We start from the raw sequence: 134,826 nt of genomic DNA on the forward strand, positions 1-134,826 counted from the left end.
TAGCAAAATTAAATATTTAATGTATTTGCAAATAAAAAAATTTATATTATTTTTCGATTTAAATATCATTACATAAAGAATATATATATATTTAATTGTTTGTTATATTTATTCTTAACTTTGTATAAGTAGTAAAAAAAAGAAAATGAAAATTTAAAAGATTTTTACAAAATTCAAATCATATTAAATAAATATGTCATAATAATTTTTTTTTATAAAACAATATGTTATATAACAACATATATTATATAAAAATGTTATATTATATTAAAAAACTATATATTATATTATATATATAATATATAATATATTTTACTATAGTATAATATATATAAAAATAAAAAAAACTTTTTAAAATTAATACCAACTTTAGAATATATAAAATTTTTCTTGTTTATTTAATATATTATTGATTAATATTATATATTTATAGTATATTATTATATTTATTTATAGTATAGAATTTTTAATTGACAATCTAATAATTTGCAAAATATAAAACTATATACAGAGTAATTAAAATTTTTTCTTAATTTTTTTTATATATTTTTTTTAATTTTTCCGTTACAAGAATTTTATACTTTATATAATTTATTTTGTATTTATGATATATGTAAATAAATATACAATATTAAAAATTTTTTCAATTTAAAAATATAGATTTAAGAAAGAATTTCATAATATTTATATTTATATTTCAAAAATTTCAAAAATTTTGTGATATATAATTTTGAAATAAATTTTTAAATTTTTATTTTCATATTTTCATATATTTAAAAATAATCTTATATTTTACTTAAAATGTTTTTTTTATTAGTTTTTTTATTACATTTTTAACAATACTAAAAATTAAAATATTTCAGAAATTTTAAATTTATCGATTCATCTATAGTATAAATCGATAATGTAGAACCTATATTATAAAACTATACATGTTCAATAGCGGTTGTCCGGCCACATGTAAGAAAGTATATATAGAGATATTAAGAGCTATTTAATCAGTAATATAAATTCAAAATGTAAATAAATATATAAATAACAATTATTAAAAATATTATCGTATTAAAAAGTTATAAATATAATTTTAAAGGTAAGTAATTATTTAAAAGTTTATTAGTTTATATCATAACCTCTTTATTTATCTTTTTGCACACGTGTGCTTGACAGAATTAATAAATATTAGATACATTACAAAATGTATTTTAATTATTTTAATAGTAAATACAAATATACATAATTTTATTGTATTAAAATAAAGTTTTAAAAAAAATTATTTCAAGTAATAGATATATAATATTATTTTTTTAACAGATGTCAGTTGTATCTTCAAGAGTTAGTAGTGTTTCATCAATTTTAAAAACTCCTGGAATAAGATCACAACTTATTAGACAATCTAATAGAGTATATTTCAAACTTCCAAAAAATCTTAAAAGTATTATTTACAATTTTGAAATTGGTAATGGAACGAAAGATTATGAAGACTTAATATGTACTTTACGAGATTCAAATATAAAGGTATATGTTATTATAATTGTTATTTAAATAGAATAGTTATTATTATATTAATTTTATTTAGTTTAAAATATTTTAATATTTCTGATTTGTTTCTATTATTTTTTATTTATATTTTAGGATACAGATTTAATAGAATTTTTATCAAATGTAAGACAATGTATATCATTACTTAGTCCTATTCATAAAGTATTTGTAGAAACGCTTTTACAAATAAAATGGACAAATCGTTCTTCAGATATGACATCTGCTTATAAAGCATTTATTGAAGATTTAATTTGTATGCAAATTCATTATGCAAAAAATGTAATAGACAATTTAGTTGAACAATTTAAACCAGGTATATTTTAAAATAATTATAGAAATATAATTATACAAAAAAATTTTAATAAATTTATTTTTAATTAAAAATTTTATTTTATATAGATGAAAATGATAATATTGAATGGAAAAATGGAGAATGTAGAGAAGAAGACATTCAAAGGTTGAATCATATACACGATATTCTTCAAAAAATTTTAGAAGTTGTACCAATGTAAGGATTTGTTGACAAATAAACATATATAATAATATATGAAATAATATGTTTCATATATGTGAAAAGTAAATAAACTTCAAATAATAATTATTTATATGAAATCTGTTTTAGGTCTAGTAAAGTTCTACTACAATCTCTTAGAGCAAGATTCCCATATATTATTCATGAAACTCATACACATGAAGTTTATGTATATGCATTAATTCAAATAATAGAATATGCACCACAATTACGATCTGATATTCTATCTCTAATTATTAATAGGTAAATTATTATCTTTAAATTTTATCAATTTAGAATAAAAACAGTTTATGATGAATTATTTCTATTTATAATAGATTGATGGTATTAGATGTAAACATACCACGTTTAGAGTTAGATAATGAAGAAGAAGACTTGATGGATGATAGTAGTGAGTGTGACAGTACACTTGATACTGAGAACAATATTGAAGAAAATAATATAACAGAAACAGAAAAAATACATCCAATAGCTCATAAATTGGATGTATGCATGGAACTGATTCTGAAATACATGCATAACTCTTGTTTTATTAATAAAGTTTTGCAAATAGAATGTTTAAAAAGTCTCTATTTTGACGTGTTACGAATATTCGAAACAGTAATATTACCTACTCATGCAAGTCAATACGTACAGTATATTATGTTCTATATTTGTAGTTTTAAAGCAGCTGTTATGGAGGCTTTTATAGATTGGTTATGGCGAAAAGCATCTAATCCTAATGAACCTTCAATTATACGACAATCATCTATAGCTTACATTGCTAGTTTAGTGGTTACAGCAACATTTATTACAACTGGGTATATTTTTAATGATATGAAATTTATAATATATAATAATATAACAATATAAATGTTCATATATTTTATATATTTTTTATTTTCATTAGATTAGTAAAAGCAGTGCAATTTAAAATATCCAAATGGATACATAATTATATCAATATGCAAGATCATTCAAATTATATGGAAGACGAAAATAAAGAACACAATGTATTTTATTCTATTTGCCAGGCATTATTTCTTATAATTACTAAAAGACATAATGATTATCCTGATTCAAGAAAGTGTAAGTAAACAATTTATATTAAATGATATATATCTTTTCGATATATTTTTTATAAATATTTATACTTTTTATAAATATATTATTTATTTCTTTTCAGATATGTTATATTTACAAGAATTAGATTTAGCAAAAATTATAACATGTAAATTAAATCCATTAAAAGCTTGCCATCCTGAAATTATGCATAATTTTGCAGAAATTACTAGAATATATCAATTAGCATATTGTTATACTATAATTGAAAATAATACTCGAAATCAGCTTCCTCTTTTTGATAGTAAAAAAGGAACAACATCTACAATAGAAAATTTTTTTCCATTTAGTTTTTACACATTACAACGAAGTGGACAAAGAATAATTCCTATATTGCGTGATAATATTAATAATAGTGAGCATAGGACAACTATAAAATATAGGGAAGATATTTGATAGAATTTAGCAGTTTAACTTGTAATTAATATATTCACAATAAATTAAAATGAAAATACAGAATAAATTAATGTATGCGGAATGAACATACGAATACAAAACAGACAAAAATGTATGGTTTCACAAATAATTCGTGTTAATCTTCATAGTAGTCTATAAAATTTAAAATACTTATTCAAATACAATACTCAATACAATACAATACAATACAATACAATATAAAAAGTTTGAAACAAATAATATTTTTAAACATTAAACAATCAGTTAAAAATATTAATTTTTCAATCTCTTTTCACTTCTTTTTATTTATTCTATATCTAATAATTTTATTTAATATATCTTTTCATTCCAATTATTATTCTTCAAAAATAATATTTTATATCAATATGTTAGTTTTAATTATAATATAAATTATTTTTGCTAAATTAAATTAAATAATTATTATAATAAATTATCAGAACTTTTTTAACTTTTAATATTTTTTTTATATTTGTTTTGTTTTGTATGTTCAGAAAGTTTTTTTTAAATAAATAATTTCCTTTATTATATTTAATAATGGTAAGTATTTCATTATGGATGAATTAAAAAATTTTGCTTTTTATTCTTCTAATTAAGTTAATTTAGAGAAATTTCTATATCTTCTGTACAAAATTTTCTATCATCTATATCTTTAATTCAATCAAAATCAATATAAAATATAATTAATTTTTTATTTTATTATAAATTATTCTATAATTCCTTATACTTAGTAAATATTGAAATGTAATAAATATTAGATTTTTTAAAATTTTTTAATTGGGGAAAAAATTAATGCATTCAAAAAAATATCAAAAGAATTACATTTACTGAATAAAAAACCAGCCAATTTTTAGTATAGTTTATTATATTATATTATAATTTTAAAGATTTATAAATATTGGATAAAATGGATTTTTTTTTCCTTTAAATCCTGCCAAATTTCATATATTGTTAATATTTTTATTAAATTCTTATATTCCTTTTCTCTTTTAATCAAAAATATTTATTTTTTCGATTTAATAAGTATATATCATATATATTTAATAAATATAGCATTATGTTATAATTATATAATTATTGTATCTGTTTTTAATTATTATTGACTAATAAATTTTTTTGTTCATTTTTGTTTTTCCTGTTCGTTCAAATTTTACTCTTTCACATGTATGCATTATATGCATTTAACATCTACTATATGCGTTTTGTGATTTTTTTGGATTTTTTTCAAATTTTAGATTATTTTTGCTATCTTGTATATTTCTTTTATATATTTCCTTTGAATTTTCTTCCTGGTGATTTTCTGAAATATTTTTAATAAATTTAATGACGTTTCAAATATCGTCTTTTTTTTATTATTATTTTCTTTTTCCAAATTTTAGATTCACAATTCATATAACAATAAATTAAAATTAAGAAAAATTATTAAATTTAATGTATACGAAAAAAATATACAAAAACAGAAAAGATAAAATAAATAATATAAGATAATGCAAATAATATAAAAATGCAATTCATATTGCAACCTTCGTTCATAATAGTTTATGAAATTTATGGCGCGTTTATTCAAATCTAATATAATATATGACTGGTTTAATTTTTCAAATTTAATATAGAGTATATTTTAATATATTCTGATTTTATTTGCAATCATATTTTTAAATGAATTAAATATTTATAAAAATAACAAGTACTGTAAAATAAATAGAATAATTGTAAATAATTTATTAGAATTTTAATTCAATAAAAATATATAATTCACACATAAATTTATTATTGTATGTCTTTAAATTTTATATATATGATTAAATTGTAAACATATATATATTTATAATAATTATAATAAATTATAATTTTATTATTTATTAAATTTCTAACTATATATATATTTAAATTTTATAATACACATTGTAGATATATTAATTTTTATATAGATTTATAAATTTTATTTTTTAATTTTCTCTCATATAAATAGAAAATTAATATATTTATAATATATCTTAATATTTTATATAAAAATGTTAAAGTTTAATATTAAATTATACTAGTATGAATTTATTTAAAAAAATTTAAGCTATTTTTATTACAAGAACCTCAGCTATGTTCATTATTAACACTATTCATATGTATGAATTGAGTAAGATTCTAACAATAAAATGTCTATATCATAAATAATAAACACAAATATATATTATATTATTATTGTATAAAAACTGTAATTGTCATGATATATCAAATTTCGCGCCATTAGTGTCTTAGAAAACCGGAGCCGGAAATTCTACTTCAGTGACGCAGTGGCGTAATCTTTTGCGGTCTATCGGTTGCTTTGCGATTCTTTCACGTAAACGGTAACGTAAAATGGCGAATTGGACGTGTTATTTACTTACGCGAAGTATAACGAAATAACTAGATTACAATATAAGGAATATTTGTTACTGCTAAATTTGGAATTGTGTATTTACTTCTTCTTACACAAACGACTGTAAGTATCATAGTTGTCAATTTAATAAAAAATTTATAACGTGTGCACTAGACGTCGGTTCATATTCAAGTCGGTAATTCCGCATGTTTTTCATATGAAATTGACAATAAAATTGCTTTATAGTTTAGCAAAATGTAAATGTTTGTATTATTATTTCATTATAATTTTTGTTTAAGATAGTTCAAATTTTGAAATAAGGTTATGATAAAATTCTTAAACAATTTTGCTATCATATATCTTGCACGTTTCAAAGTTAAATTACATATATATTTTATAATATATTATAATATTCACATCGCTAATGCATGTGTTTTTATTTTTATTTGTAATTTTAATTCTTTAATGGATATATAAAATTCAGATCGATTTCTTTCTTCATTTTCTAGGTTATGATTCTCTGAAATTTAAATATTGTTCATATTCAAGTTGTTTTAATTTCTCATTTTATATATTTATAAATGCTAAAACAGTAATAATATCGCAAACTGTAAAATAAATAATCATCATATGTTCAAATTTATTCACATATCATATTACAATAAGTATTGCACTTTATTTATCAATTTATATCACATGTGTTACAAAATCTCAACAAATTATTAGAAAGATTTCCTTATATCTTTATATTTAAAATATTCTTTATATTTAAATTAAATTTATAATTTGTTATAATTATAAAATATGTAAATTTATATATTATTTTATTACTTAAACTTAAATAAAAGTTAATGTAATTATTATTTACAAACAAATAATAAAATATTATTAAATATACATTTTTATTATAATATATTTTACTAATCATTTTTTTCTTTTATCTTTATTTTTTATAATTTTTATAATTAAGATGTTTATTATTAAGAATATATAATTATATATTCTATAGATTATTAAAATATATTAAATAAAAATAACTTTTAATACCAAGATAAAATTATAATTTTAAAGAAATCTTATCTTTTTTTGTTATTAATATAATATTTCAATTATTTATATTATTAAATATAAAATATTATATTTTTAAAAATAATAAATATTTTTATTGAGAGAAATTAAAAAAAAAATAATATAAATAAAATATTAATATTATAAGTTAAAATATTAAAAAAATTCAATTATTCTATAGTTATTCAATATCAAATTTATTATATTTATTAAATATATAATGAATTTGCATTTTAATAATATATGTTCTAATAATATATTTTTTTTATATTATATGAATTGATTATAAATATCTTGAATATTTGAAAATTTTTAATAATTTATTATATTTTCAATTAGCTATTGCTATTTATGTTATTTATATGTGAATACGTATTACATATTTAATAATGGAACGTATCTCACAATATGAAATAAAAATAAAAAAATATATAACATTAAATTTTTTGAAAATAATATTAATACAGTTAAATGTGTAATTTATTATTTTAATGAATTTTTTAATATATTATTTTAATAATTTTTAAATTATAAAAATTCTCTTGTTTAAAATTTTGCATGTTAGGTATAAATTAAAGAAATGCTTTTGTTTAAAATTCACAAAAAAATTATTATTATTATTATTATTATTAATTCTGTAGTTTTTATAAAATTATTTATTAATAAATTTTTGTCTAAATTATAAATCTTTGAAGCACATATTGTACAATAATTTTTAAATATTTTCATTTTGCATAAAAACAGAAATTCATATTTAGATTTAATTTCTAATTATAACATGATACGGGGTGGTTTTATGCAATTTTTAAAAAAATTATTTGTAGGAGACTACTTAAGAAGTTTAACTTTTTACTTTATGTCCATTTATAAATAAAATGAAATATTTTTATGCTTTTTGTATTTATTAATGTTATATTTTGTAATTTAATAAGATATATCTTGTTTTAAAATATATTCACTTGAAATATTTTTCATAATATACATGAAATATAATTAAAAAATTAAAATTGTATATAGTAAATATAAAATATAATTTAATACAAAAAAATTTTTACTATTTAATTTAGGAAAAAATCATGTTTTGTGATTTTTTTATCTTTAATTAATATATCATTAATCTTTAATTATAAATCATTTAATATATATAATCTTTTATTATTGAAATATTTAATATTTTCATATATTTTTGTTTTTTTGTTTTAGATTTAAGAAAAATATTTAATTAAAATTAAATATGATATATTTTAATATAGTTATGAAAAAATATTAAGCAATGTTAATTTGAACTATTTTAATAAAAAGAGAGAAAGAGAGAAAAAGAGAGAGAGAGAGAAGTTCAATATATTTTAACTTAAAAAAATTTTTGCATATACTTTTGTCTTCTCTTTTTCTAAATAATAATAATTTATATAAGTATATATTAGAAAAAACATAAGTAACTTTAAATTACTTTTAATAGGTTTTATTGTGCAGATACTAATTCATCGTTCTACAGATATGATATTGATGGACTGGTGTAATTCAGTGTAGTACTGACATTGATCGATTTTATCTAAATAAATTGACGAAAGATCATATTTGCAAGCATTTAAGTCTTGAATACTATGGCACAATATTATAATTTTGTGACCAATGCCAGTGGTACATTAACACTTGAAGAAGTACAGAGAATTTGCTCTGTAGAGGGGCAAAGTGTACAATTAGTTGTTGAAGACATAAATAATGGTGGTAATGGTTCTCAACAATTTTTGACTTATACTACTGCACCACAAAACACTGGGCAAGCAATATTTTCACAGCAAATTAATTTAGGGAGTCAAATTTCTACAACACAATTGGATCAAGGGTAATTTGTGCGCATGTATTTTAATTATTCAAATATTGAAGTAGCAATGTGGTATCTTTTTGCTTTTTTATCTTATATTGATATATATTGATATACATAAAAAATATAAAAAATATTAGTTATTCGAGGAAAATAAAGGGATATTGGTATATGATGCTGATCATGAAAACTAAATACCAATTATTTGGCATGTTATTAGAGTATAAAAAATATTTTTTTACTGTTTTTGCATTGTAGAAATATATTTTATAGTGTGTTATATGTGATTATATAGTATTTAAATATTTTAATTTTATAGACAGATCTATATAATTTCATGTATATAATGTGTTTTATATATACAGAATACAATTAAAATTTTGTTTAAGATGTTTAAGAATATAATTATAATAAATGATTATATTTGCTTTAATATGTATTATAGAAATATAACAGATTAATAAAAACTTCTTAAGGTAGTCTTCTAATTATATATATATAGAAATAAAATATATAAAGAATTTAAAACCTGTTTTTATTAATAATATTTTTAAGGATAATAATGCGTTATTTATTTTCTATAGTGAAAATTTTCTATAGAAATTTGAAATATATTATTTTAATATATTGTACATGTGTGCCTCAAAGAAGTCTTTTATAATTAATAAATTTTTAATTATTAAATTTTTATTTAATAATAAAACATTATATTTGGGTGATTTAAATCATAGTAAATTTATGTGAAATATTTGAAATCCATACATATTATGTAAGTTTCATTATTCATTTTATAAAATAAGTCATAAATATAAATGTAATTATTCATTCATTGAATGAAAATCAAATATATAAATAACTTACTATAATTATAAAATTATTCATTTATTATTGTATAATATAAATAAATATATTATTATAATATAATAGAATAAATAGTTTATAAAAAATGAACTACTTTTAAATGTGAAATATAATATACACTAATAAATCAAATATCTTTGATAAATCAAATATATATATATCATTATGACTTAAATAGAAAATTTATTAATAATATATATTTTTAATTATAACATAATATTATAATGTTTTGAGAATATATATATTTATATATATTTATATATAGTATATTAAATTTTCTATATTATTTTTTTTTTTTTAATTATAATTATTTTAACAATTTTATATCTATCTTTTATTTTTATTTTTTTTTTTGTAATTAATTATTTATAAAATAATATTTTTAAATTAAAATTTTAAAAAATTTATACATATAAAAATTTATACAATTTATACAATTTATATAAATTATAACAAATGTAAATTGTACTTTATTTACAATTTATATAAAAGCACTTAGATTAAAATTTTATGGTGCAACTTTTATTAATATTTTATTTGTAATTTAAATAATAATTTAAAGATATAAAATGAATATCTCTTTCAGTTATATTCTATGCAATGGAATTAGAGATGTACCAATGCACCCTTTTTTTTCCTCGTGCTTTTCACTTATAAACATAAATTAAATTGAACATATATAATTGATATATATAATTTTATAAATGAAAACAAATTTTCATAGAAAATTTTTGTATTAGGTATTGATAAAATATATTTTCAATTTATTTAAATGACTAAAAATTGTATATAATGGGAATATTTAATTGATTTATAAATGTATATTAATGAATCAAAAAAAGTAGTTTGCATTGTTTTTTTGTTTTGTTTTGTTAAAATATTTGTTATTTCAAATTTTTTCATTAAATGATATATTATTATTTTCAGACAAAATGTATTTATAATCAAAACAAATACAAATGAATTAACTTCACCTCAAAGTGTATTAAAAACTACAACAGTGAATGATAATACTATAGGAGGAAATATTGTAAACATTGTGGATAATAAAGGTAAATTTAGTGCAATTATATAACATTTTTTTAAAATAAATACAATAAAGAATAAAATTATTATATTAAATTATATTAAATTAATTATATTAAATTATATTAAATTATATTAAATTATATATTAATTATATTAATTATATATTAATATATTAAAATTATATATTAATTATATTAAATTATATTAAAAAAAATATAATTATAATTACTATTAAAAATATATTATAAAATAAAAAAAATTATACAATAAGTAAAAAGCAATTTATGAAAACATCATTTTTTTATTTAGGTTCTAAAACATTTATAGGTTGTAATAACGATGGACAACAGATACAATGGATAAAAATGCAAGAAAATAGTATTAGTGTAAATGCAGTTTCAAAACAGGGTGCATTGATATCAGAAAAAACTCAAACTGCCAATTTAAATGAAAATCAAAATAATACTTCTTCACAAGTAAGTATAAAAAGCCAAAATAATTTTATCTTGCAAATTATTAAGTGCAATATTAGTTATATATAATTTTAGAGTCTATTACATGGATCTTGTGAATTATCATCACAGAATAGTGAGCTTGTAAAAAGGAAACCACTTAGATCATACCAAAACAGAAATCGACCAGTATCAAACAGTGTACAAACAGGAATCTCAACCATTGATAGGGTGAATGTAACAAATAATATTGGAACTCAAATATCAAACGCTAATGCGTCTAATATCAGAGTATCTGCACCTTCATTTTGTAATAAAACAATTAGTCCTACTGGACAGAATGTGACACAAATTTCTACACAGATACATTCTCCTTTGAGTACAGTTCATACTAGACCTCAAGCTTCTACTTTGCCAAAAAATTCCTTAAAAATGCAACAGCCTAAAATGGAACAAACAAGATTAAAACAAATGCAAAATCAAAGACAAATACAAAATGATAAAAGATTGCAAGGAAATAATATGCAACGATTATCAAATATTCCTTCACATTCAATGCAAACTTCATTAAATAATCCTACACGACAGCAAACAACTACAAATTCAATACAACAAAAACAAATGTCATCTTCATTACAGTTACAATTTCAAAAACAAACAACAACACAAAAATCTCAATTTGAACAATCATCACTTTCATCTCCATCTGAAAATATTCATAATGCTATGAATGTTGAACCGTTGGAATCTTCAACAATTTGTGAAAAAGGTCCAACAAATCAACAAAGCTTTTCTTCACAAACTGATTCAGAAAATAATTTATCTGAAAGTGTTGCCTTTCTTGAAAAAATTATTCATAATCCAACAAATACTAAAGTTCAACATCAAATACAAGGAAATACTGCAAAAATGTTAGTTAAACTTTCTAATGGCGAACAGAGATTAATTACATTTGATATACCTCATGAAGATTGTACAGTTCAAGATTTATTGGAACAGGTATTTCGATAATTATAATAATAAATTTTATAAAAATCTTTAATCAAAAGTTAATATATTAATAAAAAAATTATTTGTACTTTTAGGCAAAAATCGTACTTCGTGGAAAAACAAGTGTTTCATTAATTTTTGATCCTACTTTGGGTATAAATTATATTGTAGAAGCTGGACCTGGTGCAGTTGTATCACTTGATATGGATGAAAATGATGGTTCTCAAGATAATACAAATAATAGTTTAGACAATTCTCATAGGTGAGCTTTTCAATACATTAATTAGATATTTAAAATCTATAAAAAATTTTAATATCATATAAATGATATTAATTTATATATTATATTTATATAATATATTTCAGTTCACCTGATGAGAATAGTAATCCTGTACAACAAAATGAGGTGAGTTTTAATTTTTTATCATATTGATTTATACAATAACATTTATAACATGATTTTAATGAAAATTTATTTAATTTATTATCATTTTTATTATCATTTTTTTTAATTTTATATATATATATTTAATAATGTTTTAAAATTTATAACTTTATTTAGGATGTTAACATATTTGTAAAATATCTTTTGAAAAATGATTTTAGAAACCAAAACAAATATAAAAGTTGTTATATAAAAATTTTAATCAAGATTTATTTATTACGTTATAAACAATTTATGTTTGAATTAGACAAAGTAAAAGAAAAATATATCTGTATTATATTTTTACATTAATATCTTTACATTGTCATCTCATTTCATCTAATGTGAATTTTGATTATAATTTAAATAAATAAGTCTAAATCGATCTTTCTATATCAACTTTTGTTTTTGTTTCTAGAATCAATATTCATAAAATATTCTTCAATATTAACATATATATTATTATAATATAACATATATATTAAATAATATATTAATATATTACTTTTCTATATTCTATAAAATATAAGAGTATTTTAAATATGTTATTATAAAAAAAATATCAATATGTGAAGTTATTAATAATATATATTGATAATAAAACTAACAAATTATTTATGTAATAAAGTGGAAAATCAAGAATTTAAAAAAATTATTTTTTAAGAATATATTTATATATTTTTCAAGAATAAATTTATATATTCAATATATAATCTTTATAAAATATTTATGCGAAATTTTAAAATTTATAAAATTTATAAAAATTATGAAATTCATTTATATGACATAAAGTTTTTAAAAAATATATCAGAATTATTACAAACAAATATATCATATAAAATATATTAGTGAAATTTTGATTAAAATATATAATTATTTATATAATAAATATTATAATGAATATTAAAAATATTTATTTAATATTTAATTTGAATTTATTACTATATAATATTGAAAAAAGTAAAATATTATATTCACTATTATATAATACACAAAATGCACTTCTATCTAAGATTCTATATTTGAAAATATAAAATAGCTTTTTTTATCATTTGGTAATATTTTACTAACATAACATAATAATATTTTAATTTAAATAAAAAATTTATTTATTTTTATATAAATAATGAAAATTTTAATTTAAAATTTATTTAATTTTATTTTTAAAAAATCTCAAATATAAATATATTTTTTTGGTTTATTGACTATAATTTTATAATATATTGCTATTAAAAATTTATTGTTAAAAATTTATATAATCATACTTTTAATTTTGATTTCTAATTTTTTTTAAAGATGTATGATTAATGTTAGAATTAATAAATGTTTCTTGAAAAAATTTTTAAATTTGCAATAATAATTAAATTGAATAAAATAATAAATAAAAATGAAAAAATAATACTAATAATAATAATAAAATTTTATTATGTAATATTATTATTATATATTTTAAATAAATAAATTTTTTAAATAAAATTTGTGTTAAAATAAAAATATTTAATTTAAAAAAAAGTGATATGAAAATTTTGAAAAGATAATTTTCGAATTTAAATTATATAATTGTTTCAAAAGTACTTATGTAAAAATATATGTATAAAAAATGAAATATATATAATAATGAAATAAATATTTTAATTTCATTAAATAATGAAAAAAATTGAATTTATTACTTAATAATAATAAAATTAAGTTATTAAATATAAATTATATTATTAAATATAAATAATATTATCAAATATTAAATTAATACTATAATTAGTAAAAAATTGATATATTTATTGATACACATATTTTTTAAAATATATTCTTCTAAAATGTATTCTTTAATAAAAACTTTAATATTTTAAAACTTAACTTAATTTTATTAGAAGTAAATTTTATTTAAAGTTGCATTTAAAATCAGGAAAAATAAAATATTATAATAAATTTTATATGTAATTTATAATTATATGTAAAACTTTAATCTAATGTATTAATTTATTTACAATGTTACTATATTAATAAATATATACAATAGTTCAACAAAATATTCAAATATTTTACTGGAAAATTCATTAATTATTTATTATTATTATTTAACCCGAAAATTTTAATTTTAATGAAAATTTATGTACATAATGACTTATACATGAGTTTTATATTTTTTTCAATGAAAAATATTAAATAAAATATTAAAATATTTAAAAGAATCTATTTTCAAAATATCAATAAATGTTTTGAATCTTATCTCAAAATATTTTTTAGAATATAATGTTATAAAGTATTAAAATTTGAACATTTTATATATTTAAGGTTTTTTTTTGATTTTAAACAATAAAAAAAGTATCTAAAAAAAGGAAGAAAAAACATTGAAATTTTAAGGATTTATTTCATCTTCTCAAGATGATAATTGAAAATAAAATAGAAAAAGATAATTAAAAAAAAAAAAAAAGAAAAAATAAAATGCATATAATTTCAATATTTGTATTTTATAATAATTATAATAATATTTTCAAATATTATGATAATATTTGCATCTAATATATATATTTTTATTATTTTATATAGCAAGCTTTTGAATATTTTCGTGAGCCATTTATATAATATTATGTATGATAAAATGTTAATATGATTTTTTTGTAATATTGAATTAGATATATAATTTTTCCATTTCTATTAAAAAAATTTTTTTGCATGAAATATAAATTTATAATTAAATATAAATTTTCATTGCTTTATTAATAAAAATTCTTATAAATTTTCGTTAGATTATATTAAAATTTTAATTTTTATATAATTCTTTAAAATTTTAAAATAACTTTTAAAATTTTTATAGAATTATTCTTAATACAAAAATATTATTTAATTAGAAATATTTCTTGTAGATATTAAAATTTTGTGATCAAAATTAAAGGAACGAAATAAAATATTAAAATGACTATATAGTGCACACATTAAATGATTTATATATTTTTTTCAATTTTAGTAATATTATAATTACCTTTTTTATAGTATAGGAATGATTTTATAAATGATTTCTATTTATGTATAATAAAAAAAATATAATATAAAAAATATAAATAAAATGTATTTTTTATATTCATATTATTTTTAATATATTCTTATTATTTTTAATTATCTTACAGGAACCTATATATATAGAAGGAATGTTGGCTGTTTGTTCTCATTGTGGCATTAGTTCTATTGATTTTAATCGATGCCTAAGATGTAAAAGGAAATTACCAAAAGATGTAAAATCCATACCAATGACAATGGGTATGCAAGAAAAGAAAGAAACAATGATATCTGTTGATGTAAGAATTATGAAATTATATAAGACTATTTTACTAATATTATTATAAAATAAATGAAAATTTAAAAAAAAATTTTTTAAACTATTTAACATTATTATATCATTTTTGTATAAACTTAAAGAAAGTTTTAATATATACTAATATATATATATTTTTAATATATATTATTAAAATATGATCATTATATAAATTTTTAAATTGAATGATTAAATTATTTAATTTTTTTCAGACTTTTTATAAAAAAAATAATGAACGTAATTCATCAGCAAAATTAGAAAAGTTGGAGCGAGATGGATCTGTGTATAAACGTGGTAGAGGAAGAGGAAGAGGTGTTTCAAGATCAAGGCCTATTCATAAAGAGCCAGGTAAAAAAAAAAAAAAGGAAAAAAAAAAGAAATATTTTATTATTTTATTTTAAAGTATAAATCCATTTTGTGTAAATTTAAATAATAGATATATAGAATAGGAGACATATCAAAGGATATTTTTAAATATAATGTAACAAAATTCTAATCAGTTTTCTAAAGAAAAATATGATAATGGAAAAATTATTTTTCTTAAAGTCATCAGTATTTTTTTAAATGGTATTTTGTTTAATATTTAAACTAATGAAAAAAAAAACGCAAAATTAATGATATGTATTTATCCTCTGTTTGTCTGACACATTAGAAGATTTTTAATGTGAAAAATATATAAAAATAAATGTTTAAGCAGTGATGCTCTGGATTTATATTCTAACTTTTTTTCTTCACTTGTTATTTGAGATGTTATTCAGATAATATTTCTAATATAATTATGTAATTGATATAAAAAATTATATAAAGAATTCAACAATATCATAAATAGTAATTATAATTGTGTGATATTTTAAGTGTGGAATAATAACATTTATTTATTTTCAATTATTAAAAATATAAATTTAATATTTAAATTATAATAATTTTTTTGTTAATAATACAATTCATAGATAACATATATTATATATAAAAATTATAATATATATATTAAATAAAATTATAATTATATATATTTATTTTTTATTATAATTAGTCTTTATCAAATTATTTAAAAAATTTTTTAACAACAAAATCTAAAAATAAACAATTAATAAATTTGTATTCCTAATTTCTAATTTGTTCAATTTTCAAAATTTTGGTATATTATTCTTTTGAATTATAAATTGGATCTAATTTAGATTTTTTTAATTGTATTTTTTAATTTTTTAATTGTATATACTTTATAAATTATTGATTTTATTTTTAATTTATATTCTAAAGATATGTAGTAAAATATTTCTATTATCATATTTTTCCTTTGAACTGAATAATTTTCATGGCTGTAATTTAAAAATTATACAATAGAAATTTTTAAATAAATTGTCTTATGAAATATAAAATACTTCTTATTTAGAATGTTTGACAATATCATCTGATGAAGAAGAAGAAGGCAAAAAAAGATCGGATTCTAGTAACAATATATTTTCAAATGATATGAGTAATAATTATAGTGATGAAATGGATACTATTCTTGAGAAAGAACCAATAATTACGAATAATTCTGTTTCTGATACAAATCCTGATTATACTATGGAGAGTGAAGATATTAAAGGTAATTTCTGAATTTCTGAATCATATATTTAAATATTTAAATATATGATTTCTTCATAATGTGTGTGTGTGTATGTGTGTGTGTGTATATATATATATATATATATATATATATATATATATATATATTGATATATTTCTATTTATTAAACATTGAATGATAAATTAATAATTGATTATATATTAAAAAAAAAATAAATAAAGATAAATTATTTTTCAGATAATACTATGCAATCTCCACATACTTCTTTATTGTGCAGAACGGTAAGGATAGGTTCTTATAAATATATTCCTCGGGATAGAGTCTTAATCTCGCAAAATGGAGTAAGATTTGGTGTACCTTTATTGGAAGATGGTATTTATTTTACAAATTACTATATAATATTTATAATAATATAAAATAGCATATTATTTTTATTATAATTATTTTGATAAATATTTATTCTATACAATTATTTACATATATTGCAGAAAAAACCTTTGTAACATTAGATGTTAAGGTTCGAGATATAGTAAAAGTACTAATTCATTTTGGTAAATCAATGCCAGTCCTTTTCTTTTATACATCTATTAATACTGGAGCTATGATTCGTGAATTATTAGGAATGCAGGATCCAAAAGGACCATATTATGATCCTGCTGGAAAAGGTATCAATTTTTTTAAGCATATTTAATTTATATTATAAATGAAATAAAAATATGAATATTTTATAGATCATACACATAAACGAATAACTTTACTGCCAGAAAAATTATCAGAAGAATCAAAAGTTGTATTAAAAACATTGTTTACGCGAAGAAACTTATTAGAAGAATTAAATGCAAAAGAAGCAAATGATATTCTTATACGAGCATCACCGAAAGATGTATGTATTATTTATGTAGTCTTAAATATATAAGGTTATTTAAAAAATTTTAAATAAAAATTATAGTAGAATATTTATTAATTTGGATAATTAGTTTTAAAATTTGGATATTTTTTTATTTTTTTATGAAAAAATAAGTTTTATTTACATAAAATTATGCTATCAGAAATTTTGATCATTAAAAATATATTTACTATTTGCCATAAATAAAATTTTCTTTTTTTTTTATGTTATATTATGTTAATTATATTTTATAATATATTTTTATTGAATTTGTTTTTATATTTTCTATGTTCAAATTTTTTAATTATATCATATTTTTTTAAATTAGTTACTTTTTTTAATATTTTTTTTTGTTGATAAAATAAAATATATTATACATACATATTAATTTCATATTTTTAATCATTTTAAATAGATTTCATTTTATAGAAAAAATAAATATACATATGTACATATGTTTCATTATTTTAATAAAAAAAATATATTATTACATAATATTAAAACATTATATCGATATAAAAGTGGATGTTCAAATTACAGAATATTTAAAAAATATAACGTTATTTATAACATAATATAATGTTATTTAATTTTAATACTGAAGGTTTTATTGTATTTATGAAAAATTTAAAATATAACAATTATAATAAATTTTTTCTAGAGTTTACAAATGCAAAGTTTGTCAAGAAGAGAACTTCAAATGGGAACAGCAACTAATTTGAATATTAATGGTGGTATACAAACGTAAGTAATAAAATTAATTATGAAATAAAAATTATTAATTATACTTGTATATTTACACACACACACACACACACACACACAAAATATTAGTATATATAGGATAAAAATACTATTTATGCTTACAGTATATTTAATATATAGTATTATATTATATAGTATATATAATATATAATATATAGTTCATTTGCAATGGATCTACTATCTTTTGCATAATTTTCAGAATATTTTGTTTAAGAATTGTTAAATAGATACCTCTTTAATATTTTACAAAATTTCTTAGTATTTTCTATATAAATATTTTATTAAAAATATTTTATTTCTATTTTCATATAAATCATAAAGTATAATATTATATTTGTTATTTATAGAATAACTGTATATCCACCACCACCTGCCAAAGGTGGTATAGCTATTAATACTGAGGATTATTTATGTCTTGGAGAGGATCAATTTTTAAATGATGTAATTATAGACTTCTATCTAAAATATTTGACATTGGAAGTTCTATCAGAATCTGATCAACAGAGAACTCATGTATTTAGTTCGTATTTTTATAAGCGATTGACAAGTCCACACACTCAAGCAGTTGAAAGCAATGTGCCTCTTACACCTGCTGCTAAGAGACATGCAAGAGTTCAGAAGTGGACGAAAAATGTCAATATATTTGAAAAAGATTTTATTATAATTCCTATAAATGAACAGTAAGTTTATCTACTGCACATTTTTTTTTTCTGTTTTTCTTTAAATTAAAATATTATATAACAATTCTATGTATAAAAATGTTACAGTGCTCATTGGTTTTTGGCTATTATTTGTTTTCCTGGATTAGTGGGTAAAGTTTTTGCACAAAGTAAACGATCTGATGAAAATGATATTCGTAAAACTGTACAAAAAAGTAAAAAATTAAAAGAAGTAAAACTTCAAACTGTTACTATTGGAAGTACAACTCTTAAACCAGTGACGACTACTGTAACTATAGATCAAGGTGATGATGGTTCAGAAAGAGATGAAGCTGAAGGCGATGACGAAGAAATGGAAATGGATAGCGAAGATGATGTAAGCAAATATATTTTTTTACAGATATTGAATATATGAGTATATTTATGGAATACTTTTCAAATATCAATTTTAAAGAAAAAAATATAAAATATATAAAGATCGATAAAAAAAATATTGTTGAAATTAATAACGTAATAAATAAGTTTAGATGAAAGAAAACAGAAATATGTTAAAATGATTCCATTTTTTTATCTTATGTAAATTTAAATGACTTATAATTTAATAAAAAAAATTCAACCGATATTTTTGTATTAGATTATATTATGATCATATAATTTTTTGGTTATCATTAATTTTTGGTCTTTAAAATCGATCTTTAAAATTTTACGAATATATTAGAAATATATAAATTAAATTGTGATAAAGTTAGTAATACGAATACATTATGAATGATTTTTAATATAGGATGAATTAGAAACAACAGAAAATAAAAATTTATCTCCGAAAACGGAACAAAATGTATCACAGGAAAAAGATACTGTAAAAATGTAAGTATTTTTAAAAAGAGTTTTAAAAAGAATTATGTTCAAAATAAATGATTTTATTTATGATATGATTTATTTATTTATTTATTTATTTTTTTATAGACCCTGCATATTAATATTTGATTCTCTTGCGGGAGCAAGTAGAGCACGTGTAGTAGCTACATTAAGAGATTATTTAAGTTGTGAGTATGTAGCAAAAATGGGATGTGAAAAAGTATTTTCAAAAGATACTATTAAAGGAGCATCGTTAAAAGTTCCTCAGCAATCAAATTTCACTGATTGCGGATTATATGTATTACAATATGTAGAGAGCTTCTTTAAGGTAAATTTATTTTTTGAATTCATATTTATATATAATTATCTCTCGAACTATCTATTATTCAAATAAAATATTTCAAATAAACTTTTTATTAGATTAATGAATATTTTAAAATATAATTGTGTATAATAGGATAATAATTCAAATATCTTATTTACTTAACAAATTAAATTTTATTTTAATATTATTGGTAAAATTACTAAACAAAATAAACAAATTATTGAATATATAATCTATAATAAATTTTTATTTTAGAATCCCATTAAAGATTATACTTTGCCAATAAAAACATTGAAAAATTGGTTTGAGGAAATAGTAGTAACAAGAAAAAGGGAAGAATTATCAAAATTATTAATTAAATTGATGAATGCAAAAAAAGGAGACAAAAATATAACAATACCTGCTGTAAACTTTCCTACTCAAGATGGTAAACTAAAAATTAAGGCTGAAAATCATGTTGATACGAAATCTGTAAAAACTGATGTTGAAGATAAAAAAAAGCCTACTTTAGATGGAGAAAATCGTACTAGTAATAATATACCAAATCAAACGGAAAATGCTGAACCAAGTACTGAAGTAGTTAATAGAACTACATACCAGATCATTCCGTGCTCTCCATGTACAAGTTCTAGTTCGTCTGAGAGTAATTCGACAGAAATGCTGACTGAGACTAAAGCTCCTCATTCGAGGTAATTTTATAATTTTAAAGAAAGCTAAATATTTTAATTATTCTGCAATAAAATCGATATTATATTTAATAATTTATTCTAAACTAAAATTATTTATAAATTATAAATTAATTCCAAATTTGATTCTCAAATATTTATTAATAAATTTATAGAAAAACATTATTTAAGATTAAATACATAACATTAAATATTCAATTTTTTAATATATTTTGTAGATATTGTATATTGATAGATATTAACAAATATATTTTATTGAATTGAATTGATTTTTTCATAAAATTTCATTTTTGAATTATTTTTTAAACTTACGAAAATAATAAACAATTCTCATTAATATCATTATTTTATTAATGTCATATTAATATTTTATCTTTAAAATTCTTAATATAGTATAGTATAATTAAAACGAAGATGTTTGTTTTTGATATTATTTAACATTATAATTTATATAAGTTTTTTTTTCTTAAAATAATTTTTTGATTTTTTAATGTTTTCCAAATTTTTCGATTCCATTGCAGAATATATAATATAATTATATAATAATTATATAAATAATATATAATATTAATAATTATAATTATTATAACACAATAATAATTAATAATATATAATAATTTATATTTATGATTTTTAAATTTATTTAATAGTATTAATTTTCATTTTAGATCATCAAGCGAAACAATGTCCTACTTAAAATCGAAACGGATTTCCAGGTTAATGTTAAAAACAGAGAATCAAGGTGACTCTCAAATGGCCAAGAAGCACAAAGGAGAGTCTTTTGATTCTTGTAAATAAATGTTACTTTCTTTTTTATAATGCTAAAGTTATCCCACATTCATAAACAAACATGAAATCATTTATCTATGTAATAAATGTAGTTAATACTTCATAAAACGAATAAAAACATCCAATCATAACTGTATATGTTGTAATTAAAATTTTTGCCACTATCAACAAAAGGAAAAGATTATATTACAAAATTCATTCTACATTATTTGTACTTAGAGGTATTTTTGAATTGATTTTTGAATCATAACGTATCTTTAATAACTTTGATTGGTTAAACATTTAATATATATTTCTAGGATATCGTTTTATTTCATTCAAGTCTACTAACTTTAAGAATTATTGTTGGCGCGTTAAGTTTATTTTATTCAACATTCCAAATCGTCTCGAAACAGGAAAATATAAAATTAAAAAATATATAAATTTTATTTTATTACTAAATAGATAATTGTTAAAAGATTATAATATAAAATAATTGTAAGTATAAATTAAACATTTATTTTGTGTTTTTTTGATTTTTAAAACGCAAAGCAAAGTAATAATATAAAAAAGAAAGAAAATAAATTGAACAAAATATTTTTAAATAATTGCAATTATATTTGTGATATATTATTATTATTATATATTTACAAAAACACTACTAAATATTTTATATTTTGTGATTGTATTGAAAAATAGTTGATAACCATCGTGATGTGAATGTTCAATCAGATAATTTGAGAGACTAGCTATTTAAAGCCACGCGACATATTCACACAGATATATTCAATTACATTCGTTCGTTTTAAATAACAGCTAAGTAAAATCTTGTTGTGTGCAAAATAAAGGAAAAGATCAAAAAATAGATATTGTGTGAATATTTGAGTTGAAAGAAATGGTAAAAGTGAATAAAATTCGATGATAAATATGTAAGTTAACATTTCGTCATATGTTTTTTGAGAATCACTTAAAATTATAAATTTGAATGTTTTGCATAATGTTTGCTATTGCATAATATTCTTCTTTTAGTTTCCTATTGTATATTATACACGTATATATGTGACATTTATCTGTAATAATTTATAAGTTTAAAATTAATTGTATTTTGATGTGTTATATTTGTGTGTATTATTTTACGTTTTTTTTTAAATTAATATTTGTAATATATATAACATATATGTATATTTTGTTGTTATAGTATAAAATGCAAAATAAAAATAAATTTTTAATAGGAAACAATTACAGATTTTTAGATTAAATTAGATTATAGATTATAGATTAGATAAAATAAATTATAGATTATAGATAAAGAGACATTATAAATATAATTACATTATAATTTCTAATTTCATGATTTTATTACTTTTATAGTTTTTATCTTATAACATTAAATTTATATAATATATATATTCGATCAACACCATGGCTGCAACAATAATTGCCCTAGCAGTTTCTACACTGTACATTATACTTACAACTCTCATAGCTTATTGGATGAGAAGATATACCGATTATTATATACGTGATCCGTTCGTAAGATCCCTATTTTTAGAAGCCATTGCTACCGGTGAACTTTGTGGAGCATGTTTCGAATTAATAATAAGTAAGTTTATTGAAGACAGTGATTTTTAATTACCGATAACAAGATTAATCTCAAATAAGATTTATATTTATATACGATATAACTTATCTTTCGCATACTTTCATTATGGATTTGAAATTAGTGAGAACTGATCTTTAATATGCAAAGATGATTTTTGAATTTAATAAATATTATTTTTTTTATTTATCACATGTAATTTATAGGTATTTATTTATTAAAAATAATAAATTATCTAATTGATTAAAACAAAATATCATATAATATATTTATAGTAAAAATGTTAAATATCATAAAAAAGTGTATTCAGCTAATTATTTTTTATTATATATACATATATATATTGAACTAAAATTTAATCGAATAAGAAAAATATAAAAGTATTATATTTTTAAAATAAAAATAAAATTAATTAAATTGTAAAAATTTTATATTTTTGAAATGTATGTGTGCTTTTTATTATTTTAATTATATTATACCTTAGTTGCGGACAACTGGGGTGTTTCTATGTATGGCGTATATTTATTTGTACTGACGATTTGGTGGTCTCTAAATTGGGGTGATGCTACCGCTTGTCCGTATACACACATCGAAGAAGTTGTCGAAGGAACGAAATCGGTACGCGATGCTTTCCTTTTAATATGGGCCGAACTAGTAGGTGGTCTTGCCGTTTTTAGATACATTCAATTGCTTTGGGCGCTTGAAATCGTTTCGACGCATAAAAACAAAGCATTCGAAGATTGTACTACTGATTTACAAGTAAGTGAGATGATAGATTATAAATTTATATAAATAATACAATAAATAATACGATAAAAAACTGATTATACAATAATGATATAAAAAAAAATATTAAATATATTATAAATTTGATTATAAATGTTTCAAAATAATATACTTTGTAATAATATAATTAAAAATTAATCATAATAATAACATAAAGAATTAAATTAAATATACTTAAATATAATATTTAAGAATTATTATAGTAAAATTCTTATAATACGGTATAATTCTTATTAGAAAATATTAAATTTTTAGATTACATATATCTTTAATATACTAATTATTATATATTAAAATTAAAGTTCAAGGATATAATATAATAATATAATTTGTTGACAAAAATAGAAAAAAAAATGTATTATAAAATATACAAAGATTTATAAATAATTGTTCAAATTAATAGTTGAAATTATATATTATGAATTATGATTATTGAATTATTGAATATCGAAATATTATTCGAATTTTACTATGGTATCTTGATAATGTTAGAAATTAGAAAATATGAAATTAATTTATTTTATTTTATTAATTATTAATTAATTAAATTAAATAATATATTATTCTGAATAATAATGAATTTTTTTTTTTATCATTTTCCTTCTATTTTTAAGGTACCCGTAATATTTGGAGCATTTATCGAATGTGTGGCAACTTGTATATACAGGGTAGTTTCACGTGGTTTGAACGAGATAAATTCGAGGATTAATGTTATTGTCGATTCCTTTATTGGAACTACTTTAGTTATTGCAGGTTTGATTAATTATTTATATAATGTTACGCAAAATTATATCTATTTATTTTATTCATTTTCATGTTGTTTAAATTTTTGCATCTAAAATAGCTAAAAATGAAATTTTATGAATTAGTAATTAATAACAAATAAATATTAAATATTTCACATGCTTTTAATAAATTAAGGCATATAGAACATTTAATATTTGATATTTCTATTAGAATAATGGATAACACCTGAATGAATTCTTTTTAATTAAACATCCTTTTGCTTATCTATTTTTCTTTTTGTAATATATATTATATGTCACATGTCAAATTTTTTTTGAAAGAGAGATGTAATCAAAATATTTAAAATTTAAATATAAATTTTTAAGAAATATGATGAAAATCATCAATAAATTATTCCAATATTAAAAGAAAAAAAAACTTAGAAAAAATAAATAAGAAAATTTATAAGTTATTAAATTATATTTATAAATTATTTAAATAAATATTTTCTTATTAAAAAAATGATAAAACATAAATTTATAGTTACATTTACTCTTCACCTTTCTCTATTCAAGAAAATTTTTACGAATAAATGTTCAAATATTAGATTTGTTGTATTTGATATTCAATATTGTATTGTATTCATAAATTGGATCTTTTATTTCTGAATATTTATCACTGTATTCATCGGTATTTGTTTTATTTTCATACTGATTTCAGCTTTCGATTATTCTGGTGGCTACTTCAATCCTGCACTGGCCACCTCTTTGAAATACGGATGTTTGGGAACTTCCTTCATGGAGCACGTGATAGTCTATTGGGTCGGTGCGTGCGCCGGTTCCATCGCCTCTTTACGAGTTTATAAATCACCGTTTGTTCAGCAATACATGGAACAGTATAAGGAGAAAACGCTTTAATTGAAACGCTTTGCTTAAGTTAAGCAAAGATACAGCGGATACATTGCTCAAGTTTGTTGAATTTGTGTTCACTCGATTTTTCTGTTGTTTATTTAACTTAAATGTGTTTTCTGTCTGCGTTACTATTTTACAAAATAGCGTATAAATTTATAATATGATTGAAATAGAGATTGTTATAAGGAATATATTTATGCACAAGATTAGTCACTTTTATCGTATGTTTGTAAAATAGAAGCGTTTTTTGGATTTACAGGGTGATAATTATACAATTTGAATTTAAATTAATATAAATTTGATCATATATAATGATGTTTGTAATGAATTATAATTATACAAAGAAATAAAATTATTTTGAATAACTTGTGTTTATTATGTTTATTATAATATTGTATAATTGTGTTTATTATAATATGATTATGTCAAATTATTTTTAAAAATTATTTCAGATTATTATTTTTAAACAATTAATAAAGAATTTATTAATTTATGAATATTTTATATTTTTATATTATATTTTTTAGAAATATTTATAATTGTAGATTTTGTAATAACAACAAATAATCTAAATAATTATTTAAATTTCTTATTAATTTTAAAGAAGATTAAATAAAAATTTTTAATTTATAATAATTTTAAATACATACAAAACTCATATCAAACAAATTACGTACATATATAAATATTTAAAAAATTCAATAATATGAAGTAGTATTTAAATTAAAAAACAATTAAATAAAATTTGAAAACAATAATGAGATATATTAAATAAATATTTATTGAAAACATATTTGAATTAACTTTTAAAAACTTAATTTAATATTTGACATAAAAAATCCTGTTTTAAATATATCCATTTTTGTCCGTTTCAATAATCTGTAATAAAAATATAGATATATTTTTAATATATATACTTAATAAAACAATATGATACAAAATTAACAATTAAATATTAAATGGTATCAATCTAATATTCCATTTTTTTATAATTTATATAAATAAATTTTTTAAATTTTATGATAGAGTTCGAAATGATTTATCATTTACAATATTTAAAATAAATATTTTTTGTTTCAAATAAATCCCTTAATATATCGATATCGATCTCTTAATATAAATTTATCGATTTCATTGTAGAATAACTATTTATTATTTAATTAAATAATTAGAAATTTATCACCAAAGAATTTTAAAATCAATCAATTTATTTATATCAAATTATTTTCAGATGAACAAATATGCAATGCATGCAATTTGATTTGTAGTTTTATTTACCATTTCAATAATTGATTTAGTACTTTAATTTGATATATTATTATTATTACAATTTTCTCGATTTAAGTAGATTTTTTTTATCTTCAACATTAGTTTTTACAGATTTTGCATCAACATGACTCTTAATTTTCAGTTTACCATCTTGAGTAGGAAAATTTATAACAGGTATTGTTATATTTTTATTTCCTTTTCTTGCATTCATCAATTTAATTAATAATTTTGATAATTCTTCTCTTTTTCTTGTTACTACTATTTCCTCAAACCAATTTTTCAATGTATTTATCGGTAAAGTATAATCTTTAATGGGATTCTGAAATTAAAAATTAATAATATATAAAATAAGATTTCTTTTGAAATATTTAATTTAAGAAAAATTCTATTTGAAATATATATTTGAAATATTTTTAAAATAATAGATAATTTGGGAGATAATTGTATATAATAATATAAATGTGATATTCCATATATATGAATTCAAAAAATAAATTTACCTTAAAGAAGCTCTCTACATATTGTAATATATATAATCCACAATCAGTGAAATTTGATTGCTGAGGAACTTCTAACGATACTCCTTTAATAGTATCTTTTGAAAATACTTTTTCACATCCCATTTTTGCTACATACTCACAACTCAAATAATCTCTTAATGTATTTACTACATGTATTCTACTTGTTCCAGCAAGAGAGTCAAATATTAATATGCAGGGTCTAAAATGAATATATTTTGTATTTAATTTGGAACATAATAATTTTTTTGATTTTTTAATTTTTTAATTTTAATTCTTTAAAAATACTTACATTTTTACAATATTTTTTTCCTGTAGTACATTTTGTTTCATTTTTGGCGATAAATTTTTATTTTCTATTATTTCTAATTCATCCTATTGTAAATTATTTGTAAGATATGCTCTAATAGTTTATCCGACTTAAATTATATATATATATATATAAATAATTTATGAAATTTAATTTAAAAAACTTACGTCATCTTTGCTAATTATTTCCACTTCTCTATTATCACTTTCAGCTTTATCCCTTTTTAAACCATCATCATCCTGATCTATAGTTACAGTAGTCGTCACTGGTTTAAGAGTTGTACTTCCAATAGTAACAGTTTGAAGTTTTAGTTTTTTTAATTTTTTACTTTTTTGTACAATTTTACGAATATCATTTTCATTAGATCGTTTATTTTGTGCAAAATCTTTACCTACTAATCCGGGAAAACAAATAATAGCCAAAAACCAATGAGCACTGTAACATTTTTATACATAGAATTGTTATATATTTTAATTTAAAGAAAAACAGAAAAAAAAATGTGCAGTAGATAAACTTACTGTTCATTTATAGGAATTATAATAAAATCTTTTTCAAATATATTGACATTTTTCGTCCACTTCTGAACTCTTGCATGTCTCTTAGCAGCAGGTGTAAGAGGTACATTGCTTTCAACTGCTTGAGTGTGTGGACTTGTCAATCGCTTATAAAAATACGAACTAAATACATGAGTTCTCTGTTGATCAGATTCTGATAGAACTTCCAATGTCAAATATTTTAGATAGAAGTCTATAATTACATCATTTAAAAATTGATCCTCTCCAAGACATAAATAATCCTCAGTATTAATAGCTATACCACCTTTGGCAGGTGGTGAGGGATATATAATTATTCTGTAAAAAACAATTTAATATTATATTATTTCTATGGTTTATATAAAGACATTAAATATATATTAAAAATATATATATTATATATTTTTAATATATTTAATATATATTAAAAAAATATTTATACGAAGAAGAATTGCATGATATTAAGTTTTATTTTACAGAATGTTTCAAAAATTGTGCAAGAAATATTAATATATTGCATATATGAATAGTTATTGTAATATATAAAAAACATTATACGAATATAATGAATAAATTTTTTTAAATAAATTCTTTTAAAAATTAAATTACTTAATACGTTCCTTACGTTTGTATATTAGTATTATTTGAATTAGCTGTTATTTGTGTTTCAATTTTTGTCTTCGATAGGTTTTTCATTTGTACATTCTAAAAAAAATTGATTATTTAAAAAATTTTTTTAATTAATTAAGATTATATTTAAAATTTTTTCAAATAGTAATTTTAATATTTATAAATAAATAATTTATAAATAATTTATAAAATATACAGTACATACTTTTTTCGGCGATGATTCTTCAAAAATATCATGTGCTTCTTTCGCATTTAATTCTTCTAATAAGTTTCTTTGCATAAACAATGTTTTTAATGTAATTTTTGATTCTTTTGATAATTTCTCTGTTACTAAAGTTATTCGTTTATGTGTATGATCTATAAAATATTTATATTTTTATTTCATTTATAATATAAATTAAATATGCTTAAAAAAATTGATACCTTTTCCAGCAGGATCATAATATGGTCCTTTTGGATCCTGCATTCCTAATAATTTACGAATCATAGCTCCAGTATTAATAGATGTATAAAAGAAAAACACTGACATTGATTTACCAAAATGAATTAATACTTTTACTATATCTCGAATGTTAATATTTAATGTTACAGAGGTTTTTTCTGTAATATATGTAAATAATTATATAAAAAATATATTTATCAAAATAATTATAATAAAAATATTATAAATTTATATTATTATAAATATCATATAATTAAAAATTAGTAAAATAAATACCATCTTCCAATAAAGGTACACTAAATTTTATTTCATTTTGCGAGATTAAGACTCTATCCCGAGGAATATATTTATAAGAACCTATTCTTACCATTTTACATGATAAAGAAGTATATGGAGGTTGCATAATGTTATCTAAAAAATATTTATCTTTATTTTTTTTCTTTTAATATATAATTAATCAATATTTATCATTCAAAATTTAATAAATAAAATATATATATTGTGAAATAATCATATATATATATATATATATTGTGAAATAATCATATATGAAATATATTTAAAAATTACCTGGAATATTTTCTATTTTCGTGCATTCTGCATAATCGGAAATTGTATCGGCAATAGAATTGTTTGTAATTATTGATTTCTTCTCAAGTATGATATCCATTTCATTACTATAATCATTATTCATGTCGTTTGAAAATGCATTATTTTTAGAATATGATCTTTCTTTGCTTTTTTCCTCTTCATCAGATGATATTATTAAATATTCTGAATAAAAAATGTCAGTCTAAAGAATTTCTATATTCTCTAAGACAATTTGGTATACAAATTCTTAAATCACGGTCATGAAAATTATTTGGTTTTAAAGAAGAAATATAATAATAGAAATATTATTTTCTCTAAGATCATTGATTCATGTTTTTTAATATTTTGAATCGAAAAAGAAAAAAGAATACAAAGCCAATTTTATTTTTATATATTATATTAATATTTTATATATTATATTTTATATATTATATTATTATATATTTATACAATGTAATATATAATGCAAATGATATAAAATCAATTTATACATAATGAATTTTTTATAAATATGTGATATATCAATATATTTATAAATTAAAATAATTTATTACTAAGTAGCAATTATTAAATAGCAAAATATCAAATCAAAAATAAAGTTAAAATATAAATCCAAATTATTATTGGTTAAACATTTATTTTTTTATAATTTTATTTTTTTGCTAATTTTATAGTCTTGTATTGGTACTTTTATTATTTTTTTTTTGTATTCAAATGTAAAGATATGAAATTTTTAATTTTATATTTATTTTATCTTTTTTATTAAATAATTCTAATTTTATTATATTTTTATTTTATTAAATAAAGATAATTAAATCTATTCTTTTACATTTTTTTCTATTTTGTATATTTAATATTTAAATTAAAAATTAAAATGTATTTTTTAAAATAAAATCATAAAGTTTTCTTTTTACCTGGTTCTTTATGACTCTGTCTTGATTTTGAAGCAGTTCTTTTTTTTCTTTTATGTTTATGCATAGACGCATCTTGTTCCAATTTTTCTGATTTTGTTGATGAATGTTCATTTTTTGTCTTGTAAAATAATATAGAGAATTAACATGATAATTTAAATTTAAAAATATATTTAATGAATATACTTTAACAAAATGTCTTAACATTTTTTTAAAATTTATATTAAAATGATGTAGCATTCCACAAAAATTTTTAAATATTATCATAAATATTTGTTATAAATGATTGTATAATTTAATTATATAATTTCATTTTTCAAAAAAAATTAAAATTTACCTTATTTTGTTGTACAGAATCAATATTTTTATTTGGTGATCTGAAGTGATTAATATTATATTTGAGATACTTTATATGTGAATTTTATATAATTAAAAATATATTGAAAAGCTTACCCACTAGAATTATTTGAACTATTATTTTGAGAATTATCATCATTTTTACTTATGTCAAATGATATTGTATCAGATTCAATTTCTACTAAATAATTTATATCCAAAGTAGGATTAGAAATTAATGAAATACTTGATTTCTCAGAAAGCACGATATTTGCCTAAAAATACAAATAATTTTTAATCAACATATCAATTTTTAAGCATTTTTATAACTATTATGATAACTATATATATTTATGATAAATATATATATTTTAATAACTATTAAAATACCTGTTCCAATAAATCTTGAACTGTACAATCTTCATGAGGTATATCAAATGTAATTAATCTCTGTTCACCATTAATAAACACAACTAACATTTTTGCAATATTTCCTTTTACTTGATGTTGAACCTTACTATTTATCAGATTATGAATATTTTTTTTAATAGAAGCATCATTTTCGGAAAACTTATATTCTGAATCACTTTGTGAAGAAGAACATTGTTCATTTATTGAAATTTCCTCACAAATCGATGGAGATTTCAAAGATTTAATATTCATTATATTATGTTTATTTCTAGATTTTTCTTTCGAAATTTCTTTTTGAAATTGTAACTGTGACGAGGATAATATTTGCTTTTGGTGTATTGAATTTTTAATTGTTTTCTGTCTTTCTTTCAAAGATTCGATATTTACAATACTATGCACATTTTTATATGAAGATTTTTGTTTTGTAATCTTTTTTTGAAATGGTGACGAAGATGACAATTGTTTTTGTTGCACGGGATTTGTAATTATTTTTCGTTGTGGTTTCAAAGATTCAACATTTATAATATGCACATTCTTAGATGAAAATTTTTGTTTCGTAACTTTTTTTTGAAATTGTGATGAAGACAAATATTTCAATTTTTGTTGCACTGGATTTATAATTGTTTTTCGTCGCCTTTTCAAAGGTTCAACATTCATAACATTATAGACATTTTTAGACAAAGATTTTTGTTTTGCAGCTTGTTTTTGAACTTGTAACTGTGGCGAGGGTGTTAATTGTTTTTGTTGTACTAATTTTGGAATTGTTTTTCGTCGTTTTTTCAAAGATTCAACATTCATGACACTATGCACATTTTTAGATAAAGATTTTTGTTTTGTAATTTGTTTTTGAATTTGTAACTGCGGCGAGGATAACAATTGTTTTTGCTGTACTGAATTTGCAGTTTTCCGTTGTACTTTCAAAGATTCGATATTCACAGCACTGTACACATTTTTAGATGAAAATTTTTGTTTTATAATTTGTTTTTGAAATTGTGACAATTGTTTCTGTTGTATTGAATTTGTTGTTTGCTGTTGTGTATAATTATATAGTGAACTTCGTATTTGTTGTAGAGCAATATTTAGTCGTTGCAACTTATTTCTTTCCAATATTTTATCATTTTGTATCTCTTTTATTTTTGTTCGTAGCATTGTAAGCTATTCAAGAATTTGTTGATGAAATAATTTGAAATGTAGTATGAGGAATAAGTAGAAGAATATTTGCCTAGCAATTTATATCATATTCTATCCAATAAAATTAATTGTTTTAATTTATATAATTTTCAAAATGAATACGCGCTTGATTAGATGCATTAGCGTTTTATTGTTTCATAATTTGAATTCCAATATTATTTTTTACGTTTATTCTATTAACTGTGTATTTCTATTTTTACACTATTTGAATTGATAATTAATTTTTGTTTTAACAATCTTTCATTTTTACAAATTTAAATTTCGAAAATAATATTGTAATTACTATAAACCACAATTATCAAGACCATACATACTAAATTTGAAATGAAAATCGAATAATATTGATTTAAAGGTGAAAGATGTTTATAGAGTTTTTGTAACGAATGTTATGATTGACAAGCTCATTCCATGATAAGACATCGTTCAGTGAATTTCAAATTATAATCGTGGGGAATTAAGATGTAGAAATTATCAAAGTATCTGAATTAGAAAGAAGAGAATTGATATGGAAATTTTACAACTTTTACAAGTAAAGAAATTACTTAATCTTGCATTGTTAATAAAAGAAAATTAATGTTCCTTTAAATTATTAAATTGAAATATGTGAATGTGTAAAAGTCATCCAAAAAAAAAAAAGAAAATTAAATTTCTGAGAAGTAAATAGAATTGTTGAAGAAATAAAAAAGATATAAGGTATGTTAATTTTGAAATTTTTAAACTATTTTTATAAAATACATTATAATATAATGATAATATAATGATAATGATATAATATAATAATGATTAATGGAAGAAATAAAACATATATTAATAAGATTAATTTAAAAAATAGACGAAATTTTTGACAGATATAATTATTTATATGAAAATTATTTTGATGCAAAAATACATTCAAAAATTGCATTACCGATTTACAAGTAAATAAATGATAAATTATCTATAAAATGTAAATATTTTATTTACATTAAAAAATAGTTTTAATAAACTAATTCTCTTCATTGGAATCAATTCTTTTTGAATCAAACATATTTCTTTGTACAGATAATAATAAAAAATTCAAATTTAAATTCTAAGAAACAATGAAAGTCTTGAATAAATATTTTCACGTCAGAAAAAGAGAAAAAGAAACACAAAAATTATATTTAATTGAAAAATTCGTAAATTATAAATAAATTATAAAACATTCTTCTATCAAAAAATGATAAGTATAAATATATTAATATTTTAAAATTTTTTTAAAATTTCATTAAATTCATATTTTTATTATCATTAAAGAGACGAATAATATAAGAAAACGTAAATTTATAGTCTTCTTCTCATAACCTATTAAAAATTCGCATAAAATGTTTAAGTATACCCAATTGTTTTCACCTTTCGTTGTATTCTCAATGAAACCATAAATTCCTTTGTTATTCCAATTTTTCTCTTTTTTATTCCATTGAAAAGTTTCTTTACGACCTTACATCACTGCAATTCTTTTATCTTAATAAATCTTGTGGCTTAAATAAAAATAACAAACTTTTTGCGATTCAAGAAAATTTCTATGAATAAACGTTCAAATATTTAATCTACATTGTAAGTATTCGATATTCTACATTGTAGTCTTTATATAATACATCGAATCATAGAAATCTTTATTCCAAATATTCATAAATATTTGTTCTATTTTTACGCTGATTTCAGCTTTTGATTATTCGGGTAACTACTTCAATCACGCCTCCTTGAAGTACGGATGTTTGAGAACTTCCTTCATGGAGCACATGATAGACTATTGGATGCCTGATCGACAGCCTCTTTACGAGCTTACAACCTATCGTTTATTCAATGCAATGTGAAACAGCATAAGGAGAGAACAGTTTAAATCACTGGCAAAGATACACCAGGTCGTTGCTCGAGCTTGTTAGTTTTATGTTCGTTTATTTAACTTACTCGGTGTGTTCATGTTATCACTTTACAGAGTATATTTATAATGTTTCAGATTGCTTCGAAGGGCACAAAAAATGCACAAAAAAATCTTTTAGAGTGATAATTTTGACACAATGATTTGAAATTAACGGTATGTATAGTTATATCGAAATTATGATACATATAATGATTTACAATTGAAAAATAGTAAAAATTATTTTGAATAATTTGGTGTTCTGTAATTGTAATTAAATGTTTCAAGATTATTACTTTTAGATTCTTAGAAATTTATTGAAATGTGATTTCATAAAAGTTTACAATTGTAGATAAAATTTATTTGTAGTAACAAGAAATATTCTAAATTTTGATTAATTTTAAATATTAGATATTAAATGTTCGTATAAATCTTCTACACAATATACTTTTTCCGAAAATTTTAAATATGTAATTCGTATAAAGAAGTATCAAACGAATTATACATGTATATGTGTAAAGATTCATAAAAAATGATTAAAAATGTCGTATGGAGCAGTATATAAATAATACAGATAAAAAATAATCACATAATATCTAAAAACAATAAGATAAAAAGTAAGATCAAGTAAATATTTAATGAAAATATGTTTTTAAATTAATTTTTAGGTAGAAAGAAAAACTCGATTTCATAATTATAGATAATTTAGACAAAAAATTCTGTCTTAGACGACAAGTCCAAGTGTATTACTTCGTTCTTGTACATTTCGATAGTCTGTAATAAAAATATATTCTTATATATACTATATTCAAGCTAAATAATTTGAAAATATTATTGAAAAAGAAAACAAATTTAATATATTTTACAATTAATAATATTTAAACATTTAATATAGCAATTGATTGCAAGATATATTTTGTCTATCATTTTTTTTTCATATTGATAAAAAATTAAGAAGAAATTATTTTTTGAAATAAAATTATGAAATTTTACCAAGTCAATATTGGTATCCAATTCTGCTACTTGTTTCTCGTGAATTTTTGTTAATTTTTCCTTCTCACGTCCTTGTTTGATCTGTACAGTTTTTCTTTCTTGCATGAATTTTTTTGTATTCTGTTCCTTTTTTTCACGAAGTCGACGATCCTTGTCTCCCTTAGTCTTTAATGCTTTATCGTTCATTACTTCTTTGGCCGTTTCTACGGATATTTTTGCTTGATTCGCGTTCATGTCTTTCATATCTCTGAAATTAGAAAATAATATTATTAAGTTTTTCGTTACATATTAAATAAAATACAGACCAATATCATATAATAATAATTAATAAATATTAAGAAATAAATAACGAATAATAAAATTATAAATATATTACTTATCAAAAAGACTAAATTCACAAATTAATTAAGCATAAAATATTTAAAATTATAATATATAATTTTAATTTTACAACTTAAGTATTTGAAATTTAAGAATTTCATATCTCAAATATATTCTCAAAAAGTTTAGAAAATTAATTTAAACATGAACGAAAAAATATTTAAAAAAATTATTAAAATTAAATAAAATTAAAGATAGAGTCTTGCATACTTGTCGTGTTTCGCTTGTAACTGTTTAACTTGATTAGCTTGTACAATATCAATTAATCTTTTGAATTCGTCTCGACCAACTTCTGTATGACTTTTCAGCATTTCCCATTCTTCTTTCCGTTGTCGTTCTACCATGGCGGACCATTGCGCGGTTTGTTCACTTATAACTTTTTTTACGTTAGCGTCTTGGAGCAACGCATTTTTGCTATAAATTCAAGATTCATCATTATCAAATTGGATTAGATATCAATAATTAATAGTGGATATTAAGCGTGATAATTTTTAGTTAAAGAAATCCAAAGTTTACATACTCTTTTCCCTTCACCAATTTATCTATAGCACTGCAATGGTTTTTTTGCATCGTCTGTCGTTCCTTCAAATGTTTTTTCCTCATTGTATCCAACTCTTTTTGTTGCTTCTTACCGAATTTGTACGTTTTTTCTTTCTTCAGCGTTTCTATCGTAATCGGTTCTGGCTTGAATTCCTCTGAAGAATTATATAAGTGAAAAATTTTATGGAAAGATACATATCTAATAAAAATTATAACATATATTGTATAATATATATAATTAATATATATAATATATAATATTTAAAAGAATAAACAATTTTTCAAAACTATTTTTAAATTGTTAATTAAACAAATGTCATTAATAAATAACGACAAATAATAGATTTTTAGATGTTGAATCTTGCAAGAATTATTTAGATAAGAATTAATCAAGTTTTTATATTTCATCATAAATTTTTATATACCTTTTATATTTATATTTCATAATACTTGCTCACACAATTATCGTATAAAAATATTCTACTTTCGTAATAAAATATTTATATTTTTAATTTTCGATGAAATTTTTATAATTTTATAAATCGATAAAAACTTTGATAAATCTAAAATTATAAAAGAATAATTTAATTAATAGTTTACAATTATAAAAATTTATCTTGTAAAAGTTTTGAAACAATCGTTTTTCGTTTTAAATATAATTTATCAAAAAATATATTTATATACCCTTTTTAGCCTTCTCCTCTTCCTTCTTCTTCGCCTCTGCCTTCGCGTCGGTTTGCTCAATTCCTAATCCCTTCATAGTCTCTGCTTGTTTCTCTGCTCCCTTACTAAATGCACCCGGATCAGACAGAGCAGCCATGAAATCTGCAAGTCGAGAAAGCGTGCTCGAATCACAGTCATCGTGATATATTTCTATTTTTGTTCTTGCTCAAGGTATTACCTTCGAATCCATCGGGTACGTAAATCTTTAGCTCAATGTTGCAGAATAACATTGGCAGTGCCATGGGGAAATTCGCCTCGGTCTTCAACGAAATATGTCTATATCCGGCTTGAAGGCCGTCCAGCGGCAAAATACGTTGACCCAACAATTTCCCGCTCTCTTCGTATACACCTATCCGAACAATAAATGTCAAGTGAAGAAATCAAAATTATACGATTATTTTCTGATAATGGAAACAACTTGTTTCTTTAATCATTATTAAATTTAATATTAAAAAAATAGTATACGGTCTTTTGTTAGAAGAAAAAAATAAATGATATGAAATTTTTTTTTTATGTATTGCAAGATCATTATCCTAGAATAATAAAATTCTGAAAAAGATTCATTCAGAAGAAAAGTATTAGAGAGGTAATATTTAATGAATGTTAATATTAAGAAAGGATACGAATGTAAAATTTCATATCAAAATTCTAAGAAAAGATTTATTCAATGGAAAAGTGTTCAGAATAAAAATTGTTGAATTTAAAATATGATTAAATTAAATTTATAAAGTTAAATAATTTTTTGTAATAAAAATAAATTTTTTTATATTGTGTGCTATATTTAAATTAAAAAAAAATATCTAGATATTTTACTTTATATCTATTGCAACTTATTGGTTATAAATATTCCATAGCATAAATCTTATTAAAATTATTATGTATTGAATATTAAAATTACCAAATCTGAGTACAGCTAGATCGGGAAGTACAACTTTTCGAAATAGAAACGGTTCTTCGTTGTAAACTGGATTCAAACCATTTCCAGGCACCATTCGAGTTCTAAATTCTTTCTTTATCGTGTCTGCTGGCAAACCGTACATATCCACTTCAACGTAAGTGCCTACTTTTTTGTCAGACAAGAATTGTCCTGCTATAACCTGATATATAGAATATAGAATATAGTTTATTAATATATATATATATATATAATATTAATATTATATATATAATAATATAATATTAATATTACATATATAATAATATAATATTAATATTATATATAATATAATATTACCTATATATTATAATATATATTTAAATTAATAATATTAATAATAGTAATAATAATTTATCATTTTTTTAATTATAAATTCTTTCTTACATTTATATAATATTAAAAATATTAAAAATAAAATTTAATTATATATGATTCAAATTTTTTGAAAAAATAATTAAATTAATAAAAATTTATAAAAGTTAACTAAAAGAAAATTTTACTATATTAATTTAATTAAATTTGTGATAAAATAAAATAATAAATTATTTTATAAATTATATTATAACATAAATAAAAATATAATGTTTTAAAGAATTTTAAAGAAAATGAAAAATTAAGTAATTGCATTTTCAGTAAATTATATGATTAATTATAAATAATAGAAAATAAATAATATTGATCGATAATAAAAAATAAAATTGATCGATATATATAATAATAAGATGTTCATGATCTTCTTATTGTTGTTAATATGTGATTATTTGTAATATTAATTTATAATAGAATTAAGTTTCTATTTGAAATTACTTGAACGGAACATTGGGCTGTAATAACTCCGTCTACGTCTTCTGAAAATGGATCGAAACTTCTATCCGGTCTCCTCATGAAATCAGGCTTCAATAAATATCCAGTTGTTGCATTATATTCGAATTTTCCTTGATTCAATTGCATAGGTAAATCGGGTGTTTGAAAATTTAAAGCTACCATTTGACAGCCTGCATTCCAGAATACCTAAGAAATATATAAATGTTAGTATAATTTTTATTAACTATTAGATTCTTTGAAAAATTTATATTTGATGAAGATTAAAAAAAGAAAAATAAAAGATAGAAATTTTTAATATAATAATTATTCTTTATATTTTCGATTTTTTTTTCATTTAGATATATTTTCTTTCGAGTTATAATATTTAAATTTATATATTAAATATTATATATATTTATATATTAAATTTATTTTGTATTTTATTATATTTTGAATATTTTATTTATTTATATTTATTGTGTATTTTAAGAGATTATTTGTTTAACAATAATTCCTGTCAGTTGGATATTAAATATAATCAATTAAATAAAAAATATATAACGTATCAGTAGAAAAGATATTATTTTAAATCTTTAAAAAAATTAATAAAAACATCAAATCTCATATTTCAATAAGGTAATAATATATCGAATTGTCAATAATTTCCAATGCTTGATAATTTTATTTTTTGTATTTTTTATTTAATGCAAAATAATTTAAATACATTAAAATTATTTAAATAAAAAGAATATTAGATTTCAGAATATGAATCAAATATGAGTCATTCAAATATGAATCATTTCTATTTATCTATCTCATTAAAAATTTAAAATTATTGTTTGATTATCATTTATTTTAATCTTTGAAAAATTATTTTTTTGTAATAGAATATTCAAATATTATAAACCAATTATAGTTTGTAAACAATTTTTCTATAAAAAGCTACTATTACCAAATAAATGGTAATAATCGAATAAAATAAATAATCATGTGTATCATTAAAAATATATCATTTGATAAAATATTTATTAATATAAAAATTTTATAAAAATTTTAATTTAAATTTTTTTAAATTTTACAATACACATTTCAAATAACACGATATAAATAATGACTCACTTGTGGCATGTAGTTTGACGAATCAGCCCTAGTACCTTTTGGATAGATTCGACTCATTTGACGTTTATTATAATTAACAAATTCTATGGCATTTGTTTTCAGGTAGTTGAGTGCTGCAGTCTCCGAAAACGAGGACATGTTATGATGGATATTCTTTTCTGCAATAATAATAACATTTTTTTCCTTTGATAGATATGTTCAATTATTGAAATTATTATTTTATATATTATTAAATATTAATTGAAATTACATAATTATTAAAATATTTTTAATTCGCGATATCAAGAAGAAAAATATTTTTCATTAATTTAATTTCAAAAAATTTAATATTATTTTAAATTTTAAATTTTAGTTTTGTCAATAATTTTTTGTTTTTAAAATTTTGTTTCAAATAAATTATTCAAGTCTATTATTACCTAAGTAAACATCAACGTTCTACTTTTAGAATATTTTCAAGAAAATTTATTTTTAAGCAACATTGAAATCTTGCTATTTTTAAAAAATTTTTCTTGTTTTTTTATTTTATTTTTTTTCTATCTTTTTATTTAACAAAATCAATAACTATATATTGTAATGTAAAACAAGGTAAGATAATCTTTTTATTAATTAATCGTTTTAATTTTCATTAAATCATTTCATTTTCTTTTATTAGATTTTATACATTAAATTTCTTTGTTGTGTTCTTTAGTTTATTTGAAATTTTAGAATAATATACCAACGAAATTGATTTTACTTCAAATTTTGTCGGATTTTTGTGTAAAATAATAAATTGTAATTTAATGTATTTATTATAATGCATTCAATTACTTTTTGAATATTTGTAAATCTTTGTAAAATCTGTGTGAAAAACAATTCTTAACATTAACATTTTTGGATAAAATATATTTATATTTTATTCATTAAATATATAATATTAAAATATTATATAGTTTATTCATCTATTTTATTTTATCAATCAAAAAATTTAAAACAATCAACTATATTACATATATAAAAATTAATAAAATTTTTTATTCTTATTCTATTATTTTCATCATATGATATTTATGATTATAGAAAATAAATATCAATAATGTCAACATTCTATATTAATATTTTGCAAAAAAAAAAATTAAAAAAGAAATGATTAATTTTATCTAATTATGATATAGATTCAAATTTGTATTCATGTATAAGAAATAAAAAAACTAATAATTTTTAATAAATTATTAAATGTAAATTTTAACATTACTTGCAAAATTGTTTTTTTTTATTATAAATAAATATATAATAATAATATTAGTATTAATATTATTATAAAAAAATATCAGAATATAGAAACTTATTACAGAAATAAAAATAAATCATATTATATCTTAAGAATATTAATGAAAAAGAGCATAATAAATACAATAATAGAAAATACAGACAATGATAAAATGATAAAAAGCCAAACTTTGATAGCCAAACTTTAAAATTATTTTCTAAATATATTCATTTAATTAACAGTAAAAATAATTTTACTTTTATACAATTTTTTATTTATTTTAACATGTTTTTGTTTTAATATTAAATTATAAAAGCATATATTAATTAAATCTCAGAAAATCATATATAAATAGGAATATTTTAAATCTATTTTTTTTCAATACATTATATAGTTATACATCGTACAGTTATATTTAATTTATTCATAATATAAAAAAAATCATGTTTGAAATAATATGTTTTAAAAATTGTAAAAAATCGATTATAAATAAAATGCAAATATGTATGAAAATAAATAGAAAATAAATAGAATGATATATGTGATTATAATTTCTAATTATAGATTGTTATTTAATATCTGTAGTATAATAATATATAAAAAAAAAATGTATGTATATGTGTATAATTGCTTTAAATTTTTGTTCAATATTATATACCATACTTTATCAAAAGTATGAAATATAATGCTTCTATATGTTACTATGGAAAAAAGAAAATATATTTTACATACTTTCCGCAGTTTCAAAGCTTTGAAATTTCACTGGCTGTGCATAATTAATCATAGAAGAAAGCCAAGGATGGCAGGCCATCGTGCTACCAGTATATTGAACTGGAGGTGCTTCTCCTTCAGCACCTCCTTCACCTGGTGGTGCGCCCTCGGCCGGCGCAGCTTCTTGCTGAAACGTTTGAAAGATATTTTCAAATAGAATGCATAAAGTGGTATAAAAAACGGTATAGATAGAATCAATTAATAATGTATTATATATTCAATATATATGTATTGAAATTTGAAAGATTTAGAGTTCATGAACTTGAAAAATTTTTATTTTTTTTGTGAATTATATATAAATAATTTGTAATTTACGAGTATGAATTTAATTTTATTTAAGTAATAATAATTCAGTAACATAATAGCAATTACATAAAGATCACGAAAAAAACAAAATTTGCATTATTTTTGTCATTCTTTTTTACAAAATTTTTAAAACAAGTTTTTTAAACAAGAAATAAGTTTACTTCAAGACTTCTATAAGTTTTAAACAACTAGTCAGTCGAGTTTCTAAAACAAGTAAAATAAGCTCTTTTGCTATGCAATCTAGTTCTATTAAGAAAGTTATACATCTAATTAAAAATATTCTCAGATTAAAGCAGTCTACAAGGAATTCACTGTGAATCTGTTTACAAAATTAATAAGAGTTGTTCTTCCTTAACTATCATATATAGGCAAATTGCATAGAGAAGAAGTATGAAATTGTAAAATCCTTTTAATAAAGTAAAAGACAAGGTATAAGATCATAAATTGTAATTAATATTGTAATTTAAAAAAAGACATGCGTTTTTTGAAATTTTTTTAGAGTAAAAATAATTTTATTATTTAATTTTATTTAAAAATCATTTTAAATATAAAATGTTAAATTCTTTAACAGAATTATAGAATAAAATATATTAGCATTAAAATGTATATTTTTTAATAAATAAAAAAATTTAATTCGATTCTTATGTTAACATATTTAACAAATATTATTTGTCATTATTTGTCACTGAGTTATTTTTTTCTGTATAATTATTTCAATAATATAAATATCATTAATTTTATTTTAATTCAATGTATTATTTAATAATATATTCAATATTAGTAACATAATAACGTAACAATATTCCTTCCCTCAAGCTATATCTTTTTTATAAGTTTTCAACAAAGCAATTTTTTCGAAAGTTATTTTTTATCAAAGCTTAACCAGAAAATTAATTACACTGAAAAATAAAAGTAAACCGCAGCTCGTTATATTCTTCCACAACCTGTACACGAAAACTATTTAAAAGAAAAATTATTCGTGGCAATAGAAATTAAAAAAAATCGAAAGAATTTTCTATTTATCCTAATAAGCATATTAGCAAATCTAAAAAAAATCATTTTTTAGAATAATTCAATTTACGTCGATTTAAAATTTTAAAATTAATCTTATTTTATGTTAATTAAAATCTCAAAAACTAAGAATTATTAATTATATCAATTATGAATATTTATACAGCATCCAATATTTTGAGATGTATGATCCCAATTATACAGAAATAGATTATTTTTGTTAACAAATTTTTATATTATTTTATATTAACTATGATTTTTTCCATCTTATTCTATCTCTAAAGTATAATCCAATAATCTATATTATATTATATTATAAATATAATATATATTATATTTTAATGTATATTATTATAATATATTATAAATATATTTAATCAATAATTTGACATCATCGAAATATGAAAATTTCATTATATTAATATTATAATATTATAAATATTAATCATTCTTATATTATTTATTTATAATAAATTCATACTCTAAGAAAAAAATAAGAAAAATTTTTTATCTATAAAAATTAGTATCAACATTAAGAATCATTTATAAGATTACCATTGATTATTGTTCATACTATTGTATTATATATTTAATTAAATTATTCACATTCTAGAAAAAGATAAGAAAGATTTCTATATCTATAGTTTACAAAGAGTTCATAAATCTATTTATCGATAATTTTCATATTTCTATTATCAATCGTATTATATTTAAACTACTCATCAAATTAGAAAGATTTCTAGAAAAATATTTATCAAGCTCTAAATAATAAATATTATCATATTGTCAACCTTTGGAGGTTCAGCAGGAGGTGCAGCAGGTGCGCTGGCATCCTCGACAACTTCATCCTTCGCCTCGAATTGCCCAGAGCGGAATAACTCGAGCTCGACCTTCTCTACCTCTGGCTTCAATCTTTTATTCTTGATTAATATCTTTCGCTTGAGCGCGCTCGGAGGTGGTAGTGGATGCCCGGGTTCAAGCTACGCCATTTTATTTACGATTTACAAAATGAACGTATTTCTCGCGGGACATTCATCCACGCGATAAGCACACTCCTCATTTTTTCATTTGATCTGTTCACGTTGGATTCGGTGAACTCATATTTTTTAACGGTACTGTTAAAAATTTACAAAATTCCCCCTAGCATCACCCTCGTATTGGGAGCAAAACACGAGTTGCACGGAATACGGGCAAAAATGAAATATTTTTACGAATTGCTATTTTTAACGTCGATACATTTTTAAATAAATATCTTCTTATTTGATTTTTTAATAGTAATTAATAATTTTTTATTGATTATTCTTATTGTTCTTTAAAATAGATTTAAGTATTATTTAAATAAAATATTCGAAAAAATGATCATTGAAAAATAATTATAGTCTTGTTTATTAAACAATCAATTTGAAAAAAATATGAATAATTTAAATTTTTCTAATTTAATTATTATTTGTATTTATATTTCGTTATGATATAGTTCGATTTTTTTTTTAAATTATAACAAAATTCACACACATGATAGCAACCATATTAAATCTTTTGTTTATCAAGATTCAATGAAAGAGAAAGTAGCACATACCGGATAATCTGGCAAAGCTTCCTTCAACAGCAGATCACCAAATATTTCATCGCAGTATTTTGCTAACTTATATTGCTGTTTCAGACAACAATGATTTTCGAAACTTAGAATTATAGGATATTCCGAAGTGACGAATGCTGTGTCTCTTATAGCGTATATCACATCTTTGAACAGGATATCAGTACACATGGCTTTGCCGTGAGTTATGATGGGTTCTTCATCTTCCCCTTTTCCATCCCAGCAATCGAGCTCTACACATCTGGTGGATCATTTTATTAACTTTCTTCAAATTATTTTTTAATAAATTTATTAATCAATACAATAATATATTAGCATTTTTTATAATCTCAATATTTACTCATTTTATTATATTGTTGGTATAATAACGATATAATATTTACAAACTTTCATTTAGATATTTAAATATAGAAAGTTTTAATAAATTTATGAGCCACTTTCGAAAGCTCTAGATTCTAGAGATAAAAATATCGAAATTCATTTATTAATATAATTTAATAATAAATTTAATATATTATTTATTATATAATTTAAGTTATTTTATTGTAATAGCAATTAATTTATTAATAATTTATTAATTAAGTTATTAGTTAATTTTATATTGGATGAAGATTGGCAAAGACAGATAATGTGACAGAAATAGAATTATCTTGCTAATGCAGATTTAAATTATTTGTAAATTAATAAATAATCCTCAACCGAATTTTTGTATATTAATTTTCATATTTGTTTTGATTTTTAGAATCATTTCTCTAAAGGATATTTCACAGAATATATTAACATATTAACATATTATAATATTATCCTGTGTATGATGTAACCAAATGATGAAAGATACACCAAAGACACGTGTGTCATTCGATGGACTAAAAGAATATGTGTGTGCAAAATAATTTAATTTTTAAATAAAAATATCGATGTATATAAAATGTTTAATTATATAATTTTTATATATTTTTGATATTAAATCATTATTAACGATCAATTTATAATAAAATCAAGTAAGTACAATTTTTTTGTAAATATAAAATAAAATAAAAAATATATAATACTTTAGTTCAATTTTAATTTTAATTAATAAAATAATATAATTTAAATTATAATTATAATTGAAGAAAAATTTATGCGCAGTATGAAAATTTAAATTGTACTAAATTATTAATAAATAATAATCATATGCGCAATATGAAAATTTAAATTGGACTAAATTATTAATAAATAATAATCATATGTACATACCTGCAGCCTGCTAATAATACTTGTCTATACATCTCAACAGTACTCTTACCACCGATTTGTCTGCCACTTAGATAAGTATTATGACTGGAATTAATATAATAATGAGCAAGGGGTTGATCCATGTCCATCCATTCTTCCAATTTGTCCAAAAACACGGGTGCGTTTTCGTCCGACATTAAATAACGAATGAATCCTTCTTTGGTTAAAGATTCTATATATAAAATATATTTTTATATATAGGTTTGTTTATTTATTTGTTTCTTTATTTTTAATATAATAAATAAGTATTAATGAAAACAAATAAGAATAATTAAAAAGGTCAGAAGAAATATAACACAAATGATAATATTTTCAGACTACTGACTTTCAAACTCAGAAAGTTAAAGATTGAATTTAATTTATAAAAAATTAATCTATAAAAGAAAACTAATCATAAAAGAAAACATGAAAAAAGTTTGTTGTTTTAATTATTAGAAGATATTGTATATGTAAATATATTTAAATATCAATAATATCTATTAAATAATTATTATAATTATTAGAAGATATTGTATATGTAAATATATTTAAATATAAATAATATCTATCATTTATTTAAAAAAAAAATTATACTATTCTTTCATAGAGATATTAAAAAAATTATAATAAATGGTTTTTTTAAAATCGATCTTCCAAAAAAATTTCACGAATATATTAACACAATATATTTGATAAAATTAAAAAAAAAAAGAATAGCAATATAAAAATAATTCCATAATTTTTAAATATAATCTATCTCTGTTTAAAAATAAACTCACTGTTAGATTTTGCTTTCTCATCTTCTTCATAATCATTGATTATTTCCGTGCATCGTTTCTCATCATAAAGAGGATATAAAATTTCGTTCAGTCTAGGATCTCTTTGTTTTTCGTTCATAAATTGCACTAATTGTCCTAGACTGATCGTATCCGATTTTCCTTTTGTTCTGAAAGATAGCATTTGTAGCCACTATAATCATTATTCAGAAAGATTTATGATTCACAACGCAATTCACAACGATGCAATTATTACTTACATCGATTGGAATAATTCTTCGATATCGTTTCGAGGACATATTTTGAAGTATAAATTTTTAAATTTCTCAAACGTAAAATCCTTAGGCTCAATTTTATCGCTCTAAAAATAACAATATTTAATTATGTAATTACTTTTCTTAACTTTTCTCGTACATTTAATATTTCATTGCTATTTTTTTTTATTAGTTTTCTGACATTTTCATCATGGATTAATTCTGATCTTTTTATTGCATATAAATATATAATTAATTTTAAAACTACTTGAATAATATATATATATATATATATATATATATATATATATATATATATATATATATATATATATTAAAAATAAATTAAATTTTATTCAATTAATTATATATTATATTTTATTAAAAAAGCACAAAATATTATTAAAAATTAAGTTAATAATATTTAAATACAGAATATTAATACGAGATTAATTAATATTATATTATTAATAGAAAAATTAAATTGAATAAATAAGAATGTGTAAATAATATTAATAAAATAAAATATTATATAATTAATTAATGAAAATAATTTAAAAAAATCGTTAATTTAGTTTAATAGATTTACATAATATATTTTTTCCTACTTAATATTTAATTAGAAATTCAAAAATTATAATCTTTAACTAAATTAACTTAATATAGTTTTTAATGTTAATTTTCAGCGAGTATTAATTATTTGATTTAAAATTGTAAAAATTTTAATTGAACACGATATTGAACAAGGACAAATACTTTTATATCTTTGTACAAATTTTTTAATTTTTACAAATTATAAAATTAAAAATAAAAGAAATTTTAGAAGTAATTAATTTAAGATTAAGTAATTAATTTAATGTTGCTTTATAAAAATGAGTTTGAATTGAAAGTGAAATTTACTTTTCCACTAGGTAAGCCCATGTCTGCCAATCCTTGATAAACAAGCTTCTCCGTTTTTCCAGAGGCAAATGTTTTCGATATTACTTTCACTGGCACTTTTCCTTTAGGATCCACTTGAAAACTCAATCTCATCCAACTGAATAATAAAAATTACAATTTAAAGTTCATTAATATTATAATTAACATTATTTCCACGACTTATAAAATTTTATTAAATCAGTTTTCAATTTAAGATAGCATTAAAAAAATTAATAAATAAATAATAGATTAATATTTTAAATATTAAAATATTTTCGTATAAAAAATTTAATATATATTTATAATACTTAACTAATATATTTATGTTACTTAACTTTTATAATTAATTATAATAATTAATTGTATTCAATATTAAATTTTACTGTCTTTTATTTCGAATTAAAAATATCTATAAAATATTATATACTTATATATAATATCTAAAAGTATTCATAAAAATATTATAATATCTGGTAAAAAAAATACAAAGAAATGAGTGATGTTAAGTAATAAATATTTTTATGTCAAATATATGAATGTATATGGAATGTACAATACAACATGGAATTATAAAAAAATTTCAAAACGTAAAATTTAACTCAAGTTACATACTGTTTCATCAGTTGTATCGTTGGACAAACATTTGAAGCTTTCGTGTTGTGCGTGATTAAACGTAAACCTGCTTGCCAGTCCTAAATCAAAGATGAATGTTAATTTGAAAATATATTGTCTAAATATTCAATGATAGATTTTTCTTGTTATTGCAATTACCTTAGCCGTTTGTGCATCCGAACAAACAACATGTTGATAATGAATGTTAGTGTAATCAATACCTGAACATATAGTTAAACTTTTCTGATCTATTTCTTCCATTGTCCCATGTTTACCTATTTTATTACATAATTTTGGATCCTAAAAAATTTTAAATCTTTAAAATAAATTCTAAAATATTTTTACGTTTTGCAGACGTCTTTAGACATTGATTCTCAGTAATGTAGTCTATGTGGAAATTATTATATTATAAATTAAAAAACTTGAATATTAACAATAAAAAAAATATATATATTGTTTTATGAAAATTTTATTACTTAGTAATTATTAGAACCTAATTTTATTATTATTTAATTATAACTTATAATGCCTATGACAATTCTTCTGCAAAAAGTTAAGTAATATTTAAAGTAAATGAAAAATTAATCGAATATTAAGATGCATAATTGTTGTGAACAAATATTGCAAACAAATATCATTTACCTTAGGCGTGCCGCCATAACGAATATCACTCACTTGAGCTAATTCTATTACATCGCCATCCTACATAAAAATGTTTCTAATTAAAAATTACTTAAATGAAACTTTAAATAAAATAAATATATTATTTAAATTTTCTTTTATCACTATGATTTTTATATATTTTTTTATCATTTCGTTAAACAAATTCATAATTTTATAATTTCTTTTGATCGAACACATATTATAGTGGATTTTTTTTTTTCAGGATATACCTTGCCATCGCTCTTCCAATAAATAAAGAATCCATATTCATCAACTTTGAATAAACAATTAGGTTCGTATTCGGTCGTTTCCTTATCTTCAAACCATCGATCGAACGTTGAACCGTTTCTCAACAATTCTGGCACTTCGATTCGCCAATTAAACTCAAATTTCTTTGTCATGTTGCCGACTTTATTTTGAATTTGCGAGGTGATCTGATTTTTCTAGATACTTTGATGTGAACTTCGAATGGTACAAGACTCGAATGACTCGATTCTGCCGAGAAACAGTGCTCGAAGACTCATAATGGGATTAGAAAAATCCAATTTAACGTATGAGGATTAGCTCGAGATCGGGGAGAAATTATCGAGTAACAGATTTTTGACTTATATAAGATACATTAGTTTTTATTTAAAATATATCGTTAATAAATAATTATTTTTTATTTCAGGGAAGAAAAAGAAGAAAAAAGAAATATTTCTTTTCATTGTGTTTTACAATTATATCAATTTCTTGCATATTAGCTTCGTATTGATTAGCAATTATAAACAGTCTTATATAATTTTAAATATGAAGCTAGATAAAATTTACATTTTTTATATATGGAAATTATTTTCAAATATATTTTGAAGATAAAATATTTCAGAAACAGTTTTGAGAAGAAAATAAGAATCAAAATTTAAATTTTTACAGGTATGGTGTTAATAAGAAATAACAATTGAAGATAAAATATTTCAGAAACAGCTTTGAGAAGAAAATAAGAATCAAAATTTAAATTTTTACAGGTATGGTGTTAATAAGAAATAACAATAATTGTTACTAAATTGTGATTAAATTAATTAAAATATCAATTAATATTAAAAAACAAAGAAATTTAAAAAATTTAAAAATTCAATTCATTCAATTTTGTAAAGATTAAATCATTTTTGAATATCTTTATGTCATATTTCTTGGAAATAAATTATGAAATCAAATTTTAAGAGAGAAGAAGTAAAAAAAATATTTATGTGTTTTATAGTTTAGCATAATTTTGCTATTTTTTCCTATCTCTGTATTTCATTTTTTTTATATATCAAAAATATTATTTTTATTAATTTAATTTTTTTTTATTAGTGCAATTATTATAAAATTTAATTCATTTCTTTTTTTATTCTATTCATATATAATTTTCTAAAAAACTAGAAGTTTTATAGTAAAGAGATTTTTAAATAATTAAAAGATGACAGAAACTTATAAAATGGTATGTATATTATTGAATATTAAAATTATTTAATAATAAAGAAATGCATATATTATACAATCAAATAATATAAAATTTTTAAAATTTATCTAATTAACAATTTTTTTATTTACATAATTATTTTATATTGTAAAATACTGTTTAAATATTAATTTAAATTTTATGCTTACTTTATACTTCTTTGCCAAAATTTCAGAAATATAATACATAATGATAATAAAAATAAAGAAAAAATATTATATAAAGTTTGTCTATAAATATTCTTTACTAAATTATATATATATAACATTACCTATGCATGTGTATAATAGCAAATTCTGTATTAAAGAATATAAAATATTAAAATAAGAATTTAAGTATTTCATATGATCTTTGAAGAACATGTTTAAAGAAACATGTTTTATTTTTATAATCTTTAATTGTGTTATTTATTATAAATACATTCAGTATTGAGATTGATTTAATATTAAGATTGTATTTAATATTAATATAATATAACATAATATATTTTAATATATAAATTGAAAAATATAACTCAATAATATTTTTTTTATTATTTTCATTTATAAATTGTACAATTATACAATTTTATCAAATATTGTATGTCCATAATAAAATAATAAAACATAATAAAAGAATAAAAATATATTTAAAAATAAAACAGGGAAAAAGTAATATGAGAATAAAATAATTTATTAAAATTCTGAATTAATTACAAATCTAAAGTGCTTGATGTCTTTTTCTAATTGACAATTTAATTTTGTACACTAACTTATTATCTTTTATATTCGGCATACGACGTATATCACACTTGATGATATTTATTCTTATCACGTGTATAGTCACGTTGTTAACAAGCTTATGCAGCTACTTCTTGTTGCCTTTGCGTAACAATCGTTTTTATTTGTGCTACTTATTTAATAAAATGTAAAAGTACGGGAAATTAGCATTTGTACTCATTATTATATGACATATTCGTCTAAATTTATATGGATCATAATCGCAATATATCGAACGATTATCATTCTATTTCCGTTCAATACGTTTGCATTTTGATATCCTATCAATGTATGCATCTATAATCAGTTACAAAAATATTCGTGTCCTACGTTACAAAAATTTATTTATTTATTTTATTATTTTTTTATTTAAAAAAGTTATTTTTTTTATTTTTAATGAAATTTTATAATTATTTAGAGAATAATAAATTATACATATATGATAACTTTTTTTTAATGAAATATTATTTTAATGATTAATGGTCAACATTTTATTTTTTATTTTTTCAAATAGAATTTTATAATGATACGAAATAAATTATAAAAAATAAATATTCTTAAAATTTAAAAAATATTGAAATTTTTTTTGATGATTGAATCTCATCCTTAAAGAAATTTGTTATCAATAAAAAAATTATTCTATATATTATAATTTGTCGTGATTTGTATACATACAAAATAAAATCAGAATTCTTTTAGAATATGAAAATATAGAATACGAATATTTTTAACTGACTATATATTATAACACGTACATATTATGAATGATATCTAATTGAATAATGTCATTTTCAATACGTAACAAATATAAACAATATAGTGTTTCTATTTATTTTTAAACATGTATGGGAACTAATTATGAAGTACAATGAAATATCAAATGTCTTTATGTTTATAAAACAAGAAAGAATCATTGACTCGTTTCTATGTAGTGATAGTTGTAACTGTAATTTTCTCCTTATGAATGATTTCTATATTCTAACTTAACATTATATTATTCAATTTTTCTGTTCTTTAGATTTGTTGTCAGTTTGATCGAATTAACAAAAGATTTTTATCTTTTACAACGTCATGTAACAATTTAGAATGATTCTAAATATTACGAAGTACAGATTATTTTTTAAGTAAATAAAAGAATCAACAATAAGTAATATTATTAATTAATTGATGATTATATTTAAGTGTTATCTTTTATTTTCTATTAACGTAATCTAAAATATTTGTTATTTCATGTATCTATTTTGACTTAACGATATTCGAATATATCAACTTCAATTAAGTCAAATTTTGAAAAAAATTGTATATTATTTTGCATATATAAAATGTGTAAAAAAAAAATATACAAAGTATAAGGAATAATTGTAAGATATAGAAAATATAGATTAAAATAAAAATTTAATCTTTTTTTTTTTCTTTAGCAGTTTTCTTTAGTTTTACTTAAAAAAGAATCATAGCATGTTTAGAATCATCTATGTACGAAGTATACTTAAAGATACGTATATAATACCGGAACACATAATTAAAGTATAAAATTGTTGATGCGCAACAGTTCTCATGATACGATTATGATTCATTTTTAATTATTCATGCGACAAATTTGATGTGTGCGCAATGGTTATAAATATTTCTGGTTAATCATATTACGTATATCTTTCGTGGAATAAATTTTACGATCAATACATGTAATATCGATCTAATTACGGGTATTTTAAAAAAGAAATTTCCATTTCAAAATGAAATGTTAAAATGTAAAAACGGGAAATGTATGCGAATGTTTTCGTACGCGTGAATTATTTTAATTGTCCCTAGCTTTGTAAAATATACCATACTGTTTTACTTTTTTTACGCATAAAAAATTTATAATAAAATATTTAAATATCGTAATTTGATATCTCTTGTCGATCGTTATAAAATATAATTCAGAGTTACATTTTCAATTTTTTGATAATTTAAAAAAGAGAGAGAGGGAGAAATTTTCATTAAGGTTCAATATTGCATTAATATATTGCATTTCATTTGTAATTTTTTTTTTAGTTTAATAGTAATGGATATAATCATTGTATCATATTTTTTTAAAATTATGAAAAGAATTATTAGATTTTAATAAATCATTTATGTGTCTTTTGCGCTTTTATTTTGCGTATTAGATTTTTTAGATTTATTTATTTGAATCAAATTTTTAAAAAATTCTAATACTCAATGCATTAGAAAGCGTTTCAAAACTCCAAGATCATCTAATTATAATTACTGTAATAAAAAATGTTTTGAAATTTTAAATATATGGTAATTGATAAATAATCATAAAAATTTACATTACTTTGTCCTTAATGGAGTAATCTTATTAAAATTTCATTTATTTTCTAGAATAACGTCAGCGTTATTCTAGGTAAATTTGAGCAAAACACTACTTTTCTACATAATCCATAAAGTTTGTTTTCCGTAAAATCTCGTATCTCGGATGCGCCAAGTTTGTCACAAATGTTCTTGAATTTTCTTTTATATAACAATGGATATAGTATATAAAATCAATTTTCCTTGAATAACCATTATTTCAAGTATTTAAAAATGTTCATAAATAATTGCGAGTATTTATATTTCGCAATGAAAAAAATATTATAATATTGCAAGATCATAAATTATCTTATCTTTTATCTTAATCTCTAGAATTCCAAGTAGAGTGATGCGAGTTACATCATAAATTAAATATTTATAACTTTTTTGTAAAAATTTTTTCTTATGTTAAGTTATTTATATTTCATTTAACATTGAAAAATATCCTTCGATCTCGATGATATTTTAATATTAAAATATCATCAGTATCGAAGAATAATATCTTTTTGTTAATAACAAAATTGTTTACTAAAATTGTTGAATATCAATCTTAATATTTAATTCTAAATATTTTTTATAATTTTCGTGTAACAAATTTACAAAATTTCGGATTCCAAAGTTTAATTTTTGACAAATACAAATAACTAAACCATGATAAATTGTATACTAAACAAAAAAGAGCAAAAAATCAAATATCAATTTTAGCCAACGTTTTTGGTTAAACATTTTCATTTCTAAAAACATATGTATATATATATATATATATATATAGAAGATACCCGTGTTTTCAAACGATTAACTTTATAGTTTTACGTCTGGGATTTCGAGAGAGGGGGACTGATGCTTAATTGTATCGGACTATTCGGGTCCTGTTGTTCCTTGATCATATCCTCCTCGAAATTGTGCATGGACTCGTTACAGTATTCTTGGCCGCAAATTTTACACGCTTCGAAATGCGGCTTAATAGAGTTCCGTAATTTCTGAAAGACAAAGTAGGGAAATTATGGTGGGGCGATGGCGCGTGGAATGAAATTTTAATTGGTGGATCGCGTTATCGTACCTCTGCACAAGTGTTCCCGTTGGCTCTGATGAACTCGTAGATAGCGAAAGCGGGAATGCAAATGAGCGAAAGAGAGGCTATTCCCCAGCCGATCGCCTCTGCCCACCACGGGTACTTGTATTCACCATTGTGGTAGGTCGGTGGTTCATAATCAATTAAACTGAATACCCACACAGCCTGAAACAGTGATTTATGTGGTGTACAGTCGATATCACAGTTAGTTTTCACATAATGTTTTATTATCATATGTTAAAGAGATAATAATATGTGAATTGACAGGTGAGAAATGCATGGTAAACGATAAATTCCAAATTGATTTTTATAATTAAATAGATGATGTAGTGTTCGTATTATTAGAAGTATTACCATATTTTTTAAATAAAAAAAAAATAGAAGTTTCGCAGTTTCTTACGATCAATGTAATATATAAATTTTTTATATTTGTAAATATTTTTTTGAAAAAATGATTTTTTAATGTTATGTATCTCTTATTATGTATGTTATATATTTTACATATTTTGTTATGTCATAGGAAAGTATGTGTCAAGGTGAATTCGTCCATGTTATGTCAATGTTTCTTAATATTTTTTTAGGACACAGTCCACTTTTAAAATAGTCAAATAAGATGTGACTTGGTTTTTTCTCATAATTATAAAATAATTTTATATATTTTGTATTTTTAATAGATAAAATAAATATAATATTTTTTTTTTTGAATAGCCTTAATAAATTGTGCATAAAATAATAGTGTTATACCAGATATTATACCCATTATACCAGATATAAAATATTTAATATTCTTTCAATACTCGTGATATAATATAATTTATTCTATAATCAAATAATATATTAAAATAAGTAAATAGATGAAAATTTTTATGCTAAAATTATCTGTATAAATAAAATAGAAATAATCTTAGTGATTTCTTTAAAGATCGTGACTCATAGGTTAGGAAATATCTCAGGAATGACCTTCAAAATTCTACAAGGTTAGAAATGAAAGAAATACTTTGAATATTTTGATAATATGCTTATAAATATATTTATTCCTGAATAATATATTTAATATCATTTATTTATCTTTTGTTATTGTTCACGATCAAAGAATATACTTTTGTTTTTTCTAATAATTTTTTAAAATAATTTTAATATTAACATGAGTTGTTTAATATTTATTTTTCTCATATATTTTTTGTCTTCATTTAAATAAATTATTTTTTGTTTGTGTAATAATATACTTTTTCTCAAATATTTAAATATGTATTTATTAACTATATTCATATTTAAATATATGTATTTATATGAGTACAGTTAAACAATTTAAAATAATAAATTTTGAATCAATAATAATTATTGATAATAAATTTAATAGTTACTTATTTAATTTAATTTAATAAATTATTTATTAAACTTTGCTTTTTAAAAATTGAAATATTGACATTTAAAAATTTTTAGTTTTAATATTCATAATATGTATAAATAAATATTGAAAACTTTGTATATCTTACTTATGTATGTCATAAAATATAATTTATGACTTTATTTTTTAAAATAATAATCTTTATATAAAATAATCAAATTATTTTGACCTCTAAAATATCATTTATATACCGTTAGTTTAAAACATATAAAATTGTTTTCAAAATTTTGTCATAACTTATCAATGTTTTAATTTAACTATATTTTTTAATTTCACTATATTAATAGATAATATATAAGCATTGAAATATTAAATATTAATATAATGAAACGTGAACTTGATTAATTTAATTTCGAGTGATAATAACATTTTTATAATTATATGATATACATTTTATTATATTTTAATCTTTTAATATTTTTTCATTAAATATGAAATATATTTGATAATATAATTTTGAATAATAAATTTTAAATAATATCAAAGCCAAATAATATCAAAAATGCAGAAAATTGATACGAATGATAAATAATAATTTTAATTTTTTTAAAAAATAATAATAATTTCTAATAATTTGTTTCAATAATAATGATTATTTTAATAATTTTTAATATTTAATTTATTGCAATAATTCAGTTCTTTGCTTATTTTTAATAAAATTGTAATTAACTTTACCATGATAAGAAAAGGTGCAGCGATGAGCCAACAAAACCGAAAATACGAGGACGGTACGCGTCCTGTCATTTCTTTCACATTATTGCACAATCTTCGTACGCCATAAAACCAAGATATCGCAATTACTTCAAAGAAGGCTAAAAACATTATCGATATCGAGGCAGCATAATGATCTATCAATTGGAAAAAATAAATCCCACCCTGTAAGTAGAAATAATGCAAATTTGATTAATAAAAATATAAATAAAGAATAAAAGATACAGAAAGAAAGAGAGAGAGATTTTATACACTAAAATAATTTGCGATACAGAAATAATTTGAATATTTTTTTATGTGAATTTATTATTGATAATAATAATAATAATAAATTTAATATTTTTCTCTCCTTTCATTATTATAATAAAAACTAATAAAATTATAGAATATTAGAGAAATAAAAATATTAAAACAATAATATTTAAAAATGTGAATAATAATCATATATATTATACAGATTTCACATGTGATTTAAAATTGATTAATATAATATTGACCATTAATTCATAAGATAAAACAAATTTAAGAATTAAGTTTAAAATTGGAAAATAAAATTCATTTTATTAAAAAAATATTTTACCTGTGAGATATTAGGTAGGCCAAACAAAAATGATATAACGCATATTAAAAGTACTAACATTTCATGACATGTTAAATGACGTTTTACCCATTTCGGGAAACCATCTTGTATCGATGTTACAACAACTTCCACTATTGCAAACTGAAATTATCGTAAAAATTATAATATAAAAAGCAAACTTATTTATTCATCGTTAATATTATCTATTCATTAATAATATTTTAATTATACAAGTGATATTAATTAAATAAGAGATCGTCACGTACCTGACTATTCAAAGAAAGGCAGACTAGCATAAAGAAAAATAACACGGCCCACACTTGCGATGCTGGCATCTTGGCTAACGCTTGCGGGTAAAGAACGAATACGAGGCCAGGTCCTTGAACGGAAATTATGATTTGTCTATAAAATTGTAGGAGAAGTTAATCTGACATTGATTGGCACCAAGATAAAAAAATAATTTTATTATATTTTATTAAATAATTATTAATCGCATTATGAGATTTTATTTTTGTTAATAAAATATATATTCAAAAAAATATAAAATTTAATTTTCCATTAAATTTATCAAAATAAAAAATCATTATCATAATTCAATATCTATGTTTATTTATGAATATATCTAATTAGAGTACATTCTTTGTTCGATAATGTAATATTAAAATTATATAAAATTATAATTGCTAAATAAGAGATACAACTTTTTACGTACCATCTGTTAAAACATCTTCGACAGACATATTTTGTTCGAGAGCAATGTTGCCGATAGTGGCAAATGAAAATATTCCAACAAGTAAGCTGCTAAAACCGTTTATAAGCGAAACAGCCATAGTGTCTATTAAGATGGTGTTATGGAATTTGTTGTAACTCGCGAAACATATCATTGAACCAAACGCTATGCCCACGGAATTGAAAATTTGAGCGGTTGCATAGATCCATACCTATACACAAGAATGATTCGATGAAATAGTTATTATAATTTATATTATTTTTTTTAAAGAAAAATTATTAACTTATTTACTTTTTTTAAATTGACTTTTTATAATCAGATTATATATTTTAATATTCATTATATATCATTATATATCATTTTCATTATTAATCATTTTATATAATTATATATCATTTTATATATCATTTGATATATTATAATTGTTAATATAAAAATTTTTATTCCAAAAGACACGATATTATTATTTTTAAAAGATTACAAGCGAATTTTGAATTTTCTTATAACAATTAAAGAAAGAAATTATTCAACGTAACATGTAATAAAATATATTTTTATGATATTACACTAATTACCTAATTAATCAGAAAAAATAAGTTGATTCAGGAATATTTTGCTCGTTTTTAATAATATTGAAAAATGTTTCAAATATTGAATAATGCAGAGAAGCATATAATTTGATTAATAACTTTTTTGCAGAGATATAACATATAAATATATCATATGAAAGATGACAAAAAATGATGTTTTCCTTGTTTTTCATACAATAATTTATAAAATAAAAATGTATCGAATTTTCTAAATTAATAATTTCTGCTTAAAATATTTAAATTTCATTTCAAGAAAGAAAAAGATGATTATCATAATATCTAAATAATATCAAATATATAATTTTTATAATATAATTATAGTATATTGAATTAATTTTATCCTATTAATGTAATTTAATTTTATGTCAACATTTTTTTCTATCACCAAAACCAAAAGAGATGCTCAAGATGATCAAAGTAATTTCGTTCGTCCTGTACTCGATACAGAATATCGCGTTTAAAATGTCCCAGATCTTGTGTAATATTTTATCAAGTAACATAGTACGTATCTGTCATCAAAGAGCGAGGGGAAAATTCTTGGATTACCTTCGCGTCGGCGAGCAGCTCCCAACGAGGGTGGAAGAAAAATTGCAGACCCTTGTCAGCACCTTCAAGGGTAAGGGACCGCATGAGGAAGACGACGATTAAAAGAAATGGCAGAGTCGCGGTCAGGTATCTCACTTGTGCCGATGATTTGATGGATTTCCAAACGGAGAAATATACCATGATCCAAGCGGTAATCAGACAAGCAATCAGTTCCCATCTTAATGGCCCTGATTCTTCGATTCCATTACTAATTTGGAGTACTTTGTTGCTAAATTGACGAATGACAAAAAAGAAAGAATAAATATTCACGATCGATTCTAAATGTCGTATTGTGATTAATTCTCGCACAGAATATTTATAATTAAATTAATATTGAAGAAACTAATTTTGACTCGTGAAAATTTATTTTATTAATGCCAGAATGTTTGGACAAGTGATTTTATAATTAAAGAAATTACTCGAAAAATTCTTCGGCTGGTGTTCTCGAAGCGTTTGGTCTTGTTCTATTATCGATGCCACTGTAAGTAGGTAACCAGCATGCCAATGTGTTCCATGAATTTTCGCAGTCGGACCATGGTTGCTTTGCTCTGAACGCCGTAAAGAAATAATATATAGCGTAGGCTATTATGACGTTATGGTAAGTCGACATCAAAAATGATATTACTACCGAAGACAAGCCAGCTCCTGTTTTGAAAGATAAAATTCGTTTTTTTATTTGCTTTATGAAGAAATTATAATATTACTACATCAATTATAATATTACTACAAAAAAAATGTCAATATATATTTGGATTATATATAATTATATTTAGATAAATAGATACATATGTATTGATTTGAAAATCATAGGAAATTTTTAAAATTATATCTAGTATTAAAATTTGTATGCTATATTTCATTATTTATTTATATTTATATCTTATACATTTATATATTATTATAATATATTTTAGAAAAAAGATAAATTACCAAATATTATTATTATTTCATATTTTTAAAAATAGTTATCTTAAGTGAATATACTTTTATCATTAAATTGTATTATGATTAATAGTAAATACATGATAAATCATATAAATTCTTACAAATTATTATGTTTGAAGCCATTATTATATGAATTTTTTTTTTAATTGCAAAAATAGAAGCTAATGCTCATCTTTGGTGCAATAAATTTTCTAAGAACACTTAAAATATATAAACTTTTTAGATTTTTATTATTCTTCATTATCTTTGAGATACTCACTTTTGTAAATTTATAATTTATAAAAATTATTATTAATATATTCGTGGAATATTTTTAAAATTTTTGATTGAGGCTTATTTATTAATTATAAATTATAAGCAATTTAAGTTTATATTAAATGAAGACGACAGTATAACAAAGATAAAATTGTCTTTCAACTTCACTTCATTTAAGTTCAATTGCTTATAATTTAATAAATAAGCTTCAATCTTCATATTTGTATATCAACATTAACGTTTTTAATCTCTAAAATTTAAAAAATATCTCATGAATATTTTAATATCTTGTATAATATTTTTCTTTTAGTATTTAATTATATAATCTAAAAGTAAATATTTGAAAGTATATTAATGAATTTCTTCAAAATTCTTTATAATGTAAATGCACAATAAATTTGAAGAAATAATTTTTTATTCGCTGAATTGAGAGAATAATATATTATTATAGATTTAATTTATTAATTTTTGTTATTCAAATACTCATACATATTTCTCTAAAACATCCAATATTTTTATAATTTATAAAATTATAAAATACCTTTAAATAAGGGACAAATTTGACCGAGAGCACCGATCGGTCCTCTTCGTGTAAATTGTCCAATACTAAGTTCCATATACAATAATGGTACTCCACATACTATAAGTATTAAGAAGTAAGGTACCAAGAACACACCTGAAAAATTTCATAAATTTCAAATTCAATAATTTATAGATTTTATTAAATTATCTATTTTCGCAATTATTAAAAGCAAAATTAATATTAACATTTATTAAGATTGAGTTGTGATTATTAAAGACAGTAATTATAATATATATACATAGTTACAAATTTAAATTGAATATAATTTATAATTTATAATATTAAAAGGAATTCTATATGAATATTTTTAAAACTATTAATAATAGTGCAAAATATGTATAATTCGATATAAATAATTAATTTATAGCTAGATTTATAAAAAATTTATGAAAATGAATTTTATTTCTTTAAATATAAGAAATAAATTATTCTTGCTAAATAATTATTAAGATGTATAGTTTAAGATGTGAATTCTCAATTTATAAATCATAACTCTTAAGCAAATTATAAAATAAAAAAATTATTTTTATTTACAATTATGTAAAAAATTCTATAAAGAAAATTTTCAATATTTCAATATTTGTTTATTTCAATATAATTATCTATAATTAATATTTTTATAGAAATATAATAAATATAAAAGTAATTTATAATGTAATAAACTATTATAATGACATTGAAAAAATATTCACAATTCAAAATATAGTTCTATATTAAATTTAGAAATTCATAATTTTGCTTTAAAATTTTGTACCCAAGTTTAATTCATATTTATAAATAAAATGTTATTTACTTTATGTACTTTATCTTATAAAAAATGTATGTTTATATAATTATAAAAAGAAAGAAGGATGAGATTAAAAAATCTTTTCAATATTTTAATACGATTCATTATGAATCATCATAGTAAAGATTAAGCTATTACGTTTTAGTGTAACGTTTCATATATTTTCTCACAGAGGAGGAAATAACAACTTGGATCATTTAATGAATCAAGAGATACATATATGATTCTATTTAAGAAGACATATTTGACCTTTGTAGATCTTTTACTCGTCCACTTACAAAAACATTAATAACAGCAAATTATATTTTGAAATCATTAATCTTTTAACATATAATTGACATATAATTTTTATCTGGAATATTTTTCTTTATCAACAACTTTGAAAATAATCACTTAATTAAAACATTTTTTAATTATAGATATGATTCTTCGAATTGTATACGTTCAATTATTTAATTTTTTGATAAATTTTTCAATACCAAGATATTTATAAATTATACATATTTTTTGTTGGATCTATTATATCTTGGATATATATTATTTTTTCCTCGTATTTTTTTAATTATTTTAATTTTTCTAATTTTCTAATTTTAACCTTATTTTTTTCTTTATTTTTTACATTATCAATAAGACATATCGTTTATGTTTATTAAGTTTTTCTAATATTCTAAAAAAAAATCTATAAAAAAATCTGCGTTAGGCTTAAATTAAAATAATAAATACAATATAAGTATAAATATTACAATATTATGTGTTAATATTACAAATTTTTCGAAAAACTATGAAATAATAATAAAACATATGTTTTAAAAGAAGAATTTTTGATGAAAAGTTATTCATTTAATAAAATCAAATAAACATAAATTTATTTCAATGTAAAAATATAAATAAGAATATAATCTATTCACAATATTATATATATATATATATATATATATATATATATATACATTTGTATATAGTATATATACAAAAATAAAGCTCTCAACATTAGATTATTTTATATATGAAAATTCTTACTATTATTCATACGAAAAAACAACTATTCTAGAATTTTTCATTTAAAAATTTATGAACAGAATTATTATTAAGAAATTTTGATTTCAAATCAAATCAAATAGAAGAAATAAGATATACAAGAATTATAAAAAATTTATAAATTTACCTAATTACTAATTAAATATAATACATTTTATTACCATTTTCTACATTATAATCCAATTTATAATTAAATTGAAAAATCGATTATAAATTCGAAATTTATTTCATCGTCTTAAAAATAATAAAAGTCTTATCCACCGATAATAGCATGTTCCAACGTTATAAATAATTCATCATCTTATGATCCAATATTTCTGCGATTAAACGCTTCCTTCTTTAATTCTTTTTATTCGTACATGAAATAAAAACGCTGTTACTAAATCTGCGTGTAATGTGGATTTATTAAAGGTTGCATTAAACACGACTCATACGTAATAGTACTCGTCGTTAATCGTCATTCTGTGGGCAGTAACAAGGTCACTGGATGTAACTCTTTATTCGTAATAAACGGTGATCACAGTCCCGTGGATTACGACTTAATTTGGGAACAAGCATTTAGTTCGACTAAATTGCTGAAATGTGTTATTGTTTTTCATAACAGATATCATATCCACAAATTTTTCTCCCATACCACAGATCATCATATTAATATCTTTTCTATTGTCATATATAATATATTAATTGGTGCCGTAAGATTTAATCTCTTAAATTAAGAAAATTTATTCTCTTGACGAATGTACTTTTTCGTGTTAATGAAATCATTCAAATAATAATTATAAATCTTTCAAATTATTATTGAAAAAATCGATTTGAAAAGATAAAAATAAACTTTGATTAAACAATTAGAAATATTTTGTTAAAAATATTTATTAATTATTTTTGATATTATTAGATATTGATTTTCTTAGCTAACAAAATTATATTAATTATGATTATTTTCAGCAATATTTCAAGTAATAAAATATCCACATAATTAGAAATTTTATTAAAAAAATATATTTATAAGTAATAAAATTATTAAATTATTATTTATTTATTTTGTTTTATTTTTATTCGAACTTTTTCCATTAATTATTTATATAAAATATCCTATGATAAATTCAATGAATCTGTTGTGAAAATTTGCTTTCTGGATAATATAACCATTGTTTCCGGTTGTATCATTGAAATAATTCGTACCGCATCAGTGCGCCTCACGCATATGTAAATTAATTCTACGAATGTTGTATCGTGCCAGTCGGACAAATCAGACAGTAGTCTCTGATCTGACTTTGTGATTCATGTTGCAATTTAATAAGATAACCATTTCGATGGACATTGTAAATTTATGTTACAACAATGATACCTTCATTCTTTATTTCTTCATTTAAACTTTGAAAGAATTTTTTTTTCTTACATATTATATCGATAAGTTCATAAATATCAACTGAAGTTTAATTCATTTTTTAATCGTGCACAATAATAATAAAAAAAAAAGAATCTTGAATAAATTTAAAGATTTTCAAAAAAAATTTAGGAAAAGAAAAATTTTTACATTTAAAGGGAAGTTTATTTGTTTTAGTTTATTTTGTGTAATTGATAAAAAAAAGAGCAAGTAAATATCTGTAACGATTTCGAAGAAAATAGCTTTTAATACTTTACGTAAATCACTTGGACTGTATATCTTTCCAAATAAAAGTGATAACGTTAATTTCCGTAGAATTTTTGTTCCTTCCTTTCAGCACGAATTTTCCCACGAGAACGTAAATGAACACAGGTCGTATAAATACACCACGAGCTTCATGCAAATCAGAGTACTCTATCTCGTGTTCTACAAATCTTCGTTTCATTTAACGCTCTTTCAAAAGCATTCTTTATAATTCTTTTAGGAAAATAAAATATTTATATTGATGATATAATCTTCTGAGAATTAAAAAGAACAAAATTTTTCATCTTCATTAAAAATGTTATATTATAAACAAATTCTAAATATTATTTTTTTTAAAATTTATTTTTTAATACAGTATTCATACAGTACCACGAGAGAAATAAATAATTTGTTTTCAATAATAAATTTTAATTTATTATTTTATTAATAAAATTATTATTTCTTAAGCCATATAGCTATATTATATAGGCTATATAAAAATCATTGCAATTTAAAAAGAGATATTAATTGAAAAAATATATTTTTTCATAGAATAATTAATAATTATTAAGTTTTAATTTCAATTTTTGACGAAATTTCAAATTATCTTTGATTTATAATATAAAAAAAAAATTGCTTTTTATTAACGATAAAAAATAAAACACACAATTGATTTGTTGCTATTTTATTAATAAAAAATATCATTTTCTATTAAATGCAATAATGCATTCTTATTGTACAAAACAATCCAAAATCTATCATAATAAATCGTTTTTGTTTTTTATATTTGCACCAACTTATACCATACAATAGAATACTATATTAGCAGCAATAAATAAAATAAAAATATTTACTACAACAATTGCAATACAGAATATTTTGAGCAATATTTTTGATCAATATTCTCAAAAGAGATTTCACAATTTTACTTCATTATCTTCTTGTATGTATTACCTAAACTAAAAAATCACATGTTTATATTAGTCTTAAAAACAAAGATCTTCAATTGTTTCGTTTCCAACTATTCGAATCGTTTCATTATTCCATTTAATTTCGTTTAATCAAAAACATAATATTTCAATTACTAATCACACATAACACTAACAACCGGTTTCCGCTCGGGCTTGCAGCCTCGATTTCCATTATACTTATGGCAATTAAGCCGAAAGTTTGAACCTAACCACCATCACAGCTGGATCGCAGTTTGTTATTACGAAGGGAGCGTGTCAGTTGGCCATGCTGAAATCAAACCGTGCCACACGCTCTGGTTTTCCGGCCGTCCAATTTAAACGGTTGGTCGAAATGATACTTGACCGATTACTTCCACCGGTGTCATTGAAATCATTTGCTATGCTCGCCGGTTTAGTTACGTTCTGGCAAGGTCATGTATCAAGTTCCGCGAGCGAATTGCCCCCATGTCCGGGCTCAGCTGAGATGCTCTCACAGACTTTGAAAATTACCGGTAACACGAGATACCGCAACTCGTGTTACGGTTTGCCGAACCGAGAGAATGCGTGCCCTTGTTCTGGATACACGTGCGCCATAATGGCGAGCAAAGAGGGATGTTGGGGAAAAAAAAAGAAATGGCGGTGAATCGCCTTGACAGCTGACAATTTCAAACATTTCTTCCACACGGGGGGATATTCTTCTCGAGGATGATTGTTATGATTATTTCTTTGTTTCGCGTTTTATAATTGGACAAGTGGTTCTTTAATGCGTGTTCATTTTCTTGATCCTTGTTTCTATACGTTGTAGCATTCGTTCAGGATTGTTTTGAGAAATCTTTTAATTAAGAAAATTATTTTAATTTAATTTTTTGTTTAGTTTGTTCATAATGGAATATACAAAAGATCTCATAAAACATTGTCCAAAAGTCTCTCTGTATTATAATAATCATTAAAATAAATGTTTTTATTTTATTGCATAAAATATCTTTTGTAAAATAATTTTATGAAAATACAAAAGTGTGTGTACTTTTGTTTTATCGTTTAAAAAATATTGAATTATAGTGAGAAATATAGCGAGAAATATAAAAAGTTTATTACAGTTTTAAAACCTAGAAGAATTTAAATTGAATAACACAAGAAAATTATTATTCTGTATTATTTTTTGATAAATTATCTATTAATTATATTATTCAATTTTTAGTAATTTTTTTTTGTTGTATCAGAATGTAAACAGTATTAGATACTTATTTTATTGCGATAAATATTAAAATGTTCAATACGACCTTTCAAGTCAAAGAATGTTTATCATCATAATATTAAGTATGTGTTATCTCGTGCAGTATTGCGTGCTACTGCACATGAAGAAAATTATTCTGAAAATTAGTAATGTTAATCAAATACTTCTTTTTTCTAAACAAATTTTTTTCTTTATTATTATGTTGATAAAAAATATATACTATATTTTTAATTTTTATCAAGAAAATAGGTAGAAAAGAATAATTATATTTAAATAATTGGTGATCTGAATCTCAGTGATCAATTTTTTGGACTCTTGGGAATAAGATTAAGACTTCGCATTATACAATATATTTGGTTTAGAGCGATTTTCTAGTTATTAGTTCATTTTTCGCTTAAGTGACACGTTTCACACCGACAATGTGAATAATAAACACGTATTCTTATCACTGGCACACTAATCATAACAGACGTATGTATGTCACAACGAGCAGCAACATCTAGCACGTACAAATTTGTTTTAAACTATCTGTTTGAAGTATCGTATATATTATAAGAAAAACATTATATACAGTAGCTTTCACTGATTTTTTTTTATTTTTATTGCCATTCACGTGTTTATATTTTTTATTATTAGAAATTAAGTAAATTAAAATAATAAATTAAAATGTTTTATATATAAGAAATAGCGGAATTCCTAGATTTTTATCTTGAGTAAAATTTCTATGAAGAATATTTATTACATTCTCGAGAGCATTTACAAGTGAAATTATGCAAACGCATGCAAATACTCACCACCGCCACTTTTGTAACATAGGTAAGGAAACCTCCAAATATTACCGAGGCCAACAGAGTAACCGATACAAGCAAGGACAAATTGCATTTTGTTGGCCCAATGTGGTCGTCTAGATTGTCTGTAGTCTCCTGGATCCTGAGCGTCATCTTCAGCATCGTCGAAGCTGGTACACACGGACAAGTCATCTTCGAATGATCTGAAATCAAGTCGATATTACAGGTACATGAATTATTTAAAACAAAGAGTTATTAATTTTTATAAAAATGTATATTTTTTATAAAAAGATATTTCATAAAATTTTGAAATAAAATTCAATGAAAAATGTTACAAGTCAATATCTTCTTGAAATACAATCAGTCATAGAAATATTCTTATATTACTTACTCGAAAATTCTGATTTTTATTGAAAATTTGTATATATGTATAGAGTAATAGATTATTTATGGTCGACAAGAAATCTCTTCGATATTTTTTACAACAAAGTAATAAAATATTAAAAGCTAAATATTTTAAAATTCAAAATTTTGCTCTATTTTTATATTACAAAATTTAAGTTTATTATTATAGTATATTATTTAAGTTATTCAAAAAAACGAAAAAGTACTGAAAATTTTAATTTGATTAAAAATTAAAAAAAATTTAAATAACAAATTTAAAAGATTAAATTTAAAATATTTAAACAAATATTTCTGTAACTGAGTGTATATATATTTGAATATTTTATGAATTTTTTATAAAAAATTTATTTTATATAAAATTATTTTTTATTATTTTATATGAATGAATTAATTTATTTTTTAATTTTTCAGGAATATTCGTAGACAAATTATTATTAAAAAAGTAATTTAAAACATTTTTTATTTATTTTATTTTTTTTTATTTAATAACGCAATTGCACATTCTATTTTGGATTAATTTCTTTTAAACTTTATTAAAAGATCTAATTGTTAAAAGACGATAAAAATCGTTTAAATAAAATATCAGTCACATAAATTTTTTTTTTATAAAATCTATTATTCGATTTGCATGTAATAATTTATTATATGCACTCGATACAAACTATATATTGAAGGTAAATTGAATTTACATAGAACATATTATTGTAACAAATGATTGCATTTATCATAATATTCAATACTTTGTTTTGCTTTCTGAGAATAACACGTTTTCCATTAAATGATAATAATATTCATCACGTTTTACGATTGAATTTTCATTAAGAAAAATAATGAGAATTTGAAATTGAAGGAAATTATTTCATTCAAATTATATTTACAAATTCTTTCTATATATATATATATATATATATATATATATATATATATATATATAGAAGATATACTGAAAAAAAGTTTCGAAATCCTATTTTCAGCAAATTTCTAATAATTTTATTATATTCAAAATTATTAATATTCAAAATTAACGATATACATAATTTTACGTATTTCAAGAAATTTTATATAAAAAAAATTTTTTGCGCTAAACAATATCCTATCTCTTTTTAATATCTTAAGCAATACAAGCAAATTCTAAAGTGAACATAATTTCAAACTTCTGATCGGTAATGTAGACCCTTTTGTTACGAAACGTTTTCTGGCAAACCGGTTACCTCGAAACACGGTTTCTCTTAGAGGGAAAGAATCCTAAATCAACGGAAGTTTTTAGCATTTGATTTATCGTGGTCGTTAAGAGGACGTGAAAAAAAAAATTGATCGTGAACGCGTTTTGACGGACATCAGGATAAAGAAAGAAGAAAATCGAGGCTGTAAGGGGCCTATATTATGATTAACGATCGTGCGAAACACGGGATAGTATAACGGTAGCGATGAACGACCTTGATATCCCGGCTATTATATAACCGGTATGAAAGAATGAAGAAGAATTTTTACGAGTTTATCGCGTATCCACGTGTATCCGTAGGGCATAGTGAATGCAGAAAATGCCGCTGTGACGCGGTGAGAGTTATGGCAATTGGCAGACCTCGATAATAAATACGACACACCTGTGTAAATTCATCGGCCACTTCGCAATGTAAAAACAATACAATGTAATGGGTACGCGACCTATATGACAATAATAATAAGTTATTACATATACATATTTATGTGTCATAACTAAATTTCAAGCGTAGACGTAACACATTCATTGCACAATTTCAACGTGGCGCGTTAACAGTTGTAAAAATATCCGTAAATATAGAATTTTAAATTTTCACTTCTCTCTCTCTCTCTCTCTTTCTCTTTTTCTCTTTTTTTTCTTTTTTTAAAAATACGTGAAATTTAATTTGCAACTTCCTCAGACGTGATAATGAATAGATGTGCACAATTTTTGAAGAAGAGTGTAAACATTTCAATTATAGAAGCAAATAGGAATTCGCATATATGGCGGATTTTGAGAAATGAAAAATAATTTGTAGATGTATTTATAAAAATAATAAATAATAGTGTTTATTTAAATGAAAAACGCATGCATATGTGACAGTGATGATTTGAATTAATTTTAAAGAGGTTACGAAACTAGCATATAGTAAATTTTAACTGGAAACAAATCAAACAAAAAATATATATATATATATATATATATATATTTGATTAACGTATCGCGGTAATAAAATGCCGTTTGCTTAAAAATTGCGAATGACATAACCGAAATCAATCAATTTATGATGTGTAAACTCATTTATCACACGTCTAATTAAACATCTGGTTATTGGTTTAAATAAAATTTATATATAAAAGTTATACGGATATAAAGATAAATATTCCCATCTTACGCTTTTATCCTGTTTTCTACTTTCAAATATTTCGAAAACTTTGATCAAACCTAATAAAACATAAGTTCTTTCGTTTCGAAACAAAATTAAAGTAATATTTCTTATAATTTGTTAGAAATGAAACGGTTCGTTTTTTTCTAATCTTTTCGAGACAATCGTGATGACTGCAATAAAGAGAGCTTAATAAAAATTCTACGTTCATTTTAGTATTCTAAATGTTTAAGCGTCTTAAAAACTGTCAATAGAACAGCGAGATATGAAAATATAAATTTCATTCTTACGTTGATTGCAAGAATGATGAAAGCTGCTCGATTGAATTAATCTAATCAAATTAAATCGATTGATCTTAAAGAATTATCGAAATTTCAAAGAAATTGATAATAATACGTATTGACTCCAATATTTAAACTCACTTAAATATCAATGAATATTTGTTTCTCAACGAGAAATAATCTCGTTGAAAAGATTCTGAAACAACAGGTGAATAACGACATGTGAATTAAATGCGAGTAATTAAAAAAGTGATTTCGAGTCGAATTCATTACCGCCTCCCATAGAAATTTCAAATGTGGAGCAGCAATTATGACCCTTTAAACGATCCACTCCGATTTCAATGGAGGAAGCGAGGCAGCTACAACAATATACCGCATGAACACCTACTTATAACAAAAGTATGGACTTACATTGTACACCTATTATCCACTTACGTCTCTGGGACAATACGCTGGAATTGCGGTGCCTGGATGACGAGACCACGCTTCACAAGCAGTTCGGATGTACGCGGCATCTCTTGCCACCGAAATCTTGACTTAGACACGCGTACACAACTCGATTCACACCGTTTTAAATAAGACGGACAGAGGAAACTACGTTCCTCACTTACACTATATATCGTATATTATCGTTCGTGGTATACGCTTCGTTTCAACGCGAAATGCAATTGGCTAGGCACACTATTTTTCAATATTTGCTTTATGAAAAAGAGTTTAAGATAACTGGAGCGTGGTTCGGTTATCGGGAGTGAGATGCAAAGAGCGAGGCACGTCTTTTGCGAGTCGAACGAATGCATCGCACTAGCCTCACTTTTATGAAATCAGATCACGGACTAGGAAGGGAAAATAACGTCTTCTGTTGTTTGCTTTTATCGTTAGGTGGCAGATGCGAATCATACTACGAAATCAAGTCAAATATTCGACTCGTTCTACTCGAGATTGATTACGCTTCCTCTACATGGAAAATATTTTGACCTCATAACGATATCTATATTATCTAATTAAATAAGTACATCGATTGTGATTCGATTCTTTCAGATAATGATCATCGATGAAATGAAATTGAGAATTTTTGTTCCTTTCGTCGATGAAAAATATTCCAATAATCGACCACGATATATATCGTGTCGTATAACAAACAAAGATATAACGATATAACGATCTGTAACGATAACTTTCAACGTTCCATACATTTTCGTTTAACTTAATAAGATTTTAATTAAAGTGAACTCACTTCATTGCCATTCCTCCTCTAATAGGCCCCATTCAAATTGTTGTTGCACGAGCGAAGAAACAAACAAATGATCAATGATCTTCCAACTAACATCATCGTCAATTACCAATTATCACAACCATCACCAATTATAGATCTAACCGCCAAGATAACGCCTATCTTATCTAACGTAGCCTAGCCTAGCCTTCCTGGTCTAGCCTAAGGTAAAACCAAATCCTCTTCCGGAGCTGGGTAATCCCCAGCCCCCCAGAGTTGCGTCTTAGACAGAAGCCTTAAACTCTCGGGCTAGCGTTGAAGGCATCGAACGCAAAACCGCATGCGGAGGAAGTTGGACAAGGAGGAACTACGGAACATGATTCATAGCCCGCTCCTTCCGACGTTTCTCGTGGCGAGACGCGCGCGTTAGATAATGTGGCTCACTTACGGCGGCGGATGTACCATGTTAAGCAGCTCCGACGGCGAAGTGAGAACTCTACGTATAGTGAGCTTCCGCCCGTTTGAAGAGCCCATGCCGATCGATGCTAGAGAGCGTATAGAGACGGAATCGGGAAGCGTGCGGACGTGGGTTTGCCCGTTTCCGTCCGAAAACACGATCGATGCCCAGCTGGCCGCCGGTGGATGATACTGGTGATGGTGTTCATCCATCGTCGGATTAGATTTCACCGATCTCACGCTCGAGCAACGATACCGTCCACCACTGTGCGAGTCGATTCCCCGGGCGGACGATCTCAGTATACCCTGAGGATTATCACGATTCAGAAGCCTCGCCTCCGGTTGACCGACTTGATCCCCGGATCTCGATTGTTGGAGGCGGGAGTACGCCCTCTCGTGGATGCTGTTCCCGCTGTCGTTACGAGGGATGGCCTTCTTCAAACCGTTACAGTGGTGGAGATTGCTCGAGCTCGAAGGGGTAATGGCGATCTTTCGATGATGGGCAGTGATGGTCGAATCGGTGATGCTCAACAAACGGCCCCTTTCTTCGACAGGGGAATCCGAATCGGCGTCGTGATGATGCTGATAATGATGCTGGTTCCCTATCCTTATCACGTCAGGATCCATATCGTCCGAGGCATCCTCCTCCTCCGGCATCGTGCTCATCTTGCGCACGCAGCTGCTCTGCTTGCCGATCACGCTCTGCAGACGAACACTGTTGCCGTGCGCGTTCGTCTTGGCCGCAATCGTGTTGTTGCTGTCGTTGCCGTTGACGCCGCTGTTGCTGTCCGTGGCATTCATGATGGCATGGCGATCTAATGGCAGAAAGAGAGAGGAGGAGAAGAGCGAAAAGACAGAGACGCAGAAATAGCGATCGAGTCAGAGAGCCAGGTGAGAGAGGAAGGGAGAGACGTTACGAAGAGACGAGAATAGGGAAGGAGGAAGAGAGAGAGAGAGAGGAGGGGGGAGGGGAGGAGAGAGAGAGAGAGAGAGAAGAATTTACACGGAATACTTGCACGAACTTCCGGTAATTTCATCGATGTAAGGAAACGCGAAAACATTCACGTATGGGTTCGTTAAGAGATTCGATTGAATTCGACTCTTACCATGTAGAATTCCGATGAAAAACTGTTCGAAACTTTTGCGGTATTCATTTTTATATATACATATATATATATCCGACGTTCCAACGGACAACAATCGCTTGTAATTTTGAATGAATTATCAATTTATACGATGATTTATTGCTATAAACTTTTATAATTATCGTTAACAAGAGCTAATTATTCTTATCTCATTCGATGAACCCGTTTAACGCATATTTGTATATTTATAATATACAAAAGTGCACGGAGATAAAGTAGCATTAAACGTGTATAATCGCGTAGCATTGAGATTTATCCGTGGTGTACCAGTCACAATAGTAAAGATCGAACGAAGAGAACCGGACCTATCATCGTTTCACAACATTCATAAACGTCGAGCTGAATGAAAACACCGAGTCCGAGTCGTTGCAGCAATTTCATTCAAAAATAACTCGAACAAAATCTCTTTCTCGTTTCTTTTTTTTTTTTTTTTTCTATGTGCAGTATGAAAAGGGCGCGGATAAATGATAAACGAGAGAAAAGAACACATGCATTTTCGACTAAAAATGATTACAGTGTAACTGATGGAATATCGAGTCAGACGAAAATACCAATGAGAGAAAGATACGCATATAGCAGCGAAGCGACAATGATCACGTGTTATCGAGCCAGTACCTGTCAGATCGAAGAGGGCCTCGACCGGGTCGATTGCATTCCTATGAAGTCACTGAGACCCATCGATGTACAGAGAGCTTGATAACAGGGGAACCGTCCACGTGGAACCGTGACGTTTGTAATTGACAAAAGTTTTGCTGCCCGTTCGGGGAATTGAAACACGTCCCCGTAGAATAATCGCGAAAATCGGAACGATTTTGTTGCTGCGGTTGCACGCGATTACGGTACGTCGACGTCGCGTCACGACGGTGTTGTGTATGCCGATTGTGCGTCAGCACCAGCGACAAACGCACACATACACGCCTATCGCGTTTTCAATTGACAGTGCCTTCTTGTGGACATTGCGTGTACTAATGATACGAAACTTGGGACTCGGACCTGGCGCGCCTCGCTCGGAATTATTCGTGCATCTTCGCCAGGCCGATATCCCTACCACTCGATGATCCAACTTCACTACGATTTTCTAGTTAGTCGAATCGAGATTTACTTGTACGATGTTTTCCATTAGTCGATGTGATCGATGGATGCTTCGAGAGGTGCAACGAATGAGAGAAGAAAGTCAGATTGTGAAAGCGACTGGTAGAAGATAGAGTGGTATTTGGAAACTTTGCTACGAGAGAATTTTAAATAAGATAGTCATAGCGAGAATGATACGAGAAAATGCAAATAGAAGAGATGGATAAGGGAAATGAAAGTCTGTTGAAATTTTTATCCTGATTAAAGCTTAAGATTAAATAAAAGTTTTAGAATCAAAATATTCTGATGAGAGAATATGGGCATTCTTCTAATCTTATTTATAGATTTATGTTATAAAAATCGTTTACCAATTTGATTTTTTTAAAAAATAAAATTAACAAGTAAATTTGATGAATTTGAATTGTAGAAAGATTATTCATTTTTAATCATTTCTTTGTAATATACATTTATAGAAAAAATAAAAAAAATGAGCAGTCGAATTCTAACGATCTTGAAAAACAAAAAAAAAAAAAAGAATTAATCAAATTTTGAAAGGAATTAAGAAGAGAATATTAGTTTATGCTTTGCAAATATTGAATTAGAATTGGAATAAATTTTAATTTTTAATTTACATAGAATTTTAGAATTTTTTTAAATAAAAATATTAATAACTAATAATATATTATTTTGATTATTATGAGTTTTATTATTATTATACACATTATTAAAAAAAACTTAAATTATCGTGTGCCGACTATATTAATGCTTGTAGATAGACAACCTATTCTACTTATTACTAATGTTACTATGTATGTATGTATGTCAGTAGAATCAGTCTCATAAGTCAAACAATCAAATGTTGAAATTGAACGACGCAAAATAGCAAGTGCTAGGAAATTTTATATCAATTTATTTGAGAACTTCCATTTTCCATGTTTACATACGTTAAATGATGTATTAACTCATTATATTAACTCAATAAATCAAGATATAGTAGATATAGGCAGGATATATTGTATACAATACATGTAAAAAATTTTAAATAATTCTATTTTATTATTGTTAAATGGGAAAATAATATTTCTTATTTACTTTTATTCGCTTATCACATTTTATTTATTTTTATTTGTTATATTTAATAGTATATAACATAAAATTAAAAAAAATAATTATGTATATATATATATATTATAAATTTATAAAATATAGGATACGTGAAGAAAAATATTTTAAAAATTTCTATTGTATAATTTTGAAATAAAAATTGATTTTTAATAATTTTATTTTATATGTTTTATATAATATTTATTTTATAATTATATTTTATAATGTTTATTACTATAATTTTCTCATTAGATAATTATTTTCAAATTTTTATAAATATTCTTTACAACATATATGTATATAATATATGTGTATACATGTATATAATGTAATATAACTGATTGAACAATAAAATCATAAATTTAAAAAACAAATTTATGATCAGTAACTATAACAAATTTTATGATTGTAACAATATTTGATGAAATATACTAAAATCAACAACATTCATAACATAAACTTGGTTTGGTACGTAAACTAAGAAAAATAGATGTATCAATGAAAAGTAAGTAGTAAAATCAATAATGCTATTATTTATTTACTCTATGATATCACTTTTTTTTATTATTATATAATTATATTTATTGTATATATATATGTATTTATTTGAATAATCTAATGACATATATAGATGCACGTATGAATGTATACACTTTCTCCTCTCTTGTACAAATAATATTTAAATTTTTTTTAATTTAAAAATATTATTATATATTATATTCAATAAAATTTTTTTTCGTACATTTAATATGATTTTTTGAATAATATAAAATAATTATTAAAATATAATTATTTTACATTAATATATCAATCAATATTTAAAATCTTTTAACTTTTATTTTTAAATCTTAAGTTTACTTGGTTTCGTCTAATGTACGCGTGAACTCTTTCGTCATATGTACGCGTATCCTAACAAGAATTTATTTACAATTACGAACATAAGCTAATAATAAAAGATATATAATACATACATAAATATGAAATTGTTATGTTTATTAAAACAGAATTCGTGACGAATAAGTTTTTAAATTCATAAATATTTGTTCAACTCTTAAAATTATTTTTTTTTCTCTTTTTATTAGAATACATAGAGATTTCGTCTTTCATTGAAAATCTTTCTTTTGCAAAGAGAAATATTGATTTGCATACATTAGGTAGCGGTTAATGCAATTATGTGAACGCTTGTTGCGTTCATAGCAACACACTAAGGATCACTATGCCAAGGACTTGTATACATAGAATTCTCACAGAAGTGCAAGTAACTTGTGTTTAAGACGTCGATGTCATTATCCTCCTGATAAATAACAGGTACAATTGAATGTAATATTTCTTGCTTACTTGAAACTCGATAATGTGAGTTCAGCGTGTTTTACGATCGACTAAACAATCCGTTTTGTGCAGATTCGAGCACTTTTCGATCAAGATAAAATAATCGTAGTTACATTCTTTATACGAGAATATTGGATTAATTTGTAAAATTATTAATTAATAATTTTTAATTCTTTTGTTTTTATTTATATCAAATTATTGTTTATATTTATAAAATTATTTATTATGAAATTTTTAACTTAATCGTGATTGATTTTATGTGATATTTTATATATTTTTTTTAATTTTGTTTTACAAGATTTTTAAAAATGTGTAAAGATTTTTAAAAATATAACAAAAGTGATATATTGTATAGGAAACTTATAATATTAGAAATTTAAATTTAAATATTATTTCTAAGTATAATTTAATGAAAATATGAAAAATATGAAAATACTGAAAAATAAGAGATTATTTTTTATTTAAAAAAATAACATGTAAAATCTATTTAAAAAAAAATTAAACAGAGTGATATATAATAAAGAATTTATTTCTATTAATCTAGGAAAAAAAACAAAATTTAATTAATGAATCTTTATTTTACATAAACATTTATATTTTTATTTATACAAGCATATTTATCTTTATTTTATATAAATATATTTATTAATTTCATAATATATTAACTGATAATTTATTGCAAATGAAATCTGCAGATTTAAAAAAAAATTCAAAAAAAATAAAGAGTTTTAGAGTATTAATTTTTTTGTTATTTATATTAACTTTATAACATATTAATTGGTAATCTATTACAAATGAAATCTGCAGATTTTAAAAAAAAATTTCCAAAACAAATAATAAGTTATTAACTTCTTTGTTATTAACTTCTTAATCAATAATTAATGAATTTATTCATTTTTTTTTATAATTTAAAATTATAACATATAGAATTATAATTGTTTTTTTATTTATTTCTTTAGTTTTTGAATATATTTGATTCTCTTGCACATACAATAAATCACAATGAAATGTAAATTACATTAAGAGAATTTAATGATGATAAAACATAGCATTGACCTAAATTAAAAATTTATTTATTATGTTATTCACTATAAACATCATTGCATCTTAGATTATAAGAAATAGCGAGTTAAGATTCTCTTAAACTGCAGTTTAAAAAGTTCATTTGCATTTGACATTAAAGTCCATATAAAGATTTACGAAATTTCTTTTTCTTTTTTGAGTGCATTCGATCTTTATCTCCATTGACATTCTTAAATGCTTCATGAATTTATTCATAAAAATTTTATTAAGGATATTGATGCTAAGGAATTGTCATGTCTGAACGTATTTCTAGCTGTTGTCAAGCTATTTACATAAAATGTGTTCATTGTATTAAAATATTAGCATCGACGATGTGTGTTTTATATAGTGAAAAAAGTTCCTTTTCTTTTTTATTATCTACGGTGACGGATTAAATAACCATAGATATTAACATAGATATAACATCCGACTATTAACAATAGCTCTTCCAGTCATTTTAAAATCACGTGAATTTTTTGTGTTGAACTGCTATTGGACTGATATCATTTCTCGATGCGTATATTCCAATAAATCACTAGACATTTAATAATACGTTTTAAAATAAAAAAAGAAAAATGAAAATTATTATAAAATTAATCATTTATATCTATTTAATAATTAATTCGTTAAATTCGTTTAACAACAATATTCAATATTTTTGAATAATTTTTATTATGTCAAATCCTAGAACTAAACAAATTTAAAATATAAATACTTTAATTTTATAAATTACAACGTACAAAATTATTAATAATTTAATAACTTTATGTATACAGTAATTTATATAATGGAATTTCATCTGCGAGCATGGATCAATAATAGATGTTCGAAATTAAAGATGTCATTTACAAAGGATCGATCGCGTTCATCTCCCATCCCGAGTTGCATTGTTCGAATTCACCGAAAAGGAGATGACATCGGTACCTACACATTCGCCATAATTACGCAAGTGAAAGATTACGCAAACTCTTCTCTCTTTCTCTCTCTCTCTCTCTCTCTCTCTCTCTCTCTCTCTCTTTCTCTCTCTCTTTATTGGATGTTGGATGGGGAAAAGTCAGAACGGATGACAGTGGTGGACAGCGATCGGTGAAATCTCGTTATAAAGCTGCGCGCATGCACGATCGGAGGATCGATCATCTCTGCTCCTTTTTTTCGTATCGGGGGTGTGGATCGTTCGGCGGTTAGAAGTGCTCTAGAGCGAGACGTGGCTATCCCGAAATAAACTTTCTCGGGTTATGTAAAGGCTGGCAACTGGCTTGTAGACTCGCCGGTATAAAGGTCGGCTGTTCCTCCAACGATCCAAGAGTTGCTCACGAACTTTACGCCAGCAACGATCGGCCGCTCTATATGTGACGTCTGACGCCTTTTTTATCTCTCTCCACATACACACACACATACACATACTATCGCAATTTTCTGGGAGCACGTGTACACCGCTGTGCAGTTTCGGCAACATGCGTTCCTTGGTAAGTATCCTCTTCTTTTCCACGTCTTGCGCACCTGTTCTCTTCTTCCCTCGCTTCCACTTTTGTTCGTCGCTCGGTGATCTTAACACTTTATCTGTTGGTAAGCTTATTCCTAATGCCTATTGCTTATCGAACAATGGCCTATTAATCGACCCCTCGATTTGATCGAGTCGTTAGTGAGTGAGTAATCTCAATCAGGAGCGTGTAGATAAAGTGTTAACATGTTCAATACCGTGCTAAAAATCAAAAATTGGATGTTCCCAATTGGTGTTAATTTTAGGAGAATAATCGTAAAACTGTGAATATCTCGAAAAATGGTTGTATATATTTTATACAAGGAACGCAGAAAAGGAAAAATTAGTTGTGTGGAAAATGAATTTTTTTTTTTTTCTTTTGGAAAAATTTATAACGCGATCGTACATGCCAACCGCCGTGAAATAGGAAATTCTCAATTACGCATGCAGTGAGTGCGTTATTGGTATTAATGGAAGTTTTAGATTTTTTTTCTTAACTTTTGTCCTCTTTTAAAAAACACGATGATTTACGATTGAAATCTAAATAAGAACCGAATGATTACTTTTGACATGACAAGGGTAAGTCAGGTCAATGGCATTGAATTAGTCGTTTAAACTTGATTTTCTGGTTTATTTTTATAGTAGTCGAAAATATTGCGCATTTGTATATTATCATTTATAATGATTTGTACTTTTATGACTGATAAAATTTCTTGATGTTTATTGGAAATGAAGGTAATTTGCAATAAATAATGTTAATTTAATTGATTATTTTTTTATTTAAATTATAATTATGATATGAAAACGAGAAAATATTATTATTTATGAGTTATTGTCATTTGTATAATATATTATAATGCGAAATATTGATGTTTATATTTTTAATTATTATTTAAAATAAAATTAGTAGAATTTACTCAAATGTAAATTTTTATGAAATATACATGTATAATATATGTAAACAATTAATGTTTAATTAACTTAAACAAATTTTCTATATTAATTTTTGATTATTATTAGAAGAAATTATAAAAAACATTGACAAAATATAATTTTGATTATGAAATATGTAAAAAGTTTTATTAATTTATTAAAAGATATAAATTATATAAAATTCTCTAATTTGATATATATAAAATATATGGATTATTAATTTATCTTTTTCGTTATTCAAATTATTTTATTAAATTTTCCTTTTGATTTGCAGTGATTTTCTATATTAACAATATGTATAATAAAAACTTATAAATATTTATTAATATATATACATATATATATAATATATATATATATAATTACAATATTACTAAATTATTTAATACTTATTTAAACATAATTATATAATATAATATATATATATATATATATATATATATATATATATATATATATATATAAAATTATATATAATCATATATATAATAACAGAATATATATAAATATAATTATATAATATTATATATATAATTATTTAATACTTTGATCTAAAATTTCATCTAAAATATATATTATTCATCATATATAATTTAAGAATTTATGAAAACAGCTTTAATTGACAAAAAATGTAAATTTTACATATTAATTATATAAAAAAGTTATAATGATAAATATAATAACATGAAATTTACAACAAAATTATTCAAATTAAATACACTTTCACGAGGAGAAAGTATTAAAATTTTTGTTTAACATAATTCTAATATAAAATTTGACCAATAAATTTTCGATCAATATGTATCATGTAACAAATTTAATATTGTTAAATTAATACAATAACATCAAAAAATATTAATAAAATATTTCAAGAAAAATAATCAATTCTAGAAAAAAATTATGTATTGATTAACTATTTGGTTGGATATTTTTTAATTGATTACATAGAATAACATTAGAGTCAGATTTGTCCCTTTTACCGTTTGCAATCATAATGAGCATTCTGACCTACCTTCTAACACATTCGTCTTGCCCTGACCTTTCACGGGGAAAGGTATCTCAGCAGATTTACAGGACAGGTAAGATGAAGATTAAAACATACAAAATATTTATTTCTTTAAAGTTAAATTTTAGTTAGAAACAATTAAAAAACGACGAAAAGACGATTGAAAAATAAATATATGTATATAATATGAATATGAAGAAGTAGGTTACAAGATTTTAAATAAAGAATTTAAAAGATTTTGAATAAATGAAGAATTTATTGATTAAAGCATTTATATATATTCATACATTTTATTATAGACTTTCTAATGTTTTTTATGTGATATTTTGCAATAAAATAAGAATTGCATATTTAATATGAATTGTTTTTATTTGTTACTTAGAATTTTAATTAATGTTATTGCTATTAATATATAAATATTTATATACAAGATTTCATTAATTTCAAAAATCTTGTACCTACTAAAAATCTTGTAGTAATACTACTACTTTATATGAAAATATAAAGTAACATTCCTTATGATTCAATTGTGAATGAAATAGACAATAGAAATTAAAAATATATAATTTATATTTAGAATTTGTATTTAGAAATTGATTATTTCATTGATCATAAAAGAATACTAATAGCTAACATTAGAAATTAATTCTGAAGAAAATATTTATATTTAAAAAATTTAAAAATCATTAACATTCATTTTATCGTATAATGCAATCATAAACATCATCATAAAAATATGAATAGATATATTATACAATGAAAAAAATATTTTCATGAAATTTTAAATATTCAAAAAAAAAAAAAAAAAGGAAAAAAATTATTATTCTACTGATTTACACGGTTCGTCATATCGACTTTTCTTAAGAAGCCATTACGTATGATGTAAGTTACATTAGCTGCTTACATCAATCACTGACATGGTAATCATAACTCTCTCTAATCGTACTATTAACTACTTTGTCTAGACAGTCCCTATCAAAATAACATTGGCATATTAGACATGTTTAATATGTTCTTTAACTAATCGTTAATAAAATGGTATCAAATATAAAAAGCGTGCCACAAAGGATCATCATAAAAAAAAATATACGAAAAAAGATTTTTTTTTGTTTATTTTTTATTATTATATGAAATTTAGTTTATTAATCATTATTTCAAAAAAATTTTACAAAGTTAAATAATTTATAATTAAAGTAAAAGTATTATAAAAGTATTATTTATGTAAAAATTATTAAAAATTATAAAAAGTAAACAAGTTGTATAGTTTCAAATGTAAGTTAATTTTTTATTTTATTTTAATTACAAGAATATAATAAATAAAAATTAAAATAAAGATTAAAAATATAATCCTTAGAGAAATATATAATTTAAATTTCTAAATTTGGTAACTAAATTCCATTTAGAAATTTAATATAAGTTGTTTTCTTTTTGTTAATTAAAATAATCAATATATTAACTTATATTCTTTTAACATAAACTTAAAATATTTTGTGATACAAGGAATTTTCTCATATCATATGTACAATATATCTCACAAAATCATCAATTCAATAACTGAATCAATAATTGCTATATTCAAATCAACATTTTCCACAAATGCATTTATCATCATGAAATAAACATCATTTCATTATTTCTTTTTTCCCTTACTTATTTCTCAAATATTATCTCGTCAAAATTATTTTAACGATTATTCTCCATATTTTTCGTTTGAAATATATCCAACATTCTCTTTCAGATCTTCTTCGCTCTTGTCGCAACGGCTCATTGCCAGGAATATTTCCGGCAACCGGAAAAGATCATAAGCGAGAACCGGAACCTGGGCGACAATCGTGGCCACTACTCGTTCACGTACGAGACTGAGGGTGGTATCGTGCAAACAGAGACCGGAAGTCGAAAGTATGCTGGCACGCCATCCGAAACTCAACTGATCCAAGGCTCTGTGCAGTACAACGCCCCAGACGGAACACCGATAGCGATTAGCTGGACTGCCGACGAATTCGGCACTCAAGTTGCCGGTACTCACGTGCCAACACCACCCCCAATACCGCCAGCCATTCAAAGGGCCCTCGACTGGATCGCGAAACAACCCTCGACCCCGGAACCCGAGGAGGTTGGCAAAGACTCACCAAGCCAACAAAATACTGTTCCAGCAAGCACTAATCGGCAATACAAACCGCCACGGACGAATCAACGAAACTGATTGTTCGTGATCCGTGACTCGTTAAAATACCTCCTTAGTCGTAATATCTTGTCTAACATTTCTATGTAATTGTAAGTTAATATTTCTATTTCGAAAGATCGCGAGGTTTTAGGTTAAGTTTGCGAAAACTTTTAGGTTAGGTTTATTTACTTATATGAGACATATATGTGAGAATTGTTAATAATTGAATTGTGATGTGTTGTTATTAGAAAACATTGGTTAAAGCAAAAATTAATTTTAACAATTTTAAATCTTTGCGAAATATATAAGGTTTTCTAATTTTTGTTAAATGATACATGAAACTTCGAACATTTGAATGTATTTTAAAAAATGGAAATGTTAGATGAAAAATTTTAATTAAGGAGGGAATATCTGTTAGAACAAGTTTTCATGTTAGTTTTTTTTTACAATGTACAAAATAAAATTTATATTTTCATAGAAAATTTATTTGGTATGAATTTGACTCGTTTGATTGACGAACGTTCATATTGATTTTTTTTATTTAAGAAAGTTAAAAGATATAAAAATCGGTATATTTTATTATGATCTCATAAATACATTTAGAAAGAAATTATTATATAATTTTGTACAATTTTTATTTTTTATTTTTTTTTTTTTTAATTTTTGATTATAATCGATTTTTCTGATTATTTTTTCTTTTCTTCTCTTCGTGTTATAATTTTTAATCGTCTTCTTTTTGTCGAATAATGTTTATTAATTGGCAAATAATACCAAGACAAGTTTCATTTTTTTCAAATCAATTGTCATAATAAAATAGAAATGAATACTTTTTTATTTTTTACGAGAATTTTGCATTTTAAAGAAAAATTTTTATATAATATGCAGAAAAAAATTCTTAGACATATACAAATTAATTGCAAATAAATAATGATATATATATTTGTATTAATATCATGTGACTCGGACAGTATTGGAATGAATCACCATTTCTGTGATGTTTAATTGTTAAATACTTTTTTCTTAGTCATTTTATAAATAAAAAAAGAAAATGTTAATTATTTTTTTTTAGTCATTTTATAAATAAAAAGAAAGAAAAAATTTTAAAAAGTTTATTTAATATATAAACGTAATAATATATATTTAATATATAAACGTTTTCAATTTTTTTTAAAATTAATTACATTCCATCTATATTTATTATATGTATGCATTATATTCAAATTTTGTTGAAATTTTTTAAATTTGAAAACAAAATTCAATTCAAACTCACTTTAAATATAAAATAGTAAAAAAAAATATTGAGTAATAAATATAATGTTAAATAATTTTATTATTTAAAAAATTTGCATTAAAAATTAAAATTAAACTTCAAATTATTTTTTTAAATAAATTGTTTTTCATTTTTTATTATTTTTGCTTAATTCTATTTTTTATAAAAAAATCTTTAGAAAATTTCAAGTTTTTTTTTATATAAATATTGTGTCATAAATCATAATTATGTTGATTTACTATTTTTATCTATTACATGAAATGAATTATAATTATAATTTATAAAATGTGTAGTATTATTTATATAAGATATTATTTAAATTACGATATTAAGGATAATTAAATTAAAATAAGGGATTCTAATTTTTTAGTATATATATATTTATTTTAATACTTTTTTAAAGTGAATTTTAAAAATAATTAATTAATACTTTTAAAATATATTTAACTTTACTTTTAAAAAAATATTTCTTCTCGGAGAAATTAATAATTAAATTTAAATGTAATTTTATTTGTTAAAAGAGAAACAAGAGTTAGCACTTTTTAAAAATTTTAATTGCTTTAATTATAATACATAACATACATAAATACATAAATATATAATTCATGTACTTAAACAATATAATTTGGTACATTAAAATAAATTTTGATTTTTCATATAATAATAATTGCATTCATAGTAATATTTTATGCAGAAATAGATAGTGAAATAAATATTGCTACTAATAAGTCATTTTAAACATAAAAATGATCTGATTAGAGTCAAATTTATATCCAGAATAATTAAATATGCACTTTTAATACTATAATTTTAATAATTTAGAATATTAAAGCATTTAAAGACAAAGTTTCAAATATTATTAACTTTATATATTTGCAAATAAAATTGTAAAAGATTAAAATGTAATATAATTTTATTTAATATTATATTAATTATTATTATTAATATTATATTAAAATATAATATAATTTAAAAGTATTTTCATATATAATTACTTATAAAATATATATTAATAACATACTTTTCATTTTGATAAAATAATAAATTATTTATTGTAAAAAAATATATTATTTTAGTTTTAATTTAGTCGAATTAGTTTAATCGAATGAAAACAAATTTTGAGATATTAATACTTTTTATATCAAAATAAATATATTAATTGCATATGTTAGAATAATTTTCATAATTAATTGAATAGTTTTTCTGCGCATTATAATAATTAATTAAATAATTTCATAAATATAATAATTATTTAAATAACTTTTCATTTTATATTTGCAAAGATTTTTTAACTTATGGCTTTCACGAAAGAAAAGAGATATTTTATGTTATCATTTCGAAAGAACAATAAATTTGTGTTACAATAAATGCATTTTCTAATGAACAAATTAGTAGAAGAATTAAACAAATTATTGCATATATAAATTATTATATATATGTTTTTTTTTATTTTTTTTATAAATATTTTTAAATTATTTATCAGAAAAATGCATTTGTTATAATTTGAGTTTAATGCAACTGCAAAATTGCAAATTTTAATTTTAAATATTGATTTTAGAAATATTTTCAATGTAATAAGTTTTTCTTTATTTTAACAAATTGTTTTTTTATTTTTTAATTTAATAATATTTTAATTATGATATTATGATATTATAATAACAATTTAATGTACTAATAATGTACTAAAATACTATTGGCAATTTCATAATACATAATATAATTTAAAATTAAATAATTAAATTATTATTAGAATTACTTTGTTTCTAACAATTATATATTATACATTATTATATTTATTAAGAGTAATTAAAACAATAAGTAAAATTGATTCTTTTTTCATTCTGTGAAATATTTTTTTATTGCAATTTTGCCATTATTCTTTCAAATCAGTGATATATTATTATTATCAAATAATTATTATATTCATAAAAATAAATATTTATGTAAGAAGTTTTTATACGATTATTTAAATTAAGTTAAAAATTGAACAAAATTTCAACAATTATTTCTGGATTCTATGAAAATAATTATAATGATAATAATAAAGTATGTATTACAATAATATTATTATATTAAGGTTTTTGTATCAATTCAATTAAAAAACATTCTATCTTTTATCATCGATATTTCATAAATATTCAAATCTTTAGCATCCGTAGTATTCAGAACATTTACACTAAAGCTATATCTTCAAATAATCCTTGCGTATATAGGCCGATCAATTAAAAATTAAAAATTAAAACTAGTTCAACTTAACAAAACTAATCCTTAACAAAAATTAGATTTACCCATACATCGAAACATTTCTTCGATAATTTGATCAATAAAGCAAATGATAAAAATTCAAATGTACAATTTATTTACAATAATTCTCTGCATTGTTTCACAATTTCTCCGTGTAAAAAAAATAAAAAATCTAAGAAACATAATCATAGGTTAAAAAAAAAAAAAAAAATAACGTGAGGATCGAGTCTCAAATCTCCTTTCTCCACTTCTTCTTTTCAGGAGAGCGCAATCGAACAAATCCTTTCAAACAAAAAAGGAGAATATTCGATTTCCCTTTTTCCCCAAACTTTGGTTCAAATATTGTAGTAATCGTCGAAGAGGTTCGAGACCGATCCTATTCCCTCGTTCATCCCGTTTCATTGCGCGCCGTAGTTATTCTGCTCGGGGTGAGCTGCGTTGTACTCGAGCGCCTTGAGGATGGCCGGTGGTGTTTGGGGGATGTGACTACCCTGGGGTTGGAATCCGTTCTCGTTAGCCACGTAGTTCACTTGGACAACTTCACCGTTCGGCGCGGTGAAGGTGTAACTACCCTGGGCCTGTTGGATCGCACGTGCCTCCGTCTGGGTGCCCACATAGTTAACGTATCCGATTTCCTGCGCCTGGATGCCATTCGCCGTCTCGTAGCTGTAACTGTAACTTCCATCTGGATTTGGACCGTCCAAGCTCTGCCTCAGAATGGGAATGGGGGTGGTGTATCCGGCTAAAGAGGCGGCAGTTGTCATGGAAGCGAGAGCACAGATGATAATCTGGAACCACGAGTGTTTGTTTACATTTTTTTTTTTTTTGATAAAAAATAGGTTAGATAGAGTAAAATTATTTTTGCAAAATTGAAATATTTATAAAGCTTTTTTTTGTGATTAATTAGGCGTCGCGAAAGATATATTTTGATAATATTTTAAATATGTATGCATTGATAATGGCATTAAAAGTTTTCGATATTTTAGAATAGTTTATTGTTTTTTTTAAAACTTACGTTTCGTTATTTATTAATAGTCGAGAGGTTATATTTATTTTTATATACTTTTTACATACAGCCAGTTGTATAAAATTTTTGTATCGAATTCTGAAGTAGTATAATTGTGAATTATTGTATTGAATTCAGTATATTTTCATATTTAAGTATATATAGAAAGATATATTGAAATTAACAAGTATATGTAGATCATTAAATTTTGATTAAAAAATTATATCTTTAAATTATTGCAACTTTGAGAAAAAATATGACAATTTCTTTATTCATTTTAATATTTATTTTAAAAATTGAATTATTCAATAATTTTTTATATTAATAAACAAAGTAAATAATTAGAGATAGTTTCTTTCTAAAAAATTTTTGAGAATTTAAATTATTCTAATAATTTTAAATTATTTTAAAACTTAAAATCGTAAAATTTATAAAAAATTTTGAATTATAACAAATTTTGATTATTATTATAATTTTAGTTCTATTTTTTAATTACAAATATAAAACATATAAAATTAAGAAAAAAATATTATTTTTTATTTGGGATTTAAGTTTTTGAAAAAAAAGAAAATTAAAATATTATTATATTAAATTAATAAATAGAAAATTGTTTTCTAAAATTTTTTAATTTTTCAAAATATCGAGCAATATAGTTACTAGAACGCCAAAAGTTATTTAACTAGAGGAATATGTATGAATTTCAGAGTTTCAGATTTTAAAGAAACTTGGGTTACACTATGAATAATACATAATATTGCTTGAAAGTTTCTTCCAAGAAAAATGAAAATAATTTATAATTTCTGGACTAAATATATCATATACATTTTGATTAAAAGAAATAATTAAATTTTTAATTCTAGTAAAGAAATAATTTTAACTAAACTTCTGTATGTGTTGATTAAAAAACTAATTTACAAAATATCTTTAATTTTTATGAATATTAATTTTACATAAAATATATTGAATTATGCATATAATATAAATTTTATAAGAAATATTCTATATAATTATATATAGAAAATAACTAATTTTATGTTAAATTATTAAAAATAAATAATACTAAAGTATTTTAAGAATGAATACAATTCATAAATTATATATATCTTTTTTAAATCATAAAAAATTAATTTATTAATTATTATTTATAGATTTCTTTGAAAAATAAATTTTTTAAATCTTTCATATATTTCCTTGAATAAAGAATAAAAACATTATTTTCCCACAATATTTAAATGTAATAAATTCCAAAAATCAAATATTTTTATGTGCCACTTACAAGATTAATGAAATTCTGAATGAAAAATTTCAAGGATAAATATTTTATATTAAAATAGAAGCAAATATAAAGATTAAAATTCTTTCTTGCTATTCATAAGTTTTTAATAAAATAATTTTTAAATAAGTTTTAAATAAAAATTATCTTAAATAATATTATTTGAATTGTTAAAATATAAATTTTATTAACAAATTTATATTTATGATTCAGCAAACTATTTAAAAATTATTTTCATTCATTTCATAATTTTATAAATTTTTATACAGTAATATAATTTATTAATAACTTTTTTTATTATTTACAGAAAATTTTCGACGAAGAAATTCTAAATTATTGATTACTATTTCTTTATAAAATAAATTAATAAATTTAAAAAAACTAAATAAATTAAAAGTAATCATATAATTTTTTCATTTTATACGATTATTATTTCTTCAATATTTCTGAATCAATATCTTGAATCCAATCATCTTATATTACATAATCATTTTATATTATGTGTATAATATGTCGTGTTACGACATAATATCGATTCTTAAATTCCCATATATCCCCATTGAGAAATATATATGTATTCAATATTCCATTGAAAAATATATCGAACACCATACACAGACACTGTTAACTCACCAGCTTGTTCATCTTGATTCTTTATCAACAAAGTCTGAAAAAGGAATTGTGATTCTTCCGCAAGAGGTCCTCGCTACACTGACTTGCAAGATGGGGCACAGGATCCCTTTATATATCCATCAGCCGAACATTCGGCGAATTTCTGCCAAGCTGTTGCCTTATTTAATCCCCCTCCATCCCTTTATCTCCCACTCTGTGAACAGGACACCTTCAAATTTTGCGGATGATCCAGACATGGAATGACAAAGTGTTCGAAAGTTGTGAGATATATCTTCTATCCTTTGTATTTTTTTCAATGTCTTTTTGCTTAGGATATGCATAATAGACGATGACAAATATCTCGATATATTAATTTGGAAAGATCGATAAGGAAAGGTGAGTCCTCGATGTGTATTCCGAATGAAATTTTAAATCGAATTTCACATCGGGCGAGTGAGAGGAGAATATTAAAAAATGATCGAAATTTGAATAATCTTTGGTACGTAAAATAAATCATTATTTGTTATAAGTTCCAAGAAATTGTAATAATTAAATTTTATTATATAGATTGTAATATAAATTGTAGTTCCAGAGAAATATAATAATTATTTGTTAATGTGATGAAAAAATTGTTGAAAAGAATGGATAATGTAGAAAGTGCACAATTAGGAATCATTTATTTAAAATGATCATAATTTTAAAACAAACATATGATATAAAATACAAAAAATAAAGATACTATTTTATAGATAAAAATCAAAATTTATGTTGTACGCAAAAAAGAAGTGATAAAAATATTAATAAACATCCATAAAAAGTGATAAAGATTATATGTATAAATAAATTATAATACAAATTATTTTTATTTCCCACTTATTCAATATTTTCATTAATAATTTTTATTAATTAAAATATAAAATATAAACAATAAAAGTACCAATTTTTCTATCTATAAAATGATCTTTCATTCTAACAATTTTTTTCACTTTTTACTTCATTCTCTTTTTAAATAACTTTCTCATCATATTCATCATATATAATTGTACATTTTACAATTAATTGCCTCATCGATATTTTAATTGTCAAGCTATCCAAATTATAACCATATAATATATATATATATATATATATATATATATAAATTTATATATATATATTTATTTTTCACATTCTCCTTTCCTTGTGTCAAACGTGTTATTATTATGATTAATCGGCGAGAGTGAAATCAATTTATAAATTAAAAGTTGTTATAAAATCAATTTGATCTCGTAAATTCTCCGACACGCATCTTCGTTTATGGGCAAATGTCATCCCGCAGGTGTAAAATCCGGTACATTTGCGTACTTGCGTAACGTTATATAAGAGATCCGAGAGCGTAATGTCCCGATATTTTAAAGCACGTAACGCGTAAGAATTTGTAACACGGGAAACTTTTAATCTCGAAGATGTTCGCAATACATAAGCTGCCAAATTCAATTGGTATGTGTAAAATGTATATGCGAGTTGCAGCTTGATCTTTTGAATTTGAATGAAAGAGAATTCTCATTTTTTTTTTTACATTCTCTGTACAACTGATTTTTATCAATTTCAATTTTTCACCAATTTCAGTTTTAAACTCTTGACGGAAATATTAAACTTATTAAGAGAATTATCGAGTATTCGAATTTAAACGATTGTCATTGATAAACGTTATTCTGGTGTATTTTCGAATTTAAACTAAAATTGATATGAATTTATAATCGAAAATTGAAATATATATAAAACTGTAAAAAAAAAAAAAATAGAAATTCTAGAGATATTACAAGATAAAAATAATTTTTAAAATAAGAAAATTATTGCAAATTATTAAATCATATAAGTGTTTTACTTTTTGATTTTTAAATTAAATTTACAATACGTTTAATATAATTCATTTTTATTTATATTTTTTTAAAGTGAGATCATTTCTTTTTGTTTAAATTATAATATGGAATTTGGACTTGCCATTTAGTAAGATAATCTTCTTAATATTTGCTAAAATTCAATAATATAATAAAAAAAGAATATAAATTTTGTAATCAATAAATATTTTATTATAATTATCTTCGTGTTTCTGAAAACAAGTGGCATATCTATTTAAATTTTATTACTAAAAGATAAGATAAATATTATATTTCTTGATTTATTTTTAATATTCATTTCTATATTTTTAAAATTAAATGATACATCTATTTTTAATTTTAAACAAAAGCCAGCATATTTAATATATTATGCGTATATTTTTGTACATGTTCTATTATTATATCTTATTATACAATATATTATTATTATTATATCTTATTATTATTTTATATTTTTAAGAATTTCTATAAGAATTTAATTTTTATAATGATAAAATTTTATTGAATTTTAATAGTTGAATTTTTTAAAGTAAAAAATCTATAAATTTATATTTTATAAAATTTTAGTTTACATAGTTTACCGATTTAATAGCTTAAACTTATCAATATTATAAAGCCTATTATGCAATCTTATTTACATAAATTACGAACAGAAAGAATTTTATTAATGTGAATATTATATGTATTTGTAATTAAATATAAAAACATAAAATTTATGTTACATAATTATTACAATGTAATATTATGTTATTTATAATTAAATTTTATTATTATAAAATTCAGACAAAAAAAAATAAAAACTAATATAAATTCATTTCTCTAAAATTTTTATTATTTAAAAGCATAATACTAAATGGCTTTTTCATAAAAAATTTAAAATTACTATGAAAATTATATTAATTTTTAATGGAGTTCAATAATTATTCATATATCATATAATAATTTTTTTATATTAATTTATTTTTAAATATTAATACTAAATAATTTATTTTTCAGCTCTCTTTCGAGAACACATAACTTTACTTTCTGACCTTCAACCACGCACGAATATAATAATAATTTATAATATATAATATAATATATAATATATAATATAATTTATAATATAATATATAATAATTTTTTTATATTAATTTATTTTTAAATATTAATATTAAATAATTTATTTTTCAGCTCTCTTTCGAGAACACATAACTTTACTTTCTGACCTTCAACCACGCACGAATATTCGCATCTTTCTTGGGAATCATCTACACGAACTTGAAAAAAAAAAAAAAAATCACAGAGAATATCCATATGCGTGATCTTATATATGATCATTGGAATAGTGGCGTAATTCGTAACCTGTGGTCCTTGACGTAGAAACAGAAACCGGAAAGTTAGTGAATAAAAATACATAGTTACTTTTATACTTATTAGTATTGTAAAAAATATAAAAATTTACTACCATCTAAATAGTGATATTTAAACTGTTATTTTTAATTTTATCAAATTGTAGAATTATTTGCAATATGGTAAAAAGAGGTTCTTTAATATAAGTATATTAAATTTTTATAGAATTAAATATTTATTCTATTTTTTACAGCTTTTCTTAATATTTTAAGGTAATTTTATCTTATTTATTATATAATTTAATAAATAAATTAAATTTATTATATAATTCTTTTTACAATCTTACGTTAAAATAGTGTATATAATATAGTATTTCATGATATTCAAAACTATATATTCGTTTTAACTATTATGATAGATATTCTTTTTTTTTCAAACTATTAAATTATTTAACGAAAAAAATATATAAAACTTTCAATATTCAATGTTTTTTGATTTGTGTCATAAATATCGTATATTCGAGTATCTTACGCAGAAAAATCATCTTTTAAATCTTGTATTTACACATAATTTAAAAAAAAACGTACAGTCCTATAAAAATAGTTAAATCCTATTGTTTTAAAAAAATTTTTTATCAATTTCGTGTAATATTTATTTTCTTAAAATATGTAATAATAAAATAGTCTCAATCGTTGTCAAAATGTGGAATGCACTAATTTCTTATTAAAAAATGTTGCAGAATTTTAATAAAATGGGCTTAAATTTTTTGAGAGATTATATGTATATATATTATTTCATGTTTTATCAAAAATATTCGACATTTAAATCTATTTGTTATACCAAGTTATTAATACTATAAATTGATTACATTGACAATAATTGTGACATAAAGATAATTTTTTTAAGATTCAAATATATTGATAAAAGTATACATATAGTATAGTGAAGTATACATATTATACATAGAAATTAAATTATTGTAGATGAAATAGTTAACTTAGTTAATAAATCAATAAAATCAAAAATATAACTAAATCTATTGTTGAATAATGAAAAATTATTATATATTTTTACTATAAAAAAATAAATTGTTCTCATGAATTATAGTTTAACATTGATTGATTCCTTATATAAGCTTAAAATTATAGAAGTTAAAATTATGAGTAAAAAAATTGCTATTAATAAAAATTTTTCGAAAAAAATTTAAAAAAACAATCTTCCATTGATGTTACAAAAATTAAAATTGACAAATATAATCGTAAAAACAGTCAATTAAATTAAACAAATCAATTGATTATAATATTTTTTATCCTTATGATTTATTGAATTTGTTGAAATCATTTTGATTGATATTATTTTCAATAAATTGACATTAATAATCTTATTAAGAATTTGGCTCATTTGCAACAACCTATTATTTTCTTCTCTATCTCTTTATCAGTTAATTGTGTCAACGATACTTAAAAGTACTCGAAGATAAAAAAAAATGTTGCAATTATGATGTCAGAAAAAATATAAGTAATTTGATTTAATTCATGATCATAAAATTTTGTTTATTCATTGTAGAAGATAATTTTTGCAAGGTGATTAATAAATCTGAGTTACAGATTGATCAGATTATTCAATCAGAAAATTTATTACTTATTCATAATTTATAACACGATATTGTAATTAAAATATAATTAGAAAATTGAAGATTTAATTAATTAAATAATTAAAAATCATTTACCTCAAGGTTATCATTTTATTCAAGGCTAATGCTTGTGTAATAAAATTTCGTCATGATTCGAGATGATTATTAGTAGATTATCAATTTTTATGAATTTATGGAAAATTTAAACGTTCAAAAATATACAAAATATACAATAAATATATACAAAAAATATTTAAAATAAAATTGTGATATTACAAAATGAATAAAAGATGAAGACTAATTTTACGTGAAAAAATAAATCGAAAGTATAGAATAAAATTTTTTCATTTGAAATTTCATCATGGAATAAATCAAATTTGAAACTTTTTCAAATATAATATACGATACGAACGAACTTTTTTTGCTGTTAATAGATTCTACATATTCTACATGTAAAAATAAACAAATAATATAGAATAAAATTCTTTTAAAAATTAAGATTGAATATACATAATCAAGAAATCGTATATTCTAAAATTCTAAAATTCGTTTTCCTCGAAAACTAATTTTTAAATAAAATAATATCAATTTTACATTTTTTGCTTCTTTTCACATGTAGAATAATCTTCTATCGATGAATCATTCGTATCCAATTGAGAATTAATCAAATTTCACTTATATTCGAAAAATTTTCAAACCCAAAAATTTTTTCGAAAACATTTTATTTTTTTTTTTTATTTTTTCATAAAGTATCGCTTATATATATTATTCGACTAAATCATATGAATTTAATTACACATTTAGCTTTGATTTTTCTCGAACAAATCTAATTTTTAAATGAAAAATATATATATATTTTTATAAAAATATATATACATTTTTTTCTTATTTTTTCACGTAGAATCAGCCTGACACTTTGTATAAGGGTGAAATAAATCCTTATTTAAATTCCATTTCTTTGATTATGTTAATAAAAAGTTTCAATTTGCATAAATATTCATAATCCAATTGTCATATTGTATATATATATATAATACCGTTGCAATTATTTGTAATATTCACGAATGAAATTTCCACGTGAGATTTATGCAGATTTCCGAAAAACGAAATGTATATGAGATTCATTTGGAAACGAGATTTTTGATGCCACAAAAGTGTTTATTGCCTCATCGCGACAGATCGTCGTGATAGGATTTTATGACTACTGCAATTACTACTTTTAAAAACCTTCGAACACGAAAAGAAAGATAGTTCTCACGAAGGACAAAATCTACATAACCAAGAGATGGAATCATTAATCGATCGTGTATCAGATTTGTAGAGTTTTGTAAAGAAATTAAAATTTCAATATTCTTGTTGATGCAAAATGTTTACAGATGTTTAAAAAGTGTTATTTAAATAAGAATTGATTGATTTATACGAAATATTTCTTTCTTTTTTTTTTTTCAAAAATAACTTTCATGTGATTTTATTATATTTTTCTCTCCGATTATATCTTGAAAGTTCTTGAAAATTCTAAAATTCAAAAATTCTTTCGTTTCGAAATAATTTATTTGAAAAGATATGAAAGATGAATGTTAAAATAACAGAAAATTAATATTCTTGAAGAATAATTTAAAAAAACCTTAATTTATAATATTATTTATGAGTTTCTTTAAATAGTGAATTTTTATTTTTAACAATTTTTTTCACACTTTTTTTTAAAAAGATTATTTGAATATTTTGATTATTCATGACAATTGATAAGGAAATTCTAACATTTCTATTATAAATCTTCTTGAAACATTCGATACACGTGTACTACATAAAATTTCTTCTTCCTTAATGTGATCAATATCACTCGACGACAGGATGAAATTTAATGGATGGTATTGGCTTCATTAAATTCAAGCTCCGCATTTCATTTAGATATAATAAGATAGTTAAGAATATTTGATTAGTTATTTCTCAAAGAAATAAAAGTTATTCTAACAAATAAATAATAAATAATAACAAATAAAAGATATATTTTTTTAGAAAATTAAATTTATAGATGAGAATGAACGAATCCATCAACTTTCATATTATCTATTAAACGAAGAACTTGGTTACATTTTTGCAAATTATGATAAAACAAACTTGTAATTTACGATTGCTTATGTGTTATTGAAAGGAAGTAATAACGCAGTGATAATATCGTCATTATGAGAGATGAATCTGCAATTCGATGAAGTTTATAGAGAGAATTTATATTTGTGCCTTCTCTGACATAAACGAAACGATATTTCATTTCATTCAATTAAAAAATTCTTTCCATTGATCGTAAAATATCGATGTGAAAAAAAACTGTATTTAATGTTTCGTTAATTCGTGGACCAATCAATTTTCACTTTCCAAATTTTCATTATTCGAATTTTTTTTTCAAAATTTTATTATTAAATGATATCATTTATTAAGCAACTTATGTATTATGAAAAAAATTGAATGAATTTATTATTCTTCACGATTTTTTAGAATGATATTCATTACATTGATATAAGTTAAATATGTTTCGTTGCCGCAGATAAAAATTTCATGAATCTAAATCATTTGACCGTGTTGGAATATTAAGTAACACATAATTAAAGATTTCGTTTCAACAGAAATACATAATTCAAACATTTCTTCTCACAAATACACGAGATAATAATTGAAATAATTAATTAAAATTCAATATGAATTAACATTATAAATGTTACAACACTATAAACATGACTTGACAAAAAATTTCATTTGCAAGAATATTAATAATATTCTTCTAATCGTATTTATAAATATATATATATTTCAAATAATGTCTTATGAATGGTTTTCTCATAGAACAATTAATCTTTTATTCTGTTTCGTGGATGTTTCTAATTTATTTTATTTCTTCAATTTCTTTTTTTTTTTATATGGAAACCAAAATTTTAATTTTATTTAAAAAACATGTTTCAAAACAAATGCATCAAAATAATTTGAATCTTTAAATTTTATTTAAATAATATTAAATTAATTACTTAGCTATACGCACAATACAAGAAAGAAAATATTTAAATTATTTCCTTAAAAAAAATAAAAAATATTTGAAATTAAATTCTTGGAGAGACAAATAATTACTTTCCAACTGCTTTCCCTTCAATTCAATGAACACAAAATTAATAAAATCTCCAATACATAAGGACAAGGAAAAAATTTTCTTTTATCATTTACCTTCTTTTCATTATCATCTTTCTTTAAAAAAATCACTGAATCCATTCACTTAGGTATAAACAATACTTCTTACTTCCCACAGATAGCCCCATTCCTCGAACCAATTGTATTAAAACATCTTTCGTTTCTCGCTACATCTTGTTATTAATTATCCCGATCAATAACATCCCGGTGAAAGCAACCTTACGGCATCGTAAGATTTAACAAACGTACGATTATCATCGGAAGGGGAGGAAGACGGGGAAGGAGGGAAATATTATATCGAGGGAACGAGAATATTCAACGGAGTGAATTATATCGGCCAAATTACAGAATTATTAAAAACCTGCGTGCAGCTCGATTTATCAATAAATAAGCTTCGTCGTTCATCGAGACAATTTACGACACCCGATAATTAAAGTGCCCTCGGGGCACTTCGCACTTTGATCCTTCCCGGCTTTAGTTACGTGCACGAAGAAGAAGGGTCCTGCACGCGATGGAAGGCGAAGAAGACACCATAACTCGTCCCGCTGTGGCCATCTTCGCTAACCTAAATACTCCATACAGTATTTTTACTTTCACGAGGTGGATGAGCCCGAACTCCCTTCAGCCGGTCCAACGAAAGTTACGTGGTATCGGACGATTAAGGAGCCGCATACGACGAGTTATGATAATTTATCACCACCATTCAAGGGGATCCGCCTTCGGCCAACGAGGCCTCCGCCTTTATTACGGCTTAACGGGCATGAGAAATTGTGCTCCTCGATTCCCTTATCAATTTTCACCCGTACGCGTTAATTTTGAAAATGTCTGCGATATAATCTGTGAAAGAAGATGATTGTCTCTTCGCGGAATTGATGTATCATATTATGCCGGCGCGTGTGAAATTTATTTAAATTTTCCACTTTGACGAGTTAATTTTATATATTATCGCGTTGTTGATTGGACGGGTGTTTAGAATATAGCATTGGAAATGTTTTTAAAAGAGATACTTGAATAACAATGTTGATAAATTTATTGTTTTTGTAAGTAATATTCAAAATAGAGTCTCAAAATTATTATCATCTATTAAGTTATAACTATTATAAATTTAATAAAACAAATTATTTGTAGAAGATAATTCGTGATTTTTGTAATTTAAATTATCAATATAATTTTTATTGTGCATAAGGATGTAAAAAGTTGATGGAAAAATATGATAAATAGAAAAATAGAAATATAACTTTCAAAGAAAGGTGGTAGAAAAATTCGCATAATGTTATATTGCCTCTTATGCAAGTAACCAATAAATAATTCTTTAGAAATTAACCAGATAATAATAAAGATAATTACACTATTCATAATATAGGTAATATTAATAATGATACTATTAATATAGAAAGGAGAAAAATATTATTATCAGAAGGCATCGAACAATTATCTTTTTTGGATGCCAATATGTACAGTTACTTACAAAAGTATTCGTACTTTAAATTGCAATGAAATCCATCTTATTCGAAAATTTTGATTTTATTGAAAATTTGTACGTATATATCTGAAACAGCGCTTTTATCGGCGGAATATTCTCTCTCTTTGAGAGAGTGAAATCTATCCCACAAATTCCAAAATTTTTTCAATTTTGAATTCAATTATAATTATAAGATATTTTTACCACAATATATTTAATATCACAAAATTATATTTAAAAACGAAAAATTATTGAAAGTTTAATTTTATCTCTTTAAAATGATATTTTGCTAAAAAATATATATATATATTTACACATAAAATCCAATTTACTCTACATATACATAAATTTTATTTTGTTTATAATTATTGTAACATATAATATTATTTGCAATTGAAATTAAGAATCACGTAAGTTTCATTCTCAAGGAAGTCAGAATTGGAAGAATTTTGCATTGAGTGAATTTATATTCACTGTTTCCTTAAAAGTTACGTTCTTACAACTATGTTTTCGTATCGAGATAATTTATGACATATTTATTGAAGAAAATTTGAAAACTTCAGAAACTATGAGCATTGAAATAAAATTTGGGATAAATTTATTGTTCTTTTATAATCCTTAATTAATATCGTGATTGAAAAGGCTTGATGTTAAATTTTAATAGATTCTTATTATCATAATGTAAACTTCTTATTCTAAAATTTTTGTTGATATTATGAAATTGTTTTTTATATTTATTATAAGTCGATATTTTACGTGTTTCTTTTTTTTTTTTTTTTTTTTCATTGGAAAGTGAGATTTTATTTTCTTCTTTTAGACATTGAATGTTATTAAAATACTTCTAAAGAATATTTTATTAATACTAAAATTAAGTAGATTTAAATAATATGATATTTATTGATAAATATTACTATATAACGTAAAGAAATAATAAAATTATGACAATTTTCATTTATTTAATTATAAACGTTTTTATTTTTTTATTTTTCACTTCAAAAAATGTTTCTAAAACTCCAATTATATATAATAATTATATATAATAACTTGTCTTCTAAAAATATCTTTAAGTTATTATTTAAATATTAATTGTTATTAGAATATGTAATTTATTGTAAAAATTATATATGTGCATATATATATTATTTAATATATATGTATAAACGAATATTTTATTTGTATAAATTATATAATTTTACTATTAATATTTTAATATTTTAATAAATTTAATCTAAAAAAAATATTAATTTAAAAGAATATAACTACTTTTTTATACATATAGACATATAAATCTCATTATTTAAAATAAGAATTTATAAAAAAATTAAATTTTAAATTAAATTAAATTGAAAAGTTAAATTTTTCAAAATTTTTTTATTATTTGCAATCAAATACAATTGTCTATCTTACCGACAGTAAAAGACTGGCTAACAATCATACGCAGAAACTGGTAGATGACTCAAAAGGATATTTCTCAGCATCCACTCGAGCCCAAACATTCACCAACTAAGAATCTTACAACGAGGGGGCACAAAGAAGCATTGATCAAATAAGAATCAACTATGAGCTTCTTGAAACGACAATATTTTATATATATATATTCATAATTAAATTTTTATATGCACAAAAAAAAAGAAATAATAATAGATTATAATCACAAATACACACGAATTCACATCTCGTGAGCAAGTAACAAAAAAAGAAATCTATCGAAATTATTGTCAAATCATGATGAGAGCATCAAATTTTAAAATTCGACGAAATGACGAAACACACTATGAGAGGATGACCTATTACCAAATTTGATTCGTCAAAATACCGCGTTTACCGGTTTCTTGGACGTTCGTTTTCGCGTAACCTTAGAAAAAGAAATCCGATAGCCGTGGGTTATAAAGGACATCATGGCGCTCGCTTACATCTGTTGCACGTGATCCTTTGACTCTCTCCGCTCCTTTTTTTCCTGGGCCAAGAAGGAAGATTTATTGCCAAATTACAGAACCATACAGACGACACATGCATTTGTACAGGGGGAAACGTAGGCGTAACACGAAAAAGAAATGGAAGTTTCGCCGTTTAACGGTGAAATTTGATGAGCAAACAATTCCATATCTTTCTTTTTCAAATAGTTACGAGTGAATTGATATATTTGAACAATTATTCGTTAACCCTTTCATTCTCAATACTCCGCACGCAGTCGACATAGTCGCGTGTTGATTATTAAATAATTTATTAATTTTAATTGCGAGTCTAACTAATAATAGTCATTCATTAGTTATTTGTTAAAATATTTTTGGAAGTAAAACTCTCGAGAGTTGCCCTCGACAGTTATTTTTTTCTATAATGGATATTGCGTTGAGAGTGAAAGTTACCCTCGGGCTAAGTCCTCTTATGAAAAATACCCCTTCGAGAACAACACTCGCGAGTTTTATTCTCAAATTTATTTGCACGCCAAATATAATTAGTTTTTTCATTAAATTAACAAATATATTCTTTTTATTTTATACTTTCTTTACAAAAGAAACAATATTTTTATTAATGATTGAGCTTTTTTTTTTTAGAAGAATTTCTCTATTCTTAAAAAATTGTATTCTGGAAGAATTAGGTAATAAAATAAATCTTGAAAACCTTGGAAAGTTCGGTCGAATTTGCGAATTGAGATTACAAGAGATTCGTAGATAAACATAAATTCCCAATGTTAAAATGTTTAATTTCGATCGTTTAAATTCTGATGTTTAAGATATCTTTTGAAGCGACATATTTTGATGCGTGTAACAGAAATGAAGTTTCATTGGAGAATTGCGTAACAATTAAGAGACATTGAAATTGTATAAAAATAGGATAAAAATCTGAATTTAAAAAACTATTAAATTATAGATAAATTAATGTTATATTATCCTCATATATCACTCTCTATATTATTCTCTCATTATTCTGCTATTCTGTCTTATTATATTTCCAGTTTCTACATATAGTTAAGAATCTAAAAATTATTTTATTATTAAAATACAATTTAAAGTCTATAGGAATTATTTAATATTAATTAATGAAACTTTAAAATTTTGATAAGACTAATATTAATAAATAATTAATTTTAATAATTGGTTGTAAATTATGCTTAATAAATTCTTTATATTATAAATATAATTATATTAAATATTTGAAATATTTATTTTAAATCATTAATATGATTATAATATAATTATATATGATTAAATATAATAAAGTAAATACAAGTATTTAATATTTAAAAAAAAATGAACATTAAAATAATAATTAATATAAGTAATTATAAAAAATAAATATATTTAATATAAATAATTAAATGAAAACAAATTGATTAGAATAAAATAATTCAATGTTATTTAATATAAAAGGAATATAATATATTATAAATTATAATATATATATAAAAATATATCATATTTCATAATATTAGAAATTAAATAATATTAGGAATTAAAAATTTTTATTTAATGATTATCATTTTGATTTATAGTTTTAAACATTAATTAGGAAAATTTATGGTTAACTATAAATGGATAAATGAGATGAAGAAAAATGATGCTCTGATTTAAATTGATGACAAGCAGGAGAGACACGATATTGTATTCGATTTACAGCAATTAAACAGATTAACACATTCTCTGTCAAGTCAGTTCTAAGAGATTGTTATTTTGAGATCATGTATAAGTTGAAAACGATACGTTACGATAAATAACAATATATAGAATATAATAGTAAATGTGTAAAAATTATTTATTATTTTTTATAAGATAAAAATTTATTTATAGAATAAAAACTTAAAATATAAAATGTATAATAAAGTAAAAAATTTTTTTAAATTAAGCTATTCTAATAATTTCTATTATTTTTTATATATTTATAATTTTTATTTAAATATATGCAAATCAACTGATTAAAACTCTGATAATTTCGTTTAATATTTTCCAAAATTATTCCAAAAAATTTCGTACATCTTGAAAGATGAACTTATTATAACTTATTCTCTTAATAAAACATAATATAATAAACAAAAGTAAAGATAAAAATTTGTTAAAAAAATTCTAAATTTTATCTTAATTATAAAATGTGAAATTGAATAAGTACATTAAATAAATACTACTAGAAAATATTACTTCATTTAATGTTTAAATCACTGACAAATACTATTTATTATTTATATTCAGATTCAACATAAATAATACTTATTTTCCGATTAATCAAAATATAATAAATATAAAAATTACTATATTCATGACATGTTTATTTCTTGACATTAAAAATAAATTGAATGTTTTATATATCATATTAAAATAACGAATCTAATATATTATATTAATAATTAAATTAAAAACTATTTATTGGAATTAAAAATTATTATTATTTGAAATATTATTTTTTGATATATCAATAAAACACAAAGTAATATTTGTGAATATAAATTGATATTAAGAAATACATTTGACGTATTTCTTTATGTAACTATTTCAAATAAAACAAAATTCTGTGTCATTTGAAGAGATATAAAAATACATGTTTCTAAAATAGATTATACAATAATAGAATTATCACATGAGATCATATCTGAAAATATTTATATTCTAATTCATCTTAAAAAATAATTAATTTTTAAAATATATCTCTCTTTTATCCAATAAATTTCTGTACTTAAAAATTATTTAATCTAATTTTAATAATTAAATCTAATTAATTATTTCGATTATATTCTATTGTATTTATTATATATAAAAATATTCTATTGTATTTATTCATTTTCTGCTGGTCCTAAATGAAAAATTCAATGTATGTACACTAAAAAATGGTACGCGTTAATATTGCAGGGAATGCATAAGAATGGTCAAACAAATGGTGCATACTTCCTGCAGAAAAGGAATTTTGGCAGCGATCCCCTTGCCACGGGTGAAGATAGATTAACTTTATATATTCGGTTCGCGTACCGCGACCAAGGCTCCAGAGATTCGTTACACGGCTGAATTTATAACACACGCGAAATACGAAAATTCGCACAAAGGGATCACCGGGTCAATGGAAGCATTGAAAATGAATCCCATATTTGGAAGTTCTTCTTCGAATTCGACTTAAAATGTCCTTAAAATGCATTTCAAAGTATGACATCCGGTCCCCTGTCTTTTCCTATCTTCTTTTCAATCTGCGACGAATCACGAAATTACGTGCATTTTTTTGGAAAAAATGTTACAAAAGATGGTCGGATGAAACTGTCGAATGAAGATAAAATATTCTTTTCAAAAAATGATAATTTGTAGTAATCTGGTTGGTTATTATTTAGTGGTAATAATAGAATAATAATAATACAAAGGAATTAAATTTTTGATAATTAAAATTTGAAATTAGAATTGATTTAATTTTATAAATGTGAGAATATGATGAAAGCTTCAATTAGATTCAAAAAGCTTTTTAATTCAATTTTGTTCATTTTCATTCAGTTTGAAAGCAAGAGATAAAATCTTTTCTTCAAAAATAGGATAAAAATAAGGAAATATATTATATTACATATTTATATATAAAATATTTTTTATTTTTATAGAACTTCTAAATAATTGATTTTAGAAAAATTCTCCAGTGGCTTTCATATGCTTTTTACTTCACTCTCAGACAATGAAACAAGACATTTGAGATATTATAAAAGTATTATAAGATTTAAAGGAAAAACAGTTTTAAGTTTTGAAACAATTTCTTAACAACCATGAAATATTACAACTATATTTAATTGAATATGACAAGCAGATATTAACAACAACGATTAAAGAAATGAAACTAATCCTCGCTCTATGTAAATTGTAAAAATATACGACTTTTTAAATTATAAAATCAATCTATGGAAATATCTTTTTTTTATATCATTTATTTTAATATCTGATATAATAATATGTTCATAAGATAATATTTGCAAAGGAACATCGATGATTGATACGCTGATTTCAATAAAAATTTAAATACTTCTTCAGCAGATTAATTTAAGAATTTTTTTATTTTTCATTTTCATTACTTCTTTTACGAAAAAAATTTATCTCCCACTTTTTAAAAAAATTTTTTTATATACATTTATAAATTTTTCGAAACAATATTTATAAATAAACAATTATTGATATCTTTTTTATTGATATCTTTTTATAAAAAAATTTCAGTTCTAGTTAAAAGAAATAACATAAAACAAAAATGATGAAATAATAGTACAAAATTTTATTCAAATAGTTATAAATATCAATCACCAATGTTCTCTTCTTATAATCATCATTCTTATAAATTTCAGTAATAAAAAAAAATAAAAGCATCATTTTTTTTTTCTTTCTTAAAGGAATCATTTGAATTATACTCACGGTCACACGATGATTGATAAATCTCTCCAAATTTTCAAATCGATGAAAATGCGAATATTTTCCCCAAAAAACATAGAGACACGATGTTATACGTCGATGAGACATCGAACGTCTGAACTGTACAAGTGGTCAACACCTATCTGTGCCCCCCTATTAGACCCCCTATCTGAAAATTTCGTAATGTTTGCCGGTGTCTAAGCCTGGGCCAGAAATCTATCAATGGGAGAGAGGTCCTCGCACCTCGCAAGGTTTCGGCACTGCTATATAAACGCGTCCATTAGACTAGCTCTTTACAACCAGAAAACAACTCCGGTCAACATGAACACTTTGGTGAGTTCCGTATGGTGTTGGGTACTTTGGACATCTACTTACTTTGTTATTGAAATTGTGTTCTATTAACAGAGATTTGTCGTGTAGTTTTTCATTCAAGATTTTCAATGATTAATTTTCAATCACGTGTAAATTAAATTCATAAATTTAGCAATTAGAAATGTATTAGAAGAATGATAATTTAAACAAAGAAATTTTTCTTTAAATTAAAATTGCTGTGTAAGGGGGAAATTGTACGTAAAAGTTTACGAAAATTTTTGAGATCGAGTATGTAAAATTTATTTTTTAAAATATAATAATAAATTGATTTTTAGATTATAATAAGTGTCAGTTTTTGTTAACTATTATTTTTGTTAACTATATTTTGAAATTTTTATAGTAATTTTAATGAAGAGTATTTATTAGGAATAATAATTTTTTTATAAGGGATATTAAACTTTATTGTTTTTTTTTACAATATTTGAAAATAATTTTTTATTTTCTTTATAAATAAATAATAATATATAATAATATATAATAATAAATAAATAATAATATATAAAATTAAACAATATATTAGAACAGTTACTTAAATTCTATATTGCAATACATATCTTTTTGTATTTTTAATATACATTTTTAATATATAATCTACAATTTTTGTTTTTATTAAATTTTTTATTAAATTTTTAGTCTAAATGGATTGTGCAAACCTATAATTATTTTTCATGACAATTCTATTCTATTAAATTTTTACTATTTCAATTAAATGTACAATGTGAATTTAAAATCATAACAAAATCTCTCAATACTTTACATTTCTTCTCTTTGGAATTAAAATTTGATCTCTATAATATTATAAGTGAAAGATTATTATTTATGGATATTTTTTATTATTTATTTTTTCAAAATAGATATTTTTTCAAGAACTTAAACAAAACAATCTTCATTATAAATATATCATCTATTATTATATTCCTCCAATTAATTATCTCAAACAAGAATGTAAAATTTAATATGAAAACAAATTTATTATTTCTCAAAATCTCAATTTTCAAAAGCATAAACTAATCAATATCAAACACCTATACACTTATACAATTCAAAATCAAAATTTATATTTTACAATATCAAATATCTCAATTTCAATATCTCTTTCTACATCCGTATAATCTATCCACAAAAACTCGATAAAATCACAAAAAATCTCAAAGATTCATCAAATTTTCCATATACCAATATCAACAACACGGTTCAAAACGCAATAAAATTTCAATAGAAAAATCAACTTTCCAGATTTGCGCTGTCTTCGCCGTCATCGCGGTTTCCGCATCCGCCGCGCCAGTTGACAACACACCAGTGCCTATAATAGCGTACAGCGCCGATGGACCGAACGTAGATGGCTCGTACGTCTTCACCTACGAAACTGGAAACGGCATTAAGGTGGAGGAGCACGGTCAGCTGAAGCAAGTGAACGACACGAATTCGGTAGTGGTCGTTCAAGGATCGTTCAGTTATCCAAATGCAGAGGGATCTCCTGTCGCGTTGACGTACGTCGCCGACGAAAATGGCTTCCAGCCGCAGGGTGAACATCTTCCAACCCCTCATCCGATCCCGGCCGCGATTCTCAAAGCTTTGGAGTACATCGCAGCCCATCCGGAGCAAGACAATGTGCGCTGATCTACGCAATACACGAATAACAATAAAAGTAGAAATAAGGCGTAATTGACCCGACGATGGATCGAGTGCGAAAGTTTCGAGACTCATCGTTACGCAGTGTATTTTTTTTTTTTATATATATATAGACTTTACTTAATTTTTCTATTTTTTTTTCGTCATCAAACCATCAGTTAAGTCGTTATTAACGTAATGAGTCATGTGAAACAACGCGACATTGCTTGATTTTTTTTTTTTTTTTTTTTTAGAAGATATGGATATATAATTAAAGTTACAAATCGTGATTCGATAACGTGATTGATGCCTACAATAATGGTTGTGTATAAATATTTGTCTCAATTATACAATAAATTTTTAAGTGTTTAAATTGAACTTGTATCTTTTTAAGTCTGATCCTTTCTTATGCTGGAAATGTGATTATTAAATGAGAATTATAACGCATTAATTAAATGAAAAATAATTCTTCTTTTAAGGAGAATTAATTTTAAATTTATTTAGATAGAAATTTGGAAAATTCTTTTAAAATTGTTGTGAATATAAAATGATAAATATATAAATTTAAGATCTGTTTATTGCATCTGGTTTTCTGGCATTTTTAATCCTCAATTTCTGTTGAATAATCAAAGGTGATTAATTAACAATATGATGAAACAGTTGTTAATTTAAATTTTTTCTTTAATATTTTCCATAATTTAATCATGGAATATGTGTATTGATATTTATCATTTTATCACATTTTTTTTTCAATCATACATTGTTATTCATAATATTTCAGATCGATTGATCTCTTATGAACGTGTTTCATAATGATTAAGAGAGAACAAGTTTATAATCAACTTTTATTAAGATGAAAAAGTCAGTTTTATCATATTACGTCAAAATTTTGTAACGCATATATATATACTATATACTAGTGTATTATGGAACAATATTGCATAATTGCATAATAAGATGATAAATTACGCTTGTGTTTAGACGTACAGATTCGATTATTCATGCAGATTAGCCAGATCTTTCTTCAAGGAACTGATTAACACTTCTTACGTCACGAGCATCAATCGTAAATGAAGTATATAAAGATTTAGAAACTGATTATTGAAAAAAAAAAGATATAGATTTTTTAAAAGAATAAACATCTTATTATATATATTTTTACGTATCTAATAATCTTAACACGCTTAATCAGAGTGTTCTGTTACTTCATAAGATTACCTAAAGAAGATTATTAACTTGACTAATTAATTTCAACGTTCAGTATAAAATTTAATCCTACGAAATAAGATATCGATAATTAATAATATGCACATGAATAATATTGTTAATAATTATGCAATGTTTATGCAAAATTTAAATCTAAAGAATATGATATGCAAAACAGCAAGAAAATATTCAAAGTATAATACGCATTATGGTCGAAGAATAAGACAAATCTTTATTTCTTTAATCAATACAAATTTTATTTTGTATGAACATCCAGTTTATTAATGGAATATATTGATTTTACATAATTTGTATAGAAAATTTATTTATATTTATCATTATGAGCGAGAAAATAGAAATTTCAAGAATATGTATAAAATAGTAACATCCATTTCATATCTTGAAATATGCATGTAATGTCAAGGATACCGGTAAGTAGTTTAAAAGGAAGAGGAATTTTAAATATCGATGAAATTATAGTAAAAATAGCACACTAATGCAGAGAAAAGAAAATATATCAGAAAGAGACAAAAAAATATTATAATTTTTCATAATCATACGAATTAAAATTAAAATATAATTAATTATAAAATTGAAACATTTTGAAATATAACTAGATTCAAATCTGGTGAAGTATGGACAAAAATGCAATGAGTTTCATTTATTGTTATAATAAATATAACGATGAACATTTTACGTAATAATACTATAAACAGATGAACGAATAATATATTAAATTTATTCCTCGAAATGTTAATGTCTAATTAAACCAAAGGATGATTGTTGGTAAAGGAAAATCAATATCTATATAAACGTTTTGTTCATGAGTTCCGATAAATGGAGTTCTAGTGTATTGATTATTGAAACTAATTAAATTTGGTTAGAATGGGTGGTGATCGAGCGAATGCAAATTGACGTGGTGATGTGTTTGCAGGGATACAATGATCGAAAAGCGTAAACGGAATGATTAGAAACTGTGTACGTAGAGTAAATGCAGTTGATTGTGAGTATATCTATGTACAATAATTTATGAAAATATTTGAACGTTTTAATTCTTAATTTTCCTTTCTTTCGAATATTTTTATAAAATGATGAAAAAGAACGTCGTCTTAAGAACAATTTTAAACAATATCAACTTTTATCTTCTTCCAGAGAAACAGAAAAGAATTGGAAATTTTCATAAGTTCATAAATTCGAAAGAAAAATTGAAAGAACATCTGAATGAATATGAATTTGAAACTTGAAAAGATATTTCAAATTAAGTCAAATGACAAATTGAATTAATAAAATGATTTCAAGTTACTTGGACAAAAATTACTAGCTAATTGATAAATATAGAAAATTCAAATAATTCACATTGACGAATAACTTTGAGTTATATGTACAATGCATATTGCATGCTATTTTTTTTTTTTTTTCACTTTTTCGAAACTGTTTCTTTTCGTGCTCATTTTTCAATTAATTCGTCCATATTTTCCAATATTCCGAGCAAACAACAAAGAAGGAACAAAAACGGAGGAAAGCATCGAGGATGCTTATTCCGAGCAGAAGATACACGGCTACATTCCATGAACGTTGTTCGGTGTATGAGACTGATGATGTCATTAACCATTGACCGACATCAGTTCAGAGTTGTCACACATTACACGTAAAACGACAGTGATGCATGGCTCGACAGGGGAAAAGGCGAGTTCCAGAAAAGTCGCGCGTGTTTCACGTGACACACGTTATTCAGAAGAATTATAATTAATATGGCCGCAGTTTGGTTGGCCGATTTCTAGGATTCGATGAGAAAAAAAAGGATCGAAATAAAGAAAGACCGAAATTCTTCTTGAGATTTGCTCTATGGATGATTGATAAAATTTTTGTCATATTAGGAAATTGTAATATTTATTGATAGACTTAATGTATTGTTCATTTATTGTAATAATGATTTATATGAGTCAGAATTTATTGGAATGTTAATACAAAAATAAAAATGTAATTGTTAACCATTAATTAAATATATTACAATATTTCTATAATAATGTCAAATTTCTCTAGTAATGTTTAATATCATTATTTTCTGGTTTTATAAGAAATTTTTATATCAATCTTTTTTTTTTATTTTATTAATTTTATTATTTAATTTTATTAATTATAATAAAATAATTTTCAGCTACTTTCTCACTTACAATTGAAATTATTAATAAAAACTTCATTATTTATAGATTTTGTTTGAATATTATGATCTATTGAAACAATTAAAATATAATATTATGTATATTGTAATTTTTATCTAGTTAAATATAAAATTATCACATATAAATGAAAAAATAATGGTTAAATATAAAACTTACTATATATAATAAAATTTTTTAAATCTTATTTTTAAGATATCTTTCTATAAATTTTTATAGAAAGATGTCTTAAAATCTATTTGTCTAGAATGCAACCCATGAAAATTAGTTTAGTTGTATATGGTCAAAATGCATCGTTGTAATTTATTCTTGGTTTTAAATTTTTCATTTGCAATTCTTCATTTGTTTTATGTCCTATAATTCCATATTCATTCAGTTCAAACAGATTAAATTCCTTTTCATCAGCAAATATTATATTGTTCTATCACGTACAATCTTTACGACTTCGCTATAAATTTTTTAATAAATATTTTTTCAAGAAATTTGATTTCATTTATAGTTACATAAATATATATAATATATTGTAACTATTACAGAAATATAATACAATCAAATATTATTAAGTTAAATAGATTAATCTATTAATATATCTATATATAATTATAATATAAATATAATAAATATAATTGAAATTCTCAATAATCATGAAATCAAAAGTTAATCTAAATCAATTAATTGGATTGTTTTTAATAATTATATTATAAATATATTAATTATATTATATAATTTAATCATATTATTTAATTATATTTTATAATTATATTATAAATAAAAATAATGAGATTATAATTTATTTATAAGAAATTATATAATAAAATATATTATTATAAAAAGTAAGGTATTCATAAATAAAGAAATTATTACATTTAAAACAAATTCAAATGATAAGTCAATTTCTCTTGTTAAAAATTTAAAAATATTTGATATTTTTTTGGAAAAATTTAAATTAAATTAGAATAATTAAGATCAACTTTCAAAGAAAATAATTTCGATAGTTCATAAACAAATATTTTATTATTTATTTTATAATAAATCTCTATTGATAAAAAGAAAGGAATATGTTATATTTCATAAAATTTATAGACATAAAATATAAGAATTATTCATTCTCATATTCATTTAATATAATAATAAAATAATTAATTAATGTAAACGTTTTCTTTCATTTTGAAAAATAAATAATATCTAATAATAAGAAATTTAATTAAAAAATTTTATTAGTAAAAAATGCAAATAAAAATAATTTTTTTCTACCAATTCAGAAACTATAAAATTTAAATTATTATAGAAATATAAAATATGAAAATGATATATTATTTAAAAAAATTGAATTATTGAATTATTAAATTATTGAAAATATGTTAAACATAAATTTTTCTTAAGGTATGAATTTATATCCAATTTTAATAATAATTGTATCCAATATTTAAAAACAAATAGTTGATTAAATGATGTTTAAATACGATAATCTTCGTAAATACTTAGACGATATTCTTGGAATTAATTCATTAGGTATTTTCCATGTTTAATATATCGTCAATTAAAGCGATTAAATCACCGATTTGTTAACTACGATTAGCTACTGCATTGTATTCGTGGAACTCATAGTTAAGAATTGTACGAAATTATCTTTGATAGATAATTCTTTGATTTGCAATAAATATTTATATAATGCTCGTGAACATTTTACATGCAATTAAAAATTTCATTGATTCCTAAAAAAAAATTACATATAAAATTTCAAAAGTTAATTTTAAATTAAAGTTAATTTCTTTTAAAAATATGATAAAATTTAGAAATTAAAATACTATTTAAAAGGATATTTTTTATGTAAAAAGTATATTTAAAGTATAGAATTTTTCGGATTTTTCATTAATAATAATTTCTAATTCAAATTGACAATAATTTTTGTATAAAAATTATTTGACATTGATTTGATTGGAGAAATCTAAGAATTGAGGATCTTCATTGTATTATTAGTAATGCAGTTTTATAAGTAATGAAAGTGGTAATAAGTTGTAAATAGGACGCTGGTGATATAACTTGAAAAATTATGCAAAATAAATGCTATAACTAAATATGTACGTAGTGTGAAAAATACGTTTGCATGTGAAACGAAAACATTAATTAGTTAGATATTAGTTATATTATACATATGTAAAAAAAAATTGCATGGTAAATTATTTGTAAAATTATTTATACAGCAGAGAAATGAAAAAAGAATTAAATTAGAAAAGTAGAAACAATAAAATTTTTCTAATATTTTATGACACCTTATAATTTTATAGAATAAAAATACAAATAAAAATAAGTTTAGTTCTATATTATTTCCATTAATTAGAAAAAAATAATGAAAATTAAAATTGACAAGATTAAATCTAAAATCAAAAATATTTCAAAATATGATATTATTATATATTAAACATTTTATTATAAAAAATGATAATTCCAATCTTTTAAATATAACGAGTAAAATTTTAATTAATATCAGTACAAATAATAATACAAAATATCTTATAAAAAAGATTTTCCATTCAAAAAATTTTCACATATCCTTTATAAATTTAAATTCCAATAAAATCAAATTAAACAATTTTTTCTCATTTTTATAATTTTTCACGAAATGCATATAAAATTCTCTTACAATTACTCTAAGACGCTATTACAAACCCGCTCTTTTTCTGGGTTGCAGACAAATGAACAACCGAACGCTAATAAAACGTTCTAAAGAAACACTATAAAAATGCAGCAATAGCATAGCTCCATAATCAATGGGTACACAATTCACCCTTCGATCATCCATCCCATTCCATTTATCAAATACGAACTTTGCTTCCTCAAATACAAAACAAAACAAGTAGAAACTTCGTATTCGAGGCTCGTCGAACCATAGATTATCGATATCTTTGCACGAATCTTCAATTGGTGGGGGCAAGTTACAGAGATGGCCGTAATTCGAAATATCTAATCGGCGCTGTGATCATGCAGCGTTTTCTTCGTGGCTAGGGATCGCATCATTGCACGGACAGAATAGTCCTAAAGATCGTGCAACAAGTTGGATAGCCAAATTGCGTAACAGATCTAATTGCTCGTATCTATTTGATCGTTCCAATAGACAGCCAGACGGAGAAAGTCTCTTATTTCTTCGCGATTCCTCGCATATTTCGTTCTTCGCTTCCTCGTCACGACACAACGCCCTCTGGATTCCATATTGACAGAACAAGAGGTCGCCGTGATCGCGTAGACTTAGAATGGTAGGGTATTTGTTTAACTTTGAGATTCAATTATAACTCATGAAATCGTTCATATATATGCTGTGTAGGTTCAATTAATTATCTGATAATTCTGATTTTAAAATTTTTTTTAATGAAGTTTTTTAAAATTGATTGAACTGATGAAATTTGTATTGAATACGATTGAAAAATATATATTGGATGTTTTTACTTCATATGTATTCTGTAGAATTTTGCATGCAACATATTAATATATTCGTGGAATACTTTTTAAAGAGTATTCCAAAAAAAAAAACTGATTTTAGATAGAGACAGAAACAAATAAAAAAGTTGGCGTACAAAAATATCGAAATTTATTTATTAAATTATAAATAATTGAAGTTTGTATTAGAAGAAATGAGATATATATAGATAGCTTTATTTTCATCATAGCTGTCTCGTTCAATCTTCGTTTCATTTCATCTAATGCAAACTTCAAATCTTTATAATTTAATAATTAAGTCTTAAACAATACTTTTGTATATTAATATATAAAAAATTTTTTTTTTGACGAGAAATATCTTTAAGAATTAATTCCGAAAGTTTCAGCATTCTTTCGTATTTTAAATGTTATTTTATCTGGAATTTTTTTTTTTTGCAAAATAAACATTAAAGGATAAACATTAAAGATTTAAAAATTAAACATCTTTTTATATTCTTTTTTCTATAAAAGAATATTATAATGAAAATTAATTAATTTAAATAAACTCTTATTTTATAGAACAAGTAAAGATTTACAAAATACGATTTATAAGAAATTGTAAAAGTAAAGAGAAACAAAAATAAAAATATATATCAAAAAGTGAAGAAAAAAAAATTATAATTTGCAAATGTAACATTTAACAGATTTATGTTAGATTTATGTATGATGTTCATTATAGTATGAGATAATAAGAAAGAAGATTTAATATCAATAATAGCTTAGTATTAACATTGTAATTTATATTCATGAATAAAGACCATGAAATACTAATATTATTCATACCCTGACTTTTCAATTACATATCATTACATTCTCTATGAATTCTAAACAAAGTAGCATACTTCAAATTCATACAATGTATTTATTATAATTAAAAATAAAATAATTAAAAATTTATTATAATTAAAAATAAAATATTATTTTTTTATTACATATACAAATTGAATAAATAATTTTATTAATGAATAAATTAATATTTTGTTTTTTATAAAAATATTTTTTTTACTAGATAAAAGACATTTGTTCATTTCGTTTTGATGTATACTTTAATTAATTACATTTCTTAAAAAATTCAAGATAATCTTAAAAACTTATAAGAAAATTATCTTTTATAAAAAATATCAAATATTATCTTTGCAGAAATCTTTGAAATTATATTTTTTATAGTAAAAAAAATCTTATTAGTTAATTAACTACAATTGAAAATAATTGAGATGATTCATTATCATTTATCATTACAGAATATTCATTTATTATCAAGTATTAAATATTAGCTTGAAATAAAAGTTCTGAAATATATCATAGAGCAAAATTTTATAATATAATTTTATTAAATTAAGACATAGATGTGATAAATATTAAAATATTGCAAAACCTCATTATCTCCATTATAAGTATCACTTTCATGAAATATCTTAATCATGATCAACGATTTAAAAAATGTGACATTATGTAATACATAAATCATTGATATCTGTAAGTATTCGAGAATCTAATTGTTCTTGGAACAAAAAAAAATTGACGACTAATGCTTTAGAAATAATCCATAATATTGATTACATTTATTGACATATTAATCAATGATCAATGATTATGATTATTATTTATGCAATAATTATTCAAATGAATCTTAATTAATAAATTTGAATTTCAAAAATTTTTTAAAATATGAATTTTTCATTAAAGAAATTTCGAAATATGAATTTTAATTAACATAAATAAAAATTACATATAAAATATTTAACATTTCACTTATAAGTTTCATATTTATTTATGAAGAAACATAGAATATAAAATAAAAAAAAAATATTATTTTTATTAAATTATATGAAATATTAAAAAATATGAAAAGTGGGAGGAAAATTTCCATTGATATTGATATTTAAGATATAAGAAAAAATATATAAATAAATGATAATGAAGAAATAACACACAGTGACAAATAGATGCACAAATTTATGAACGGATTTAATGATCAGATAAACGTTCCTCGACTAGGTAATGACGAGGATCTTGTTCGATTCCACAAATTACACAAAAAGAAGTATCATTCATGCCATTAACAATGCTTATAATTGCAACATATGATAAAGACTTACTCAGCGACTCGTTTTTTAAATGTCACCTGTTGAAGATGAAGCGAAATTTCTGCAACAATCTTGGACTATGAATCTATTTAGTTTTGATCAAATATACGAAAGATTTTCGAAATTTTCTATGATAAAATAATGTGAAAAAAGAAGAAAATCTTTTTAATTTCTTTTCAAAGAAATGATTCAATAAAAATAAGTCAATGAAAAAAAAAGCTATATATGATTGAAAATAATAACTTTTTCAATTGCTTTTCAATGAAATGATTGAGTATCAATGTAAAAAAGAAAAAATACAAAAGAAAAAAGAGAATAAAAAGAATGATCATTTTAATTTTTTCTTTAAATATTCTTTCAATAAAGAAAATTATATGAAAAAAAAAACAGAATAAAAAAAGAAATAAAGAAGAATTTAAAATAGAAAAAATATTTTTAGTTTTTTTTTTTTTCAATTAAGTGATTAATTTTCAAAAATTTAATAATCTTTAAAAAAGCAGAAAAGAAAAAACGAAAAAGAAAGCGAAAAGAAAAATTTGTTTAATTTCTTTTTAACGAAAAAATTAATCATCAATGAAAAAGAAGAAGAATATAAATATAAGATATGAAATGAATAAAACAGAAAAGAAATAAGAAATCTTTTTGATTTCTTCTTGATAAAATGATTAATTTTTTACTATAAAGAAGAAAATTATATGCAAAAGAGAACAAAAAACAATTAAAATAATTTTTCTATTTTGATGTAATATTTATATATATTTTTTATATCGATTTAAAAATCTTTAAAAGTTATTTTTCTTAAAATCCTAATTTTTCAGTTGTTATATCTATAAAGTGTGCGATACAAATCTCAATGAAAAAAAAAACAATACGGGAAGAAGGGGAATATAGGAAGGAAGTAAAAACGAGTTTTTCTTTTATTTCTCAGTTTTTTACACAAATACAAATAGTGCAAACATCAAATACGTCGTGAAATATCGTGAGACAACGGTTCGTGTCTCGTTCATTTTATTACATAATCGAAGGTGTGTAGAAAATCATTGTCATGTTATGCAACAACAAAGTAAATAATGCGAAGTTTTAAAGATACGCCATCTCGAGTGAAGCTGGCTTGTCACGCCTCGAAGCCTGGATAATTCTTGTCCAAAGAGTAACCGAAATTTCAGAATAATTTTATGCGAAAACTGAATCTTCGGATTTATGCGCTTAAATGCAGAACACGTAGTAAAGCTGATAGCGCATACGTGTTCCTTTCGGATAAGAACGTATTAAGTAAAATACATTTTGCTGTATATATTAGCAGATGGCGCCACATTTTAAAATGGAAGAAATAACGTTTAAAAGCAAATTCTTACTCGCGCTTCATTCTATGTGTTCTTTTGTTCGAGCATTAATTAGAAATCAAATGTATTATTCAAGTTAGTAAATATATGATGTATGTTGAATTATATAGGCGAATAAACTTTGACTTCAGCAATTGACATTTTAAGAAACAATAGATATTTCATAATATAGTTATTATTTCTTTTATTTATATTTAAAATATGTTTTATTTAAAAATAGCAAATATCTTATTAATTTTTTAAAAAAAAAAAGAAGATATCATATTTTAATTCTATTTAGTATCAAATATAATTGAAAAACTAATTCGAATATTTAATATTGAATTTAAAACCTATTTCGAAAAAAATAATAGTTTTAAGTAGAATCTAAACATATTTGATAAATTTGAATTGTATGCAAACAATTGTAATACAATAATTTGATTTTTGTAAATAGTTATAATATCGTGTAATTCATAAATATAATTCTAAAGAGATTCTGATGACACAAAATGAGATGAAAATTAAAGGTAATAAAAAGTTGAAGTGATAGATTTCAAAAATAAAAATTTAAATATTTGTTTGAAAATAATATTACACGAATAAGAATAGAATAAATCATGTACTATGACATATATTTTATTATCTTAGGATTTCTTAGAATATCCAGTTAGAATAGATTCAAAAACGACTTAAAAACGATTGGCGTATCTCGATCTATTTGAATTGCAAAATATTTACATTCATATATCTGTAATTTATTTAAATCTGTATGATTCATGTATTATTTGTGATATATAAATTCTAATTATAATTCTTTCAATTTATTATAATCTATATATATATATATATATATATATATATGTATATAATATTTATTTATAATCAATTGTAATTCTTTTTTCATAAACAAATAAAAAAAAAAGATTAATGAAAAATTATTACATTATCATAAATTAAATAAAAGATCATAAAATAAAATTATGAATCAAATTCAAATTTTAATATCTTCAATATTATTATAAAAAAGTAACGTTTATTAGTCATCAGGAGTCACGAATAGCAAGCAAAAAATTATCAAAATTATCAATTATTACACTATCATATTCAAGAATCATTAAATTTAACTAACCATGTATACCTTTCATAGACATTTCCCCTATAATGCGCAATTAATAGGATCCGCGGTATTTCCACGACAACGTCGTCGTGGATGGCTCGTCATTCAACTTCGATCACGAAAAAGACGTTTTAAATTGATCGATTGGAACAAAACGTTGCATTAAGAATTTTCTGAAGGAGATGATCGATAGCGGCTACAATCTAACGGATTTACGCGAGTCCTATGGTGCCTCGGGGCATCAAAGGCGCATGTAATGAGCGCGCACAGCAAATAAATCGTAAAACTGACGAAGAAGTTATGGTAGAGGGCGACCTTGACATATAAGCGTGTATATACCGCGAGCATTCTAAGAGAGCGCCTACCCGGAGGCTAGAAGACGTAACGCACGCCAAATTCAATTTCACTTTCATCCAGGTGGTGCAGGTGGCGCGCGCATCTTTGTATGTATTCTTCTGCCTCGAAGGTAGGAATCGAAAAAAAGAAACATATCCCGTTTGGAAAGCCGACGATCGACTCGTGTTTGCTCTCGTGGGCCTGGCGAGAAAGTGATTCGATCAGATGTTGTAGATGAGAGATATGGTAATTCAAAGCATTAAAAACGATGCTTAATGTATTATGTACTTTAGACGAGGAAGTGAATGGTTTTTTCGAACAAATTGATGGAGCTCAGTCAATGGCTGAAATTATATGATATATGAATATATGGAAACGGATATTATATTATATTAAGCGCGAGGAATATATTTTACGGAAATAAATTAATTTTATCTTTTTCTATTTTTATTTTTTAAGATCATATTGATTGACATATTGATTGGCACATTGATTGGATTATAATAGAGTATAAATTATTCCAAGTTTGATTATTTAAATTGTCCGAATATAATATGAGTATATATTTCAACGTGTTCAAAAGAGATTAATTTATTTTTCAATAAATTTCTCTCATTAAGTATTTTTTTTATTCATAATAAATAATATAAAAAATATTTGAGAATTGTTTAATTTTTTAGTTTAATAGTTTAGTAGAATTGTTTAATTTTTAATTTAATTGTTTCATTTAGTTGTTGATTTGTTAGTTAATTTGTTCCTTCTTGATCAATTATTTGAAATTAGAATTTGTTCCTCAATTAGTTTGGATATTTTCCTATTTTAGCCATATTAAAAGAAATTATATTATATTATTATTATATTATTATTATATGTTATATTATAATATAGTGTCCTTTAAATATTGTTTTTTCTTTTTTTTTTAATATTTTTTTAAATAATTTTTTTTTAAATATTGAGTATTTGAAAAAGAAATTTGTAATTTTAAATGACAAAGTTTATGATGAAAAGTGAAAATTAGATGTCGTAACTTTTATAGTATACAGATTCAATATTACACCTACGAAATAGTTTAGAATACATGTGAACTTTAGTGAAGCAATCAACGATGAATCAGACGTCAAATTGAAAGTGTTAACGTTCCTTTCTAAGTCTTTAAAATATTAGTTTCCCATTTATTTTTCCGAGATTATAATTCAAAGAAGTAATTCCTTGAAACGTTCGTAGCTCAATAAATCAGTTATTAATTTTTTCAAAATTATAGTTCTGAGAATTATAAATATAAAGGATTTAAGTTCTACTTAAATAAAAATAAAGAAATATATTACAAAAGAAAGCTGACTTGTGTAATATTTTTCCAATATCCTTCCAATCATTTAACAATAAAAAAAAAACATTATTTTTTTTCTTATAACTTAATTAGTAATTTTTGAATTTTTGAATAAATATTAAATAAAATACTTATCATTAAATTATTTTTAATTAATTTTTGCGATATTTGAAATAAATTATTCTTTTAGCAAAAAATATATATAATAATCACTGATAAAAAATAATTAATCCATTTTTATTCATTTTCTATTATAATAATTAAAAAAGATATTTCAATATGAACTTCAAAATAAAAAAAGTATATTTCAAATTGAGTACAGTTAAAATGATATGTTTATTATCAACTTAGAAGATTTCAAAATATAATCATTTTAATCATAAAATATACTATTTCCATATAAAAATTTAAAAATATAATTTAAATATCAAATTTTTCTTCTATAGTATTCTTCAATTTCATTGACAAAGAATTTTTATTTACTTAAAAAAGCAAATTCTCATATGTACCTTTTTTCTTTTTACAATTTTTCTTATCTATTATCCTATTATATATACTTTCTTATATCTTATCTACATATACATATATATATATATATATATATATATATATATATATATATATATATATATATATATACTTATATTCAAAGAAAACATAAATTCATAATAAATCAAATTCAAATGTGAATAAATCTAAGAAATCTGCAATAAATTCTTTTAAAAAAGAGAGAAAACATACATAAATAATACGTGAATTACAGCAAAAAAAATAAATAAATAAATAAATAAACCAAAAAAGTCAAGAAAAATCGTATCCAAGGGTTCGATGGCACCGCGTTGCCTTTCTTCTTTCGAAAGATGCTGAAGGGAAGAGCAGCGAGGAAATTTGAAATATCAGATGGCAGAAGGCAATGCATTTCCAACGGCCTTATAAGTACGATACGCGGCACGGTTGTTGCAATAGAGGTTTTATATTTACACAGAAAGGTTACACGCGCGGATGCACTTACGAGCCCTGCGCATCCTGAAGAATGCGTACTTGAATGAAAGCCCCACGCGAATGTAGACAGATCCAGGAGCCGAAGTGGGAAAGGCGATCAGACAAAGGTGGAAATAATCTTAAGTTACGCGCCATGGAAGAAGATGGAAAACGAGACGAGAGGAAAAAAGAGAGAGAGCGAGAGAGAAAGAGGGAGGGGAAAAAAGGGGATGAATTAAAATGAATATGAGTGTTTCAAGTGTGGAATTTATAAGAGAGTTGATGAAAGAGAGAGAAGTAAAAAGATAAGAATAACTTAAGATTCTGTGAATCAGAATGAAAGAATCTGCAGAGGAAAGAAAGAGAGAGAGAAAGAAACAAAGAGAAAGACAGACACACAGAAGGTATCGAAACGTATCAGCCGAATCGAACAAGGGAATCAATGACAATTATCGAGAAGTCGAAGAGAATCGACTTTATTGCCAGTCTGTCACATGATTGTCTTTTTTTTTTTTTTTTTTCGATGAGCTGAACAAGAAACGACAAGAAGTTTCTATGAGAGAGAAGTACACTCGGCTCCTCGAACACTCTTCGAAGCCCTCCTATTCACCGTTGACATTTTAACGATGATCAATACCTTCGTCTATTTCTTTTCGAAGAATTTCTTTTCGAGGCCGAGAGGAAGAGGTTCGATAATCGATTTTGTAATATTAGGAAATTACTCCCGAAAGAAGAAAGAAATCATCGGTTCGTCGGTTTGTTAATTTCTCCTTCAAATGATTTGGAACTTAAATATTGATTCTATTGATTTTCGTTTTATTTTGTATCAAATTATTCTATATGATGATAAATCTCATTCAAATATATATGCAATGATATAAAGTACGAAATTGGAAAGAAAAAAATTTCTCATTTTAATTGATTCAAATATTTAATATTGAAATATTTTCTCTTTATAGAAATGCAACTTTGTGTCATCAGAGACTCATTATAGATCAATTTATTCATCGATTAATCTTACTTAAAGAACGAGTATAAAATAATAGCATAAAAGTAGCTAATATACTATCTATAAACATGGTAGTTTGTAAGAATGACAAATAATACTCGTCATTGTTTTTAAACTGCAGTTTTGTCATTCTCGTTTAATCGATCGCCCCCAGCCATAGTATTTACGTTATTAATCGGATTTATATCAAAGTGCAAGGAAGAAGATACGACGAGTTAAAAGATCGCCGTGTCGCAAGTACGTTTGATCACTCTATACGTGTTAGTTATTCCCTCGGAAGACAAGATAATGCTCGAACTATTGCATCAGTAAAATATTATATGTTTAAGTACATGTACGTATAACCTTTCCATGTACAGTTGACTCTTAAATTTAAATCCTGCATTTAGAAAATATTTGCGTAATTTCACTGGACGAGACGCATAACATAAAGGAAAAAAAAAAAAAAAGAACGTCAAAAGAAACAGGATGCTAATGAATAAATGGTAAGTATGAAGATAAATAAGGCGAAAAATAGTAGTAGTATGAGAGATATATCAAAGAATTACTTTGCAACTTTGTTTCAAGATTCTTGTTACAGATATATGTATAGCGTTTACTCATCTAAACATGAATTCTAATTTTAGCAATGATGAATTAATGGATTTTTAATAAAAAAAAAATTTATTTCTTGTTTAATCCTCGATCTAAAAATTTTGAATTTTTAAAAGGAAAAATATATCCTTCATTTTGCAAGTTGTTTAAAAGTTTTTAATTGTATTAAAAAATGATATAAATTTAAAATAATTAAAATGATAAAAATTTCAAAATAGATATTAAAAGATATTTTAATTAATATCTAATAATACCTAATAATTATAATAATAATAATAATAATAATAATAAAAAATCACTTTAATGAAATTCTTTTATCTTAAATAATAAAATAATCTCGATGTAAATTATTAAAATAAAAAGTTGGATAATGAAGAGATATTTTGTTAAATTATTCTAACTCTTATTAAAAATCAAAAATTATTTATATATTATTTCTTAGGTCATTCTGATAATTACGAAATATACGAAATTACCATTGCTAATATAAACTTCATTAAGACACAAAAATTAAAATATATTTTCAAATTCCAACCATAATTTTCCATATTCAGTGTCTCATCGTATCAATCAATAAAATATCACAAGTTATAATCAAATCATTGTTTAATTATTTCAATCAATATTCTATTGCTTATCGAAAATTACTTAAAAATTCTGTTTCTAATTTCATTTCTGGACTCGAAAAAAAAAACTTCCTCCGACTCGATTAAAAAAAAAAGAAATTCCATAATGCGTAAAAATAAGTTTCCACAATCGTAGACATTTATAATTTAAATTACATTACACAAGCCAATAATTATTCCCGACCGATTCGTATTTTATCGAGTTGATAAATAAAAATACCAAAGATCTACCAACAGATCCTTATTAAACGTTTCCAAGGTTCGCCTCTCGGCAATTCCCGATGATTCTCGGTTATTTCGAATTTTGACGGAAGAAGGGGGGGGAGAGGAGAAAAAGAAGCAAGTTGAAAAGAGGAAACGCGAAAGCCTTCGCCGCAGCGGAATAACGAGAGACCGCTGAGCATGTTTAATCACCAATTAAAAAAAAAAAAAAAAAAAAAAAAAAAAAAAAGAAAAAGAAAAAAGAAAAAATCCCACCGCTTCGTTAGGGAGACGAAAATTCACGAGGATTCCTCCGCATCGGTGGGCTTCGTGTCGTTCGGTTCTGTTGCTTGCGTGGGCTGACATTCAAAGCGGTATAATTTACAAACCGTGAATTCAGCTATACCCCGAAGTCCGGGTATTAATCTCGAAGAAGTTATTCCGCGAACGAGTCACGGACGGTGTGCGCTGAATGCAAAATAGCTTGCCGCTATGCTTCTTGAACTTTTTCACTTGGAAATTATAGCGATATAATTTTCGATGCTGTTTTTATTGTTGTGCGCGCGCGCGTGAATATTTATTTTCGGCAATTTTTTTTTTTTGCTACATACTTGAAAATGGTAAAAATGATCTTTTTGTGTGGATATTAAATAATATTTAATAAACGTGTTAAGATTGAGATTCGATTTTGAATAATGGGATATTTTGAAGGTGTATGGGAGTAACAGTGTGGAAAAATTAAAATAAAGGGGAAAATGTGGAATGTCGAGTTATCCAAAGTAATTGAAAGATTAAGTTCGGATGGGAATTGTTTTAGAATTGTACACATATAGAGCAAGTGGAAATTAAAGAACTTTTATTATATTTGTAAATAAATTTTAATTATAAATAATTAAAATTCGAATATTTTTCGATGATCAGTTTATAAAATATGTTTAGAAAAGAATTTAGAAAAGAAAAAGAACATAACAATTAAGGTGAAGAAGAAATAAAATAAAATATTACTTGGTATAGAATTAAAGAAACGTATAGAAAAGTGAAAGAAAAAATTCAGAAAAGTTTAAAAGTAGATAATCATCATAAAGGTTCTTAATTAAACAATAAAAATTTTTTTTTTCATGATCATGACTTTAGGAAACATGATATAATTATGTAAAAAAAGAACTTATAAAATAAAATATTGCATGAATGTTTCTTAATAGGTTTAAACAAAAATTTCCAAATTTATCTCCATTATTTTGAATTTCAAGCAAAGAAACATGTTTATCTTATTATAAAATAAAAAATAATTTACAATTGTTATAATGTAAATAATTAAATTTTCGTGTAAAATCTAATCTGGTATTACTTAACAACATGTATAATTACTCAATTAAACAATTTAATGTAGATAAAGATTTTTATTACATGGATGATTGATTTAAAGAGTTATATGTAGCATTGTGATCTATAGTATATGTATACTGTCTTATCGACGAATGGTCAGAGTCAACATTTGTATTATAAAGTGTCAGAAAACATGAGACATTAATTCGAACGTAAAAACGAATGTACCAGGCAACAAATTCTCTAAGTTTTACACCCTCATAAATTCTCTAGCATTTTTATAAGTCGTACAATATTATGTTCGTTTGTTTTTCTGTAAAAGAAATATCTATTCTCCAAAAGATTTCTAAATGGAATAAAATCTCCTCAATTAATAGTACATCGAAGAATGCAAACTTATAAAAATCATATAGTTTAAATGAATTTAATTAATAAACTGTGCTATGAATAACAAATTTCTTTTTAATCCAATTTTGTGAATATAATGAATTATATTTTATGATAAAATATGATATTTACGAAAATCAAGTAATGAACGAAATTGCATCGAAGATTTCGATTTTGAGAAAATCATATTTGAATACATATCAAATACATATGAACTTTAATTACCAGTTAGATGATTAGATAATTTGGAAAGGGTTATCAAATTGGAACACGTGACCAGTTAATCAGTGGACACGTCGAAATTAATCAAATATACGTATTATGAATTAAATAATCAAGTTAAGTTTATTTAACAAATTTCCAAATTTGATTTTTCAAAAAAAAAAAGGAAGTTGTGAATAAAAATATTGTGCTTCTATTTATTCTCATATTTAAAATAATATCTTACTTATTATTTATATATATGTAGCCAACTAACGATAAGAATAAATCATGTATATTAGATTTAAATTTATTTTTTCAAAAAAAAAAAAACTAACATAATTTTATTATTCTAGATTTTCTTATTTTAAATCGTATTTTCTTTATATTATGAATTTTGAAATATTATTTTCGAGAAGTGAAATTAATCTTGTAAAGTTTTAACGTTTCTTTAAATATAATTTTAACTAAAAGATAAAATATTAAATATGCAATATATTCTAGTTTGTACACTTTATCACTTTTATAAAAATATTTTTAGATATATTCATTTTTAGATATATTCAGTTGTTCTCAAAACATATCTTTCAAAGAAGTATTTCACATACAAAATTAAAAAAATTCTTTCGTGTACATTATGTTTTACATATATACATAAAATTTTATTTGAATATTTTTTTCATTTAGATTATATATTATAAATTAAAAATTATTTTATATTTTGAGAAATATAATACGTTTATTTATAACAAAATTAGAATAATAGTAAAAAAATAAAAAAAATAAAAAAAACAGAATTATATTATAAAATTAAAAATTCCATAGATTTTTAGCTGTCAAATTACATAATTACAAATATAAAAGAAATGTATATTTTTCAAATAATTTTTAATTCTATCCTTCCATTCTTTAGCATTGATATTGGATATCTAAAAATTAATCATGTCAGATTATATAAATTCAATTTTTTATTAGAAATATATTTTGCATGTATATATTTGTACATATGTACATTTTTAATAATTTGAAAGATATTCGAGTGGATTGATTAAAATGAGACACTCTATATACTTTTATCAATTCTATAATATACAATTCTATGATATAATTGTATAATATATAATATTTTCACAAATTTCTATTAAAATTTAAAATATCAAAAATGATTAAAATATACACATAATAATTTTGTGAATAAAAATAATGTTAATAGTTCCTTCCTAATGTAAATGCAACAATTTGATTCAATTTCCAAATAGCACGTTCCGATCACGTTCAATTCAGAGCACGATACTCTCAAAAGATGTTACCTAGTTTGTTACTTTCACGACTGATATTTATTTGCGCATCTTTTGTATGCATTGGTTGTATTACGTAATCCAGCTAATTAAAACTTCAAACATATCGCGACAAACTTTCCCCTATATTTGACTGTTATCTGAGATCTGTGTGCGTGGTGTATTTGTTCTGCATCTTAATGTGTCAATTAGTGAATCGTGCGTAAGATGATTTACAACTTTCATTGTTCGTTTATTTTTTAGTCTCAATGGATCGATTCATGACAATTATATTAAGATAGAATATAATATAGAGCTACAATTTTCTTATATAATTTTAAATTTGAAATATTACAATCTAAACTTGATTTATAAATTTTTTAAAATGATTTTACAATGATTTTCAATTATTTTTGAATGACTTTGGTGAATTTTTTGTAACGTTTTCATTAATTTTTGACAATTTATGTTTTTATATTATGTAATGTATCATATATTGTGTTTTTCAATTTTATTTTAAATATTTGTTTAATTTCATAATAAATAAACAAAATAATTTTGGAACGATAATTTAATTTTTATTTATATTAAATAATTATTTATTATTTTCCTTAAAATTTTCAAATTCTTCTATATGATGAGAAAAAATTTGGAATATATTATTATTTGTCGATTATTATTTATTAAATTATAAGCAATTGAAATTAGACGAATCGAGAGATACAGCGAATCAACTCTATCTTTGTCCCACTGTCGTTCTATTTCCTTTTCGCTTCATCTAACACAAACTCTAATTACTTACAATTTAATATAATATCATTTTTGTATTTATTTTGATTCTAAAATTTTTTAAAGATCTAAGAATATATTAACATTCTATATAATTTTAAATGAGAGATTTTGAAAAAGATTAACAAAAATTATCATTTCAGAATTATTGAATTGTCGATTTTATAAAGACATTATTTTATATATAGATTAAAATATTTAATACTAAACAAGAAAATAATGGAATAAAAAATGAAACAAAATGTTACGTATTTCAAATAAAATTGAAAATAAAAAATTATTGGAATGACAAATGAAAATCAACATCTCTTTCAGGTTTAATAAATATCACGAATAATTTTTACGAAAACAAGTTAACCTTTAATTCCATTTTAAGAAAAGATCAAGTCGCAATATCAAGAATCAATAAAATTACTCATACATTCTTTCTCGAAAAGAAAGTTGTTTCGTTATGTGATATGTGTAATACAAAAATTAGCATGAACAATCTGATCTTCTATAAATTTTCTACTATCACATAGCACTTTAATATCAATTTAATATCAATTTTTCTTTAATAGAAGATAACTTAATAGATTTTTATTAGATTTTATTACATTTTAATAGATATAAACAAATATTATAAAAAAATATATATATAAAAAATACATACAAAAATTTTACAAAAAAAAATACATATAAATTCTAAGAAAATATAAAATGTAGAATATAAAATTATTATTTTTATTTTAAAATATTATAATCTGTGTTTCATAATAATTTTTTTATCCTCACGTTAAATGTTAATAAATAAATGTATGTATAATAAATGTAAATGATCACTTATGTACATGAAAGTAATTAAAATAAAATTACTCAAGAATTTTATTCGTTTCAAAACTTTGAAACTTTCATTTCGCATAAAATTTTTGAAAGTGAAAAAGATTTTTACTAAAGATTTATCATTTTTTACTTTAGCGATTATTCAGAACAGAATTTCTCAAGATTTAATGTTTTATACATTATATAATAATACATTTATTATATTATGAAATTACATTTTTTAAAATCCGTAAATATTATGCATATATATTTAAAAATTAAAAAATATATATATTAACCAAAACGTTTAATAAACGTTGATTTCAATTATTTATAATATCTAATAAAAATATACAAATAATATATAAATTTATTTTAATAGATTATATTTTAATGATTAATTTTTAATAAAAAAAAATTTTCCAAGATGCAAAATTATAAAATTATTAATTATAAAAAATTATACATGCAATTCACAAAAAAGAACAAACAATAATAAATTTTCATGTATTGTAAATCCATTTATCAATTTGATTCCACAATAACAATTTCATTTTCTTTTAACAATGAAATTTTCTTAAATTTAAGCGGATCGTGTACGCGTGTCACGATTTCTAAAATTTCTTTATTCTCTAACACAAAGACATAAAAGCATAAAAAGTATAAAAGATATCGTGTAAAGTAATTTCGAAACACTTTTAAAGAAGTTACTTCTCTCTCTCTCTCTCTCTCTCTCTCTCTCTCTCTCTCTTTCTCTTTCTTTCTTTTAATTTCCATTTCTTACATTTAAAAGTATATCCAGCATCGGTTTGAGAAGATTGTTCATAGATATCGATGACGTGCCTTAGTGAATCACGCACAATCGCAACTGTCGTTTTCTAACAGGGTACTTGACATTCCTAAGAAAACGAGAATTTATTACAGCTACGTACATATTCCTTATGTTTTCCATAAAAGAGGAATCTTTCGGTATATAATTCATCGTTCTTTTGAGCGATTTAACCGAATGATTTATCGGTTGGTTTCGATTATAGTCAAGTCTAGTGATTGTATAAGGAAGATGAAAGCTCCTCTCCTACAAGTGGAAATATGATTAATGCGATCGAACACTGTTATGTACTAGTTTTTAAGCTGTGCTCACGCTTTTGTATATATCGCCGGGAGGACATCCTCTCATTTTTCTTTGAGACATTAGAACAGGAATGGAGGAGAACATTAATCACAAAGATATAAATATTTAATCGATCTATCTTTACAGTCTTTAACATTTTATAAATATATATTGTTAATTCGCAATCGTGGAAGGATGTCAATAAATAATGTAAATGTCAATAATAATGAATATGTGATAACGATTGGATTGGAGAGAAATTTTTCTCTAGAAATGGAGAGGCAACTCGCGATGGAAGAAAAAAAAAAATATTATAATTAATAATGAATTAATATTTATCGTTAATCAATAGTTAACATTCTAATCGATTAACATTGATAGTTAATTAAACAGATGCGCGATGCGCATTCAATCCCAAGGTGATGGTGACGCCAGTCTATGGTATGTTTAAAATAGAATAGAAAGATACACAGAAAGTGTTACAAAATACCTTCACTTTATGCAGAACCGAGAAAAGTGAAATGCGTGGAATAAACGAAGAAACGAGATACAAATGCAAATACGAATGATAAAAATAGTGGAATGTAAATTGCGCGTTAAACTTTATTTAAACAAAATAGGAAAATAAATCGTGATATAGTAATTACCATTTATGTAAAATTCTACTGTAATCATCATGAATTCATTTTATGTATATGTATATATATATATATATATATCCTTTTCAGAAAAGATTGCTTGAAATTGAAATAAATCTGGAAAATAATCGTTGAATGATTATTGATAAGAAAATGAAAGAATTTTTTATTTCTATTATTGCTATTTATTCCTGGATAGATTATTTTCATTTGGATATCTTCTTGTGTGTAAGAAGAATTTTGAAAAAAAAAACATGATTATAATTGTAAAAGTTTTCAGATTCATAATTTAATAATATTTGATTAAAACGAAATTCATCAGATAATCTCATTATTAAGTTAATAAATTCAAATATTTCAGCAAAATAATTTATTTGTATTTCATATTATATTATATGTAAAATCAAAATAATAAGGTATACGAAATAAATTATCATTTCTAACTATTATATGTTATTTTATTTCGAAAATACATATCAATTCCGTTGAAACGAACGACTAAATATGATTTATTTGTATAAATAACGAGAGAACAATACAGAATAAATAAGATTATTCATGATATTCAAAAGATAAAGAATTTTTTTCGATGATATCAGTATCTAAAGTATAATTAAATCCAGATTATCTCATCGATAATTCCGAAGAAATATAGGATTTCAATCACTATTGATCAGCATGATTAAGTAATTAAATATGCAACAAACTTGGTTTGAATTTTAAGGATAAAAATGAAAATATGAAAAATATTTGTTTGTTTATAATTTTTTGAATTTTCTTTAATAAATATTTATTATCTTTAACATAATAAATAGATTTATAAATAATTTAAAAATATTTGTAAAAATTGATGTTCTGTAATGATATATTTTATTTTATAAATTAATATTTTAAATAATTTTCAATATAATATAAACTTCTCTTAGCAAATTATTAAATAAATTATAATTTTTATATACATTACAAATTAGAAACATTGATTTTTAAATTTGTAAAACTTTCAAAATTCAGAATGTTTATTTATTATTTGTCTCTTTCTCCCTTCTAAAATATATATATATTGTCCATATATATATTAAAATATTAAAAAATTTTGATTTCTTTGATTGATTTTTCAAATTCAACTCTATAATCAACTTTATATACATATATACAAAATTAAATCGATAGTTAAGTTTTCTCCCTCAATTTTCAAAATCAAATTTTTGTTAGATAAATAAAGCTTAATAACTTATTTCTACAAATTATCATTTAACTGTATATAACTTGTTAATTTCTAAAGAATTTCGATTTGATTTCTACTTTTCCAAAAACGCACATACAAACACACACACACATACTTACTCGTTATTTCATTATTTCAATCATCACCTCTTTACCGATCTCAATCTCAAGTTACGCGGTTCCACGCCCGGCCACGTCAAATTATCCCATAATAATATAAGACAGGGGCGATATATAAATCACTGTCAAGCGTGTCTTCCTCGACCTCTCTCACCTTCCATTACACGTTTCGGTGGTACCAATCTCGCGCTCCGTGCCCTGTGCCCTGACCGGTTTGCCATCGGATCGATATATCACAAAGCAACCCTCGAAATCCACAAAATCCGATAAACCGGCGAGAAATACGGCCCTTGAGCCAACGCCGCTCATCGTGATACTCGCCGTTAAAGAAATTATGACAATTGAGTAAGCATCCTTTAACGGGGACCCGATGACATTTAGCGCAATGTGACATGCTGATCCCCGGGAAGGTAATCTCTCTCCAGGTGATGTACAGTGTGTTGTTGTCCCTGCACACGTCTCCCCGCACACACGTACACACGTACACATCGCGCGCGCGTTAAATGAGGATCCGTGTAACCCCTCTTAAGGCGCCTCTGCCTCTGTGTCACTATGTCTCCCTCTCTGTCATCCACGTAACCGGCTCTCTGTCCCCCGTGTGTCGCCGTGTCCCATGTGCGTCCTCTTAGGTGCACGGTGGCTATCGTTACTTGGCCAAACGGTCGTATTGGTGATGCCTCCAGGGGTATATATACGACGAGCGCTGCGGGGCTTGATAAACACTTGCCCATCAGCGATTACTGCTGCAGCATGTACACGTCACTGGTAAGCGTAATTAAGAGACACGGAGAGATAGATAGAGAGATTGAGAGAGAGAGAGAGATTGAGAGAGAGAGAGAGAGAGAGAAAGAAAGAGAGAAAAATCGCAGGTGAACGAAGGTCAGGAACGAGGAGATCTAGGGTGAATCTCGCTGGGGGTGTTGATTTAACCCTATCGGAACTAGTGAGCCTTATAATACGGAAAGATTCGTCGAGTGCCGTTGAGATTCGCATTTTTTCTACGCGTTTTTTTTTCTCGAGTGCGCGATTGTGACACACACCGTTTGTCTGTGCCGTTTTGATCCGACCGATCCTCGTGGACGTGTTTCTTTTCTGGGATAGATGTTCAGAGGAACGAAAGAGGGTCGAGAGATGAGTAGAGAGGATAGATGAGTGTATCAACCCCCTCAAGGATATCGTCGTGAATCACGACGCATCGTGCGCGTATGTATCTGATACGTTATCTGGATTTGGATTTCGAAAGTCTTTTAGATAATCTTGTTAAATTATGTATTCGCGTTTGTTTCGATTTTTGTATTCACAATGTGAATTGATAATCTCTCGTTTCCTTGATTAGTCAATTTTATCGATAATTTTCCGCAAAAAAAAATCTCGATTTAATATTTATGTATACGATTATGTAAATTGTTTACACGAAAAAAATATCGAAA

At 22.6% G+C, this 134,826-nt stretch overlaps 10 protein-coding genes and 1 non-coding gene across 16 annotated transcripts in view; 6 read left to right on the plus strand and 5 right to left on the minus strand.

Moving 5' to 3' along the window:
- The first annotated feature begins 921 nt into the window (after positions 1-921).
- On the plus strand, positions 922-3,635 carry LOC726812 (RNA polymerase I-specific transcription initiation factor RRN3). Its single transcript, XM_001122533.5, has 8 exons — positions 922-1,090; positions 1,312-1,515; positions 1,633-1,852; positions 1,939-2,047; positions 2,162-2,314; positions 2,389-2,871; positions 2,961-3,139; positions 3,237-3,635. Exons 2-8 carry the CDS (start codon positions 1,312-1,314, stop codon positions 3,566-3,568), a joined length of 1,680 nt encoding a protein of 559 aa, XP_001122533.3. The 5' UTR covers positions 922-1,090; the 3' UTR covers positions 3,569-3,635.
- Positions 3,636-5,878: 2,243 nt separating this feature from the next.
- LOC726735 lies at positions 5,879-22,578 on the plus strand. Of its 4 annotated transcripts, none has more exons than XM_026446456.1 (20): positions 5,879-6,065; positions 8,470-8,856; positions 10,624-10,748; positions 11,035-11,201; positions 11,274-12,176; positions 12,263-12,429; positions 12,534-12,573; positions 15,717-15,884; positions 16,114-16,249; positions 17,295-17,492; positions 17,712-17,846; positions 17,963-18,139; positions 18,206-18,357; positions 19,022-19,104; positions 19,473-19,805; positions 19,893-20,160; positions 20,569-20,651; positions 20,751-20,970; positions 21,223-21,656; positions 22,322-22,578. In XM_026446456.1, the coding sequence occupies exons 2-20, from the start codon at positions 8,615-8,617 to the stop codon at positions 22,449-22,451; spliced, it is 4,161 nt and encodes a 1,386-aa protein (XP_026302241.1). In that variant the 5' UTR covers positions 5,879-6,065; positions 8,470-8,614; the 3' UTR covers positions 22,452-22,578. The 4 variants fall into 4 exon arrangements, with proteins under 4 accessions (XP_026302241.1, XP_026302242.1, XP_026302243.1 ...); XM_026446457.1 differs by having other exon boundaries at positions 11,053-11,201; XM_026446458.1 differs by lacking the exon at positions 8,470-8,856.
- Positions 22,579-23,080: 502 nt separating this feature from the next.
- LOC107964089 (aquaporin-11) lies at positions 23,081-26,633 on the plus strand. The gene is made up of 5 exons (XM_026446460.1): positions 23,081-23,350; positions 23,793-24,024; positions 24,506-24,780; positions 25,422-25,560; positions 26,254-26,633. The coding sequence occupies exons 2-5, from the start codon at positions 23,844-23,846 to the stop codon at positions 26,448-26,450; spliced, it is 792 nt and encodes a 263-aa protein (XP_026302245.1). The 5' UTR covers positions 23,081-23,350; positions 23,793-23,843; the 3' UTR covers positions 26,451-26,633.
- A 998-nt stretch (positions 26,634-27,631) lies between these two features.
- Positions 27,632-31,855, minus strand: LOC725270 (sentrin-specific protease 6). The gene is given in 13 exon segments (XM_026439151.1): positions 27,632-27,792; positions 27,794-28,032; positions 28,214-28,433; positions 28,524-28,606; positions 28,709-28,976; positions 29,060-29,392; positions 29,700-29,779; positions 29,910-30,061; positions 30,128-30,292; positions 30,423-30,557; positions 30,717-30,920; positions 31,652-31,769; positions 31,835-31,855. Coding segments are annotated over 13 exon segments (2,139 nt in total). The 3' UTR covers positions 27,632-27,671.
- A 3,902-nt stretch (positions 31,856-35,757) lies between these two features.
- Positions 35,758-50,862, minus strand: LOC724471 (1-phosphatidylinositol 4,5-bisphosphate phosphodiesterase-like). The gene is made up of 20 exons (XM_026446461.1): positions 50,601-50,862; positions 50,350-50,409; positions 49,867-50,007; positions 49,708-49,787; positions 49,078-49,213; positions 48,184-48,284; positions 47,927-48,093; positions 47,130-47,340; positions 45,873-46,131; positions 45,088-45,276; positions 42,941-43,106; positions 40,963-41,120; positions 39,847-40,050; positions 39,001-39,199; positions 38,281-38,451; positions 38,064-38,204; positions 37,360-37,534; positions 37,050-37,253; positions 36,459-36,705; positions 35,758-36,239 (listed from the first exon to the last, which is right to left on the minus strand). The coding sequence occupies exons 1-20, from the start codon at positions 50,769-50,771 to the stop codon at positions 36,171-36,173; spliced, it is 3,249 nt and encodes a 1,082-aa protein (XP_026302246.1). The 5' UTR covers positions 50,772-50,862; the 3' UTR covers positions 35,758-36,170.
- A 4,511-nt stretch (positions 50,863-55,373) lies between these two features.
- Mir6041 (microRNA 6041) lies at positions 55,374-55,444 on the minus strand. The gene has a single exon (NR_130406.1). It is a non-coding gene; the product is annotated as a microRNA 6041 (primary transcript).
- Positions 55,445-55,506: 62 nt separating this feature from the next.
- Positions 55,507-76,084, minus strand: LOC411729 (sodium- and chloride-dependent GABA transporter ine). Of its 3 annotated transcripts, XM_395197.7 has the most exons (12): positions 75,304-76,084; positions 73,536-74,358; positions 68,832-69,028; positions 62,357-62,491; positions 61,035-61,260; positions 60,577-60,844; positions 59,423-59,651; positions 58,977-59,089; positions 58,711-58,851; positions 58,095-58,295; positions 56,000-56,176; positions 55,507-55,919 (listed from the first exon to the last, which is right to left on the minus strand). In XM_395197.7, exons 2-12 carry the CDS (start codon positions 74,342-74,344, stop codon positions 55,749-55,751), a joined length of 2,667 nt encoding a protein of 888 aa, XP_395197.2. In that variant the 5' UTR covers positions 74,345-74,358; positions 75,304-76,084; the 3' UTR covers positions 55,507-55,748. The 3 variants fall into 3 exon arrangements, with proteins under 3 accessions (XP_395197.2, XP_016766415.1, XP_016766414.1); XM_016910926.2 differs by lacking the exons at positions 73,536-74,358; positions 75,304-76,084 and adding an exon at positions 73,112-73,523; XM_016910925.2 differs by lacking the exons at positions 73,536-74,358; positions 75,304-76,084 and adding an exon at positions 72,313-73,090.
- Positions 76,085-80,560: 4,476 nt separating this feature from the next.
- Positions 80,561-85,452, plus strand: CPR17 (cuticular protein 17). Its single transcript, NM_001270827.1, has 2 exons — positions 80,561-80,720; positions 84,412-85,452. The coding sequence occupies exons 1-2, from the start codon at positions 80,709-80,711 to the stop codon at positions 84,874-84,876; spliced, it is 477 nt and encodes a 158-aa protein (NP_001257756.1). The 5' UTR covers positions 80,561-80,708; the 3' UTR covers positions 84,877-85,452.
- Positions 85,453-88,450: 2,998 nt separating this feature from the next.
- On the minus strand, positions 88,451-107,173 carry CPR18 (cuticular protein 18). The gene is made up of 3 exons (NM_001270828.1): positions 107,080-107,173; positions 91,264-91,456; positions 88,451-89,139 (listed from the first exon to the last, which is right to left on the minus strand). The coding sequence occupies exons 2-3, from the start codon at positions 91,273-91,275 to the stop codon at positions 88,750-88,752; spliced, it is 402 nt and encodes a 133-aa protein (NP_001257757.1). The 5' UTR covers positions 91,276-91,456; positions 107,080-107,173; the 3' UTR covers positions 88,451-88,749.
- A 204-nt stretch (positions 107,174-107,377) lies between these two features.
- On the plus strand, positions 107,378-109,641 carry CPR21 (cuticular protein 21). Its single transcript, NM_001270815.1, is given in 2 exon segments — positions 107,378-107,409; positions 108,685-109,641. Coding segments are annotated over 2 exon segments (396 nt in total). The 5' UTR covers positions 107,378-107,397; the 3' UTR covers positions 109,069-109,641.
- A 24,487-nt stretch (positions 109,642-134,128) lies between these two features.
- Positions 134,129-134,826, plus strand: part of CPR22 (cuticular protein 22) — a 2,715-nt gene continuing 2,017 nt past the window's right edge. The window contains exon 1 of the mRNA NM_001270814.1: positions 134,129-134,161. Within this exon, the coding sequence (NP_001257743.1) occupies positions 134,147-134,161 (15 nt within the window). The 5' untranslated portion in view covers positions 134,129-134,146. The remainder of the gene's footprint in view (positions 134,162-134,826) is intronic.

This window comes from Apis mellifera, linkage group LG2 (genome assembly GCF_003254395.2).
Source record: "Apis mellifera strain DH4 linkage group LG2, Amel_HAv3.1, whole genome shotgun sequence".
Taxonomy (NCBI): Eukaryota; Metazoa; Arthropoda; class Insecta; order Hymenoptera; family Apidae; genus Apis; species Apis mellifera.

Excerpts from the sequence above, each read along its gene's own strand:
- LOC411729 (XM_395197.7), bottom strand. The coding sequence starts at position 74,344 with ATGAATGCCACGGACAGCAACAGCGGCGTCAACGGCAACGACAGCAAC. Across the intron at positions 69,029-73,535 it reads AACATGGTACATCCGCCGCC|ATCATTCGAAGATGACTTGT; the intron begins GTAAGTGAGCCA and ends ACTTGATTTCAG. Across the intron at positions 58,852-58,976 it reads GCCTTTCTTTGAATAGTCAG|TTTGCAATAGTGGAAGTTGT; the intron begins GTACGTGACGAT and ends CGATAATTTCAG.
- LOC724471 (XM_026446461.1), bottom strand. The coding sequence starts at position 50,771 with ATGACAAAGAAATTTGAGTTTAATTGGCGAATCGAAGTGCCAGAATTG. Across the intron at positions 49,214-49,707 it reads ACGATACAACTGATGAAACA|TTGGATGAGATTGAGTTTTC; the intron begins GTATGTAACTTG and ends TTTATTATTCAG. Across the intron at positions 45,277-45,872 it reads AAGCTTTGCCAGATTATCCG|CTTGAACCCGGGCATCCACT; the intron begins GTATGTGCTACT and ends AAAATGGCGTAG.
- LOC726812 (XM_001122533.5), top strand. The coding sequence starts at position 1,312 with ATGTCAGTTGTATCTTCAAGAGTTAGTAGTGTTTCATCAATTTTAAAA. Across the intron at positions 1,516-1,632 it reads TACGAGATTCAAATATAAAG|GATACAGATTTAATAGAATT; the intron begins GTATATGTTATT and ends TTTATATTTTAG. Across the intron at positions 2,872-2,960 it reads GCAACATTTATTACAACTGG|ATTAGTAAAAGCAGTGCAAT; the intron begins GTATATTTTTAA and ends TATTTTCATTAG.
- LOC107964089 (XM_026446460.1), top strand. The coding sequence starts at position 23,844 with ATGGCTGCAACAATAATTGCCCTAGCAGTTTCTACACTGTACATTATA. Across the intron at positions 24,025-24,505 it reads ATGTTTCGAATTAATAATAA|TTGCGGACAACTGGGGTGTT; the intron begins GTAAGTTTATTG and ends ATTATACCTTAG. Across the intron at positions 25,561-26,253 it reads AACTACTTTAGTTATTGCAG|CTTTCGATTATTCTGGTGGC; the intron begins GTTTGATTAATT and ends TACTGATTTCAG.
- LOC726735 (XM_026446456.1), top strand. The coding sequence starts at position 8,615 with ATGGCACAATATTATAATTTTGTGACCAATGCCAGTGGTACATTAACA. Across the intron at positions 16,250-17,294 it reads GCCTATTCATAAAGAGCCAG|AATGTTTGACAATATCATCT; the intron begins GTAAAAAAAAAA and ends CTTCTTATTTAG. Across the intron at positions 20,161-20,568 it reads AAATGGATAGCGAAGATGAT|GATGAATTAGAAACAACAGA; the intron begins GTAAGCAAATAT and ends TTTTTAATATAG.